Genomic DNA, 144,179 nt, shown 5'->3' on the forward strand with positions numbered 1-144,179 from the left:
TAACTAAGCAATTATGTCTTCTCAAAATAACATGGCTAAAGGAAGTTATCCCTACAAAATCATATAGTATGGCTATGCTCTATCTTCACCACACAAAGTATTTAAATCATGCACAACCCCGATGACAAGCCAAGCAATTGTTTCATAATTTTTACATTCTCAAACTTTTTCAATCTTCACGCAATACATGAGCGTGAGCCATGGATATAGCACTATAGGTGGAATAGAATGGTGGTTGTGGAGAAGACAAAAAGGAGAAGATAGTCTCACATCAACTAGGCGTATCAACGGGCTATGGAGATGCCCATCAATAGATATCAATGTGAGTGAGTAGGGATTGCCATGCAACGGATGCACTAGAGCTATAAGTATATGAAAGCTCAACAAAAGAAACTAAGTGGGTGTGCATCCAACTCGCTTGCTCATGAAGACCTAGGGCATTTTGAGGAAGTCCATCATTGGAATATACAAGCCAAGTTCTATAATAAAAATTTCCCACTAGTATATGAAAGTGATATCATAGGAGACTCTCTATCATGAAGATCATGGTGCTACTTTGAAGCACAAGTGTGGTAGAGGGATAGAAGCATTGCCCCTTCTCTCTTTTTCTCTCATTTTTTTTCTTTGGCCTTTTCTCTTTTTATGGCCTCTTTTCTTTCCCCTTTTTTTAATTTTTCGTCCGGAGTCTCATCCCGACTTGTGGGGGAATCATAGTCTCCATCATCCTTTCCTCACTGGGACAATGCTCTAATAATGATGATCATCACACTTTTATTTTCTTACAACTCAAGAATTACAACTCGATACTTAGAACAAAATATGACTCTATGTGAATGCCTCCGACGGTGTACTGGGATATGCAATGAATCAAGAGTGACATGTATGAAAGAATTATGAATGGTGGCTTTGCCACAAATACGATGTCAACTACATGATCATGCTAAGCAATATGACAATGATGGAGTGTGTCATAATAAACAGAACGGTGGAAAGTTGCATGGCAATATATCTCGGAATGGCTATGGAAATGACATAATAGGTAGGTATGGTGGCTGTTTTGAGGAAGGTATATGGTGGGTGTATGATACCGGCGAAAGGTGCGCGGTATTAGAGAGGCTAGCAATGGTGGAAGGAAGAAAAGTGCGTATAATCCATGGACTCAACATTAGTCATAAAGAACTCATATACTTATTCCAAAAATCTACAAGTTATCAAAGCAAAGTATTACGCGCATGCTCCTAGGGGGATAGATTGGTAGGAAAAGACCATCGCTCATCCCCGACTGCCACTCATAAGGAAGACAATCAAAAAATAAACCATGCTCTGACTTCATCACATAATGGTTCACCATACGTGCATGCTACGGGAATCTCAAACTTTAACACAAGTATTTCTCAAATTCACAACTACTCAACTAGCACAACTTTAATATCACCATCTTCATATCTCAAAACAATTATCAAGCATCAAACTTCTCATAGCATTCAACACACTCATATGAAAGTTTTTACCATTCTTGAATACCAAGCATATTAGGATTATTTAAGAAAATTACCATGCTATTTAAGACTCTCAAAATAATCTAAGTGAAGCATGAGAGATCAACAGTTTCTATAAAACAAATCCACCACCATGTTCTAAAAGATATAAGTGAAGTACTAGAGCAAAACTATATAACTCAAAAGATATAAAGTGAAGCACATAGAGTATTCTAACAAATTCCAAATCATGTATGGCTCTCTCAAAAGGTGTGTGCAGCAAGGATGATTTTGGTAAACTAACAAATAAAGACTCAAATCATACAAGACGCTCCAAGCAAAACACATATCATGTGGTGAATAAAAATATAGCTCCAAGTAAAGTTACCGATAGAAGTAGACGAAAGAGGGGATGCCTTCCGGGGCATCCCCAAGCTTTGGCTTTTAGGTGTCCTTAGATTATCTTGGGGGTGCCATGGGCATCCCCAAGCTTAGGCTCTTGCCACTCCTTTTTCCATAATCCATCAAATCTTTACCCAAAACTTGAAAACTTCACAACACAAAACTTAAAGTAGAAAATCTCGTGAGCTCCGTTAGCGAAAGAAAACAAAAGACCACTTCAAGGTACTGTAATGAACTCATTATTTATTTATATTGGTGTCAAACCTACTGTATTCCAACTTCTCTATGGTTTATAAACTATTTTACTAGCCATAGATTCATCAAAATAAGCAAACAACACACCAAAAACAGAATCTGTCAAAAACAGAATAGTATGTAGTAATCTGTAGCTAGCGCAAGATCTGGAACCCCAACAATTCTAAAATAAATTTCTGGACGTGAGGAATTTATCTATTAATAATCTTCAAAAAGAATTAACTAAATAGCACTTTCCAAATAAAAATGGCAGCTGTTCTCGTGAGCGCTAAAGTTTCAGTTTTTTACAGCAAGATAACAAGACTTTCCCCAAGTCTTCCCAACGGTTCTACTTGGCACAAACACTAATTAAACACAAAAAACACAACCAAAACAGAGGCTAGGTAAATTATTTATTACTAAACAGGACAAAAAAGCAAGGAATAAAAATAAAATTGGGTTTCCTCCCAACAAGCGCTATCGTTTAACGCCCCTAGCTAGGCATAAAAAGCAAGGATAGATCTAGGTATTGCCATCTTTGGTAGGTAATCCGTAAGTGGCTCTCATAATAGATTCATAAGGTAATTTAATTTTCTGTCTAGGAAAGTGTTCCATGCCTTTCCTTAACAGAAATTGGAATCTAATATTTCCTTCCTTCATATCAATAATTGCACCAATCGTTCTAAGGAAAGGTCTACCAAGAATAATAGGACAGGAAGGATTGCAATCTATATCAAGAATGATAAAATCTACGGGCACATAATTACTATTTGCAACAATAAGAACATCATTAATTCTTCTTATAGTTTTCTTAATATTGGAATCCGCAAGGTGCAAGTTTAAAGAGCAATCATCAAAATCACGGAAACCTAACAAATCACACAAAGTCTTTGGAATCATGGAAACACTGGCACCCAAATCACACAAAGCATAGCATTCATGATCTTAAATTTTAATTTTAATAGTAGGTTCCCACTCATCATAATGTTTTCTAGGGATAGAAACTTCCAACTCAAGTTTTTCTTCATAAGATTGCATCAAGGCATCAACGATATGTTTAGTAAACACTTTATTTTGACTATAAGCATGAGGAGAATTTAGCACGGATTGCAACAAGGAAATACAATCAATCAAAGAGAAATTTTCATAATTAAATTCCTTTAAATCCAAAATAGTGGGTTTAGCAACATCTAGGGTGTTAATTTCTTCAATCCCACTTTCATCAAATTTAGCATCAAGATCTAAAAACTCCGAATTTTTGGAACGCCTTCTAGGTAAAGGTGGATCATATTCAGTCCCATCATTATCAAGATTCATATTGCAAAACAAAGATTTAATATGGGACACATCAATAACTTTTAGATCTTCATCTTTATTTTCATAGGAACTAGAAGAACACGCTCTTATAAAGGCATCTTTCTTAGCACGCATCCTAGTGGTTCTTTCTTTGCACTCATCAAAGGAAATTCTCATGGATTTGAGAGACTCATTGATATCATGCTTAGGAGGAATAGATCTAATCTTTAAAGAATCAACATCAAGAGAAATTTTATCAATGTTCCTAGCTAAATCATCAATCTTAAGCAATATTTCTTCAATCAAAGCATTGAAATTCTTTTGCGAAGTAATAAATTCTTTAATATTAGATTCAAAATCAAAGGGCGTCTTATTATAATTTCCATAAGAATTGTTGTAGGAATTACCATAATTATTAGAGGGATTACTAGGATAAGGCCTAGGATTAAAGTTTCCTCTATATGCGTTGTTACCAAAATTATTCCTACCAACAAAATTCACATCCATAGATTCATTATTATTATCAATCAAAGTAGACAAGGGCATATCATTAGGATAAGAAGAAACACTCTTACTAGCAAATAATTTTGTAAGTTCATCCATCTTTCCACTCAAAACATTAATTTCTTCTATTGCATGCACCTTTTTATTAGTAGATCTTTCAGTATGCCATTGAGAATAATTAACCATAATATTATCTAGGAGTTGAGTAGCTTCTCCTAAAGTGATTTCCATAAAAGTGCCTCCCGCGGCCGAATCTAAAAGATTTCTAGAAGAAAAATTCAATCCGGCATAAAAATTTTGTATAACCATCCACAAATTCAAACCATGAGTAGGGCAATTACGTATCATTAATTTCATCCTCTCCCAAGCTTGTGCAACATGTTCATGATCAATTTGCTTAAAATTCATAATATCGTTTCTAAGGGAGATGATCTTAGCGGGAGGAAAATACTTAGAGATAAAAGCATCTTTGCACTTGTTCCAAGAATCAATACTATTATCAGGCAAAGACGAAAACCAAGCTTTAGCACGATCTCTAAGCGAAAAAGGAAATAGCTTCAATTTAACAATATAGTTGTCCACATATTTCTTCTTTTGCATCTCACACAAATCAACGAAGCTATTTAGATGGGTAGCGGCATCTTCACGAGGAAGGCCGGAAAACGGATATTTCATGACAAGATTCAGCAAAGCGGCATTAATTTCACAAGATTCAGCATCTGTAAGAGGAGCAATCGGAGTGCTAATAAAATCTTTGATGTTGGTATTGGTAAAGTCACACATTTAGTGTTATCTTGAGCCATCATGATAAGCAAGCACTCCAACACACAAGCAAACAAAAAGCAGGTAAAAAGAGGCAAATAGAGAAAGAGAGGGAGGATAGAGAGAAAGGGAGAATAAAACGGCAAGGGTGATGTGGGGGAGAGGAAAACGAGAGGCTAATGGAAAATAATGTAATGTGGAAGATAAGGGTTGTGATGGGTACTTGGTATGTTGAATTTTACGTAGACTCCCCGACAACGGTGCCAGAAATGGCTCGTTGTCGGGAGTCAAATCTTGACTTGCGCGAACCTACCCGGCAACAGCGCCAGAAATGGCTCGTTGTCAGGAGTCAAATCTTGACTTGCGCGAACCTCCCCGACAACGGCGCCATAAATTCTTCTTGCTACCTCTTGAGCACTTCGTTGGATTTCCTTGAAGAGGAAAGGATGATGCAGCAAAGTAGCGTAAGTATTTCCCTCAGTTTTTGAGAACCAAGGTATCAATCCAGTAGGAGGCTGCGCGTGCGTCCCTAGTACCTGCACAAAACAAATAACTCCTCGCAACCAACGTGATAAGGGGTAGTCAATCCCTTCATGGTCACTTACGAGAGTGAGATCTGATAGATATCATAGAATAATATTTTTGGTATTTTTATGATAAAGATGCAAAGTAAAATAAAAGCAAAATAAAAGCAAAGGAAATAACTAAGTATTGGAAGATTAATATGATAAAGATAGACCCGGGGGCCATAGTTTCACTAGTGGCTTCTCTCAAGAGCATAAGTATTTTACGGTGGGTGAACGAATTACTGTTGAGCAATTAACAGAATTGAGCATAGTTATGAGAATATCTAGGTATGATCATGTATATAGGCATCACGTCCGAGACAAGTAGACCGACTCCTGCCTGCATCTACTTCTATTACTCCACTCGTCGACCGCTATCCAGCATGCATTTAGAGTATTAAGTTCATGAAAACAGAGTAACGCCTTAAGCAAGATGACATGATGTAGAGGGATAAAATCATGCAATGTGATAAAAAACCCATCTTGTTATCCTCGATGGCAACAATACAATATGTGCCTTGCTGCCCCTACTGTCACTTGGAAAGGACACCGCAAGATTGAACCCAAAGCTAAGCACTTCTCCCATTGCAAGAAAGATCAATCTAGTAGGCCAAACCAAACTGATAATTCGAAGAGACTTGCAAAGATAACCAATCATACACAAAAGAATTCAGAGAAGATTCAAATATTATTCATAGATAAACTTGATCATAAACCCACAATTCATCGGTCTCAACAAATACACCGCAAAAAGAAGATTACATCGAATAGATCTCCACAAGAGAGGGGGGGCATTGTATTGAGATCCAAAAAGAGAGAAGAAGCCATCTAGCTAATAACTATGGACCCGAAGGTCTAAGGTAAACTACTCACACTTCATCGGAGAGGCTATGGTGTTGATGTAGAAGCCCTTCGTGATGGATGCCCCCTCCGGCGGAGCTCCGGAATAGGCCCTAAGATGGGATCTCGTGGATACAGAAGGTTGTGGCGGTGGAATTAGGTTTTTGGCTCCGTATCTGATCGTTTGGGGGTACGTAGGTATATATAGGAGGAAGGAGTACGTCGGTGGAGCAACAGGGGTCCGCGAGGGTGGAGGGCGCGCCTGGGGGGGGGGGTAGGCGCGCCCCCCTCCATCGTGGCTTCCTCCTTTGTTTCTTTACGTAGGGTCCAAGTCTCTTGGATCATGTTTGATGAGAAAATCACGTTCCCAAAGGTTTCATTCTGTTTGGACTCCGTTTGATATTCCTTTTCTTTGAAACCCTAAAATAGGCAAAAAGAACAATTATGGGCTGGGCCTCCGGTTAATAGGTTAGTCCCAAAAATAATATAAAAGTGGATAATAAAGCCCAATAATGTCCAAAACAGTAGATAATATAGCATGGAGCAATCAAAAATTATAGATACGTTGGAGATGTATCATGATGCAGCAAAGTAGCATAAGTATTTCCCTCAGCTTTTGAGAACCAAGGTATCAATCTAGTAGGAGGCTACGCGCGAGTCCCTCGCACCTGCACCAAACAAATAAATCCTCGCAACCAACGCGATAAGGGGTTGTCAATCCCTACACGGTCACTTACGAGAGTGAGATCTGATAGATATGATAAGATAATATTTTTGGTATTTTTATGATAAAGAAGCAAAGTAAAATAAAAGGCAATGAAAATAACTAAGTATTGGAAGATTTAATATGATGAAGATAGACCCGGGGGCCATAGGTTTCACTAGGGGCTTCTCTTAAGAGCATAAGTATTTTACGGTGGGTGAACGAATTACTGTCGAGAAATTGATAGAAAAGCGAATAATTATGAGAATATCTAGGCATGATCATGTATATAGGCATCACGTCCGCGACAAGTAGACCGACTCCTGCCTGCATCTACTACTATTACTCCACACATCGACCGCTATCCAGCATGCATCTAGAGTATTAAGTTCATAAGAACAGAGTAACGCCTTAAGCAATATGGCATGATGTAGAGGCATAAATTCATGCAATATGATAAAAAAAACCATCTTGTTATCCTTGATGGCAACAATACAATACGTGCCTTGCTGCCCCTACTGTCACTGGGAAAGGACAGCGCAAGATTGACAAGGGTATGCAGATGCACTCCTATTCCCCTCGTTGCTAGAATACTCCATAGATTGATCTTGGTGATGCGTAGAAATTTTTTAATTTCTGCTACGATCCCCAACAGTGGCATCATGAGCTAGGTCTATGCTTAGTTACTATGCACGAGTAGAACACAAAGTAGTTGTGGGCGTCGATATTGTCAATTTTCTTGCCGTTACTAGTCTTATCTTGATTCGGCGGCATCGTGGGATGAAGTGGCCCGGACCAACCTTACACGTATGCTTACATGAGACCGGTTCCACCGATTGACATGCACTAGTTGCATAAGGTGGCTGGCGGGTGTCTGTCTCTCCCACTTTAGTCAGATCGGATTCGATGAACAGGGCCCTTATGAAGGGTAAATAGAAATTGGCAATTCACGTTGTGGTTTTGGCGTAGGTAAGAAACGCTCTTGCTAGAAACCTATAGCAGCCACGTAAAAACTTGCAATAACAATTAGAGGACGTCTAACTTGTTTTTGCAGCAAGTGTTTTGTGATGTGATATGGCCAAAGGTTGTGATGAATGATGAATGATATATGTGATGTATGAGATTGATCATGTTCATGTAATAGGAATCACGACTTGCATGTCGATGAGTATGACAACCGGCAGGAGCCATAGGAGTTGTCTTTATTTATTTATGACCTGCGTGTCAACATAAACGTCATGTAATTACTTTACTTTATTGCTAAAGCATTAGCCATAGTAGTAGAAGTAATAGATGACGAGACAACTTCAAGAAGACACGATGATGGAGATCATGATGATGGAGATCATGGTGTCATGCCGGTGACAAGATGATCATGGAGCCCCAAGATGGAGATCAAAGGAGCTATATGATATTGGCCATATCATGTCACTATTATTTGATTGCATGTGATGTTTATCATGTTTTTGCATCTTGTTTACTTAGAACGATGGTAGTAAATAAGATGATCCCTCATAATAATTTCAAGAAAGTGTTCCCCCTAACTGTGCACCGTTGCGATAGTTCGTTGTTTCGAAGCACCACGTGATGATCGGGTGTGATAGATTCCAACGTTCACATCCAATGGGTGTAAGACAGATTTACACACGCAATACACTTAGGTTGACTTGACGAGCCTAGCATGTACAGACATGGCCTCGGAACACAAAAGACCGAAAGGTCGAGCATGAGTCGTATAGAAGATACGATCAACATGAAGATGTTCACCGATGTTGACTAGTCTGTCTCACATGATGATCGGACACGGCCTAGTCAACTTGGATCATGTTATACTTAGATGACTGGAGGGATGTCTATCTAAGTGGGATTTCATTGAATAATTTGATTAGATGAACTTAATTATCATGAACTTAGTCTAAAATCTTTACAATATGTCTTGTAGATCAAATGGCCAACGTTGTCCTCAACTTCAACGCGTTCCTAGAGAAAACCAAGCTGAAAGACGATGGCAGCAACTATATGGACTGGGTCCGGAACCTGAGGATCATCCTCATAGCTGCCAAGAAAGATTAAGTCCTAGAAGCACCGCTAGGTGACGCACCTGTCCCATAGAAGCAAGACGTTATGAACGCTTGGCAGACACGTGCTGATGATTACTCCCTCGTTCAGTGCGGCATGCTTTACAGCTTAGAACCGGGGCTCCAAAAGCGTTTTGAGCGACACGGAGCATATGAGATGTTCGAAGAGCTCAAAATGGTTTTCCAAGATCATGCCCCGGTCGAGAGATATGAAGTCTCCGACAAGTTCTTCAGCTGTAAGATGGAGGAAAATAGTTCTGTCAGTGAGCACATACTCAAAATGTCTGGGTTGCACAACTGCTTGACTCAGCTGGGAGTTAATCTCCCGGATGATGCGGTCATTGACAGAATCCTTCAGTCGCTTCCACCAATATACTACCTGAAGTATTTGCAATGCTGAAATCAGCAGAGGTAGAAGTCAAAAAGGAACATCAAGTGTTGATGGTGAATAAAACCACTAAGTTCAAGAAAGGCAAGGGTAAGAAGAACTTCAAGAAGGACGGCAAGGGAGTTGTCGCGCCCGGTAAGCAAGCTGCCGGGAAGAAGCCAAAGAATGGACCCAAGCCCGAGACTGAGTGCTTTTATTGCAAGGGAAGTGGTCACTGGAAGCGGAACTGCCCCAAATACTTAGCGGACAAGAAGGCCGGCATCACAAAAGGTATCTATGATATACATGTAATTGATGTGTACCTTACCAGTACTCGTAGTAGCTACTGGGTTTTGATACCGTGCGGTTGCTCACATTTGTAACTCAAAGCAGGAGCTGCGGAATAAGCGGAGACTGGCAAAGGACGAGGTGACGATGCGCGTCGGGAATAGTTCCAAGGTCGATGTGATCGCTGTCGGCACGCTACCTCTACATTTACCTACGGGATTAGTTTTAAACCTCAATAATTGTTATTTAGTGCCAGCTTTGAGCATGCACATCGTATCAGAATCTCGTTTAATACGAGATGGCTACTCATTTAAATCCGAGAATAATGGTTGTTCTATTTATATGAGAGATATGTTTTATGGTCATGCTCCGATGGTGAATGGTTTATTCTTAATGAATCTCGAGCGTAATGCTACACATATTCATAGTGTGAATACCAAAAGATGTAAGGTTGATAATGATAGTCCCACATACTTGTGGCACTGCCGCCTTGGTCACATGGGTGTCAAACACATGAAGAAGCTCCATGCAGATGGACTTTTAGAGTCTCTTGATTACGAATCATTTGACACGTGCGAACCATGCCTCATGGGTAAAATGACCAAGACTCCGTTCTCAGGAACAATGGAGCGAGCAACCAACTTATTGGAAATCATACATACTGATGTGTGCGGTCCAATGAGTGTTGAGGCTCGCGGTGGCTATCGTTATGTTCTCACCCTCACTGATGATTTGAATAGATATGGGTATGTCTACTTAATGAAACACAAGTCTGAGACCTTTGAAAAGTTCAAGGAATTTCAGAGTGAGGTTGAGAATCAACATGACAGGAAAATCAAGTTCTTGCGATCAGATCGTGGGGGAGAATACTTGAGTCACCAATTTGGCACACACTTAAGAAAATGTGGAATAGTTTCACAACTCATGCCGCCTGGAACACCTCAGTGTAATGGTGTGTCCGAACATCGTAATCGCACTCTATTAGATATGGTGTGATCTATGATGTCTCTTACCGATTTACCGCTATCATTTTGGGGCTATGCTTTAGAGACTGCTGCATTCACTTTAAATAGGGCTCCGTCGAAATCCGTTGAGACGACACCGTACGAATTATGGTTTGGGAAGAAACCTAAGCTGTCGTTTCTAAAAGTTTGGGGATGCGATGCTTATGTCAAGAAACTTCAACCTGAAAAGCTCAAACTCAAGTTGGAAAAATGCGTCTTCATAGGATACCCTAAAGAAACTGTTGGGTATACCTTCTACCTCAGATCCGAAGGCAAGATATTTGTTGCTAAGAATGGGTCCTTTCTAGAGAAGGAGTTTCTCTCGAAAGAAATAAGTGGGGGGAAGGTAGAACTTGATGAAGTATTACCTCTTGAACCGGTAAGTGGCGCAGCTCAAGAAAATGTTCCTGAGGTGCCTGCACCGACTAGAGAGGAAGTTGATGATGATGATCATGAAACTTCATATCAAGTTGCTACTAAACTTCGTAGGTCCACACGGACACGTTCCTGTGATGCCCGGGTAATTAAGCTACAGTAATCCCCGCTAATGATGCCACGTCACCTCGGTTACTGTGGATAAACTCGCGTTAGTTCGGAACCTAGTTCGAATTTCAAATTCAAAATCGAGCAAACAATAAAAGTTTTCAAATATTACAATTGAAATGTTCGGAGTGAACCAAATAATACATAGGTAATTATGGTGATGAAACCACATTTTTATAAAAAGTTTAAATGCTCAAAGGAAAATAAAACAGCAGCAAAAGAAAGTAATTAAATGCCTTTTGTATTTTGTAAAATATTGAACTATTTTATTTAGCTGTCCAAATTAATGTGGCAGTGGTATCTTTAACATACCATATTTAGGTGTTGTTCTCACATTCTTCAAAATTGAAATAAATTAATAATTTAATAAAACCGAAAGGAATAAATAAAAGAAAAGGAAAAGAAAACAAAAAGAAGAAGAATAAAAGAGAGAAAGAACCCCCCCCCACTGGGCCACAGCCCAGCTGGCCTCTGGGCCAACCAGGCCGGCCCAGCCGGCGCCTATAGCCCCCCCCTGGGGCGACGGAAACCCTAACCCGTAACCCCCCCATTCCCCCACTCCCCCCACGCGCTTTCTCCCTCCCCCCCGATCCAATCGGGATCGGGCCGACGCCCGGCGCCCCGTCCCCATCGCCAATCCCGCCGCCCGCCGGCGACGACCCCCCCTCCCTCGCGCCCGTGCCACGGCCTCCCCCTCACCAGACCCCGCACGCCTCTCTCCCCTTCCCCGTCCGGATCGGGGCAGAGGGCCCCGACCCCCCCCCTCCAACGACGCCGCCCCGCCGCAGGCCCCGCCGGCCGGGTGCGCCCCGCCGCATCGTGCCCCGACCACCACTGGCGCCGCACGAGGGCCGCGCCGCCGGAGTCCCCTCACCGTCTTCGCCAGGATCGGCCACCGCCCTGGTTCGCCGTCGCTTGGAGCCACATCGCCGAGCCCCCTTTTGCCGGAGCTCCACCGTCGTCGCGGGATCTCGCGTCCCCGTCCTCCTCCTCGCCGGTCCTCCCCGACCGCCGTCACGCCCGCTGCCCGTGCCCTACACCCCCCTCAGTGAGCTCCGCCTCGCCCCTCCCCTCCTCTCGGTCCTGCTCCGGCCGCGCCCATGGCCGCACCCCCGCGCTCCCTCTCTACTCCCCCCCCCGTGGTCACCGCACTCACGCGCGTGCCCAGGCGCGCTCACCGCACCACGGCCAGCGCGCCGCCCCGTTCCCCACGTCGCCCCGCTCGCCGTCTCTACTGGAGACCGCCCGTGGCGACCCCGCCGGCCACCGCGACCATCTGCGCCGGCCTCCCGCTCCAATCCCACCCCTCGCCTCCGCCCGCCGTGGCCCCGGTTGGCCGCGCCGGCGTGCCGCGCCGTTGGCGCCTCGGCAGCCTCGTCCCGCCCTGCGGGCGAGTGCTCGTTCGGGTGGCGCCCGTAACCGCACGCCCGCATAGGCTCCCCTGGCCCCATGACAATTGGGGCCCGCCCCCATAACGTTTTATTAAAAAAAGGGAATTAAAAAAAGAAGATAATAAATAAAAAAGATTTAATAAAATTAATTAATAATTAATTAATTATCTAATGAATTAATTAAGTTAATTAATCCGGTTTAATTAATTTAATTAACTAGTTAGGTTAATTAAATAGTAATTAAATTATCTAATCTGTAATCAACCTAAACAGAGAATGACAGGTGGGTCCCACTGGACCCACATGTCAGGTTGACCAAGTCAACTCTGTTGACTGCTGACGTCAGCATGACATCATGCTGACGTCATAAATCCATTTTTCGAATTAATTAATTAATGAATTAAATTCCAGGAATTAATAAAATCTTTAGAAAATCATATCTTTTAATCCGTAACTCGGATTAAAATATCTTCAACATGAAAGTTGCTCAGAACGACGAGACGAATCCGGATACGCAGTCCGTTCGTCCGCCACGCACCCCTAACATATCAAACTCGCAACTTTCCCCCTCCGGCTCCTCTGCCCGAAAACACGAAACACCGGGGATATTTTCCCGGATGTTTCCCCCTTCACCGGTATCGCCTATCCCTACGTTAGGTCACCCCTAGCACAACGTATTGCCGCGTCTTGCTTTGTGTTACATTTGATTGCTCTGTTATTTATTGTGTTCCCCCTCCGTTACTCCTTTCCGGTAGACTCCGAGACCGATGCTGATGCCCCTGTGGTCGACTACGTCACCGACGACCCCTCCTTGTCTGAGCAACCAGGCAAGCCCCCCCCCTTGATCACCAGATATCGCCTATTCTACTCTATACTGCTTGCATTAGAGTAGTGTAGCATGTTACTGCTTTCTGTTATACCTATCCTGATGCATAGCCTGTCCTTGATACTACTGTTGTTACCTTTACCTGCAATCCTATATGCTTAGTATAGGATGCTAGTATATTCATCTGTGGCCCTACATTCTTGTCCGTCAGCCGTGCTATACTATCGGGCCGTGATCACTCGGGAGGTGATCACGGGTATATACTATATACTTTATACATGATACATGTGGAGACTAAAGTCGGGTCGGCTGGTGGAGCACCCGCGAGTGGATCTTTGTGGCGGAGCGACAGGGCAGGTTGAGACCGCCTAGGAGAGAGGTGGGCCTGGCCCTGTTCGGCGTTCGCGGATACTTAACACGCTTAACGAGATCTTGGTATTTGATCTGAGTTGGCTACGAGCCTATACGCACTAACCATCTACGCGGGAGTAGTTATGGGTATCCCGACGTCGTGGTATCAGCCGAAGCACTTCGTGACGCCAGCGACTGAGTGGCGCGCGCCGGATTGGAACGTAAGCCTGCTCTTGTATTAAGGGGGCTAGTTCTGCTTTCGGCCGCGTACGCAACGTGCAGGTGTGCTATGGGCGATGGGCCCAGACCCCTGTGCGCTTAGGTTTAGACCGGCGTGCTGGCCTCTCTGTTGAGCCTAGGTGGGGCTGCGACGTGTTGATCTTTCGCGGCCGGGCATGACCCAGGAAAGTGTGTCCGGCCAAATGGGATCAAGCGTGTTGGGTAAGTTGGTGCACCCCTGCAGGGAAGTTAATCTATTCGAATAGCCGTGATCTTCGGTAACAGGACGACTTGGAGTTGTACCTTGACCTTATGACAACTAGAATCGGATACTTAATAAAACACACCCTTCCAAGTTCCACAGACAACCCGGTGATCGCTCTTCCACAGGGCGACGAGGGGAGGATCGCCGGGTATGATTATGCTATGCGATGCGACTGGAGATGCTACTGGAGATGCTACTTGGAGATGCTACTTGGAGGACTTCAATCTACTCTCTTCTACATGCTGCAAGACGGAGGCTGCCAGAAGCGTAGTCTTCGACAGGATTAGCTATCCCCCTTTTATTCTGGCATTCTGCAGTTCAGTCCACCGATATGGCCCTTTACACATATACCCATGCATATGTAGTGTAGCTCCTTGCTTGCGAGTACTTTGGATGAGTACTCACGGTTGCTTTTCTCCCTCTTTTCCCCTTTCCCTTCTACCTGGTTGTCGCAACCAGATGCTGGAGCCCTGGAGCCAGACGCCACTGTCGACGATGATTCCTACTACACTGGAGGTGCCTACTACTACGTGCAGGCTGCTGACGACGACCATGAGTAGTTTAGGAGGATCCCAGGCAGGAGGCCTGCGCCTCTTTCGATCTGTATCCCAGTTTGTGCTAGCCTTCTTAAGGCAAACTTGTTTAACTTATGTCTGTACTCAGATATTGTTGCTTCCGCTGACTCGTCTATGATCGAGCACTTGTATTCGAGCCCTCGAGGCCCCTGGCTTGTATTATGATGCTTGTATGACTTATTTTATTTGTAGAGTTGTGTTGTGATATCTTCCCGTGAGTCCCTGATCTTGATCGTACACGTTTGCGTGTATGATTAGTGTACGATTGAATCGGGGGCGTCACAAGTTGGTATCAGAGCCGACTGCCTGTAGGAATCCCCCTTCCACACTCCTTGGCCGAAGTCGAGTCTAGACATTGCAAAAACTTTTACTAACATGGCTGTGTGCCTTATGGGCCCACGTCGCCATTGGGTGGTATTAGGATCTTTTACTCCTCGACCTTTACTCTGGGATTCTGAACTCTCTTCTATTCGGGTTAAACGATTTTTACTAAATTCTAACTTTTAGGTTCTTGAAAATACTTTCTACCGGAGGGGCCCTTCAGTCCGGATGATCACCGACTGCACCAGAAGATTTCGGAGATACTCTTTGATATTCTCTCGAGACTTTGTGCCCATCGCTTTTGCTATTCCCGACCACCGATAAATCCGTATGGAAAACTACTTACACTTGCCATTCATACGATCATCCCCCATTGATCTTGTTATTACAAGATACCCCGAAGTTTTCTCTATTGTTCCGAGAATACTTTGTGCCTACTGCCTAGCAGTTCTTTGCCACATGAATACCCCTTCAAATAATTTCTCGCACTTATCGAGTATCCACTCATCCCCAGTTGATTCATGTATTTCACAAAAGTCTTCAAAATACCATTCGATCTTCCGAAAATCCTCAGCAACCTATTGCTCTGGAATTTCTTGTTTGCTTTCATTATGATTAATCCCATAAGTATAGAAACCTTATTAACATTCCTTGTCATTATCATTTTGAGTCTGTTGACTCAATATGTTGCGAATACACGCAATCATCATTGATCCTTATAAATTACCTTTCCGGCTGAGCTTCCATTCTTTTAACTGGAATTGGTTCTCGACCAATCCAATTGTCGTTGATTGTACCCTAGGGCTATTCAACTTATCCATCCCTAATCAGAGCATTGCTTCTGATCCCTTGATTTGGAGATCATAATTCCTTTGCATTTGACAATTGAGTTAGTCAGTTGTTTCTATAAACTGATCTCCTTGCATTCTTTCCTCCTCTGGTTGAGTACCGATGCTCACATCAGGTACCTTGTGGACCACCAGATCCTTTGTTGGATTTTATCTGACAACGCCCTTCATATTCAATAACCTTGTGAGCCTTTTCTCTGATACATAATGCCTTTGGTAAATTGTATCGTCTGCTTCCTCAACCATGCTCTGCCTTCGAGCTTGAGTTAATTACTTCTAAAGGTTCTGGTATATGATTCTAAGATGCCCCGATGGGTTGAACCTATGCCTTCCTTAATATGTGTGAACTCGAAAGTTTTCACGAGTCGTACTCTTCTTGTATTTTGCCAGATAAAATTTCAACGCTATAACTTCATCAAAAGCGAGAAGTGAATGAAAGGGTATGCATTGGAGAAGTGGGAGTCGACCTTGAACTCTGAGTTCATGCCCATGGACCTGATGTGGAACTTATCATGGTAGCTTCTTGCCAAATATTTACTCATTCGAGTAATTCTTTCAGTGTTATTAAATTGGACCCCTTGTAGTTATGGTTTCGACCATATTGTTCTTCTTTGTTCCCATTTCTCGGGCAAGTTTAAACATTTGTCTTCTGCGGATTAATACCCCAGTCCAACCTTTACTTTGATCTTGTGTCGAGTATTACCCCCCTGGTATCTCGAGATTATCATGGAACTGCATAACTTCTTATGAGTTCTTCATCAAGTGCTACCTTCCCACTGATTCCAATTTTTCACGGGCTCTGAGTTATTGAACACTCAAAGACACCGATAACTGAACCGAGTCCGCACTGCGGTTCAACAACTCTTCGGTAAGCTTCTATAAGTACGAGTTTGTACCCGATCACATCATTCCTAGCCTGTTTGGCTATATCATTGTCGTGATGATTTTAACTGTGCTACCCGGTCCTTCTTCACGGAGCACAATTTTCGACGATGAACTAACCTTACGTCGATCCTCATCGTCATATCATTTCGCCTTGAACAACAAGCTTGGTTTCGAGTTTGTGTCGTACCCTTGGTTCCGATAACCTTTCACTTCATCATTACTTTGACTTGTTGACGTCGCCGATCGATTACATCTTCATGAACTCTCGCGACAAAGGTGTCGTGATCATCAACATTCTGAGCTCATCCAGGATATCAATTGAATTCATGATGAGAAATACCATCCTTGCCCTCGATGAATTGTATTATCATCGACCACTTTATTGCCTTCCCACCAACACAAGCTTGTTCATGCTTGGTGTTATACCTTGAGTTCCTTGCTATCCAGCAATTGTTCTTCTTTACCTTGGAGTATTACCATCCTTTATGTCAAGAATGTTCTGAGATTTGTTCCACCTCTTGAGAATTCTTGACGTAGAAATACTTCTCACCATCACCATTCTTTCTTGGTCCCCGTGTTAATTCCAACAAGTGAACGGTGTTGTTTGGATTCTTTCCTTCTAGCAACCCTATTTTTTTTAGTTAATGGTCGAAAGTTCATTCTTAGGCTATTGATTATTGAATCACCATTCTGACATTGGTCGTGCAACCCAACCCATATTTCGGGCGCACCTTTCAACCAATGTTTAATTGTGTATGTTTTCCTCGAGCATACTTCCTTATATCATTTGATCTGACAAATGTTATCTCCTTGTTCACTTAATTGTGGAAATCCATCTTTTGGGAATCTCGGTGAATTGCCGTTGAGTTCACCAGACACCTCCTTGTCCTCTCCTTGGTTTAATGATGAACTATTGCTTCAGAAACCCGCTCCCATAGTTCATTTCTCGAGGATCTTGCAATGTCATTTCGACGATTTGTGTTGCACCTTTTTCCTCTCGGACCCCCTGAGTCTGAGGTTTCATGACACCAATTGGATATGAATCTCGGTCAGATATGATGGTTGGGGACAACTTTCCAAGAGTTATGATGTTGATCCTTTGATGACCCGGTAACATGATGTCATGCCTAGCACCCCCCCCCCGGCTGGAGGACCTATCATTATAGATTCCTTTCAGCAAGGTTATCCATTCATCCATGAGGAAATTGTAAGACTTATTCTACAAGTTATTCCTGATGGATCCTTCGTGTTTTCCAAAGTCTGATCTTCACCTGATGACCATGTCAATGCTATCTCGAAGCATGTCTATGGTACTCCGAATTTCAACAAGACCCTTTGAAGCCCAATGCTAAATGTTTCTTGCTCAATTACCCAAACACCGTTGTATGGGCAATGTCATGAAAATTCTCTCCCCTACCTAAAGAGTTTTCTACATTATATCCTGACATGGATATCATGCTCTGATTGTCCTTGGGAAGGATATACCCTTGAAATATGTGTTTAAAACATAATTTCCTTTCCATTGTTCTGTTTAATCTGATGATCATATTTTCCTTCCATTGTTGGTTTAACCTTTCTTGTGATCTATATGATCTGAGCAGTAATATTCTCCTGCTTATGTAAACACCTCGTTGTACAATTCTGTCAGTAAGACCCTGTTACTTTTGTTGATGACATTCCGGTAACCACCGATGGACGAGAACTTTGCCTACTGGTCCGCCTCGTTCAACGAGCGGGAAAATGGTTCTCTTCGTCCCTCGCCCTTGGTATCGATGTTGTTGCCGACATATCTGACAGGCTACCCTTTGACACGCCTTACTATCATGACCGTGCAAAATGTCGCCCCCCTTCCTGCTTTCAACCACATGGTGGGCCCATAACCCACAGTTCCACAGGATCGAAACCTGACTCTCCTGCACCCCCTCTTCCCAAGGTTGTTCCTCGCGTGTGGCCTCGTATGTAATTCACGGGCCACCGTCCCAAGTGATCTATTTTGGTAACAGACGCAATACTCAATCTCATTGCTCTGGACCCCTTTCGCATGTTGTTTCAGACATCGAACAATGGCCTAACCGTTTGAAACTTCTCATGGTACCTTCTTACTTTACTCTCGATATTTTCTTAAGTTCAATTCGAGGGTTACTTCCTACCCCATTCCCTGAGTTATGTACCAGATAGTCAACCTGGTAAGGCCCGCCCTTCCCGAGTCTTCCCCCATATCCTTTTCGTAAGTACGATGAAGATCCCGAAGAAAGGATGACGACTTCATCATTTTGACCTGAAGCAGAAGTATGAAGGCATCAATATATTGGATTGACCTCTTCGAGGAGAGCAAGCCAGGATGAGAAGACCCGCTATATTCGTTACCAAACCTTCCCCCCTTACTCCCCTCTTAAATCTCGGGACGAGATTTCTTGTAGTGGAGGAGAATTGTGACGCCCGGGTAATTAAGCTACAGTAATCCCCGCTAATGATGCCACGTCACCTCGGTTACTGTGGATAAACTCGCGTTAGTTCGGAACCTAGTTCGAATTTCAAATTCAAAATCGAGCAAACAATAAAAGTTTTCAAATATTAAAATTTAAATGTTCGGAGTGAACCAAATAATACATAGGTAATTATGGTGATGAAACCACATTTTTATAAAAAGTTTAAATGCTCAAAGGAAAATAAAACAGCAGCAAAAGAAAGTAATTAAATGCCTTTTGTATTTTGTAAAATATTGAACTATTTTATTTAGCTGTCCAAATTAATGTGGCAGTGGTATCTTTAACATACCATATTTAGGTGTTGTTCTCACATTCTTCAAAATTGAAATAAATTAATAATTTAATAAAACCGAAAGGAATAAATAAAAGAAAAGGAAAAAGAAAACAAAAAGAAGAAGAATAAAAGAGAGAAAGAACCCCCCCCCACTGGGCCACAGCCCAGCTGGCCTCTGGGCCAACCAGGCCGGCCCAGCCGGCGCCTATAGCCCCCCCCTGGGGCGACGGAAACCCTAACCCGTAACCCCCCCATTCCCCCACTCCCCCCACGCGCTTTCTCCCTCCCCCCCGATCCAATCGGGATCGGGCCGACGCCCGGCGCCCCGTCCCCATCGCCAATCCCGCCGCCCGCCGGCGACGACCCCCCTCCCTCGCGCCCGTGCCACGGCCTCCCCCTCACCAGACCCCGCACGCCTCTCTCCCCTTCCCCGTCCGGATCGGGGCAGAGGGCCCCGACCCCCCCTCCAACGACGCCGCCCCGCCGCAGGCCCCGCCGGCCGGGTGCGCCCCGCCGCATCGTGCCCCGACCACCACTGGCGCCGCACGAGGGCCGCGCCGCCGGAGTCCCCTCACCGTCTTCGCCAGGATCGGCCACCGCCCTGGTTCGCCGTCGCTTGGAGCCACATCGCCGAGCCCCCTTTTGCCGGAGCTCCACCGTCGTCGCGGGATCTCGCGTCCCCGTCCTCCTCCTCGCCGGTCCTCCCCGACCGCCGTCACGCCCGCTGCCCGTGCCCTACACCCCCCTCAGTGAGCTCCGCCTCGCCCCTCCCCTCCTCTCGGTCCTGCTCCGGCCGCGCCCATGGCCGCACCCCCGCGCTCCCTCTCTACTCCCCCCCCCCGTGGTCACCGCACTCACGCGCGTGCCCAGGCGCGCTCACCGCACCACGGCCAGCGCGCCGCCCCGTTCCCCACGTCGCCCCGCTCGCCGTCTCTACTGGAGACCGCCCGTGGCGACCCCGCCGGCCACCGCGACCATCTGCGCCGGCCTCCCGCTCCAATCCCACCCCTCGCCTCCGCCCGCCGTGGCCCCGGTTGGCCGCGCCGGCGTGCCGCGCCGTTGGCGCCTCGGCAGCCTCGTCCCGCCCTGCGGGCGAGTGCTCGTTCGGGTGGCGCCCGTAACCGCACGCCCGCATAGGCTCCCCTGGCCCCATGACAATTGGGGCCCGCCCCCATAACGTTTTATTAAAAAAAGGGAATTAAAAAAAAGAAGATAATAAATAAAAAAGATTTAATAAAATTAATTAATAATTAATTAATTATCTAATGAATTAATTAAGTTAATTAATCCGGTTTAATTAATTTAATTAACTAGTTAGGTTAATTAAATAGTAATTAAATTATCTAATCTGTAATCAACCTAAACAGAGAATGACAGGTGGGTCCCACTGGACCCACATGTCAGGTTGACCAAGTCAACTCTGTTGACTGCTGACGTCAGCATGACATCATGCTGACGTCATAAATCCATTTTTCGAATTAATTAATTAATGAATTAAATTCCAGGAATTAATAAAATCTTTAGAAAATCATATCTTTTAATCCGTAACTCGGATTAAAATATCTTCAACATGAAAGTTGCTCAGAACGGCGAGACGAATCCGGATACGCAGTCCGTTCGTCCGCCACGCACCCCTAACATATCAAACTCGCAACTTTCCCCCTCCGGCTCCTCTGCCCGAAAACACGAAACACCGGGGATATTTTCCCGGATGTTTCCCCCTTCACCGGTATCGCCTATCCCTACGTTAGGTCACCCCTAGCACAACGTATTGCCGCGTCTTGCTTTGTGTTACATTTGATTGCTCTGTTATTTATTGTGTTCCCCCTCCGTTACTCCTTTCCGGTAGACTCCGAGACCGATGCTGATGCCCCTGTGGTCGACTACGTCACCGACGACCCCTCCTTGTCTGAGCAACCAGGCAAGCCCCCCCCCCTTGATCACCAGATATCGCCTATTCTACTCTATACTGCTTGCATTAGAGTAGTGTAGCATGTTACTGCTTTCTGTTATACCTATCCGGATGCATAGCCTGTCCTTGATACTACTGTTGTTACCTTTACCTGCAATCCTATATGCTTAGTATAGGATGCTAGTATATTCATCTGTGGCCCTACATTCTTGTCCGTCAGCCGTGCTATACTATCGGGCCGTGATCACTCGGGAGGTGATCACGGGTATATACTATATACTTTATACATGATACATGTGGAGACTAAAGTCGGGTCGGCTGGTGGAGCACCCGCGAGTGGATCTTTGTGGCGGAGCGACAGGGCAGGTTGAGACCGCCTAGGAGAGAGGTGGGCCTGGCCCTGTTCGGCGTTCGCGGATACTTAACACGCTTAACGAGATCTTGGTATTTGATCTGAGTTGGCTACGAGCCTATACGCACTAACCATCTACGCGGGAGTAGTTATGGGTATCCCGACGTCGTGGTATCAGCCGAAGCACTTCGTGACGCCAGCGACTGAGTGGCGCGCGCCGGATTGGAACGTAAGCCTGCTCTTGTATTAAGGGGGCTAGTTCTGCTTTCGGCCGCGTACGCAACGTGCAGGTGTGCTATGGGCGATGGGCCCAGACCCCTGTGCGCTTAGGTTTAGACCGGCGTGCTGGCCTCTCTGTTGAGCCTAGGTGGGGCTGCGACGTGTTGATCTTTCGCGGCCGGGCATGACCCGGGAAAGTGTGTCCGGCCAAATGGGATCAAGCGTGTTGGGTAAGTTGGTGCACCCCTGCAGGGAAGTTAATCTATTCGAATAGCCGTGATCTTCGGTAACAGGACGACTTGGAGTTGTACCTTGACCTTATGACAACTAGAATCGGATACTTAATAAAACACACCCTTCCAAGTTCCACAGACAACCCGGTGATCGCTCTTCCACAGGGCGACGAGGGGAGGATCGCCGGGTATGATTATGCTATGCGATGCGACTGGAGATGCTACTGGAGATGCTACTTGGAGATGCTACTTGGAGGACTTCAATCTACTCTCTTCTACATGCTGCAAGACGGAGGCTGCCAGAAGCGTAGTCTTCGACAGGATTAGCTATCCCCCTTTTATTCTGGCATTCTGCAGTTCAGTCCACCGATATGGCCCTTTACACATATACCCATGCATATGTAGTGTAGCTCCTTGCTTGCGAGTACTTTGGATGAGTACTCACGGTTGCTTTTCTCCCTCTTTTCCCCTTTCCCTTCTACCTGGTTGTCGCAACCAGATGCTGGAGCCCTGGAGCCAGACGCCACTATCGACGATGATTCCTACTACACTGGAGGTGCCTACTACTACGTGCAGGCTGCTGACGACGACCATGAGTAGTTTAGGAGGATCCCAGGCAGGAGGCCTGCGCCTCTTTCGATCTGTATCCCAGTTTGTGCTAGCCTTCTTAAGGCAGACTTGTTTAACTTATGTCTGTACTTAGCTATTGTTGCTTCCGCTGACTCGTCTATGATCGAGCACTTGTATTCGAGCCCTCGAGGCCCCTGGCTTGTATTATGATGCTTGTATGACTTATTTTATTTGTAGAGTTGTGTTGTGATATCTTCCCGTGAGTCCCTGATCTTGATCGTACACGTTTGCGTGTATGATTAGTGTACGATTGAATCGGGGGCATCACAGTTTCGCACCAGAGTGGTACGGCAACCCTGTCTTGGAAATCATGTTGTTAGACAACGGTGAACCTTCGAACTATGAAGAAGCGATGGCGGGCCCGGATTCTGACAAATGGCTGGAAGCCATGAAATCCGAGATAGGATCCATGTATGAAAACGAAGTATGGACTTTGACTGACTTGCCCGTTGATCGGGAAGCCATAGAAAATAAATGGATCTTTAAGAAGAAGACAGACGCGGATGGTAATGTGACCATCTATAAAGCTCGGCTTGTTGCTAAGGGTTATCGACAAGTTCAAGGGGTTGACTACGATGAGACTTTCTCACCCGTAGCGAAGCTGAAGTCCGTCCGAATCATGTTAGCAATTACCGCATTCTATGATTATGAGATATGGCAAATGGACGTCAAAACGGCATTCCTTAATGGTTTCCTTAAGGAGGAATTGTATATGATGCAGCCGGAAGGTTTTGTCGATCCTAAGAATGCTGACAAGGTGTGCAAGCTCCAACGCTCGATTTATGGGCTGGTGCAAGCATCTCGGAGTTGGAACATTCGCTTTGATGAGATGATCAAAGCGTTTGGGTTTATGCAGACTTATGGAGAAGCCTGCATTTACAAGAAAGTGAGTGGGAGCTCTGTAGCATTTCTCATATTGTATGTGGATGACATACTGTTGATGGGAAATGATATAGAATTCTTGGAAAGCATAAAGGCCTATTTGAAAAGTGTTTTTCAATGAAGGACCTTGGAGAAGATGCTTATATATTAGGCATCAAGATCTATAGAGATAGATCGAGACGCCTCATTGGTCTTTCATAGAGTATGTACCTTGAAAAGATTTTGAAGAAGTTCAAAATGGATCAGTCAAAGAAAGTGTTCTTGCCTGTATTGCAAGGTACGAGATTGAGCTTGGCTCAATGCCCGACCACGGCAGAAGATAGAGAAAAGATGAGTGTCATCCCCTATGCCTCGGCCATAGGGTCTATCATGTATGCTATGATGTGTACCAAACCTGATGTAAACCTTGCCGTGAGTTTGGTAGGAAGGTACCAAAGTAATCCCGGCATGGAACACTGGACAGCGGTCAAAAATATCCTGAAGTACCTAAAAAGGACTAAGGAAATGTTTCTTGTTTATGGAGGTGACGAAGAGCTTGTCGTAAAGGGTTACGTCGATGCTAGCTTCGACACAGATCTGGATGACTCTAAGTCACAAACCGGATACGTGTATATTTTGAATGGTGGGGCAGTAAGCTGGTGCAGTTGCAAGCAAAGCGTTGTGGTGGGATCTACATGTGAAGCGGAGTACATGGCAGCCTCGGAGGCAGCACACGAAGCAGTCTGGGTGAAGGAGTTCATTACCGACCTAGGAGTCATACCAATGCGTCGGGCCTGATGACTCTCTTCTGTGACAACACTGGAGCTATTGCCCTTGCCAAGGAGCCCAGATTTCACAGGAAGACCAGGCATATCAAGCGTCGCTTCAACTCCATTCGTGAAAGTGTTCAAAATGGAGACATAGAGATTTGTAAAGTACATACAGACCTGAATGTAGCAGATCCGTTGACTAAACCTCTCCCTAGAGCAAAACATGATCAACACCAGAATTCCATGGGTGTTTGATTCATCACAATGTAACTAGATGATTGACTCTAGTGCAAGTGGGAGACTGTTGGAAATATGCCCTAGAGGCAATGATAAAATGATTATTATATTTCCTTGTTCATGATAATTGTCTATTATTCATGCTATAATTGTATTATCCGGAAATCGTAATACATGTGTTAATACATAGACCACAATGTGTCCCTAGTGAGCCTCTAGTTGACTAGCTCGTTGATCAACAGATAGTCATGGTTTCCTGGCTATGGACATGGCGATGTCATTGATAACGGGATCACATCATTAGGAGAATGATGTGATGGACAAGACCCAAACCTAAGCATAGCACAAAGATCATGTAGTTCGTTTGCTGTAGCTTTTCTGGATGTCAAGTATCATTTCCTTAGACTATGAGATTGTGCAACTCCCGGATACCGTAGGAGTACCTTGGGTGTGCCAAACGTCACAACGTAACTGGGTGACTATAAAGGTACATTACAGGTATCTCCGAAAGTGTCTGTTGGGTTGGCACGAATCGAGACTGGGATTTGTCACTCCATATGACGGAGAGGTATCTCTGGGCCCACTCGGTAATGCATCATCATAATGAGCTCAATGTGATCAAGTGGTTGATCACAGGATCATGCATTACGGTACGAGTAAAGTGACTTGCCGGTAACGAGACTGAACAAGGTATTGGGATACCGACGATCGGGTCTCGGGCAAGTAACGTACCGATTGACAAAGGGAATTGAGTACGGGATTAATTAGGTCCTCAACATCGTGGTTCATCCGATGAGATCATCGAGGAGCATGTGGGAGCCAACATGGGTATCCAGATCCCGCTGTTGGTTATTGACCAGAGAGTCGTCTCGGTCATGTCTGCTTGTCTCCCGAACCCGTAGGGTCTACACACTTAAGGTTCGGTGACGCTAGGGTTGTATAGATATGAGTATGCAGTAATCTGAAAGTTGTTCGGAGTCCCGGATGAGATCCTGGACGTCACGAGGAGTTCCGGAATTATCCGAAGGTGAAGAATTATATATAGGAAGTATAGTTTCGGCCATCGAGAAAGTTTCGGGGTCACCGGTATTGTACCGGGACCACCGGATGGGTCCTGGGGGTCCACCGGGTGGGGCCACCCATCCCGGAGGGCCCCATGGGCTAAAGTGGGGAGGGGAACCAGCCCATAGTGGGCTGGTGCGCCCCCCCTTGGGCCCCCCATGCGCCTAGGGTTGGGAACCCTAGGGGAGGGGGCGCCTCCACTTGCCTTGGGGGGTACTCCACCCCTTGGCCGCCGCCCCCCTAGGAGATCCCATCTCCTAGGGCCGGCGCACCCCCCTAGGGGGCCTATATAAAGGGGGGAGGGAGGGCAGCTGTACCTCAAGCCTTGGCGCCTCCCTCTCCCCTGCTACACCTCTCCCTCTCGCAGAAGCTCGGCGAAGCCCTGCTGCGATCACTGTTGCATCCACCACCACGTCGTCGTGCTGCTGGATCTTCATCAACCTATCCTTCCCCCTTGCTGGATCAAGAAGGAGGAGACGTGATCTGCTCCGTACGTGTGTTGAACGCGGAGGTGTCGTCCGTTCAGCACTTGGTCATCGGTGATTTGGATCACGGCGAGTACGACTCCATCATCCCTGTTCTCTTGAACGCTTCCGCTCGCGATCTACAATAGTATGTAGATGCACTCCTATTCCCCTCGTTGCAAGAATACTCCATAGATTGATCTTGGTGATGCGTAGAATTTTTTTAATTTCTGCTACGATCCCCAACATTGATATCGTTGTAATTCTCTTTGAACTATCGGTTTGGTTTGGCCAACTAGATTGGTTTTTCTTGCAATGGAGAAGTGCTTACTTTGGCTTCAATCTTGCGGTGTCGTTTCCCAGTGACAGTAGGGGCAGCAAGGCACGTATTGTATCGTTGCCATTGAGGATAAAAAGATGGGGGTTTCATCATATTGCTTGAGTTAATTCCTCTACATCATGTCATCTTGCTTAATATGTTACTCCGTTCTTTACGAACTTAATACTCTAGATGAATGCTGGACAACGGTCGATGTTTGGAGTAATAGTAGTAGATGCAGAATCATTTCAGTCTACTTGACACGGACGTGACGCCTATATTCATGATCATTGCCTTAGATATCGTCATAACTTTGCGCTTTTCTATCAGTTGCTCGGCAGTAATTTGTTCACCCACCGTATTATTTGCTATCTTGAGAGAAGCATCTAGTGAAACCTATGGCCCATGGGTCTATTTTCCATTATATAAGTTTCCGATCTACTATTTTGCAACCTTTTACTTTCGATCTATAAAACAAAAATATCCAAAATATTTACTTTACCTTTTATCTATCTCTATCAGATCTCACTTTTGCAAGTAACCGTGAAGGGATTGACAACCCCTTTATCGCGTAGGGTGCAAGTTGTTTGTTTGTTTGTTTGTGTAGGTATTCGATGACTTGTGCATTGTCTCCTACTGGGTTGATACCTTGGTTCTCAAACTGAGGGAAATACTTATCTCTACTTTGCTGCATCACCCTTTCCTCTTCAAGGGAAAAACCAACGCAAGCTCAAGAAGTAGCAGGTAGAATTTCTGGCACTGTTGCTGGGGAGATCTATGCCAAGTCAATACATACCAAGTACCCATAATAAACTCTCATCTCTTGCATTACATTATTCACCATTCACCTCTCGTTTTCCTCTCCCCCGCTTCTAAAATGATTTTTGAAAGGATTTTCCCTTTTCTTCGCCCTTCTTTCGTTTGATCTTATGTTTGCTTGTGTTTCCATGCACCTTCTATTTTTCGTGCATCTTTGCTTGCTAAAAATCTATTGATATGGATCCAGTAAAAGTTTTCTACCTGGATCATCTTCGATCCAGATGTGCTTGTTCTGAAACCCCAAGTAGTTTAGTTGAGAGAAAATCTTTAGATGAGCATGCTCATATTGTGCATCATCATTTGTCTGAAAAAGGGAAGCTCCTATGGAATCAAATAAATTGTTTTCTATGCCATGCTTGGAATATTTGTGAAATTTTTGATTTTACTTGTTGCTCCAAGAACCCTAAAAACACCTTCCCTACCTATGTGAGTTTAATGATAACGAAATTTTATCTTCTTATGAAAAGGGTGTTTATAGTTACTATGATATCGAATAAATTGAAGAATTTGTTGCTTTTAAGGGTGCTTATGAAGTTGCTTCTTTGATTGAAAAGTATGATATTACTTTCTACAAATCTGAAAATTTTGACATACTTAAATATTTCTATGAAAACTATGCTCATAATGTCTATGTCAAATAATTTATTGAGAGAATGACCATTGCTTTGGAAGAAAATAATGATATGCATGAATCTATAGATAATTATGATTCCGATGATTTGATTGAAATATCCCTTGATGAACATGATGCTTGCTATTCTTATGGCCACGATGTCAATATTTATGGAGATGAATTTGCTATAGTTCCTTATATTAAACATGAGATTATTGCTATTGCGCCCATACTTGATAGTAACTTGAATCAAAAGCATGATTGCAATGATGTTATTGTAAATTCTATTTATGTCAATTTTGTTAATGATATGCAAAACCCTAAGCTTGGGATGCTAGTTTTGCTATGTCCACTACTTGTTACAATCATTATGATTGGGGTGATTCTTCTTACAATCTTGAAAAATTATTTAAGCCCCATGATGAATATGAGATTGATAATAATGTTTGAAATAATACTGAAAGTGGGTTTGTAAGAGTGTCAACTTTAGATCCCACATATTTGGATATTGTTCGATCCTATGAAGTTTTTGATAAAAGTGGGTTCAGAGAGGTCATGACTTTATTTGATGATAATCCCACTATTTTGGAAGAGTGTAAACTTTGCATGCATGTAGATCATGTAGAGAATATTTTATGTGATAGCTATATTGTTGAATTTGATTATGATCCAACATGTAATTATTATGAGAGAGGAAAATATGGTTGTGGAAATCTTCATGTTACTAAATTACCACTCGTTATGTTGAGATTGCTATTGTTTCTTTCTTCTTGCTTGCTTCCTATAATAATTCGTTTTCTTATAAAATGCATATGCATAGGAAGTATGTTAGACTTAGATCTGTTTGTAACGTGTTTTATGATGCTCTCTTCGTGCTTCATTTCTTGTCTTTCATGTGAGCATCATTAAAATTTCAATGCCTAGCTTAATGGCTTTAAAGAAACGCGCTTGTTGGGAGACAACCCAATATTTTTATTTTCTTTCTTTGAATAAATAATTTATCTAGCCTCTGGTTAGATGTGGTTTTGTGTTTTAATTAGTGTTTGTTCCAAGTAAGACCTTTGGGATGGCTTACGGTGATAGTTGATTTGATCTTGCTAAAAAATAGAAACTTTTATGCCCAGGAAATTAATTTTCATTTTTTAGCAGAAGAGCGATAAAATACTAACTCTTTTTGCAGAAGATTAATAAACAAATTTCTCAGGTTTTCCTAATTGTTCCTAATTTTTGGAGTTACACAAGTATTCGAGAGTTACAGATTGCTACAGACTGTTCTGTTTTTGACAGATTCTGTTTTCTATGTGTTGTTTGCTTATTTTGTTGATTCTATGGCTAGTATCGGGGGGGTATGAACCATGGAAAAGTTGGAATACAATAGATATTACACCAATATAAATAAATAATGAGTTCACAATAGTACCAACAGTGATGATTTATTTTCTTATACTAACGGAGCTTATGAGATTTTCTATTGAGTTTTGTGTTGTGAAGTTTTCAAGTTTTGGGTAAGGATTTGATGGACTATGGAATAAGGAGTGGCAAGAGCCTAAGCTTGAGGATGCCCAAGGCACCCCAAGTTAATATTCAAGGACAACCAAGAGCCTAAGCTTGGGGATGCCCCGGAAGGCATCCCCTCTTTCGACTTCGTCTATCGGTAACTTCACTTGAGGCTATATTTTTATTCACCACATGATATGTGTTTTTCTTGGAGCGTCTTGTATGATTTGAGTCTTTGTTTTTTTGTTTTCCACAATCATCCTGACTGTACACACGTTTTGGGAGGCACACGCATGAATCGTGATTTATTAGAATACTCTATGTGCTTCACTTATATCTTTTGAGCTAGGCAATTTTGCTCTAGTGCTTCACTTATATCTTTTTAGAGCACGACGGTGGATTTATTTTATAGAAATTGATGAACTCCCATGCTTCACTTATATTATTTTGAGAGTATTTAAACAACATGGTAATTTGCTTTGGTTATAAATTTAGTCCTAATATGTAGGCATCCAACAGAGATATGATAAAACTTTAATATAAAGTGCATTGAATACTATGAGAAGTTTGATTCCTTATGATTGTTTTGAGATATGAAGATGGTGATATTAGAGTCATGCTAATAAGTAATTCTGAATTTGAGAAATACTTGTGTTAAAGTTTGTGATTCCCGTAGCATGCATGTATGGTGAACCGATATGTGATGAAGTCAGAGCATGATTTATTTATTGACTGTCTTCCTTATGAGTGGCGGTCGGGACAAGGGATGGTCTTTCCTACCAATCTATCCCCCTAGGAGCATGCGCGTAGTACTTCATTTCGATAACAAATAGATTTTTGCAATAAGTATGTGAGTTCTTTATGACTAATGTTGAGTCCATGCATTATATGCACTCTCACCCTTCCACCATTGCTAGACTCTCTAGTACCACACAACTTTCGCCGGTACCATCAACCCACCATATACCTTCCTCAAAACAGCTACCAAACCTACCTATTATGGCATTTCCATAGCCATTCCGAGATATATTGCCATACAACTTTCCACCTGTAACATCCCAAATTTTCAATTTGGAATGTTATGCAATAGATCATCATTGTATATCATATCTTTATTGCATTTCGTTTCGCAATCCTCGAAATTCTAAGCAACTCAAGGACCCTCAGAGAGAGTTGGGGATTTCACCATTTTCATATTTGAATTTTATCAAATATCGAAACGAGGATCATTTGTTTTATTATTTTTCTCTACAAAAATATTTCATATTAAATATATGAGCGGAGATAATATGACTTCTCCAAAATAAATAAAAAATTGGAGGAAAAATATTAAAATCAAATATTTGATTTTATTCGGATTTTATTGCTATTTTATTAGAATTAGGAAAAATACGCGTTCTTCAAAATTGCATTATAGGCCCAAATAAATGTTCACCTCGTCCGACATATTTTTAGAGGACGGGGAAAATTTATTTTAGGATTTTTGGAGTCTATTTAGTATTCTTTTTCTTCGTTTTTCTGCACATCGGAAATTTCTTTTAAAAAAAAGGGAACCGACCTACGGGCCGTATCCGGCGGGGACTCCTCCCCAGGCCCCTCCTTATAAGCCGGCCCCCTGCCCCGCAGCCCACTGCCACCGCCCTCGCGCACCGCGCCGGAGCCGCCGCCGCCTCCCGTCGTTGCCAGAGCCGCCGCCGCCCGCCGGATCTCGCCGCCGTTGACCGGTCGGTTTTCTTCGGTTAAAACACCAATTTTTTTATTTTCCGGTTTAATTCGTTAGATCGGTCTTTCCATCGGTTTATTTATTATGCGGACGTTCATCCGTTCGTTCGTTTAAATGAACGCTGTTCACCCGTTAGTCACAGACAGCGAACGTTCGTTCGTTAGCCTGTTCGTCAGTTTTTCTTTTTCTCGGGTTTTTCGCGATTATTCTCGATCGCGATTTCTGATCCGATTTTCGTTTTAGTTTATCTTTTCGCTCGTTTATCAGAATCAGGCGATTCAAATGCCTAGATCTTTGTATCAAAACCCTCTTTCTGTTTAATCAACTTGAACAAGATTTTGAAACTGTAAAATTTGACTTTAGTCCAGATTAGTAATCGGATCTTGTTTCTTTCGCTGTTTGAGTTTCGTTGATCCGTTTGATTTGATTCTTTTTGCAAACCGGAGTTCTTAAGTTGAACTTTCTTGTTAGATCTTCTTAGTTGAGTGTTACCTGTGCATCTTTGCTTGATTGCTTATGTATGCTATTGTTTGTTTGCGATAGAACACCCGGAGTGCGAAGCGTGCTACTACGAGTCTCTAGGTTTTGCGGATCATTAGCAAGGCAAGTAACACTTTGATCATATTATTTATCACCCAGTTTTTATGCATTAGTTTCAACCCCTCACACATTGCATGAGTAGGATCTCTTAACTTCTGGGTTTTGGGAAGTAGATGATGAGGTAGAACCTACTACCTATTTTATTATCAAACCCTGGGAGTTACTTCTACGTTATGCCTATATTGCTATGCTATGCTCGTAGACGTGGATTGGGTTTGAGTGTATCCATGACAGATGTGAGATTGTTAATTAATGGTTCAACTTAAGGTGGCAACTTTAATACACATCGGGTGGATTGCTTGTTTGGGCACCTGAGGATATACCAGTGTTGTCCTAGGAGATCCCGGTGATATACTGTGTGATCCTCCTATGGTCTGCCACCCAGGCTCAAAGGGATCATAAGATTATTCATGATAGAAACTTCCGTGTGCATCCACAAGCCATTATGGGCTCTGGCATAGTTGAGTATGTTGTGTGACCTCTTTCAGTGGTGGGCTAGCAGATGTAGAGGGAAAGTAGGTGTAACTGTCCACCCGGAGTAAAGAGTTAATGCTTCGGAAAGACTATGTCTCAGTCATTCATTTCTCAAACACCATGTAGTGCGAAAAATCCAGCGGAGGAGATCGAGTCTTGTGGGGGAAAAGTGTGCAAACCTCTGCAGAGTGTATAAATTAATCATGGTTAGCCATGTCCCTGGCTATGGACATCTTGAGTATCTAGTACTTGGATTATCCTATTGTATCTCATCACTCTAATTTAATTTGTTGGGTTGTTAATTACTTCAATTGGGATTGAGTTGGAGGAACCTTCTCAATGATGTTTCAACTACCATGATAGTTAAAATAAAAAGTTATTCCTTTGTTGTAGGGAAAAATTGGCTTTTCGCAAAATATATAACATAGAGCCTCCACCAGCCATATATGCATGTAGTGATAGCATTATTTTGTTCATTGCTCTACTATGTTATATTGCCAGCATATTCCATGTGCTGACCCATTTTCGAGCTGCAACGTATTATGTTGCAGACTTTTCAAACAACGAGTAAAGGTGTGATAGGTCGTTGTCATGCACTCAGCTATGCCGTTGGAGTTGATGGACTCACTTTATCTTCCAAGTCTTCCGCTGTTATCGTATTAGATGGCCTTAAGCCATATTTATTGTAATAAGTTCTCTTTTGAGACATTCGATGTAATAAGTGCGTGATTGCTACTCTGTTATAAATCCTTTGAGTACTGTGTGTGTCAGCATTACCGATCTAGGGATGACACTGAAACACAGAGGCTTGACCGTTTGAGGTCAGGTCGCTACAAGATGGTACCAGAGCCCACGCTTAATATAGGACACAACCACTAAGAAAACCATAGGTCACTCTTCTCTACTCATTTCTGACTCCTCTCCAATTTCCTCTCTTTAGCATGGCAGACACGAGGAACAAGTTTGCACAACCGGATGAAGACACCCCCTTTGGACGACACTTGAAGGAAGTCACTAGATACCTGAACATCGGAATACCAAGCTTCATCGGGACCTACAATGCCACTTTACCAGAAGAGGAGCGCTGGATGATTCAAGTTCAAGTTCCAAGAAGGACATTCACGCCGGTCACTAAGCCAATAGAGTTTTCCTTTGATGTACCCACCTGGAGTCTAGGTAAGAGCATGGAAGCCCACATTGCAATGGGGCGTATTGGAGAAGTCTACAAACAAGAGTTGAAGGACACTATATACTAGATATGTGGGCGCCGAGACGAGCAATGGGAGATGATCAACACCACGAGGGATAGATCCATTGCAGCATTCATCCAGGAGTTAAACGAACACATTCGTCACCAGGAGAACCATATGTGCGCAAGCATGATAGATTTGAATAAGGCAATGACAAGGATCACCGAGCTAGAAGAGGAACTCAAGGCTACACGCGAAGATTATGAGGAGGAAATCATCATACTGGTGGAGAAGAATGACGACCTGACAAAGAAGCTAGGAGTATTCATGGTAGATCCTGCGCCAGGAGGGGAAGACGACGATTCTACTTGCCCGGAGAACTACATCATCATCGACGACACCGACTCGGACCCCGACGATAGCGATGATAACTATGTTGATGAAGCTGGAGCGGATATTATGGAGTCTTCCACCGATCAATATTTCTAGTAGACCACCATATAGTCCGAGCACTATAACGATAGGTCTAGACCGTTTGTATTCCCTTGCTTGATAGATTGAGTGATATGATTGTGTTTGTCTCATGTGCATATGGGTAGTGTTTTCTCAGTAGACCTAATTTCTATTCTACTCTCTTCCCTCTAAACCCTCAGATGCCTCCAAGACGTGACCCTGGATTTACCTTTCCACCGGAGCTCATTCAGTTGATCCAGCAACAGAATGCCTTGATGCAGATGTTAGTTCAGAACCAAGGCAACAACAACAACAACCCTCCTCCAGTTGATAACTTAGCTCATTTTCTGAGGTTACAGCTGTCGGTGTTTTCCAGTAGCACCGAGCCAATAGTTGCAGATGATTGGCTCCAAAGGATTGGAAGGGAGTTGACCACTGTGGGATGCACAAATGCTAAGAAGGTGTAATTTGCCGCACACCAATTGGATGGACCAGCAACCTCATGGTGGGAGAATTACACAACCACTTTTCCTATAGCCAATGTTACATGGGACCAGTTTCGGCAGGCCTTTCGCACTGGCAATGTATCAGCAGGAGTTATGGCCATGAAGAAGCGTGATTTTCGCAACTTATGCCAAGGAGGACGCACCGTTGGCTAGTATGTGGATGACTTTAGTAAGCTAGCACGTTATGCCCTAGATGACGTTGCTACGGATGCAGCTAAGAAGGAGAAGTTTCTGGAAGGACAGAATGATGAGCTGAGCATGTAGTTGATGGTGGCAACTTTCACTAACTACCAGGAGTTGGTAGATAGAGCTCTCATGATTGAAGGGAAGAAGCAGCAGATTGAGAATCGCAAGAGGAAGTATGGATAGGGGAAGTACAATTCTGGAGCTCAGTAGAAGCCCCGTCTCAACCCAAACTCGGGAGGACTTGTCCATAAGCATGGAGGCCACACTCACCATGGAGGAAGTTCGCATAATCATAATGGCCCAAGGAATGGGAATGGGAACGGAGCAAGTAGCAATCAGAACCGCTCTAACCCAACCACACCCGCCAAGAAGGATCAAAGTCACGTTACTTGTTTCAAGTGCGGGAAGACTGGGCACTACACTAACGATTGTCGGGAATTGAAGAACGACAATGGTAATGGAAGGGCTGGGAAGAAGCCCAACCCTTTCAATAGGGGACAAGTGAACCACGTGAACATGGAGGAAGTTGAGGAGCAGCCTGATGAAGTTATTGGTAAGTTTTTGGTTAAGTCTTTTACTGCAATCGTTCTTTTTGATACTGGTGCATCGCATTCATACATATCAAGGGGATTAGTGGATAAGTATAAGTTGCCCACTAAGGTACTTAGGACACCCATGTTAGTAAGTTCACCAGGACCTGAGTATATGGCAAGTCAAGGATGTTCTCAGATGCCATTGACCATTGGGAGACATGTTTTCCCCTCAGACCTGATAATTTTGGAGTCACAAGGATTGGATGTTATACTAGGAATGGATTGGCTATCAAAGTATGGGGGAAACATCAATTGCGCAAGTAAGTCAATTTTACTCACCACCCCTGAGGGAAAAAGGATCAAGTATGTATCTAGGCATGTGCCTAGGAGGAGCCAGGTAAATTCTCTCACGGGAGTTGTTCAGGAGGAAGTGCCGGTAGTGCAGGATTACCCGGATGTATTTCCAGAGGAGCTACCAGGCATGCCGCCAGATTGAGACATCAAATTTTTGATAGAGCTGTTGCCAGGCACCGGGGGAATATCAAAGAGGCCATATTGGATGCCCGCAAATGATCTAGAAGAGATCAAGAAGCAGATTAAGGAGTTATTGGAGAAAGATTACATCCGACGGAGCTCATCCCCATGGGGAGCCCCAGTGTTGTTGGTGGAGAAGAAGGATAAGTCCCTAAGAATGGTGGTTGATTATAGGGCATTGAATGAAGTGACAATCAAGAACAAGTACCCACTGCCGATGATCAATGATTTATTTGACCAATTGACAGGAGCTAAAGTGTTTTCAAAGATCGATCTGCGATCGGGATATCACCAATTGAAGATCCGGGAGAAGGATATACCTAAAAAAGCTTTCACCACAAGGTACGGGCTGTATGAGTATACGGTTATGTCATTTGGATTGACGAACGCCCCTGCCTATTTCATGAGTATGATGAACAAGGTGTTCATGGAGTTCTTGGATAAGTTTGTTGTGGTTTTCATTGATGATATTTTCGTATACTCGAAGAATGAAGAGGAACACAAGGAGCATTTGCGTTTAGTTCTCGAGAAGCTCAGGGAACATTCGTTGTATGCCAAGTTCAGCAAATGGGAGTTTTGGTTGAAGGAAGTTGATCCTATCAGGAGAAGGTATAGCAGTGGATCCCAGCAAGGTTCAGTCAGTCACGGAGTGGTTGGCACCCACCTCAGTCGGAGAGATCTGTTGTTTTCTTGGACTCGCAGGATACTATCGGAGATTTATTGAGAATTTCTCTAAGATCACAAAACCTATGACGACATTGTTGAAGAAGGACACTAAGTTCCATTGGACTAATGAATGTGAAGCAAGTTTCCAGGAGTTGAAGAAACGTTTGACTACAGCCCCAGTGCTGATTCTGCCGGATATACGCAAGGATTTCCAAGTGTATTGCGATGCCTCTCACTTAGGACTTGGAGGAGTACTGATGCAAGACAGGAAAGTTATTTCGTATGCCTCATGACAACTTAAACCGCACGAATTGAATTATGCCACGCATGATTTGGAGTTAGCAACTGTGGTGCACACGCTCAAGACTTGGAGACACTTTCTCATTGGAAATTGTTGTGATGTATACACTGATCACAAGAGTTTGAAGTACATCTTCACTCAGAAGGAGCTTAACCTCTGGTAGAGGAGCTGGTTGGAGCTTATAAAGGATTATGACATGAAGCTGCATTATCACCCAGGAAAAGCCAATGTCGTAGCAGACGCTTTGAGCCGTAAGAGTTAGGTTAACACCCTCGTAAGCGGAGGGATGCCAAAAGAGTTAGCCGGGGATCTCAGGGAGCTACGTTTGGAGATTGTTCCTAGAGGTTTTGTTGCAGCAATGGATGTTCAGTCTACATTGTTGGGAAAGATTCGAGAAGCTTAGAAGGATGACAAGGAGATTGCCGAGATAAAGGAGAAGATGAGTGAAGGGAAAGCCAAAGCTTTTCGTGAGGATGAGCACGACACCTTGTGGTTTGAAGACCGTATATATGTGCCCAATAATGCAGAGATCAGGAAGTTGATACTATAGGAAGCTCATGAATCGCCATACTCGATACACCCCGGTAACACCGAGATGTATTTGGATGTGAAGGAGCGTTTCTGGTGGACTGGTATGAAGAAGGATATTGCCGAGTATGTAGTCGTATGTGATGTATGTCAGAGAGTAAAAGCAGAAAATCAGAAACCAGCAGGATTACTGCAGCCTATGCCAATACCCGAATGGAAGTGGGATAAGCTTGGCATGGATTTTATCACCGGTTTGCCTAGGACCCGATCAGGATATGATTCTATCTGGGTAGTAGTGTATCGCTTGACCAAAGTAGCCCACTTTATCCCAGTGAAAACCACCTATACAAGTGCGAAGTTGGCCAAGATATATATGAACAGGATCGTATGTCTACATGGAGTTCCGAGGACCATCGTATCGGATAGAGGAACACAGTTTACTTCAAAATTCTGGCACCAGCTGCACCAGACCTTGGGTACCAGGCTGGAGTTCAGTACAGCTTTTCACTCGCAGACAGATGGATAGATAAAGCGAGTCGATCAGATTCTGGAGGACATGTTGAGAGCTTGTGCGCAAGATTATGGATCTAGTTGGGATGACAACCGGCCCTATGTAGAGTTTTCATACAACAACAGCTACCAGGCCAGTTTGAAGATGGCACCTTCCGAAGCCCTGTATGGAAGAAGATGCCGAACACCGTTGCTGTGGGATGAAGTTGGAGATCGTCAGTTGTTTGGACCAGATTTGATTAAGGAGTCCGAAGAGAGGGTTAAGATGATTCGAGCTAGACTGAAGGTAGCTCAGTCCCGACAGAAGAGTTATGCAGATTCAGAACGTAAGGAGGTGGTCTGTGAAATCAGAGACAGAGCGTATCTGCGAGTATCACCACTTCGAGGAGTTAAGCGTTTCGGAGTTAAAGGAAAGTTAGCCCCGAGATTTGTGGGACCATACCCTGTTTTGGAAGACATGGGAGGGGTTGCCTAAAAGTTGGAGTTACCCGAAGAACTGTCAAGAGTACATGATGTGTTTCACGTTTCCTAGTTGAAGAAGTGCCATGCAGAGATGGCCGATATCCCTCTAAGGGATACAGTACCCCTGGAAGTGATTCATTTGGATAGTGATTTGACATATGTGGAGAAACCTGTCAAGATTCTAGAGTTTGCCAGCCGAGTCACACGCAGTAAGGTTATCAATTTCTGCAAAGTTCAGTGGAGCCACCATACCAAGGATGAAGCCACTTGGGAACGAGAGGATGATCTGTGCAAAGACCACCTGCACCTATTTTCTAGCCAACTCGAATCTCGAGGGCGAGATTCATCTTAAGGGGGGTAGGTTTGTAACATTCCAAATTGAAAATTTGGAATGTTATGCAATAGATCATCATTGCATATCACATTTTTATTGCATTTCTTTTCGCGATCCTCGAAATTCTAAGCAACTCAAGGACCCTCGGAGAGAGTTGGGGATTTCACCGTTTTCATATTTGAATTACATCAAATAATGAAACGAGGATCATTTGTTTTATCATTTTCTCTCCGAAAATATTTCATATTAAAATATATGAGCGGAGATAATATGAATTCTCCAAAATAAATGAAATATTGGAGGAAAAATATTAAAATCAAATATTTGATTTTATTCGGATTTTATTGCTATTTTATTTGAATTAGGAAACATGTGCATTTTTCAAAATTGCATTATAGGCCCAAATAAATGTTCACCTTGTCCGGCATATTTTTAGAGGATGGGGAAAATTTATTTCCGGATTTTTGGAGTCCGTTTAGTATTCTTTTTCTTTGTTTTTCTGTGCGTCGGAATTATTTATTATTTAAAAAAAAAGGGGAACCGACCTACGGGCCGTATCCGGCCCGGACTCCTCCCCAGGACCCTCCTTATAAGCTGGGCCCCCCTTCCCCGCAGCCCACCGACGTCGCGGCCACCGCCCTCGTGCACCGCGCCAGAGGCGCGGCCACTGCCCGCGCCGCCGCCCGATGGATCTCGTCGCCGTCGACTGCCGTTGACCTGTCATTTTCTTCGGTTAAAACCCCATTTTTTTTATTTTCTAGTTTAATTCATTAGATCGGTCTTTCTGTCGGTTTATTTATTTTGCGGACGTTCGTCCATTCGTTTGTCTAAACGAATGCCATTCACCTGTTAGTCACATACAGCGAATGTTCATTCGTTAGCCTGTTAGTCAGTTTTTCCTTTTCTCGGGTTTTTCACGATTATTCTCGATCGCGATTTCTGATTCGATTTTTGTTTTAGTTTATCTTTTCGCTCGTTTATCGAAATCAGGCGATTCAAACGCCTAGATCTTCGTCTCGAAACCTATAACATCTCAAATTTTCAATTTGGAATGTTATACATTAGATCATCATGCATATCATATTTTATTTGGCATTTTGGTTGATCCTAGAAATTCTACGCAACTCAATGACCCACGGAGAGAGTTGGGGATTTCGTTATTTTCATTTTTTGAGTTCTCTCAAATTTTGAGAATAGAATCATTTGATTTTACTTATTTTATCATCAATTATTTCTATTACAAAAATATGAGAGAGGGAATAAAATGACTTTCCCAGAATAAAGAAATATTGAGGATTTAATAAAAAAATCAAATAAGTTTTTATTTCGGAGTTTTTCGGTGTTCTATTTGAATTTAGGAAAAAGTGCGTTTTTCAAAATTGCATTTAGGGCCCAAGTAAATGTTCGCCTTGTGCGGTTTGATTTAAGAAGCCCGTGAAAATTTATTTTGGAATTTTTGGAGTCCGTTTAGTATTTATTTTTATTTTTTTCTTCCGAGTGGAATAATTAAAAAAACGAACCGACTTCGGGCCATACCCGAGCGGGACACCGCCCGGGGGCAGCCTTTAAATAGCGCCGCCCTGAGCCGCCCCAGCCCATCAGCCCCACTTCGATCCGTGCGCGCCACCGGAGCCACCGCCGCCGCCGCCGCCGCCGATGATCCCGCCGCCCGAGGTTCGTCGCGCCTCGTTTTCTGTGTCGAAAAAAAGAGAGAGAAAAATCGGCGTTCGTCGTTTTTCTTTTTCTCAGATTAAATCCATGATTTTTCTGATCGCGATTCCTGATCCGATTTTTGTTTTAGTTTAACTTTTCGCTCGTTTATCGGAATCAGGCGATTCAAGCACATAGAGTTTCGTCTCGAAACCCTCTATCCGTTTAACCAACTTAAACAAGTTTTTGTTACTGTAAAATTTGCCCTAGATCCAGATTAGTAGAACGAAGTTGTTTTCTTTCGCCGTTTGACTTTCGTTGCTTCGTTCGATTTGAATCTTTTTGCCAACCGGAGTTCTTAAGTTGAACCTTCTGGTTAGATCTCTTATTTGAGTTTTACCTATGCATTAGATGAGTACTTACTGTATGCTTGTTTGTTTGTCTGCGATAGAATACCCGGAGTGCACCGCCTGTTACTTCGAATCGTTAGGTTTCGTGGATCATCAGCAAGGCAAGTAACACTTTGATCATACCTTTCCTACTACCCAGTTTTATTGCCTTAGATCAATCCTCACACATTGCATGATTAGGATCTAATTAAATTGTGGGATGGGAAGTAGATGAGGTAGTACCTATTACCTGTTTATTTTCAAACCTTTGGGAGTTACTTCTACGTTTGCTTATTATGCCATGCTATGCTAGTAGACGTGGATTGGGTGAGTGAAATCCATGACAGATGTGAGATTGTTAATTAATGGTTTATCTAAGGTGGCAACTTAAACACACATCTGGGTGGATTGAGGCACCTGGGTATTCCAGGACTTGCCTGTTTTCTTTTGGACCGCCACCCAGGCTCAAAGGGATCATGAGACTATTCATACTAGAAACTTCCGTGTGCAGCCACAAGCTATTATGGGCTCTAGCATAGTTGACTAAGTCGTGCGAACTCTTACAGTGGTAGACTAGCAGATGTAGGGGATGTAGGTGGTACGGTCTACCCGATCGTAAGGTGCTAGCGCTTCTGAAAGACTATGTCTCGGTCATCCGTCTTCTCAAACACCATGTAGTGCGAGAAACCAAACGGAGGCGATCGAGTCTTGTGGGGAAAAGTGCGCAAACCTCTGCAGAGTGTAATAAACTAATCATGGTTAGCCGTGTCCCCGGTTATGGACATCTTGAGTATCTAGTACTTGGATTTTCATGTGAATCTCAACATGTTACTCTAAATTAATTTTGTTGGGTTATGTTTAATGATGATGCTTAATTGGGATTGAGAATGCTGTCAACCATTCTCAATGTTTAACAACCACCATGATAGTAATTAAATTTTATTCCTTTGAAGTAGGGAAAAATTGGCTTTACGCAAAACTGTAACCATAGAGCTTTCCACCAGCCAAATATGCATATAGTATAGCTGTTTCATTCCATTACTCTCTATGTGTTACCTTGCCAGCATATTCCATGTGCTGACCCGTTTTCGGGCTGCAACGTTAATGTTGCAGACTTTTCAGACGACGATTAAGGAGTTTTTAGGTCGTGGTTCTATACTCAGTGATGCCGTTGGAGTTGATGGACTCACTTATCTTCCAAGCCTTCCGCTGTTATCGTTATTAGATGGCCTTAAGCCATATTTATTGTAATAAGTTCTCTTTTGAGACACTCGATGTAATAAGTGTGTGATTGCTACTCTGCTATAAATCCTCCGAGTACTGTGTGGTGTCAGCATTACTGATCCAGGGATGACACCGGAGCACAGAGATCAGACTGTTTGAGGTCTGGTCGCTACAGAGATGGTATCAGAGCACACGCTGACTGTAGGACACGACCACTAAGCTAAAGACCTAGATCACTATTCACTCTCTTCTCTTCTGACCTCTCATCTTTTCTACTCTTTAGGATGGCGGATGCAAGGAACAAGTTCACACAACCGGATGAAGATACACCCTTTGGACGCCACTTGAAGGAAGTCACTAGATACCTGAATATAGGAGTACCAAGCTTCACGGGAACCTACAACGCCACTTTACCTGAAGAAGAGCGCTGGATGATTCAAGTTCAAGTTCCAGGAAGGACGTTCATGCCAGTCACTGAGCCCATAGAATTTTCTTTTGATGCACCAACTTGGAGTCTAGGAAAGAGCATGGCAGCTCACATCGCCATGGGACGCATTGGAGAAGTCTACCGCAAGGATCTCAAGGATACTATCTACCAGATTTGTGGGCGCCGAGATGAACACTGGGAGATGATCAGCACCAGGAAGGATAGATCAATCGCAGCTTTTATCCAGGAGCTAAACCAGCACATTCGACGACAGGAGAACCAGATGTGCGCCGACATGATAGATCTGAAGAAGGCAAAGACTAGAATCAAGGAACTGGAGGAAGAACTCAAGGCTACACGTGAAGATTATGAAGAGGAAATTGAAGTATTGGTGGAGAAGAATGACGACCTGATCAAGAAGATTGGAATATTTATGGGAGACCCTACGCCAGTAGATGAAGACGAAGAACCCAAGGAGATTAGCCCGGAAGACTACATCATCATCGACGGCACCGACTCGGAAGCAGATAGTAGCGATGATGACTATGTTGATGAAGCTGGAGCAGATATCATGGAGTCTGCAACCGAAGAATATTTCTAGTAGACCACCTCATCAGTAGTAGTAGTCCACCATGTAAATATAGTAGTCCGAGCACTTTTGCGATAGATAGATCGATTGTATGCCCTTGTTTGATTGATTGAAGTGAATTGTTTGTTTTGCCTCATGTGCATATGGGTAGTGTTTTCTCTTTAGACCCCCTCTATTCTTATATCTCATCTTTTCTAAACCCTCAGATGCCTCCGAGACGTGACCCCGGATTTGCCTTTCCACCGGAGCTCACCCAGTTGATCCAGCAGCAGAACACATTGATGCAGTTGCTAGTCCAGAATCAGAATCAGGGGAACAACAACAACAACCCACCACCACCACCACCACCTGTTGACCACTTAGCCCGTTTTCTTAGGCTGAATCCGCCGGTGTTTTCCAGTAGCACCGAGCCGATAGTAGCAGATGATTGGCTCCGCAAGACAGCTAGGGAGTTGACCACAGCAGGATGCACAGATGCGGAGAAGGTGAAGTTTGCCGCACATCAGTTAGAAGGACCCGCAGCATCATGGTGGGAGAATTTCACAGCCACTTTCCCAGTCGACACTGTCACATGGGACCAGTTTCAGCAGGCTTTTCGTACTGCACACGTTTCAGCAGGAGCTATGGCCATGAAGAAGCGTGAGTTTCGCAACTTGCGCCAAGGAGGAAGGACAGTTGGCCAGTATGTGGAGGAATTTAGTAAGCTAGCACGTTATGCCCCAGATGACGTCGCTACGGATGCAGCTAAGCAGGAGAAGTTTCTGGAAGGACTGAATGATGAGTTGAGCATGCAGTTGATGGTAGCAACCTTCAACAACTACCAGGAGTTGGTAGATCGTGCTCTTATGATTGAAGGGAAGCAGCAGCAAATTGAGAACCGCAAGAGGAAGTATGGACAAGGAAAGTACAATTCAGGAGCTCAGCAGAAGCCACGTTTTACCCCTAGACCGGGAGGACATTTTCAGCATACCCATGGAGGAGGTAGCTCGCACAATCACAATGGCACCAAGAATGGTAATGGCAATGGAGGAAGCAACGGCCAGAACCGCACCAACCCCTCAACCCCAGCCAAGAAGGACCTAAGCCAAGTCACTTGCTTTAAGTGTTCGAAGACAGGACATTATGCCAATGAATGTCCTGAATTACAAAATGGAAATAGCAATGGAAGTTCTGGGAAGAAGCCGAACCCTTTCAACAGGGGACAGGTGAACCACGTTAGCGTGGAGGAGGTTGAAGCTCAGCCCGATGCAGTAATAGGTAAGTTTTTGGTTAAGTCATTTACTGCACTCGTTCTTTTTGATACTGGTGCATCGCATTCATACATCTCAAGGGGATTTGTGGATAAGTATAACCTACCAACCCAAGCCCTTAGGTCACCCATGTTAGTAACCTCGCCCGGAGCAGAGTATGTGGCTAGTCTATGGTGTGATCGGTTACCATTAAGGATTGGTAACTATGTTTTTCCCTCAGACCTAATAGTATTGGAATCTCAAGGATTGGATGTGATATTAGGCATGGATTGGTTATCAAAGTATGAAGGGAATATTGAGTGTGCTAGTAAGTCAATTTTGCTTACCACCCCAGAAGGGAGAAGGATCAAGTATGTATCCCGGCATGTGCCAAAGAGGACTCAAGTAAATTGCCTAACAGGAGTTGTGCAGGAGGAAGTACCAGTGGTAAGGGATTTCCCTGATGTATTTCCAGAGGAGTTGCCAGGCATGCCACCGGATAGAGATATTGAGTTTTTGATTGAGCTATTGCCAGGCACAGGGCCAATATCAAAGAGACCATATAGGATGCCAGCAAAGGATTTGGTGGAAATTAAGAAGCAGATTAAGGAGTTACTGGATAAGGGATATATTCGCCCAAGTTCTTCGCCTTGGGGATCGCCAGTACTTCTAGTGGAGAAGAAGGATGGATCGTTAAGGATGGTTGTTGATTATCGAGGATTGAATGAAGTAACGATCAAGAACAAGTACCCACTACCAATGATCAACGATCTGTTTGATCGATTGCAAGGAGCTAAGGTATTTTCCAAGATCGATCTGCGATCAGGATACCACCAGTTGAAGATTCGAGAACAGGATATTCCGAAGACAGCTTTTACCACCAGGTATGGGCTGTATGAGTATACCGTTATGTCATTTGGTCTGACTAACGCACCTGCCTATTTTATGAACATGATGAACAAAGTGTTTATGGAGTTTTTGGATAAGTTCGTCGTAGTGTTCATTGATGATATCCTGGTTTATTCGAAGAATGAAGAGGAACATAAGGAGCATTTGCGTTTGGTACTTGGAAAGCTCAGAGAACATCAATTATATGCCAAGTTCAGCAAATGTGAGTTTTGGTTGAAGGAAGTAGGATTCCTCGGACATGTTATATCTGGAGAAGGTATAGCAGTAGATCCCGCTAAAGTTGAAACCGTGACCAAGTGGGAAGCCCCAACAACAGTTGGAGAGATCCGGAGTTTTCTTGGACTCGCAGGATACTACCGGAGATTTATTGAGAATTTCTCAAAGATTGCGAAGCCTATGACTGAGTTGTTGAAGAAAGATACCAAGTTCATATGGACAGAGGAATGTGAGGCTAGTTTCCAGGAGTTGAAGAAACGTTTGGTTACCTCACCAGTGTTGATTTTGCCAGACCAGACCAAAGGATTATGAGGTGTATTGCGACGCTTCACGTCGAGGACTTGGAGCAGTGCTTATGCAGGAAGGGAGAGTTGTTTCATATGCCTCAAGACAACTGAAGCCTCATGAGTTGAATTATGCCACGCATGATTTGGAGTTAGCAGCCGTAGTGCATGCTTTGAAACATGGAGACATTTTCTCATTGGAAATCATTGTGAGGTGTACACGGATCATAAGAGTTTGAAGTACATTTTCACACAGAAGGAGTTAAATCTCAGACAAAGGAGATGGTTGGAGCTTATCAAGGATTATGATATGAAATTGCATTATCACCCCGGAAAGGCTAATGTAGTAGCTGACGCATTAAGCCGTAAGAGCCATGTCAATACGTTAATGACGGGAGAAATACCAAGGGAGTTAGCCGAAAATCTTCGTGAACTATGTTTGGAAATAGTTCCGAGAGGCTATGTAGCAGCATTGGAGATTCAGTCAACCTTGATGGATAAAATCAGGGAAGCTCAGAAAGCTGACAAAGAGATTGCCGCTATAAAGGAGAAACTGAGCAAAGGAAAAGCTAAAGGATTTCGTGAGGATGAGCACGACACCCTATGGTTTGAAGACCGCGTTTATGTGCCCAATGACCCGGAGATCAGGAAGTTGATTTTGCAAGAGGCACACGACTCACCGTATTCAATTCACCCAGGAAATACCAAGATGTATCTGGATTTGAAGGATATTTTCTGGTGGACCGGAATGAAGAAGGATATTGCGGAGTATGTAGCAGTTTGTGATGTATGTCAGAGAGTAAAGGCAGAGCATCAGAAGCCAGCAGGATTGTTACAACCATTGCCGATACCCGAATGGAAGTGGGATAAGCTAGGCATGGATTTTATCACGGGATTGCCCAGGACTCGTTCAGGCTATGACTCGATTTGGGTTGTAGTTGATCGATTGACGAAAGTAGCTCATTTCATCCCAGTAAAGACCACTTACACCAGTGCTAAGTTGGCAAAGATATACATGACCAGGATCGTATGTCTGCATGGAGTTCCAAGGAGTATCGTATCAGATAGAGGAACCCAGTTTACCTCAAAGTTCTGGAAGCAGTTGCACGAAACTTTGGGAACCAGGCTAGAATTCAGTACAGCTTTTCATCCACAGACAGATGGACAGACCGAGAGAGTCAATCAGATTTTGGAGGATATGCTGAGAGCTTGTGCGCTAGATTATGGATCTAGTTGGGACGATAATTTGCCATATGCAGAGTTCTCTTACAACAACAGTTACCAAACCAGTTTAAAGATGGCCCCTTTCGAAGCCTTGTACGGAAGGAGGTGCAGGACACCGTTGTCATGGGACGAAGTTGGAGATCGCCAGTTGTTTGGACCTGACTTGATTAAAGAGTCTGAACAGAAGGTGAAGTTGATTCGCGATAGGCTCAAGGTAGCCCAGTCCAGACAGAAGAGTTATGCGGATTCTAAACGCAAGGAGACAGTTTACGAAGTCGGAGACAGAGCTTATCTTCGAGTATCTCCACTTCGGGGAACAAAGCGTTTTGGAGTTAAAGGGAAGTTAGCACCACGATTTGTAGGACCATATCGAGTTTTGGAGTGTATGGGAGAAGTGGCCTACAAGTTGGAATTGCCCGAAGGATTGTCAGGAGTACATGATGTGTTCCACGTTTCTCAGTTAAAGAAATGTCACGCGGAGATGGCTGACATACCGTTGAGAGACACAGTGCCTTTGGAAACTATTCAGTTGGATAACGATTTGACCTACGAGGAGAAACCAGTTAAGATTCTCGAGTTTGCCAGCCGAGTTACTCGCAGCAAGGTTATCAAGTTTTGCAAAGTTCAGTGGAGCCACCACACGGAGGATGAAGCCACCTGGGAGCGAGAGGAAGATTTGCTCAAAGACCACCCTCACCTATTTTCTAGCCAACCCGAATCTCGAGGGCGAGATTCATCTTAAGGGGGGTAGGTTTGTAACATCCCAAATTTTCAATTTGGAATGTTATACATTAGATCATCATGCATATCATATTTTATTTTGCATTTTGGTTGATCCTAGAAATTCTACGCAACTCAATGACCCACGGAGAGAGTTGGGGATTTCGTTATTTTCATATTTGAGTTCTCTCAAATTTTGAGAATAGGATCATTTGATTTTATTTATTTTATCATCAATTATTTCTATTACAAAAATATGAGAGAGGGAATAAAATGACTTTCCCAAAATAAAGAAATATTGAGGATTTAATAATAAAATCAAATAAGATTTTATTTCGGAGTTTTTCGGTGTTTTATTTGAATTTAGGAAAAATGTGCGTTTTTCAAAATTGCATTTAGGGCCCAAATAAATGTTCACCTTGTGCGGCTTGATTTTAGAAGCCCGTGAAAATTTATTTCGGAATTTTTGGAGTCCGTTTAGTATTTATTTTTATTTTTCTTCCGAGCGGAATAATTAAAAAAACGAACTGACTTCGGGCCGTACCCAAGTGGGACACCGCCCGGGGGCAGCCTTTAAATAGCGCCGCCCCGAGCCGCCCCAGCCCATCAGCCCCGCCTCGATCCGCGCGCGCGCCGGAGCCGCCGCCGCCGACGATCCCGCCGCCCGAGGTTCGTCGCGCCTCGTTTTCCGTGCCGAAAAAAAGAGAAAAAAATTCGGCGTTCGTCGTTTTTCTTTTTCTCGGATTAAATCCGCGATTTTTCTGATCGCGATTCCTGATCCGATTTTCGTTTTAGTTTAACTTTTCGCTCGTTTATCGGAATCAGGCGATTCAAGCGCCTAGAGTTTCGTCTCGAAACCCTCTATCCGTTTAACCAACTTAAACAAGTTTTTGCTACTGTAAAATTTGCCCTAGATCCAGATTACTAGAACGAAGTTGTTTTCTTTCGCCGTTTGTCTTTCGTTGCTTCGTTCGATTTGATTCTTTTTGCCAACCGGAGTTCTTAAGTTGAACCTTCTGGTTAGATCTCTTATTTGAGTTTTACCTGTGCATTAGATGAGTACTTATTGTATGCTTGTTTGTTTGTCTGCGATAGAATACCCGGAGTGCGCCGCCTGTTACTTCGAATCGTTAGGTTTCGCGGATCATCAGCAAGGCAAGTAACACTTTGATCATACCTTTTCTACTACCCAGTTTTATTGCATTAGATCAATCCTCACACATTGCATGATTAGGATCTAATTAAATTGTGGGATGGGAAGTAGATGAGGTAGTACCTATTACCTGTTTATTATCAAACCTTTGGGAGTTACTTCTACGTTTGCTTATTATGCCATGCTATGCTAGTAGACGTGGATTGGGTGAGTGAAATCCATGACAGATGTGAGATTGTTAATTAATGGTTTATCTAAGGTGGCAACTTAAACACACATCTGGGTGGATTGAGGCACCTGGGTATTCCAGGACTTGCCTGTTTTCTTTTGGACCGCCACCCAGGCTCAAAGGGATCATGAGACTATTCATACTAGAAACTTCCGTGTGCAGCCACAAGCTATTATGGGCTCTAGCATAGTTGACTAAGTCGTGCGAACTCTTACAGTGGTAGACTAGCAGATGTAGGGGATGTAGGTGGTACGGTCTACCCGATCGTAAGGTGCTAGCGCTTCTGAAAGACTATGTCTCGGTCATCCGTCTTCTCAAACACCATGTAGTGCGAGAAACCAAACGGAGGCGATCGAGTCTTGTGGGGAAAAGTGCGCAAACCTCTGCAGAGTGTAATAAACTAATCATGGTTAGCCGTGTCCCCGGTTATGGACATCTTGAGTATCTAGTACTTGGATTTTCATGTGAATCTCAACATGTTACTCTAAATTAATTTTGTTGGGTTATGTTTAATGATGATGCTTAATTGGGATTGAGAATGCTGTCAACCATTCTCAATGTTTAACAACCACCATGATAGTAATTAAATTTTATTCCTTTGAAGTAGGGAAAAATTGGCTTTACGCAAAACTGTAACCATAGAGCTTTCCACCAGCCAAATATGCATATAGTATAGCTGTTTCATTCCATTACTCTCTATGTGTTACCTTGCCAGCATATTCCATGTGCTGACCCGTTTTCGGGCTGCAACGTTAATGTTGCAGACTTTTCAGACGACGATTAAGGAGTTTTTAGGTCGTGGTTCTATACTCAGTGATGCCGTTGGAGTTGATGGACTCACTTATCTTCCAAGCCTTCCGCTGTTATCATTATTAGATGGCCTTAAGCCATATTTATTGTAATAAGTTCTCTTTTGAGACACTCGATGTAATAAGTGTGTGATTGCTACTCTGCTATAAATCCTCCGAGTACTGTGTGGTGTCAGCATTACTGATCCAGGGATGACACCGGAGCACAGAGATCAGACTGTTTGAGGTCTGGTCGCTACAGAGATGGTATCAGAGCACACGCTGATTGTAGGACACGACCACTAAGCTAAAGACCTAGATCACTATTCACTCTCTTCTCTTCTGACCTCTCATCTTTTCTACTCTTTAGGATGGCAGATGCAAGGAACAAGTTCATGCAACCGGATGAAGATACACCCTTTGGACGCCACTTGAAAGAAGTCACTAGATACCTGAATATAGGAGTACCAAGCTTCACGGGAACCTACAACGCCACTTTACCTGAAGAAGAGCGCTGGATGATTCAAGTTCAAGTTCTAGGAAGGACGTTCATGCGAGTCACTGAGCCCATAGAATTTTCCTTTGATGCACCAACTTGGAGTCTAGGAAAGAGCATGGCAGCTCACATCGCCATGGGACGCATTGGAGAAGTCTACCACAAGGATCTCAAGGATACTATCTACTAGATTTGTGGGTGCCGAGATGAACACTGGGAGATGATCAGCACCAGGAAGGATAGATCAATCGCAGCTTTTATCCAGGAGCTAAACCAGCCATTCAATGACAGGAGAACCAGATGTGCACCGACATGATAGACCTGAAGAAGGCAAAGACTAGAATCAAGGAACTGGAGGAAGAACTCAAGGCTACACGTGAAGATTATGAAGAGGAAATTGAAGTATTGGTGGAGAAGAATGATGACCTGATCAAGAAGACTGGAATATTTATGGGAGACCCTACGCCAGTAGATGAAGATGAAGAACCCAAGGAGATTAGCCTGGAAGACTACATCATCATCGACGGCACCGCGGAAGCAGATAGTAGTGATGATGACTATGTTGATGAAGCTGGGGCAGATATCAGGGAGTCTGCAACCGAAGAATATTTCTAGTAGACCACCTCATCAGTAGTAGTAGTCCACCATGTAAATATAGTAGTCCGATCACTTTTGCGATAGATAGATCGATTGTATGCCCTTGTTTGATTGATTGAAGTGAATTGTTTGTTTTGCCTCATGTGCATATGGGTAGTGTTTTCTCTTTAGACCCCCTCTATTCTTATATATCATCTTTTCTAAACCCTTAGATGCCTCCGAGACGTGACCCCGGATTTGCCTTTCCACCGAAGCTCACCCAGTTGATCCAGCAGTAGAACACATTGATGCAGTTGCTAGTCCAGAATCAGAATCAGGGGAACAACAACAACAACCCACCACCACCACCACCACCTGTTGACCACTTAGCCCATTTTCTTAGGCTGAATCCGTCGGTGTTTTCCAATAGCACCGAGCCGATAGTAGCAGATGATTGGCTTCGCAAGACAGCTAGGGAGTTGACCACAGCAGGATGCACAGATGCGGAGAAGGTGAAGTTTGCTGCACATCAGTTAGAAGGACCCGCAGCATCATGGTGGGAGAATTTCACAGCCACTTTCCCAGTAGACACTGTCACATGGGACCAGTTTCAGCAGGCTTTTCGTACTGCACACATTTCAGCAGGAGCTATGGCCATGAAGAAGCGTGAGTTTCGCAACTTGCGCCAAGGAGGAAGGACAGTTGGCCAGTATGTGGAGGAATTTAGTAAGCTAGCACGTTATGCCCTAGATGACGTCGCTACGGATGCAGCTAAGCAGGAGAAGTTTCTGGAAGGACTGAATGATGACTTGAGCATGCAGTTGATGGTAGCAACCTTCAACAACTACCAGGAGATGGTAGATCGTGCTCTTATTATTGAAGGGAAGCAGCAGCAAATCGAGAATTGCAAGAGGAAGTATGGACAAGGAAAGTACAATTCAAGAGCTCAGTAGAAGCCACGTTTTACCCCTAGACCGGGAGGACATTTTCAGCATACCCATGGAGGAGGTAGCTCGCACAATCACAATGGCACCAAGAATGGTAATGGCAATGGAGGAAGCAACGGCCAGAACCGCACCAACCCATCAACCCCAGCCAAGAAGGACCTAAGCCAAGTCACTTGCTTTAAGTGTTCTAAGACAAGACATTATGCCAATGAATGTCCTGAATTAAAAAATGGAAATAGCAATGGAAGTTCTGGGAAGAAGCCGAACCCTTTCAACAGGGGACAGGTGAACCACGTTAGCGTGGAGGAGGTTGAAGCTCAGCCCGATGTAGTAATAGGTAAGTTTTTGGTTAAGTCAGTAACTGCACTCGTTCTTTTTGATACTGGTGCATCGCATTCATACATCTCAAGGGGATTTGTGGGTAAGTATAACCTACCAACCCAAGCCCTTAGGTCACCCATGTTAGTAACCTCCCCCGGAGCAGAATATGTGGCTAGTCTATGGTGTGATCGGTTACCATTAAGGATTGGTAACTATGTTTTTCCCTCAGACCTAATAGTATTGGAATCGCAAGGATTGGATGTGATATTAGGCATGGATTGGTTATCAAAGTATGAAGGGAATATTGAGTGTGCTAGTAAGTCAATTTTGCTTACCACCCTAGAAGGGAGAAGGATCAAGTATGTATCTCGGCATGTGCCAAAGAGGACTCAAGTAAATTACCTAACAGGAGTTGTGCAGGAGGAAGTACCAGTGGTAAGGGATTTCCCTGATGTATTTCCAGAGGAGTTGCCAGGCATGCCACCGGATAGAGATATTGAGTTTTTGATTGAGCTATTGCCAGGCACAGGTCCAATATCAAAGAGACCATATAGGATGCCAGCAAAGGATTTGGTGGAAATTAAGAAGCAGATTAAGGAGTTACTGGATAAGGGATATATTCGCCCCAGTTCTTCGCCTTGGGGATCGCCAGTACTTCTAGTGGAGAAGAAAGATGGATCGTTAAGGATGGTTGTTGATTATCGAGGATTGAATGAAGTAACGATCAAGAACAAGTACCCACTACCGATGATCAATGATCAGTTTGATCGATTGCAAGGAGCTAAGGTATTTTCCAAGATCGATCTGTGATCGGGATACCACCTGTTGAAGATTCGAGAACAGGATATTCTGAAGACAGCTTTTACCACCAGGTATGGGCTGTATGAGTATACTGTTATGTCATTTGGTCTGACTAGCGCACCTGCCTATTTTATGAACATGATGAACAAAGTGTTTATGGAGTTTTTGGATAAGTTCGTCGTAGTGTTCATTGATGATATCCTGGTTTATTCAAAGAATGAAGAGGAACATAAGGAGCATTTGCGTTTGGTACTTGGAAAGCTCAGAGAACATCAAATATATGCCAAGTTCAGCAAATGTGAGTTTTGGTTGAAGGAAGTAGGATTCCTCGGACATGTTATATCTTGAGAAGGTACAGCAGTAGATCCCGCTAAAGTTGAAACCGTCACCAAGTGGGAAGCCCCAACAACAGTTGGAGAGATCCGTAGTTTTCTTGGACTCGTAGGATACTACCGGAGATTTATTGAGAATTTCTCAAAGATTGCGAAGCCTATGACTGAGTTGTTGAAGAAAGATACCAAGTTCATATGGATAGAGGAGTGTGAGGCTAGTTTCCAGGAGTTGAAGAAACGTTTGGTTACCTCACAAGTGTTGATTTTGCCAGACCAGACCAAGGATTATGAGGTGTATTGTGACGCTTCACGTCGAGGACTTGGAGCAGTGCTTATGCAGGAAGGGAGAGTTGTTTCATATGCCTCAAGACAACTGAAGCCTCATGAGTTGAATTATGCTACGCATGATTTGGAGTTAGCAACCGTAGTGCATGCTTTGAAAACATGGAGACATTTTCTCATTGGAAACCATTGTGAGGTGTACACGGATCATAAGAGTTTGAAGTACATTTTCACCCAGAAGGAGTTGAATCTCAGACAAAGGAGATGGTTGGAGCTCATCAAGGATTATGATATGAGATTGCATTACCACCCCAGAAAGGCTAATGTAGTAGCTGACGCATTAAGCCGTAAGAGCCATGTCAATGCGTTAATGACGGGAGGAATACCCAAGGAGTTAGCAAAAAATCTTCGTGAACTATGTTTGGAAATAGTTCCGAGAGGCTACGTAGCAGCATTGGATATTCAGTCAACTTTGATGGATAGAATCAAGGAAGCTCAGAAAGATGACAAAGAGATTGCCGGTATAAAGGAGAAACTGAGCAAAGGAAAAGCTAAAGGATTTCGTGAGGATGAGCACGGCACCCTATGGTTTGAAGACCGCATTTACGTGCCCAATGACCCGGAGATCAGGAAGTTGATTTTGCAAGAGGCACACGACTCACTATATTCAATTCACCCAGGAAATACCAAGATGTATCTGGATTTGAGGGATATTTTCTGGTGGACCGGAATGAAGAAGGATATTGCGGAGTATGTAGCAGTTTGTGATGTATGTCAGGGAGTAAAGGCAGAGCATCAGAAGCCAGTAGGATTGTTACAACCATTGCCGATACCCGAATGGAAGTGGGATAAGCTAGGCATGGATTTTATCACGGGATTGCTCAGGACTCGTTCAGGCTATGACTCGATTTGGGTTGTAGTTGATGGATTGACGAAAGTAGCTCATTTCATCCCAGTAAAGACCACTTACACCAGTGCTAAGTTGGCAAAGATATACATGACCAGGATCGTATGTTTGCATGGAGTTCCAAGGAGTATTGTATCAGATAGAGGAACCCAGTTTACCTCAAAGTTCTGGAAGCAGTTGCACGAAACTTTGGGAACTAGGCTATAATTCAGTACAGCTTTTCATCCACAGACAGATGGACAGACCGAGAGAGTCAATCAGATTTTGGAGGATATGCTGAGAGCTTGTGCGCTAGATTACGGATCTAGTTGGGACGATAATTTGCCATATGCAGAGTTCTCTTACAACAACAGTTATCAAACCAGTTTAAAGATGGCCCCTTTCGAAGCCTTGTACGGAAGGAGGTGCAGGACACCGTTGTCATGGGACGAAGTTGGAGACCGCCAGTTGTTTGGACCTGACTTGATTAAAGAGTCTGAATAGAAGGTGAAGTTGATTCACGATAGGATCAAGGTAGCCCAGTCCAGACAGAAGAGTTATGCCGATTCTAAACACAAGGAGACAGTTTACAAAGTCGGAGACATAGCTTATCTTTGAGTATCTCCACTTCGAGGAACAAAGAGTTTTGGAGTTAAAGGGAAGTTAGCACCATCTCCGTCGTATCTACTTTTCCAAACACTTTTGCCCTTGTTTTGGACTCTAACTTGCATGATTTGAATGGAACTAACCCGGACTGATGCTGTTTTCAGCAGAATTACCATGGTATTATTTATGTGCAGAAACAAACGTTCTCGGAATGACCTGAAACTTCACGGAGCAACTTTTCAGAAAATATGAAAAATACCTGCAAAAGATGAAGGCCAGGGGGCCACCACCTCTCCACGAGGGTGGGGGGCGCGCCTGCCCCTCTTGGGCGCGCGCCCTACCTCATGGGCCCCCTGTTGCCTCTCCGACTCCAACTCCAACTCTATATATTGTGTTTCAGGGAGAAAACAAAGAGAAGAATTCATCATGTTTTATGATACGGAGCCGCCGCCAAGCCCTAAAACCTCTCGTAAGGGCTGATCTAGAGTCCGTTTGGGGCTCCCGAGAGGGGAATCCGTGGCCATCGTCATCATTAACCATCCCCCATCACCAATTTCATGATGCTCACCGCCGTGCGTGAGTAATTCCATCGTAGGCTTGCTAGACGGTGATGGGTTGGATGGGATCTATCATGTAATCGAGTTAGTTTTGTTAGGGTTTGATCCCTAGTATCCACTATATTCAGAGATTGATGTTGCTATGACTTTGCTATGCTTAATGCTTGTCACTAGGGCCCGAGTGCCATGATTTGAGATCTGAACCTATTATGTTTTCATCAATATATGAGTGTTCTTGATCCTATCTTGCAACTCTATAGTCATCTATTATTTGTTATGATCCGTTATCCCCGAAGTGACAATAATCGGGATACTTACCGGTGATGACCGTAGTTTGAGGAGTTCATGTATTCACTATGTGTTAATACTTTGTTCTGGTTCTCTATTAAAAGGAGGCCTTAATATCCCTTAGTTTCCGTAAGGACCCCGCTACCACGGGAGGGTAGTACAAAAGATGTCATGCAAGTTCTTTTCCATAAGCACGTATGACTATGTTCGGAATACATGCCTACATTACATCAATGAACTGGAGCTAGTTCTGTGTCACCCTAGGTTATGACTGTTACATGATGAACCACATCCGACATAATTCTCCATCACTGATCCATTGCCTACGAGCTTTCCATATATTGTTCTTTGCTTATTTACTTTTCCGTTTCTATTGCTATCATCACTACTATTACCTTTTGCTACCGTTATCACTACTATCATATTACTTTGCTACTAAACACTTTGCTGCAGATATTAAGTTTCCAGGTGTGGTTGAATTGACAACTCAGCTGCTAATACTTGAGAGTATTCTTTGGCTCCCCGTGTGTCGAATCAATAAATTTGGGTTGAATACTTTACCATCAAAAACTATTGCGATCCCCTATACTTGTGGGTTATCAAGACTATTTTCTGGTGCCGTTACCAGGGGCATAGCTCTATTCTTTAAGTCTCTTGGGATATATATCTGCTTATCATTATGAAGAACTTGAGAGATCCAAAAACCAAGATCTATCCCTCAACTACAAGGGGAGGTAAGGAACTGCCATCTAGCTCTGCACTTGATTCACCTTCTGTTTTGAGTAAGCTTGCGACACCTACACTTGCTTCTGCTATTCGTTCTGATATGTTGCATGTTATTGATGATGCCACTTCTTCTATGCATGATACTTATGATGAAACTACCTCTATGCATGATACTACTGTGCCACTTAGTGATTTTCTTGATGAACAACTTGCTAGGGCTAGAGAAATTGAAAATATTGAATCTGATGATACTGATGCAAGTGATGATGAAGAATCACTTGTTATTCCTAAGGGTTATGTTTTTGATCAAGAAGCTTCTTTAGCTATTTTAGCTTGCAAAAATAGAAATGAACTCAAAAGGTTATTAGCTAAGTGGAGTAAGCAATCTCTAAATGCTAGAATGAAACCTGACCCTGCTTTTGCTACTTCACCTATCCTTGTTACCGATAAGGATTATGAATGCTCTGTTGATCCGGATATAATTACTTTGGTTGAATATGATCCTTTTCATGGTTATGAATCTGAAACTGTTGTGGCACATCTTACTAAATTGAATGATATAGCCACCATGTTCACTAAACATGAGAGAACTCATTACTTTTACATCCTCAAAATATTTCTGTTCTCATTAAAGGGTGATGCTAAGATATGGTTTAATTCTCTTGATCCTGGTTGTGTGCGTAGTCCCCATGATATGATTTATTACTTCTCTGCTAAATATTTCCCTGCTCATAAGAAACAAGCTGCTTTAAGGGATATATAATTTTGAGCAAATTGAAGAAGAGAGTCTCCCACAAGCTTGGGGGAGGCTTCTCCAATTACTTAATGCTTTGCCTGATCACCCTCTTAAGAAAAATGAAATACTTGATATCTTCTATAATGGACTAACCGATGCCTCGAGAGATTACCTGGATAGTTGTGCTAGTTCTGTTTTCAGGGAAAGAACACCGGAAGAAGCTGAAAGTCTATTGAATAATATGTTGACAAATGAAAATAATTGGACACCTCCGGAGCCAATCCCTATACCAACTCCTAAGAAGAGGGGTATTCTATTTCTCAGTCCTAAAGATATGCAAGAGGCAAAGAAATCTATGAAAGAAAAGGGTATTAAAGATGAAGATGTTAAGAATTTACCTCCTATTGAAGAAATACATGGTCTTAATTTACTTCCTGTTGAAGAAACATATAATCCAAATCCTTCTCCTATTGAAGAAACTCATGGTCTTTATAACCCGACACAGGTAGTAAAGGTAAATTCTTTCTATACATATGATGAAGCTGAAATCCCATTTACTAAGTTTGCTAGCCCATGCTTAGATGAGTTTGATAAATTTATGGCTAAGCAAGAAGATTTTAATACTTATTTTTTTGGACAATTGAAATACAATTCAAATATGCTTGAACACTTGGGTGATTATATGGCTAATGTCAAAGGTGAACTTAAACTTATTAGTAAACATGTTTCGATGGTTACCACTCAAGTAAAACAAGTACTTAAAGCTCAAAATGATTTGCTCAATGAATTGAATAGTAAAGATATTGATAATGTTGTTAGAGTGGCTACTAGAACTGGTAGAATGACTCAGGAACCTTTGTATCCTCAAGGCCACCCTAAGAGAATTGAGCAAGATTCTCAGAGAAATAATATAGATGCACGTAGTCCTTCTAAAAAGAAGAAAAAGAAAAATGATAGGACTATGCATGCTTCTAGTGATCCTATTGTTGAAACACCTGAGAATCCAAATGATATTTCTATTTCTGATGCTGAAACACAATCTGGTAATGAACCTGAAACTAGTGGTAATGTTAATAATAATGTTCATGATAATGCTCAACCTAGTAATGATAATGATATAGAAATTGAACCTGCTGTTGATCTTGATAACCCACAATCAAAAAATCAACATTGTGATAAAAAGGACTTTGTTGCTAGGAAACTTGGTAAAGAAAGAGAGCCTTGGGTTAAGAAACCCATGCCTTTTCCTCCCAAGCCATCCAATAAAAAGGATGATGAGGATTTTGAGCGCTTTGCTGAAATGATTAGACCTATCTTTTTGCGTATGCGATTAACTGATATGCTCGAAACCAATCCTTATGCTATGTACATGAAAGATATTATTACTAATAAGAGAAAGATACCAGAAGCTGAAATTTCCACCATGCTTGCTAATTATACTTTTAAGGGTGGAATAGCAAAGAAACTTGGAGATCCCGGTGTACCAACTATACCATGCTCTATTAAAAGAAACTATGTTAAAACTGCTTTATGTGATCTTGGAGCCGGTGTTAGTGTTATGCCTCTCTCTCTTTATATCGTAGACTTGATTTGAATAAGTTGACACCTACTGAAATATCTTTGCAAATGGCCGATAAATCAACTGCTATACCTGTCGGTATTTGTGAGGATGTGCCTGTTGTAGTTGCAAATGTTACTATTTTAACAGACTTTGTTATTCTTGATATTCCCGAGGACGATAGTATGTCTATTATTCTTGGAAGACCCTTTTTGAATACTGCAGGGGCTGTTATTGATTGCACTAAAGGCAATTTCACTTTTCATGTTAATGGTAATGAGCATATGGTACACTTTCCGAGGAAACAACCTCAAGTTCATAGTATCAACTCTATTGGAAAAATTCCATCGATTATATTTGGAGGTTTTGAATTTCCTCTTCCTACTGTCAAGAAGAAATATGATACTCTTATTATTGGGGATGTGCATATCCCCGTTGAGGTAACATAGTGTTATTCGAAATTTCTCCGGTTCCATGTTATTCGGAATGAGTTCGTTAACAAGACTTGATCAACCTTGTTAGATGATTCCTTTTGATGAGCATGAGATGGATGAAACTAGAAGGCACAACCCTCTGTACCCCACTTGTACTTTCTGTTATTTATATTAAATAAAATAAAAATAAATATTTTTCTGTCTATTATCTGATTATCCGTGCAATATAAAAATACCTCGAAAATAAAAGTTCTCCAAATGCCCTAAAATTTAAATATGATTTTTTCTAGAATATTTGAGAATATTTGGCACTGAGAACACAACAAGGGGGTCAACCACCTGCCCACGAGGGTGGAGGGCGCGGCCTACCCCCTGGGGCACACCCCCCTGCTTCGTGGGCCCACGGTGGCCCTCCTCCACTTATTCTTTCACCCATACACTTCTTCTTCCTCCCACAAACACGAATAACCAGCTCAAACCCGAGTCCAAACTCGTTTTGCTGCCATTTTCGATCTCCTTGCTCAAAGCACCTGTCACAAAACTGCTTGGGGAGATTGTTCCTTGGTATGTGACTCCTCCATTGGTCCAATTAGTTTTTGTTCTAGAGCTTTATTCATTGCAAATTTTTGCTGCTTAGGTGACCCTATTCTTGAGCTTGCATGTCAAATTTATATGGTCAAAAGTAGTTTTGATGCATGATATAGGCCCTAGGCACTTGTAGGAGTAGTTGCTATCAATATTATTGAGTTTGGTTTACTTTTACTTTGAAGTTACTAAAAATTTCATAATTTTTCAGAAAATGATGAGGAGACTTTTGAGGGGCTCGTCGAGCCAAAGCTCGAAGGAAAAGGCACCAAAGCCTAAGTATAATCCGCCTCGCACCGCGGTGGTTCGGGCGTGTGAATGGCCTTCCGATGATTTCTTGAGAGCAGCCGGTATTTATGAAGATTTTCATGAATTGGCTAAGAATGCAGGCTTCACTGCTTTCCTCCACGACCAATGCGATCAGTATCTCTTACTCACAAATACCTTTGTGCAAAACTTTCATTTTCATTCTAGGAACTCGCCACCTACGGTGGAGTTTCATTTATATGATGAGCATAAGGAGATGTCACTTTATAATTTTTGTCGGATTTGTTTAGTACCTTTTGAGGGCAAGACAGAAGAACCACATCGTGATGATGTGGAGGGGTTTATTGATACTATCACTGTAGGGGAAACAAGGAAGGTTTTCGATGCACAAATCACTAGCATATATTTTCCTGTTTTACATTACTTTGCATTATTTGCTAATCGTTGTTTAATTGGTCACGGAAACTGTGGAAACCTTAGTATGCCTGATATTATTATTTTGCTCCACGGTTTATACGCTGATAACTCTGTTAGTATGGGCGGTATTATTGCCAAACGGTTAAGTCTGAACCGTAACAAGGGCCCCATCTTTGGAGGCATCTATGCTTCACGCCTAGCTGCACATTTTAACATACCTATTAGGCATTTTGAGAAGGAAGAAAAGGTGATGCCTCGTGTTTATCTAGATTATAAAAGTATGGTGGCACATGATTTTATTGTTAAGAATAGGGAAGGAGAGCTTAAATATCAATTGTTCTTTAATAAACATCATCCTGAGACTATTACCCTGCCTGCTCCTTCTTTGTTTGATTTATCTTCAGGCACGTACCTTGTTCCGTTGAAGGCTACTCACGCCTACCGGAATCCTGCACCAGCCGTGGAGCCAGAGCCGAAACCATAAGTTAATCCTTCACGACAGTCTAATTACCAGTGGGATCCGGAGATGATTGTCAGCCAGTGGTAATCAGAGTCTTCCTCTTCTTCTTCTCAGTACGACCCCAACTACTATTATGGATATCCGCCAGGCCAGCCATGGCCATAGACCAACTTAGGCCAAAAGCCTAAGCTTGGGGGAGTACGTATTTCCCACCGGCATTACATTTATGTTCACACACTCATTGCTAGATGTCGGTGCTCATACTTTTTCATTGTATCATCCATGCTAGTTTATTTCCTTTTTATGCTTTCTTCTTGTGTGTTTAATAAACCTTAAGAAAAACCAAAAAAATTAGTTGTAGCTTTTAATCAGTTTAATTTCCATGCTTGTAGTAGTAATTAAAAAGAAAACTCAAAAAGATTTCATGTTCTTCTTTTGCTTGTTGGGAGCTTTCCCGTGTAAATAGTTTTATTTCTTTTCTTTTCTTTGGGGGTCGATAGGAGAAGACCATAATTAAATTGTTGAAATGGCTCTTATATGCATTATTGTTTATCTGACAAAAGAGCCCATATTACCTTGTCTTCTCCTATTTATTGAATGCCCGCAGATTCCAGCTTAGTCCAATGCACGTGCACTATTATTATTATTCACATCATTCGATCGTGCACGTGAAAGGCAATTATGATGATATATGATGGACTGGCTGAGATGAGAAAAGCTGGTATGAACTCAACCTCTTTTGTTTTTGTAAATATGATTAGTTCATCGTTCCTGATTCAGCCTATTATGAATAAACATGTTTGCAATGACAATTAGAGATCATAGTTTCTTGTGCCATGATTGATTAGCTATGAGTTATAATGGTTTACCTTGCGTGCCGCCATTCTATTGAGATAGTTGTGATGTGGTATGATAGGGTGGTAGCCTCCTCTGAATGATTTAAGTGACTTGACTTGGCACATGTTCACACATGTAGTTGAAACAAAATCAACATATCCTTCACGATATTTATGTTCATGGTGGATTATATCCTACTCATTCTTGCATTCGGTGTTGACTAATTTTAATGCATGTTCATGACTATTGTCGCTCTCTAGCTGGTCGCTTCCCAGTCTTTTGCTAGCCTTCACCTGTACTAAGCGGGAATACTGCTTGTGCATCCAAACTCCATAAACCCCAAAGTTATTCCACATGAGTCCACTATACCTACCTATATACGGTATCTACTTGTCGTTCCAAGTAAATTTGTATGTGAAAAACTCTAAACCTTCAAATAAATATCATGTTTTGTATGCTCGAATAGCTCATGTATCAACTAGGGCTGTCTGTATCTTCCATGTTAGGCGGGTTATTCTCAAGAGGAGTGGACTCTGCTCCTTACTCACGAGATAAATGGCTGGTCACCGGGATGCCCAGTCCCATGCTTTATGCAAACTAAGTCAAAATAATTGCAAACAAAACTCCCCCTGGGACTCTTGTTAGTTGGAGGCACTCGTTGTTTCGAGCAAGCCATGGATTGATGCTTGTTGGCGGAAGGGGGAGTATAAACTTTACCATTCTGTTTGGGAACCGCCTATAATGTGTGTAGCATGGAAGATATCGCCATCTCTTGGTTGTTATGTTGACAATGAAAGTATACCGCTCAAAATATTATTCATCTCTATTTCAAAACCGAGCTCTGGCACCTCTACAAATCCCTGCTTCCCTCTACGAAGGGCCTATCTATTTACTTTTATGATGAGTCATCATCCTCTTATTAAAAAGCACCAGTTGGAGAGCACCACTATCATTTGCATTCATTAATGTTAGTTTACATTGAATATGACTTGACTGGATCTCTTTTACCATGAATTACAATATCTAGCCAGTCCTTGGTCTTTAAAGGTGCTTTGCATTTATGTTTTGCGGTCTTAGAAAGGGATAGCGAGATACCACCTTGTTATATCATATTATGATTGTTTTGAGAAAGTGTTGTCATCCGAGATTTATTATTATTGCTCGCTAGTTGATTATGCTATTGATATGAGTGAACTTGAGACCTGAGCGTTATTGTGAATGTGGTTAGTTATAATCTTTGCTGGAAACTTGAATGCTGGCTTTACATATTTACAACAACAAGAGCAAACAGAGTTTGTAAAAGTTTTTCTTTATCACTTTCAGTTTGCCAACTGAATTGCTTGAGGACAAGCAAAGGTTTAAGCTTGGGGGAGTTGATACGTCTCCGTCGTATCTACTTTTCCAAACACTTTTGCCCTTGTTTTGGACTCTAACTTGCATGATTTGAATGGAACTAACCCGGACTGACGTTGTTTTCAGCAGAATTACCATGGTGTTATTTATGTGCAGAAACAAATGTTCTCGAAATGACCTGAAACTTCACGGAGCAACTTTTTAGAAAATATGAAAAATACCTGGAAAAGATGAAGGCCAGGGGGCCCACCACCTCTCCACGAGGGTGGGGGGCGCGCCTGCCCCCCTTGGGCGTGCCCCCTACCTCGTGGGCCCCTTGTTACCTCTCTGACTCCAACTCCAACTCTATATATTGTGTTCCGGGGAGAAAAAAATCAAAGAGAAGAATTCATCACGTTTTACGATACGGAGCCACCGCCAAGCCCTAAAACCTCTCGGGAGGGCTGATCTGGAGTCCGTTCGGGGCTCCAGAGAGGGGAATCCGTCGCCATCGTCATCATCAACCATCCTCCACCAATTTCATGATGCTCATCGCCGTGCATGAGTAATTCCATCGTAGGCTTGCTGGATGGTGATGGGTTGGATGGGATCTATCATGTAATCGAGTTAGTTTTGTTAGGGTTTGATCCCTAGTATCCACTATGTTCTGAGATTGATGTTGCTATGACTTTGCTATGCTTAATGCTTGTCACTAGGGCCCGAGTGCCATGATTTCAGATCTTCACCTATTATGTTTTCATCAATATATGAGTGTTCTTGATCCTATCTTGCAAGTCTATAGTCACCTATTATGTGTTATGATCCGTTAACCCCGAAGTGAAAATAATCGGGATACTTACCGGTGATGACCGTAGTTTGAGGAGTTCATGTATACACTATGTGTTAATACTTTGTTCTGGTTCTCTATTAAAAGGAGGCCTTAATATCCCTTAGTTTCCGTAAGGACCCCGCTGCCATGGGAGGGTAGGACAAAAGATGTCATGCAAGTTCTTTTCCATAAGCACATATGACTATGTTCGGAATACATGCCTACATTACATCAATGAACTGGAGCTAGTTCTGTGTCACCCTAGTTTATGACTGTTACATGATGAACCACATCCGGCATAATTCTCCATCACTTATCCATTGCCTACGAGCTTTCCATATATTGTTCTCTGCTTATTTACTTTTCCGTTGCTATTGCTATCATCACTACAAAATACCAAAAATGTTACTTTTACTACTGTTACCTTTTGCTACCATTATCACTACTATCATATTACTTTGCTACTAAACACTTTGCTGCAGATATTAAGTTTCCAGGTGTGGTTGAATTGACAACTCAATTGACAACTCAGCTGCTAATACGTGAGAGTATTCTTTGGCTCCCCTTGTGTTGAATCAATAAATTTGGGTTGAATACTTTACCCTCGAAAACTGTTGCGATCCCCTATACTTGTGGGTTATCAGTTCTCCTCGATGTTCTTGGAGATCTATTTGATGTAGTAGTCTTTTGCGGTGTGCTTGTCGAGGTCCGATGAATTTTGGATTTATGATCAGCTTCTCTATGCATATTATTTGAATCTCCTCTGATTTCTTTTATGCATGATTTGATATCTTTGTAATTCTCTTCGAACTATTGGTTTGGTTTGGACAACTAGATTGGTTTTTCTTGCAATGGGAGAAGTGCATAGCTTTGGGTTCAATCTTGCAGTGTCCTTTCCCAGTGAAAGTAGGGGCAGCAAAGCACATATTGTATTGTTGCCATCAAGGATAAAAAGATGGGGTTTTCATCATATTGCTTGAGTTAATTCCTCTACATCATGTTATCTTACTTAATGCATTACTCCGTTCTTTATGAACTTAATACTCTGGATGCATGCTGGATAGCGGTTGATGTGTGGAGTAATAGTAGTAGATGCAGAATCGTTTCGGTCTACTTGACACGGATGTGATGCCTATATTCATGATCATTTCCTTAGATATCATCATAACTTTGCGCTTTTCTATCAATTGCTTAGCAGTAATTTGTTCACCCACCGTATTATTTTCTATCTTGGGAGAAGCCTCTAGTGAAACCTATGGCCCCCGGGTCTATTTTCCATCATATTAGTTTCCAATTTACTATCTTGCAATATTTTACTTTCTGATCTCTAAACCAAAAATACCAAAATATTTACTTTACTGTTTATCTATCTCTATCAGATCTCACTTTTGCAAGTAACCGTGAAGGGATTGATAACCCCTTTATCACGTTGGGTGAAAGTTGTTTGATTGTTTGTGTGGGTATTCGGTGACTTGTGCATTGTTTCCTATTGGATTGATATCTTGGTTCTCAAACCGAGGGAAATACTTATCTCTACTTTGCTGCATCACCCTTTCCTCTTCAAGGGAAAAACCAATGCAAGCTCAATAAGTAGGAGGAAGAATTTCTAGCGCCGTTGCCGGGGAGATCTACGCCAAATAAAGCCATACCAAGTACCCATCATAAACTCTCATCTCTTGCATTATATTATTCACCATTCGCCTGTCGTTTTCCTCGCCCCCACTTCCGAAACGATCTTCGAAAAGATTTGCCTTTTCTTTGCCCCTCTTTCGTTCGTCTTCTTCGCTTGATTTTTGTGTGCTCGTGTATTGGATTTCTTGCTTTGTCATGATGACTCAACCAAAGAATGTTGATCCTCACTTTAGGAGGTTGAAAGAAATTAAAAATATTGTTAGGAGCTTCATGTCTTTACAATTTGAGCATAATAGTTTCTTTAGAAACGAACTTAAGGAGCAGAAAAGTTTTATGGAGTACAGGAATAAAGAGCTCGATGATATGTCTAAAGAATATTATGGTTTGAAATCTCAGTTTGCTCATCTTGAAAATTTAGTAGGCCGAATTTCTGATAAACAAAGCTACCTTAGTGAATAAGATGGCCGCTAAACTGGAGGCTTTAAATAATGATGAAGATCTTGAAGTGATTAATGTGACTCGTATTGAATCTTTGTTTTCCAAAATAATTCTTGATAAAGATGGGACTGGATATGAGTTAACTTTAGTTAAAAGGCATCCCAATGATTCGGAGTTTTTAGATCTTGATGCAAAAATCGATAAAAGTGGGATTGGAGAGGTCAAAACTTTAGGTAGCAATGAACCCACTCTTTTGGATTTCAAGGAATTAATTATGATAATTGTTCTTTAATAGATTGTATTTCCTTGTTGCAATCCATGTTGAATTCTCCTCATGCTTATAATCAAAACAAAGCTTTTACCAAACATATCATTGATGCTATAATGCAATCTTTTGAAGAAAAGCTTGAATTGGAAGTTTCTATACCTAGAAAACTTTATGATGAGTGGGAACCTACTATTAAGATTAAGATTAAAGATTATGAGTGCCATGCTTTGTGTGATTTGGATGCTAGCGTTTCCACAATTCCAAAAACTTTATGTGATGTGTTAGGTTTCCGTGAATTTGTTGATTGTTCTTTAAATTTGCATCTTATGGATTCCACTATTAAGAAACCTATGGGAAGGATTAATGATGTTTTTATTGTTGCAATAGGAATTATGTGCCCGTAGATTTCATTGTTCTTGATATAGATTGCAATCCTACATGTCCTATTATTCTTGGTAGACCTTTCCTTAGAAACGATTGGTGCAATTATTGATATCAAAGAAGGAAACATTAGATTTGAATTTCTATTAAGGAAGGGCATGTAGCACTTTACAAGAAAGGAAATTAAATTGCCTTATGAATTTATTATAAGAGCTACTTATGGATTGCATACCAAAGATGCCAATACCTAGATCTATTTGTGTTTCATGCCTAGCTAAGGGAGATAAACAATAGCGCTTGTTGGGAGGCAACCGGATTTTATTTTTGTTCTTACTTTTTAGGTCCTATTTTGCATTAAATAATTTTCTAGCCTCTGGTTATATGTGGTTTTGTGTTTTAGTTAGTGTTCGTGCCAAGTAAGACCTTTGGGATAGCTTACGGTGATAGTTGATTTGATCTTGCTGAAAAACAGAAACTTTTGCGCCCAAGAAATTAATTTTTGTTTTCAGCAGAACCGCGATAAAATATTGATTCTTGTTGCAGAATATTAATAAACAAACTTCTTAGGTTTTCCTAATTTTTCAAAATTGTTGGAGTTACATAAGTATTCGAGAGTTACAGATTGCTACAAACTGTTCTGTTTTTGACAGATTCTGTTTTTTATGTGTTGTTTGCTTATTTTGATGAATCTATGGGTAGTATCGTTGGGTATGAACCATGGAAAAGTAGGAATATAGTATATCTTACACCAATACAAATAAATAATGATTTCACAACAATACCAAAAGTGGTGATTTATTTTCTTATACTAACGGAACTTATGCGATTTTCTGTTGAGTTTTGTGTTGTGATGTTTTCAAGTTTTGGGTAAGCATTTGATGGACTATGGAATAAGGAGTGGCAAGAGCCTAAGATTGGGGATCCCCAAGGCACCCCAAGGTAATATTTAAGGACAACCAAGAGCCTAAGCTCGGGGATGCCCCGGAAGGCATCCCCTCTTTCGTCTTCATCTATCGGTAACTTTACTTGAGGCTGTATTTTTATTCACCACATGATATGTGTTTTGCTTGGAGTGTCGTGTATGATTTTATTATTTTCTTTTTAGTTTGCCACAATCATCCTTGTTGTACACACCTTTTGAGAGAGACACGCATGAATCGTGATTTATTAGAATACTCTATGTGCTTCACTTATATCTTTTGAGCTAGGCAATTTTGCTCTAATGCTTCACTTATATCTTTTTAGAGCATGGTGGTGGTTTTATTTTATAGAAATTGATGAACTCTCATGCTTCACTTATATTATTTTGAGAGTCTTTAAACAGCATGGTAATTTGCTTTGGTTATAAATTTAGTCCTAATATGTTAGGCATCCAAGAGGGATATAATAAAAACTTTGATGTAAAGTGCATTGAATACTATGAGAAGTTTGATTCCTTATGATTGTTTTGAGATATAATTATGGTGATATTAGAGTCATGCTAGTGAGTAGTTGTGAATTTGAGAAATACTTGTATTAAGGTTTGTGAGTCCCGTAGCGTGCACGTATGGTGAACCGTTATGTAACGAACTTGGAGCATGAGATATTTTTTTGATTGTCTTCCTTATGAGTGGCAGTCGGGGACGAGCGATGGTCTTTTCCTACCAATCTATCACCCTAGGAGCATGCGTGCAGTACTTTGTTTAGATGACAAATATTTTTTTGCAATAAGTATGTGAGTTCTTTATGACTAATGTTGAGTCCATGGATTACACGCACTCTCACCCTTCCACCTTTGCTAGCCTCTCTAGTGCTGCGCAACTTTCGCCGGTACCATAAACCCACCATACCTTCCTCAAAACAGCCACCATACCTACATATTATGGCATTTTCATAGCCATTCCGAGATATATTGCCATGCAACTTTGCACCGTCCCGTTTAGTATGACACACATCATCATTGTCATATTGCTTTGAATGATCATGTAGTTGACATCGTATTTGTGGCAAAGCCACGTTTCATCATTTTTATACATGTCGCTCTTGAATCATTGCACATCCCGGTACACTGCCAGAGGCATTCATATAGAGTCATATTTTTGTTCTATTATCAAGTTGTAATTCTTGTGTTGTAAGTAAATAAAAGTGTGATGATCTTCATTATTAGAGCATTGTCCCATGTGAGGAAAAAAGAGAGAGAAAGGCCAAATAAAAAAGAGAATGACCAACAAAAAGAATGAGAGAAAAAGAGAGAAGGGGCAATGTTGCTATCCTTTTTCCACACTTGTGCTTCAAAGTAGCACCATGATCTTCATGATAGGGAGTGTCCTATGATATCACTTTCATATACTAGTGGGAATTTTTCATTATAGAACTTGGCTTGTGTATTCCAATGATGGGCTTCCTCAAATTTCCCTAGGTCTTCATGAGCAAGCAAGTTGGATGCACACCCATGCATGTCCCCAACAATAAGAATATCATATTTCTTTTTGACAGTAGGAAGAGGGAATTCAAAACCTCCAATAGTAATAGTTGAAATTTTTCCAATTGAATTGATACTATGAACTTGAGGTTGTTTATTCGGAAAGTATACCGTATACTCATTACCATTAACATGAAAAGTGACATTTCCTTTGTTGCAATCAATAACAGCCCCTGCAGTATTCAAAAAGGGTCTACCAAGGATGATCCACATATTGTCGTCCTCGGGAATATCAAGAATAACAAAGTCCGTTAAGATAGTAACGTTCGCAACCACAACAGGCACATCCTCACAGATACCGATGGGTATAGCAGTTGATTTATCAGTCATTTGCAAAGAAATTTAGTAGGTGTCAACTTATTCAAATCAAGTCTACGATACAAAGAGAAAAGCATAACACTAACACCGGCTCCAAGATCACATAAAGCAGTTTTAACATAGTTTCTTTTAATGGAACATGGTATAGTTGGTACCCCCGGACCCCCAAGTTTCTTTGGTATTCCACCCTTAAAAGTATAATTAGCAAGCATGGTGGAAATTTCAGCTTCTGCTATCTTTATTTTATTAGTAACAATATCTTTCATATACTCAGCATAAGGAGGCATTTTAAAAATATCAGTCAAACGCATACGCAAAAAGATAGGTCTAATCATTTCAGCAAAGCGCTCAAAATCCTCATCATCCTTTTTCTTGGATGGCTTAGGAGGAAAGGGCATGGGTTTCTGAACCCATGGTTTATTTCTTTACCATGTTTCCTAGCAACAAAGTCTCTCTTATCATAACGTTGATTCTTTGATTATGGGTTATCAAGATCAACAGCAGGTTCAATCTCTACATCATTTTCGTTACTAGGTTGAGCATCAACATGAACATCATCATTAACATTAGCACTAGGTTCATGTTCATTACCAGATTGTGTCTCAGCATCAGAAATAGAAATATCATTGGGATTCTCAGGTGTGTCTATAGCAGGTTCACTAGCATGCAAAGTCCTATCAGAATTATTTTTCTTTTTATTACAAGGACTAGGTATATCAGTATTAATTCTCTGAGAATCCTGCTCAACTCTCTTAGGATGGCCCTCAGGATACAAAGGTTCCTGGGTCATTTTACCACCTCTAGTCATAACCCTAACAACATTATCATTGTTTTCTTACTATTCAACTCATTAAGTAAATCATCTTGAGCCTTAAGTACTTGTTCTACTTGAGTTGTAACCTTGGAAGCATGTTTACTAATAAGCTTAAGATCATTAACGATACTATTCATATAATTACTCAGGTGATCAAGCATGTAAGCATTACGTTTCAATTGTCTACTAACATAAGCTTTGAAGTTTTCTTGTTTAACAATAAAATTGTCAAACTCATCCAAGCATTGTCTAGCAGACTTATTATGAGGAATATCACCTTCATCAAATCTACGGAGAGAGTTTCCCTCTACACCTGTGTTGGGTTATCAAGACCATGTATTTCTTCAATAGGTGGTAGATTTTTAACATCTTCAGCTTCAATACCTTTTCTTTCATAGATTTCTTTACCTCTAGCATATCTTCAGGGCTCAAAGATAAAATACCCCTTTTCTTCAGAGTTGGCTTCGGAGTTGGTTCAGGAAGTGTACAATCATTTTCATTACTCAATTTATTATTCAATAGCAATTCAGCTTGCTCAACATTTCTTTCCCTGAAAACACAACTAGCACAACTATCCAGGTGGTCTCTGGAAGCATCGGTTAGTCCATTATAAAAGATATCAAGTATTTCATTTTTCTTGAGACGATGATTAGACAAGGCATTAAGTAATTGGAGAAGCCTCCCCAAGCTTGTGGGAGACTCTCTTCTTCAATTTGCACAAAGTTAAATATTTCCTTTAAAGCATCTTGTTTCTTATGAGCCGGGAAATATTTTGCAGAGAAGTAATAAACCATATCCTGGGGACTATGCATCTTGTTTCTTTCATACATGTCACTCTTGATTCATTGCATATCCCGGTACACCACCGGAGGCATTCATATAGACTCAGATTTTGTTCTAAGTATCGAGTTGTAATTCTGGAGTTGTAAAGTAAATAAAAGTGTGATGATCATCATGAGCATTGTCCCAACTAAGGAAAGGATGATGGAGACTACGATTCCCCCACAAGTCGGGATGAGACTCCAGATGAAAAATAAATAAATAAGTAAATAATAGGCCAAAAAAGAGAAGGCAAAAAAATGAGTGTAACATCCCAAATTTTCAATTTGGAATGTTATACATAGATCATTCATGCATATCATATTTTACTGCACTTCGTTTCGCAATCCTCGAAATCCTAAGCAACTCAAGGACCCTCGGAGAGAGTTGGGGATTTCTCAGTTTTCATACTTGAGTTTTATCAAATATTGAAACGAGGATTTTTGGTTTTAATTATTTTTCTCTCTGAAAATATTTCATATTGAAATATATGAGAGGAGATAAAATGACTTCTCCAAAGCAAATGAAATACTGGAGGAAAAATATTAAAATCAAATGTTTGATTTTATTCAGAGTTTATTGCTATTTTATTTGAATTAGAAAAATTGCACGTTTTTCAAAGTTGCATTTTAGGGCCAACAAAATGTTCATCTTGTTCTTAATATTTTATTTAGACGGCGAACATTTGTTTTGAAATTTTTAGATTTTTATTTTATTTTCTATGATTTATTTAAGTTCCGGCGATTTTTTTTAAAAAAAAGTCTCAGCGCCCGACTGGGCCGAAGCCCAGCCGAGCCGACCGCTAGCCCCACGCCGCCGTCTCCTTCCAGGAGACCGGGAGGCCGACGCCGCCCACGGCGCCGAGTTCGGCCAGGACTCTGCCGCGCCCCCTTGCCCCCTCCCCAAGCAACCATCCCCCTCCTTTTATACCCCACCGCCGGAGCCCCCACCACCACTGTTGGTGTACTAGAGTAGGGGTACCCTAGTATCCCGAACTTGTGCACGGGCAGTCGCAGCATCCCGCGGCAAGGCTTGCCGGGTGACCGCCAAGGTCCTCCGTGGTTCCTTTGGAGCCATTCAAGGACAAAGTATCCAAGCCAAGGAGACAAGACCCCGGCAAGAGGAGCTTGCTGGGAAGGCCAACCAAGGCATCTCAAGGAACTTTCCGCGACGCGCCACATGTCCCGGCAAGGCCCGGTAAGCGACAAGCTCCCGGACGTGACAAGACAACGACCGCGGCAAGGCGCTAGCCGCGGCAAACCACCACTCTGTGACCGCGCTCCAGCACACCCACCAACGTGTCGCTCTGGGACCCTTCCAGGCGTACGTGGCGGGGGGCTGTGCAGCCAGCGGTGCGTGGTGGCAAGCGGCGCTGACAAGATTGCCATCGTGGCGAGCGGTGGCGTCCCTGGCGGTGTCTTTTGCACTATTTAGGCGACACAGACGGGCATTTAATGCCCTTGATCCCTGCCGTCAGGGTTAGGTATGATACACTGTAGCAGGTAGCTGTACCAACCGCAGCACCTTTCCATTTTTACCCTTGTCTACGTTGCCACCTGTCGGTGACCCCTTGAGCATATAAAAGGAGGCCCATGCGCAACGTGGAGGGAGGAGGAGGAGAACTCTCACGCTCGGTCTCGTTAGCTGCTAGGGTGTATTGTAGCACTCCACGCTCCCGAGCAAGAACTCAATACAAACCACAAAGCAGGAGTAGGGTTTTACGCATCCATGCGACCCAAACCTGGGTAAACTGCTCGTGTGCTTCGCCTCGATCCGCTCTTCGTGCGGCCCTCGCCCCTGCCGAACCGAAAGGGACTCGGTCCGCCGGTCCCATAGGTGTTCGTGGATTAGTCCCCCGACATCTTTGGTGCGCCAGGTAGGGGCGTCGAGGTTGTGTGAACCAGATCCGGCGTTCACACGAGCTAGATCTTCATCATCTTCATCGACATGCCGCCGAAGAAGAAGGCTTCGGAGGCAGCTGCTCCGTCCACGCCGAACCTACCACTGCCGGAGCAAGCGGCTCATGGGGCAGACGCCGGCGGAAGAACGGGCGTCGACGAGGGAGCTCACGGTGCTGCCAGGTCCAAGGACAAAGTTGCGCTTCCCATCGGCGGCGTAGCCGGCTCCCACAACGACCGGGCGCACTCCAAGACCTCGGCGTTCATACATGCACCGCGCCCATCTCAGCAGGCGTGGGACCGGCAGCGTCATGGTACTCACTGTACCATGCGTTTGCTGGATCAAGATCGAGCTGGTGGATCTCGGAGTGCTCAAGACCAGCATGCATGCCAACATGCTGGCACGAGCGAGGCACGGTCGCCTGGACGGGATACTGCTCCTTCTAACATAGTTAGAAGTCTGAGCATATCCCGCTCCTCGCACCATTCGCCACCGCCACCCGCCACTCCAGCAGAAGCTTTGGCGCGAGCTCAACTGCTCCTGGACTACCCTCCAACGGCAGACAAGATCGACGACTGGAGGGCCACCATTCAGAGTCTCATCGGCTTCGCCAACGGCGACACTCAACGACAGCCAAGCACGTCGCAGCCGCGGCAAGCCAGCCAGGCACGAGCCGGTGGTGACAAGACCAGTGGGGGTGCAACCACTGTGCACTCTCCGCCCCGAAGGCCAAGATCGCTGACTCACCGGATCCACCTCGACAGCGACTCCACCGCGTCATCAGATCCACAAGCTCATCGCGATCAGCGCCAAGTTCTTCACGAACGACAGCAAGAAGACACTCGTACTCGCATCGAGCGCCAAAGAGAAGCGCGACGTCAATCGGACCAGCGCGCTGGGCCCTCTGTCGACATGCACGCGCCAGGGGAACCAGGCGACTTGCCGTACGCGGTAGGTTGCCCTGCGTTTACTCGTGAGATGCGGCAAGTCCAGTGGCCCAGCACGAAGAATTTCAAGCCAGACGTACCAGAGAAGTATGACGGCAAGTCGCATCCGTCGGAGTTCCTCAACATTTACACCATCGCGGTGCAGGCTGCCGGGGGGCGGGACGACAAGATCCTTGCCAACTACTTCCCACTGGTGCTCAAGCCCAACGTCAGGTCCTGGCTCATGCACTTGCCGGACGACTCCATATCCTCCTGGGCAGACTTATGCCATTAGTTTGTCGGCGCCTTTACAGGCGGCCACAAACCCCATGGCCAAGAGAGTGACCTTCATCTGCTCGCCCAGAAGGAAGGAGAGCCCCTGCGCAAGTACATTCAGAGATTCAGCCGTGTACAGCACAACATCCCAGATGTCCACCCTGCCGCGGTCATCAGCGCGTTCCATCAGAACGTGCGTAACCGCAGGATGCGGGAGGAGATGGTGATGTGCAATATTTGAGACATCAGTGAGCTGTATGCCCTGGCCGACAAGTGTGCACGTGCTGAGGAAGGGAGGAAACTCCCTAGAGAGAAGACAGGAGCAGGAGGATCTGACAGCGAGGATGCTGCCCCGACAAGGAAAAACCGGCGGCGGAACAACAAGAAGAACAAAGGCAAAGATGTGCTAGTCGTTGAGCAGTCCGGCAACGAAGGCGGCGCCAAGAAAGCCAAAACTGGTAGCTCCGGCAAGGAGATTGCTGCAAGCACCAACTGCCAGACTGTGGCGGCCGCCGACAAGCAGGACGGCACCGACAAGCAGTACTGCAAGATCCACCGCACCAAGGGCCATGACCTCCAGAGCTGCAAGAAGGTCGAGCAGCTTGTCCAGCAGCAAAAGGCTGAATACGAGCGACGCGACAAGGAGAGGGCCCAAGGAAGCGCTGGAGAATCCGGCAAGAAGCGCGCCGGCCGGGGAGGACGCCGCGGCAAGGCCAAACAGCGGCAAGGAGACAGACCTCCCCGCGGCCGCGACAAGGACGAAGACGACGACGACGACGAAGACATGGATGATGTCGAGACCAGTGAGCAGGAGTTCCAGAAAGCCACAGAGGTCTTGTGCGTTGACGGCGGTGCTTCTCTGCATACTTCGCACCGCCAACTCAAGCAGTGGGTGCGAGAAGTCAATGCGGCGGAACCACCTGTCGAGTCACGCAAGCTTCTGAAATGGCCCAGCACGCCTATCATCTTTGATATTGAGGACCACCCTGATTGCACAACTGCGGTCGGGTGCTTGCCGATGTTGGTTTCACCAACTATCCGCAACCTCATGGTCACTAAGATGCTAGTTGACGGCGGGGCCGGCTTGAACCTGATCTCCTCCGCTGTACTCTAGAAACTCCAGATCTCTGACAGCGAGCTTGAAGAGACCGGCACATTCCAAGGAATCAACCCGGGAAGGAGCAAGCCGAAGGGGAAGGTCACGTTGCCAGTAACATTTGGCAGCGAGGTGAACTTCAGGACTGAGAGGGTCACTTTTGACGTTGCCGATTTTCCATTGCCTTACAACGGGATACTCGGCCGTCCAGCACTCGCCAAGTTCATGGCAGCCTCTCACTACGCATACAACATGCTGAAGATGCCAGGCCCGATGAGCGTCATTTCTGTGCCTGGCGACAAGAAGGATGCTCTTATCTGCGCCGACAAGATCTACCGGGAAGCAGCAGCCGCAACAGACCGCAAATCACCTGCCGTTGAAGCTCCCGTGGGGAAGAAGAAGACCAAGTCCGGCAAGAGTTCTATTGCCCACTTCGGCAAGTGCACCTCTTCGGAGTGCTGCGCTGCCATCGAGGACGCACCATCGAGCTCCACCGGCAAGTGTAAGAAGACAATGGCAGCTCCGCCAGGGACCAAGAAGGTGTCCACCAAGGAGGACGGCACTGGTGGTACCTTCACCATCAGTGCCACTCTCGACCCTAAATAGGAAAGCGCGCTCATTGCTTTCCTGCGGGCGAATGTCGACGTGTTTGCGTGGCAACCGTCTGACATCCCCGGTGTTCCCAGAAAGTAATTGAGCACCATCTTGCCGTTTGTCCTCATGCGCGGCCCGTCAAGCAGAAGGTCAGGAAGCAAGCAGTGGAGCGCCAAGAATTCATCGCAGAAGAGATCAAGAAGTTGGAAGCAGCAGGCCTTGTTAGAGGAGTGCTCCATCCTATGTGGTTGGCCAATCATGTAGTCGTGCGCAAGGCGAACGGGAAATGGAGACTTTGTATTGACTTTACCGATGTTAACAAAGCTTGTCCCAAAGACCCATTTCCTTTGTCGCGCATTGACCAGATTGTTGACTCCACGGCTGGATGTGACTTGCTTTCATTTCTTGACGCATACTCAGGATACCATCAGATCTTCATGGCAGAAGAGGATGAGGAGAAGACCGCATTCATCACTCCATGTGGCACGTACTGTTTTATACGAATGCCTTTCGGTTTAAAAAATGCTGGTTCAACATTTGCAAGGGTAGTCCATGTCGCTCTTGAGCCACAAATACATAGAAATGTGGAAGCCTACATGGATGACATAGTGGTCAAGAGCAAGGACAAGGCAACTCTAATTCAAGATTTAGACGAGACCTTTGCAAATCTGCGCAATATCAGCCTCAAGCTCAACCTCGAGAAGTGTGTGTTTGGAGTCCCCTCCGGCAAGCTTCTCGGGTTCTTCGTGTCTCAGCGGGGAATCGAAGCCAATCCCAACAAGATCAAGGCCATTGAGCAGATTGAAGCACCAAAGCGTGTCAAGGATGTACAAAGACTTGCCGGTTGTGTAGCTGCTCTCAGCGGGTTTATCTCTAGGTCTGCTGAGCGCGCCCTGCCGTTTTTCAAAATATTGAAAAAGGCAGGTCTAATGAAATGGACTCCGGAAGCGGAGGCTGCGCTGCAAGACTTGAGGAGATACCTGTCCTCCGCTCCAACACTTGTCGCACCTAAGCCACAAGAGAAGTTGCTGCTGTATATAGCGGCAACCAATCAAGTGGTTAGTGCTGCGTTAGTAGCAGAGAGGGAGGCAGATGACGAGCCAGCAACCACGGCAAGCACATCTAGCGACAAGCAGGGGGCTTCCCCGACAAGCTCTGGTCCCGACAAGGATGGATCTGCGCAGGCGTGCGAGGAGATACAGACGAGAATGGTACAACGCCCAGTGTACTTTGTCAGTTCCCTTCTGCTGGGGGCTAGGTCAAGGTACTCTGGCATGCAGAAATTGCTTTTCGGCCTTCTCATGGCCTCGAGAAAGCTACGCCATTACTTCCAAGCACATGAGATCACAGTTGTCACTCGTTTTCCGCTGAAGAGGATATTACAGAATCCAGAAGCGACAGGCAGGATTGTTGACTGGGCACTGGAACTGTCAAGCTTTGGCCTCAAGTTTGAGAGTACTTCAACTATCCAAAGCAGAGCATTGGCAGAATTCATAGCAGAATGGACGCCAACACCAGATGAAGAAATTCCAGAAACGAGCATCCCCGTTGAGGAAGCAAGAAAAGAGTGGCTGATGTACTTTGATAGTGCCTTTTTGCTGCAAGGCGCCGGCGCTGGAGTGCTGCTTGTCGCACCCACCGGAGAGCACCTCAAGTACGTAGTCCAGATGCACTTTCCCAAGGAGCAAGCAACAAACAATACTGCAGAATATGAAGGCTTGCTTGCCGGTCTGAGGATCGCGGCAGACCTTGGGATCAAGAAGCTCATTGTCAGGGGAGACTCGCAGCTTGTCGTCCGCCAAGTGAACAAGAGCTATCAGAGTACGTTGATGGAAGCCTACGTCGATGAAGTGAGAAAGCTAGAAGAGCACTTTGACGGCCTACAGATGGAGCATGTTCCAAGAGCTCAGAACGCCATTGCAGATGGCCTGTCAAAGTGCGCCGCACTTAAGTTACCTATGGAACCAGGGATCTTTGTGCTTAAGCTGACTCAACCGTCTGTAATGCCATCAACTGGACAGAGCAAGAAGAGGAAGTTGATTTCTAGTGACTATTTTCCGGCAGAGCTTCCCGAAGCCGCCGCCAACAAGGTCCCCAAGATCGACGCCAAGAGCGCTGAGGAGCAGTCTGCTCCGGCAAGCCCTAGGGTTTGTTCCGTTGAAGCAGAAGCTCCCGGCAAGTTTTGCTCCGGTAAGCTTGCCGGGGAACGTCAAGCTCCGGTAGAGCCGCATGTTCTCGCCGTAGAAGCGAATGTTCTCGCAGCAGCAGATTTGCCCTTGGCCAAGAAGGTCCCCAAGATCAACGCCAAGAGCACTGAGGGGCAGTCTGCTCCAGCAAGCCCTAGGGTTTGTTCCGTAGAAGCAGAAGCTCCCGGCAAGTTTTGCTCCGGCAAGCTTGCCGGGGAACGTCAGGCTCCGGCAGAGCCGCAGGTTCTCGCCGTAGAAGCGGATGTTCCCGCAGCAGTAGATTTGCCTTTAGTCCTTGTTGTCGAGCCACAGGCTCCAGCATGGGCACAACAGATTGTCCGTTTCCTTCAGACAGGAGAACTTCCCAAAGAGCAAGAAGAAGCAGAAAGAGTAGCCCGGCAGTCAAGTATGTACCAGTTTGTCGACAACACACTGTACAAAAGAAGAGTCAACGGTGTGAAATTGAAGTGTATTCACCGGGAAGACGGACAAGAGCTGTTGGCAGAGATACATGGAGGCATATGTGGTCACCACATTGGCGCAAGAGCACTTGCCGGCAAAGCATTCCGGCAAGGTTTCTTTTGGCCGACAGCCCTCCAGGATGCAACTGCACAAGTAACCAAGTGTGAAGCGTGCCAGTTCCATTCCAAGCAGATACACCAACCAGCTCAAGCTCTCCAGATGATCCCTTTATCCTGGCCATTTTCGGTCTGGGGGCTCGACATCCTCGGCCCCTTTCCCCGAGCAGTCGGGGGCTTTGAGTACTTGTACATTGCAATCGACAAGTCCACAAAGTGGCCGGAAGTGGAACCAGTGAGGAAGGTGACAGCACAGTCAGCAGTCAAGTTCTTCAGGTTGATTGTTTGCCGCTTCGGGATCCCTAACAGGATAATCACCGACAACGGTACGCAATTCACGAGCCGCACCTTCATGCAGTACGTCCAAGATCTTGGCGCCAAGGTCTGCTTCGCTTCTGTTGCTCACCCGAGAAGCAACGGTCAAGCGGAAAGGGCAAATGCTGAAGTGCTGCGTGGGCTCAAGACCAGGACTTTCGACAGGCTGCACAAGTGCGGAAGAAACTGGATCGAGGAGCTACCGGTGGTTCTTTGGTCGATCAGAACGACGCCAAATCGAGCCACTGGCCAGACACCTTTCGCTCTAGTCTGTGGAGCAGAGGCAGTTCTCCCCACGGAACTCGTATACGGGTCACCTCAAGTGCTCGCTTATGATGATCTTGAGCAAGAGAAGCTGCGACAAGATGACGCGCTACTCCTTGAGGAAGACCGTCTTCAGGCTGCTGTACGAGCTGCTCGCTACCAGCAAGCTTTGCGCCGCTACCATAGCCGCAAAGTTAACGCCAGAAGTCTCGAGGAAGGCGACCTTGTTCTTCGGCGCGTTCAGTCCGCCAAGAATTCCAACAAGTTGACGCCGAAGTGGGAAGGCCCTTACCGGATGAAACGAGTCACTAGGCCTGGCGCTGTCCGCCTTGAGACCGAAGATAGCATTCCGGTGAGTAATTCCTGGAACATTGAGCATCTTCGTAAGTTTTACCCGTAAGGCGCGGTTGCCGGAACCTGTTCCGGCAACCACTTTTTGTACAAGTCTTGCCGCTGTTGCATGTAATCCTTTGTACAAAGCCGGGCGCAGACCCCGTGCATAAATAAAGCTCATGTGCTCCGCACATCTTGTCAATTTCATGCTTTCAATTTTTTGCATATGTGATCTGACACTTTGTGCAGCACCTACTCCCAGGTAAGCAATAACGAGCCGTAAGGCTCCATATCTTTATTTTCTCTTCTTTCTTTTTTCTCAAGGAAAGGAAGGTTCCCTCGCCCACAAGTTTGCCGGGGGGAAAGGAGAAGATAATGGTATGGACCAGGCGTCGTTCAAGAAAGTTTCGCCTTACCAGGAAGCAAACAACAGAAAAGCTAAGTTGCCAAAGTTTGAGCAATCAGATTTTTTAAATTTTTAAGTTATGTCCCTTGAACGACCGCACTTTGTATGGAAAACCTGTGCGCGGAGGAACCAACTCGTAGCTAGTTGCGCCCTTACTTTGTTTCGAGTCCGCTCAACAATTTAAGCAAGCTGCGACTAGTTGCGACAAGGTTTCTTGTCGGTAGCAGCACCGCCAGGAGGCTGCTGACGTCCCGCACTCAGCGCTCGCGGCTAATGTGCCTGCACTGGCAAGTTCCCTAAAAGCGTAGGGCAAAAACATATAAAGAGAGGAATCAAGCAAAGGGAATAACATTGCAACCATTACCCGGAATAGAGTTATATTACAAGGTAGCTTGTCGCGGCTCTAACAGATTGTTCTCATAACATGACCAGCAGCGACAAGAAAAGAAGAAAACAGGCGGCCTAATCTACGTGATCGCCCTCAATCCTCTTGATCCCGCTCACCTTGTCCACAATGGGTGCGACAAGGGTCTTGAGCGCCTCCAGATCAGCATCCGGCGGCAGGGTCTTGAGGACGTTTGTGAGGTTGAGGCCCGGGTTGCGGAAGGCCACCTTCACCAACACCTTTTGAAGAGCTCCCGCACAGATCTTGCACGACTCGTCGGCTAGCTGCTTTGGAATCTTCTCCCAGAGCCGCTGGAGGGCCGTCGCCACGCCTTTGAAGAACAAGATGAGCTTGGTGCTGGGTTGGAGGTTCTCGTCGGAGCGATACCCGAGACCCTCCATCCCCAGATGCGCCAGCTCCCTGTCAATGTCTGCGGCAACATTCACGAGACCCTCCGTCCAGTGCTCCACATTCTCCCTAAAAGCATTCTGGGCGGCGGCAGCACTCGCCAGCAGCGCCTTGTCGGCCTTGATCTCCTCCTTCAAGGCCACCTCCCATTCCCTGGCGCCGTCCAGCGCCTCGGTCGACTTCACAACCTTCCCCTTGTCGGCTTTCGGAGCCATGGAGGAAGTGGTGGAGGAGGTCGACGGCGTTGGTGGTGCTGGTGGCGATTGGGGGCGGGGCGCTGCTCTCTTTCAGCTTTGGGAAGACGAGGGAGCGACGGAGATTTCTGAGATTGGAGTAGCAACCGCGAATGGGCGAACTACCCCTGTTTCCCCTGCTTATAAAGGGAGAGGGGGCGGACGTTCCGCATTTCCGAATAAAGAAACCACCCACGATCTCTCCCACGACGCCGCATTCAACGCGTGCTGTTCGGGGAAGGCGCGGTGGATACGGGGAGAGATACGGCGTAACCCAGGCCGCGCGTGCCTGTGCCCTGTTTTGGGCCTAGCCCAACAGCGCTCGGCACCGTGTATGGCCCAGGCCCCGGGGCTCCTATCGGTGTACTAGAGTAGGGGTACCCTAGTATCCCGAACTTGTGCATGGGCAGTCGCAGCATCCCGCGGCAAGGCTTGCCGGGTGACCGCCAAGGTCCTCCGTGGTTCCTTTGGAGCCATTCAAGGACAAAGTATCCAAGCCAAGGAGACAAGACCCCGGCAAGAGGAGCTTGCCGGGAAGGCCAACCAAGGCATCTCAAGGAACTTGCCGCGACGCGCCACACGTCCCGGCAAGGCCCGGTAAGCGACAAGCTCCCGGACGCGACAAGACAATGACCGTGGCAAGGCGCTTGCCGCGGCAAACCACCACTCTGTGACCGCGCTCCAGCACACCCACCAATGTGTCGCTCTGGGACCCTTCCAGGCGTACGTGGCGGGGGCTGTGCAGCCAGCGGTGCGTGGTGTCAAGCGGCGCTGACAAGATTGCCATCGTGGCGAGCGGTGGCGTCCCTGGCGGTCTCTTTTGCACTATTTAGGCGACGCAGACGGGCATTTAATGCCCTTGTCCCCTGTCGTCAGGGTTAGGTATGATACACTATAGCAGGTAGCTGTACCAACCGCAGCACCTTTCCATCTTTACCCTTGTCTACGTTGCCACCTGTCGGTGACCCCTTGAGCATATAAAAGGAGGCCCATGCGCAACGTGGAGGGAGGAGGAGGAGAACTCTCACGCTCGGTCTCGTTAGCTGCTAGGGTGTACTGTAGCACTCCATGCTCCCGAGCAAGAACTCAATACAAACCACAAAGCAGGAGTAGGGTTTTACGCATCCGTGCGACCCGAACCTGGGTAAACTGCTCGTGTGCTTCGCCTCGATCCGCTCTTCGTGCGACCCTCGCCCCTGCCGAACCGAAAGGGACTCGGTCCGCCGGTCCCATAGGTGTTCGTGGATTAGTCCCCCGACAACCACCAACCCCGCCGCCTACCTCGCCCCACCCTGCAGCACCGCACGCTGCCGCCGAGCCGCGCCGCGCCGCCGCCCTTTGCCGCGCGCCGCCGCTCGTCGTTGCCGCCTGTTGCCGCCCCGCTCCGCCCACCTTCCCGGCTCCACCTCGCCGGAGCTGCAGCCCCACCTTGTCGGACTTCTCCGGAGGTAAAGTCGTCGTTGACGCCGCCGTTTTTTTTAGAAAAGACCGATCTGGTTTTTAGAAAAAAAACCCTAGGTTCATTTTTTAGAACAGATCGGTTTATTTTTTCGGTTTAGTTTAATTAGCGGACGTTCGTCCGTATGTTTGTTTTAACGAACGGTGTTCACCCGTTAGCCGCAGACAGCAAAGGTTCGTCCGTTAGCCTGTTCGTCAGTTTTCTTTTTCTCGGATTATCCGCGATTATTTTCGATCGCGATTTCTGATCTGATTGTTGTTTTAGTTTATCTTGTCACTCGTTTATCGGAATCAGGCGATTCAAGCGCCTAGATCTTCGTCTCGAAACCCTCTTCCTTTTCAATTCACTTGAACAAGATTTTTGTACTGTAAATTTCACTTAGGTCCAGATTAGTAATCGAATCTTGTTTATTTCGTAGTTTGAATTTCGTTACTACGTTTGATTTGATTCTTTTTGCAAACCAGAGTTCTTAAGGTGAACTTTATGGTTAGATCTTCTTATTTGAGTTTTACCCGTGCTTCTTTGCTTGATTGCTTATGTATGCTATTGTTTGTTTGTGATAGAACACCCGGAGTGTGAAGCGTGCTACTACGAGTCTCTAGCTTTTGCGGATCATCAGCAAGGCAAGTAACACTTTGATCATACCCTTTTGATACCCAGTTTTTATGCATTAGCTCCAATCCTCAAACAATGCATGATTAGGATGTGATTAACATGTGGGTTGGGAAGTAGTTGATGAGGTAGAACCTATTGCCCTGTTATTATCAAACCCTTGGGAGTTACTTCTACGTATTGCTTATATTGCTATGCTATGCTCGTAGACATGGTTTGGGTGAGTGAATCCATGACAGATGTGAGATTATTAATTAATGGTTCAACTTAAGGTGGCAACTTAAATACACATCTGGGTGGATTGTTTGTTGGGCACCTAGGGAATCCAGTGTTGTCCGAGGATATCCCAGAGTACCCGTGTGATAATCCTATGGTCTGCCACCCAGGCTCAAAGGGAACTGAGATATTTCATGCTAGAAACTTCCGTGTGTAGCCACAAGCTATTATGGGCTCTAGCATAGTTGAGTAAGTTACGTGAAGCTCCTGAAGAGGTGGATCAGCAGGTAGAGGGATGTAGGTTGGTATGGTCTGCCCGGAGTAAGGAGTTAATGTTTCTAAAAGACTGTGTGTCGGTCATTCATTTCTCAAACACCCTATAGTGCGAGAAATCCAATGGAGGAGATCGGGTCTTGTGGGGAAAAGTGCGCAAACCTCTGCGGTGTGTATAAACTAATCATGGTTAGCCGTGTCCCCGGTTATGGACAAATCTTGAGTATCTAGTACTTGGATTATCATATGTATCTCATCACTCTAAAATTAATATTGTTGGGTTGATAATTACTTTTAATTCGGATTGAGTTGGAGGAACCTTCTCAATGATGTTTCAACTACCATGATAGCCTTTGTTGTAGGGAAAAATGGCTTTTTGCAAAACTATAACCGTAGAGCTTTCCACCAGCCAAATATGCATGTAGCGATAGCATTTTTTTCTGTTCTTGCTCTACTGTGTTACTTTGCCAGCGTATTCCATGTGCTGACCCGTGTTCGGGCTGCAACATATTATGTTGCAGACTTTCCAAACGAGGAGTAAGGTTCATTAGGTCATTGCCGTGCAGCTCAGCTATGCCGTTGGAGTTGATGGACTCACTTTATCTTCCAAGCCTTCCGTTGTTATCATATTAGATGGCCTGAAGCCATATTTATTGTAATAAGTTCTGTTTTGAGACATTCGATGTAATAAGCGTGTGATTGCTACTCTGTTATAAATCCTCGAGTACTGTGTGTGTCAACATTACCGATCCAGGGATGACACTGAAGCACAGAGACTTGACCGTTTGAGGTCAGGTCGCTACAAGATGGTATCAGAGCACACGCTGAGTGTAGGACACGACCACTAAGCAAAAGCCCTAGATCACTATTCTCTTCTCATTTCTAACTCCTCTCCATTTTCTACTCTTTAGGATGGCGGACGCAAGGAACAAGTTTGCACAACCAGATGAAGAAGCACCTTTTGGACGACACTTGAAGGAAGTCACTAGGTACCTGAACATCGGAATACCGAGCTTCATCGGGACTTACAACACCACTTTACCAAAAGAGGAACGATGGATGATTCAAGTTCAAGTTCTAGGAAGGACATTCACACGAGTCACTAAGCCCATAGAGTTTTCCTTTGATGCACCAACCTGTAGTCTAGGAAAGAGTATGGCAGCTCATATCACCATGGGACGCATTAGAGAAGTTTACCATAAGGAGCTTAAAGATACTATCTACCAGATTTGGGGGAGCCGAGACGAGCAATGGGAGATGATCAGCACCAGGAAGGATAGATCAATTGCAGCTTTCATCCAGGAGTTAAACGAACACATTCAAGCCAGGAGGACCAGATGTGCGCATGCATGACAGATCTGAAGAAGGCGATGACTAGGATCACGAAATTGGAGGAAGAACTCAAGGATACACACGAAGATTATGAGGAGGAAATCATCGTACTAGTGGAGAAGAATGACGATTTGGAAAGGAAGTTAGGAGTATTCATGGGAGGCTCCGCACCAGGAGGAGAAGACGAAGAACCCAAGGAGATTCGCCCGAAGGGCTACATCATCATCGTCGACACCGACTCGCACCCCGACGATAGCGATGATGACTATGAAGATGAAGCTAGAGCAGACATCATGGAGTCTTCGACCGATCAATATTTCTAGTAGACCACCACATCAGTAGTAGTATTCCACCATGTATATAGTATAGTCCGAGCACTTTCGTAATGATAGTTAGCTCGATTGTATGCCCTTGCTTGATTGATTGAGTGAAATGATTGTGTTTGTCTCATGTTCATATGGGTAGTGTTTTTCTCATTAGACCTCCTTCTATTCTATTATCTTCCCTCTAAACCCTCAAATGCCTCCGAGACGTGACCCCGGATTTACTTTCCCACCGGAGCTCACTTAGTTGATCCAGCAGCAGAATACCCTGATGCAGTTGTTAGTTCAGAATCAAGGAAACAACAACAACAATCCACCACCACCACCACCAGTTGACAATTTAGCCCGTTTCCTGAGGTTGCAGCCGCCGGTGTTTTCTAGTAGCACCGAGCCGATAGTGGCAGATGATTGGCTCCGCATGATTGGAAGGGAGTTAACCACTGCAGGATGTACAAATGCTGAGAAGGTGCGTTTTGCCGCACATCAGTTGGATGGACCAGCAACCTCATGGTGGGAGAATTACATAGTCACCTATCCTATAGCCACTGTTACATGGGACCAGTTTCAACAAGCTTTCCATACAGCCCATGTCTCAACTAGAGCTATGAGTATGAAGAAGCATGAGTTTCACAACTTACTCCAGGGGAACCGTACCGTGGCTTAGTATGCGGATGAGTTTAGCAAGTTATCTCGCTATGCCCCTGACGATGTGACCACAGATGCCGCAAAGCAGGAGAAGTTTATGGAAGGTGTCGTGGGTTAGTCACGGCAGATGTCCTCATGAAAGGACTTAGTCGTGGAGCCATCGCAATGGGTTAGATAAAAGGGGTTAAACCGGACAAGGGGACACGGGGAGTTTATACTAGTTCGGCCCCTTCGATGAAGGTAAAAGCCTACGTCTAGTTGTGATTGGTATTGCTAGGGTTTCGAAAACCAGGGAGCAAATCCGCTTTGTCTGGCCCTCGAATTATTGTCTGTCCTCCCTAAACCGCTGCCAGGTCGTCCCTTTATATACATAGGTTAACGCCCGCTGGTTTACAGAGTCCCGAAGCCAGATCATAGATGTGTCCGGTTCGGTCTCTACACTTCCTATCTTACAATGCAAGTTACATAATTAGGTCGGTTTACATCTACAGGCCTTAACTCGCCTCTGGGCCTTGGGCCTTCATAAAGCGCCATCATTCTTACATCTTCATGGGCTTCTAATCTTCATAAAGCTAATCCGGCTACTCCTGGCCGGTTTATGTCCAGTAGTAATATCCCCAATATTAGGCCCCAGATTGGTTTGAACTTATTCATGTCAATCTTCAATACTTAGCAAAAAAAAAACCCCTTTGCATCTTCACCTTGATTTTGTAAACCGCCGTGACGTCATACTCCCGGATCATGATAAACCGTCCTGACGTCATCTATCCGTTGAAGCTGAGGATTACCTTCATTAATGCATATCCAGTTATCGAGGCGGCACCATTATTAACTATCCATTTTTGAGCTCCTCGATTCCCACACTTGTCACTTTATCGCTTCGCCTTATAAATAGGGCCACGGGTCCTTATCATTTTCCCCCTTCGTCTCCCTCGCTTCTTCTTCCTCCTCGCGACACCTCTGCCCCTGAGTGTCGCCGCCGTCACTGAGTTTCTCCTCTGCTTCGACAAAGGCTGCTGCATCAACCGGACTGTTACCAGAGAGCTGCGCGTTCCTCCGTTGCTTCAACAGTCATTGTAAGTCCTTTTCTTTCCCCCCTTGTAGATCTGTCTAGGGTTTTCTTGTTCTTCGCAGTTCATTGAAGTTCATCGGAGTTCCGGTGCTGCTCTTTCCTGTTCCTCCTTAGTCTATGGATAGAAAATCTCAATGTTGATATATTCCGCATAATGGTTTATTTTCCGCTACCACCACAAACTTTTTGCACGCGAAAAACTGATCTGAACTTTTACAACCTGCTTTGGGTCCTACCCTTTTTAGGTCAAAATATTTTTGCCTTTCTGTCTTCGGTAGATCCAAAATTCCCATGTGATCCTGTGAAACCTGTTTTTCCTTACTTAGCCCTTTTCGCCTTAGATATGTATCCTCTCTACCATGTAGGCGGTTTACCTTTGTAAAAACAATCTATCTCATACCATTAGTCCCCTAATAAACCGGCAAACCTTCTTTACGTTGATTATAATAGTCCGGTTTAACAACACATGTATGCTCTTGATATGACCTTGTCATTCACTATTGTATTAGTCTCCGGTTTACGCAATTTCACATACCTGTATATCTTTATTCCACTGCATCTCGCATACCACCGTGAATGATTTGTAAACCGGCATTTCTTTTCAAGCTTTTTGTTTCACAATGGCCAAACAGTTTGCCGCTTGCAATTGGGCTCGTTCTCGGGTCACTGAGGAACAGTTGAACGGAATGGTCAGCATCGGCAGCTTCCCTAAGAAAACTGAAATTCGATGGCGAGTTCCAGGAACAGAAAATCCTCCAACCTCGAGGCAGGGTGAGGTTGTGGTTTTTGTCGACCACATAGGCCATGGTTTCAAACCACCAGGGTCAAAGTTTTACCGAGATGTGCTTGCCAGTTTCCAACTCCATCCTCAAGATATCGGACCCAACTCTGTATCCAATCTATGCAACTTCCAGGTCTTCTGTGAAGTGTACTTACAAGAAGAACCGACTGCTGAGCTGTTCCGGGACTTATTTCATCTGAACCAGCGTACAGAATTTGTAAATGGTCCCAACACTGAACTTGGTGGTGTTTCTATTCAAAAGTAGAAGGAAGTTGAATTCCCTCATGCCAAACTGCATAGTCACCCTAAGGAATGGAAGCAGACTTGCTTCTACTTCATAGATACCTCCCCTGAAGATGAAAACCCTCTTCCAGGTTATCGTGATCACCGGCTTTCCAACACTCATCCTCTCCCACAATGTTTAAGCTCTGGGAACGGGCCAAATATGCCCCTCAACTCGCCAAGCTCCGGGCCTTTATGGCCAACGGTTTAACAGCCGTTGATTTTGTGCGTTGCTAGATATCGTGGAGTGTCTTTTTCACTAAGCCGCTGCCCCGGTTTAATGTGTGAGTATACCGGTGAGGTTGTAGACCCCCAACGCCACATCAACATTCAGGTAACCGATGAAGAGGTCACTGAAAGTGTTAAGAAAATTTTGAATGAACCGGAATCAGTCTGTCGCCAAACCGGCTTGAGCCCCTTCTACACTCAGAATAAACCTCCTGCTGTAAGCACAATGCTTCCTTTTTATCTTTGATATCTTTTGATTTGTTCAACTTGTGAACCTTCCTCTGTTTGTGTATGAACAGGGTGATGATCCCTTCTGGAAACGAAAATCTGCAGATAAAGCGGCAAAGCCATCCCGTCCCAAAACCGAAGTTGTCAAGCGTACCTCAAAGCGGAAAACAACTGACCGGATCAGCATCAAGCTTGATGAAGATGCAGATGATCCGGAAGTTGAGGTAGAACTTGACTCACTTGGCACCCTTTTCATGCACCTCATTAACAATGATCTTTATAAGGAGGACATAGAAGGCAGCCAGGCTAATGATGTAGAGGTAATTATCCTTTCCTCTGGTTCAGACTCTATGCCAACACAAAAAACCCGTCAAGCAGTCCGGAAAGTAAGCTTTTCTCATCCTCTTGCTTACTTGGACCCAACATTTATTTTGAAGACACAACAGCATGAAGCTCGCCGGACAACCCGACACAGTGGCCAACAGGTCACTTCAGCCGGTTTACCTGACACCCCGGTTCGGAAGCGCCGGTCTGAGGTCTCTCCCACTTCTGACAATTCTTATCCCTAGGCAGGTTATTTCAGACAACCTCTTAATCCGTCCGATTCAAATTATCAGGTGACACCTCCCTCATCCTCTGGCGAGTCGACAGCAACCCAACTCCCTCCTCTAAAAACTGTGGCTGGGTAAGCTTTCAAATCCTTTCTTCCAATGCATTGCAAATCTTGAATAAGATGCTAAACCTCTTTGAATTTTGTTTGCAGAGCCAAAGCCAGACCCATCAAGAAAGCTCGGGTCAACAATCCGTCAGAAGACCGGGCAGTTTTTGAAGAAGAGCAAATAGGTGAACCGGACCAAAGTCGTGAACCGGATGGTCCTCATCCTGAGGCCACCTCTGATGAACCGCCCCTTCAAGACCGGAACACTGATGAACCACCAGAAGTTGATCCTACCGTGCCTGATACTGAACCGGCAGCTCCAAACCGGTCTAGTCCGGTGAGAGGTACTGAGACTCCGTCATCACCCGCAAAAACCACTGAAGGCCAAGGAAATGATGTTATCATTACTGGCATGGGCCACAGCTCTCCTGGCCATCCCGTAATCTTGGCCCAACATAGTGCCAAAGAAGAGCGTGCTGCTAGGGAAAAGGGCAAATGGAATACTGACTTATCAAGTTATGCCCATCTCAATGCTGAAGAACTTCACTCTGGTTTCTTAAACCGTCCGCACTCAAACCGTGACTATGAAGCCGGTTTGGTAAACTTGATGAAGGAACGCTATGAGGTATTTTCATCTCCCTTTACTTCTTGATTCCAAAGTTGAAGTGCTAGCCCAAGTAGCCCCCAAGGGCTGTTTTATGATGTTAATCGTAAAACGGGTCTTTGTAACACTTTAAGTCTCTCCTACTGGCCCTCAAAATATCAGGTCCTTAGTGAAAACCAAGACCGATACTTTACCAATGTAATTATATAGCTTTCCTCAGCGTAGCCCCCAAAGGCCGGTTTAGCTTTGCAAGGTAATCCGGGTTTTAATCCATATGTCCATTTTGAACAGATGTACATTAGCCCCCAAGTGTCAAGGATAATGCTTGCATTATTCTGGAGACTTATAAAAGATGTAGTGAATCAGAACAAATAGGCATTAGCCCCCAAGTATGAAGTGCATAACTTGTTATACGCTTTGTACTTAGAAAATATATATCATGTTGTTGACATATCTTCACTGTTGTAGGCCGAACTAAGCAATAGAGATGCCCGAGCCGCTGATTTGCAAGAGAACGTGAAATCCCAACAAGTAGAGTCTGCGAAAGCCAAGGAGGAACTGACCAAAGCCCTGACAGCAATGGAAAAGCTAAAAGAGTCTTTTAACAAATATCGTGCTGACTGGGAAACTGAGAAGGCCGGTTTAACCAAAAGAGATGAGGATGCCGAAGCAGCCCTGAAACCAGTTGTAGATGAACTAGCTGGTTTGAAACGACAAATCAACGCCATGACTTCCGCTGTCTTTGGTAAGTATCTCCTTATGCAGTTTGTCCAATTCATGAAACCTTATCATTTACCAGAGTGCTGATTTTAAACCGTGATAGGCACTCGTATTGCTCATTTGGGCACAGATATGCGGATGAAGCTTAAAGCGGCTTATACCTTGATTGAACAGCTGTACTCTGGGTCCCAACGGGCTATTTGCGCTGCAGCTCACAATAAACCGGTGCCATCACTGATAAAGGAAACTCTTGAGAAGCTGGCCATGTTACCAGCCCGGATTACCAAACTGAAGAAGGCAGATGCAAGAGTAGGAGCATTAACCGCACTAATCCGAGCCAAGGCATGGATTCAAGATCTTGAAGCAGAGGACATCATTAAAGGATATCCAGGTGTGAAGGAGGACGGTTCAAACTTCGACAATGATGACCTCCGAAGGCTGACCAAAGAAATGCGGCCAATAGCCAGCAAACTGGCAGAGGACACAGACTTGTCTCATTTCCAACCAGCTTATGACGCTGAAGGGAAGAGACAGCCTGCTGAAATCCATGAAGTCAAAGAACTTGTGCCTCCAATCCGTAAGCATACTTACGCTCCTGACATTAACCCCTCTAGCCTTATCCATGAAGAATCTGTGTTTCAAGCTTTAACTGGAATCGATTGGTCGACGGTTGATTTCCAGCATCTGGGGAGGGATGAAGAAGAAGTGATCGCACCAACTGACACTCAACCGTCAAACCGTCCAGACGAAGCGTCTTAAACCGGCAGACAGTTTACTAGCTATTGTGTGCCAATGCTTAAAAACAACTATTCAATTGGAGCCATTTGGAAGCTTCATGTAATAGGATAGCAAAAACTCCTTTATCTGTCATGCCATCAAGCATGTTTTGTGATGCTTTGATAATGTGAAAACTTGCTCCACCTTTTGGGATCTATTTATGCATAACCCATGACGAGTTGTGTTCCTGGATACAAGAACTTGAAAAGTGTCCTAGTGGTTTACCGCTGGACGGGTCATGATGCCCAAGAATAGACAATATTTGGATGGATAACCAAAGTTTGTATATAAAATATAACAGGTGCAACATACCTCATTGGCTGACCAACTGCTTGTATGGTAAAGGTGTAAACACCAATCCAGAGCAGTGATAACTCTGTCCTTAATTTGCCGGATTATGATAATAAACCGTACCGGGATATAATAAACACCGGGTTTTCCTTATAACACTGGCGACTTGTTAGTCAAAACCAGACCGGGGTAATGAACGCCGGTTTATAACTGATCATGTACTGAGAACTTGTAGTTGAAATCCAAGCCGGGTCAAGGACACCGGTTTATCAAAAGACATTAGGAACCTCAATAAAGGCGAAAAACTTAGCAAATAGGACTCAAAAAAGAAATATGCGAGGCTTTTTACGAGCTGCCAGGCTCCAAATCGAGGCTTTTCATGGGCTGCCAGGCCTCTGAGTTAAACCATTTAACAAAGCCTTTTAAGATGGGCCTCCAATTAACCAATCATCATTTTAACTTTGACAAGTTCAGGGTCTGCATAAGATTGACTTGTCAAACGTTCGGCGGGTCATACCAGGATTACCTGGACAGGAGTGGCTTACTTGATGAAGGCAGGTTAACCCGGGGTTTTAGGTGAATACACCAGGCTTCCAAGTCGTGGCTTGATAGCCAATTACAAGGGTCCTTTCAAACTCTTTGTTGCTTTGCACAAAGAGCCCCCAAGTAACTTTGTGAGCTGTGCTCAGTGGGTGCATATGTTTGAGTTTGTGCTTTGTGCAACACTCTCTTTGGCCCCACATAATTTCCTTTGTGGCTTCACGCCCATCAAGAGGTGTAGCTATGGTGTGGTAACAACCAAGCCCCCTAGTGAAATCCCTTTGTGGTGTTTAAACCGATCAAGAGGTGTAGCTATGGTGTGACAACAACCAAGCCCCCTAGTGATATCTCTTTGTATCCGTGCGGCTGCAGAGACCGGTTTAACAAAACTTTGCTTTGTTAGTAGAAACTCTTGTAGGCACACACATGATGTAAAAAGAACAGAGACCCCGCTTTATTCGAGGCTCCGGTTTATTATATAATATATACATTGTCATAAATTTGTACATATGAAGAAGCATGTGGCTTAAGTATAGTAAGGCCGAAGAAGAGCTATATTCCATGGCCGCTTGGTCTCCTCCTTCGATTTACGTGAGTCTTTGTGCTCTCAAACATCAATGAGGTAGTATGACCCGTTGTGCAGATTCTTGCTAACCACAAAAGGTCCTTCCCAAGGTGGGGATAACTTGTGCATATCAGTCTGATCCTGGATGAGCCGGAGCACCAGATCGCCTTCTTGAAAAGTTCTGGTCTTAACCCGGCGGCTGTGATAATGTCAGAGATCTTGTTGGTAAATCGCCGAATGTTCTGCTGCAAGATCACGCTCATCTAACAGGTCCAGAGAATCCTGACGTGCCTTCTCATTATTAGCTTCAACATAAGCCATCACACGGGGCGAGTCGTGACGGATGTCACTAGGAAGAACCGCCTCCGGTCGATAAACCATGAAGAAAGGTGTGTAACCCGTAGATCTGTTAGGTGTGGTGTTGATGCTCCATAACACAGAAGGTAATTCCTCCACCCAACAACCCGGTGTCCGCTTAAAGGAACCATAAGCCGGGGTTTAATACCTCCCAAAATTTCTTGATTTGCCCTCTCCGCTTGTCCATTGGATTGGGGGTGAGCCACCGATGCTATATCAAGCCGGATGTTCTCACATTGGCAAAATTCCTCCATCTCTCCCTTTGACAGATTAGTACCATTATCCGTTATAATACTGTGTGGAAAGCCAAACCGGAATATCACCTTTTTGATGAACTGAACCACCATGGCCGCATCACACTTACTGACTGGCTCTGCTTCCACCCATTTGGTGAACTTGTCCACTGCCACTAATAAGTGGGTCTTTTTGTCCTTGGAGTGCTTAAAGGGTCCGACCATATCATGCCCCCAAGTCACAAACGGCCATGTTATTGGAATCATCGTCAACTCCTGAGTCGGAATATGAGCACGGCGTGCAAATTATTGACAACTGTCACATCGTTTGACTAAATCCTCAGCATCAGCATGAGCTGTTAACCAATAGAAACCGTGGAGAAAAGCTTTAGCCACCAAGGACTTTGAACCGGCGTGGTGACCACAATCCCCTTTATGGATTTCTCGCAAAATCTCACAACCCTCTTGAGGAGAAACACAACGCTGAATTGCCCCTGAGACGCTGTAACGATATAATTCTCCGTTGAGTATAGTCATCGATTTGGAACGCCAGATTATCTGCCGGGCCGAGGTTTCATCCTCTGGTAACTCGCCCCGGTTCATGTAAGCCAGGTATGGGATTGTCCAATCCGGTATGACATGCAAAGCTGCCACCAATTGAGCCTCCGTGTCAGGAATAGCCAACTCCTCCTCTGTTGGTACCTTGACCGACGGATTATGCAACACGTCAAGAAAGACATTTGGTGGGACCGGTTTATGCTGAGAACCAAGGCGGCTTAAAGCGTCCGCCGCTTCATTCTTTCGTCGGTCTATATGGTACACCTGATAACCCTTGAAGTGACCAGCCACTGTGTCCACCTCTCGTCGATATGCAGCCATGAGTGGGTCTTTAGAATCCCAAGTGCGAGACACCTGTTGAGCCACCAGATCTGAATCCCCAAAGCACTTAACCCGGCTTAAGTTCATCTCCTTAGCCATCCGAAGACCATGGAGTAAGGCCTTGTACTCAGCTGCGTTGTTAGTACAGGGGAACATTAAATGGAGGACATAACAAAACTTGTCACCTCGTGGGGAAGTTAGTATGACTCCAGCCCGCGAGCCCTCCAACTGTCTGGATCCATCAAAATGAATAGTCCAATACGTGTTATCTAGCTTTTCCTCTGGTGCCTGCAACTCTGTCCAATCATTGATGAAGTCCACAAGTGCTTGGGATTTAATGGTTGTGCGAGGTGTGTATTTGAGCCCGTGAGGTCCAAGCTCAATAGCCCACTTAGCAATCCGGCCAGTTGCTTCTCTGTTTTGAATAATATCTCCGAGAGGAGCTGAACTGACCATTGTGATAGGATGACCCTGAAAATAATGTTTGAGCTTTCAGCTTGCCATAAACACTCCATACAGCAGCTTCTGCCAATGTGGATACCCCTACTTTGATTCAATGAGTACCTCACTGATATATAAACCGGTCGTTGAACCGGATACTCCTTTTCAGCTTCCTTATGCTCCACCACAATAGCCACGCTAACAACTCGGGCATTAGCAGCCACATACAGCAGTAATGGCTCTTTATCGATCGGGGCTGCAAGCATAGGTGGTTCAACTAACTGCCTTTTCAGATCCTCAAACGCTTTATCAGCTGCCTCGCTCCAGACAAAATCATTTGTTTTCTTTAGCATCTGATATAAAGGAATAGCCTTCTCTCCAAGGCGACTGATAAACCGGCTCAAAGCCGCAATCTAGTCGGCCAAACGTTGAACGTCATTGATACACGCTGGTTTAGCCAAAGATGTAATTGCTGAGATTTTTTTCGGATTAGCCTCAATGCCTGTATTTGACACCAGAAAACCCAAGAGTTTGCCTGCCGGTACACCAAAGAAACACTTTTCCGGATTGAGCATCATCTTGTAAACCTAGAGGTTGTCAAAGGTTTCTCTCAAATCATCTATTAATGTTTCCTCCTTCCTGGACTTTATCACAATATCATCCACATATGCATGAACATTGCGCCCAATTTGCTTATGAAGACAATTCTGAACATATCATTGATAAGTCGCCTGGGCACTCTTGAGCCCAAAGGGCATGGAGACATAGCATAAGGCTCCAAAGGGAGTGATGAAAGATGTCTTCTCCTGGTCCTTAACTGCCATTTTGATCTGATGATAACCAGAATAAGCGTCCAGAAGACACAAACGGTCACAACCCGCCGTAGCATCAATGATCTGATCAATACGAGGGAGGGAAAAGGGGTCTGCAGGGCAAGCCTTGTTCAAGTCTGTGTAATCCACACACATACGCCAAGTGCTGTTTTTCTTAAGGACCAGCACCGGATTAGCCAACCACTCCGGGTGAAAGACCTCCACGATAAACCTTGCGGCCAACAACCGAGCTACCTCTTCACCAATAGCCTTGAGCCTTTCTTCATTAAAGCGGTGGAGAAACTGTCGGACCGGTTTAAACTTAGGATCAATGTTAAGTGTGTGCTCAGCGAGTTCCCTCGGTACACCTGGCATGTCAGAAGGTTTCCATGCAAAGATGTCCCGGTTCTCACGGATGAACTCGATGAGCGCGCTTTCCTATTTGGGATCTAGGTTAGCGCTGATGCTGAACTGCCTGGATGGATCGCCAGGAACAAAATCAACCATCTTAGTATATGTGGCCGATTTGAACTTCAACGCCGGATCATGTTCCGTAGTTGGCTTTTTCAAAGAAGTCATATCTGCCGGATCAACTTGGTCCTTATAGAACTTCAGCTCCTCCGTGGCACAAACCAACTCAGCACAAGCCGCATCACCTTCCTCACATTCTAGAGCAATCTTCCTGCTCCCGTGTACTGTGATGGTCCCCTTATGACCTGGCATCTTAAGCTACAGATACACATAACACGGCCTTGCCATGAACTTAGCGTAAGCCGGCCGCCCAAACAAAGCGTGATATGGACTTTTGATTTTCACCACCTCAAAAGTCAATGTTTCTGATCTTGAATCATGATCATCTCCAAAAGCCACCTCTAAGGCTATCTTGCCCACTGGATATGTAGACTTACCAGGCACCACACCATGAAAAACGGTGTTCGACGGTTTAAGATTCTTATCTGTCAACCCCATACGATGGAAGTATCATAATATAGAATGTTGATACTACTTCCCCCATCCTGAGTACTTTAGTGAACTTATATCCCCCAACTTGAGGGGCCATCACTAAGGCCAGATGGCCCGGATTGTCAACCCGGGGGGGTGATCCTCTCTACTCCATAAAATGGGTTGCTCAAACCAGTGCAAATACTGAGGCAACGGCGGTTCAACAGATTACTGCCCTCCTGTGAAGCTTCTGATCACGCTTACACAAGCTAGTGGTGAAGACATGATATTGCCCACTATTTAACTGCTTAGGATTGCTCTGATAGCCCGACTGTTGCTGATGCTGCTGGTTCCCCTGATGGTTGTACCCTCCCTGGTTGCCTTGGTGCCCTTGATTGATGTGTCCGGCTTGATTGGCCTGAAATCCTGAACCGGAACTGCCGCCTCCGTAACCCGGCCCATGGAAACCACCTCCTGAACCGCCAGGCAGGCCATTATCATGTTGAAACATATTGGAATTCTTGAAATCCCGCATGATGTAACAATCCTTCCAAAGATGTGATGCTGGCTTCTCCTTTGATCCATGCTTCATACAGGGTTGATTTAACAGGTGCTCCAAATTGGGGCCTGAACCTCCGCCCCTCTAGGGCGGCTTACCCTTACGACGTTGACCATTCTCCTGAGCATTGGTGTTAGCCACAAAGTCCAGACTGTTGTCGGCCTTGCGTGTACCATTGTTCCCATGGCCTGCCGGATTATGTTGCTGACCCTTGGTGTTGCCGTTCTTTTTCCCTTTCCCGATTTGTCCTCCTCTGAGTCAGGGTCTTTGGTATTATCTAAATCGGGGTACTTAACCAAAGCGGCCATAAGCGTTGACATATCATTGCAGTGACGTTTGATCCTTCCTAACTTCTGTTTGAGCAGCAGAAAACGACAATTGCCCTCCAACGTTAGCACTGCGGTATCTGCATTGATATGATCCGATGAATGCAGAATAGCTGAGACCCGCTTTACCCAATGGGTCGTGGACTCTCCATCCTCTTGGACACAAGCGACCAGATCCATAATCGACATGGATTGCTTACAAGTATCTTTGAAGTTCTGGATAAACCGGTGCTTCAATTTGGCCCATGACCCGACAGGGTTAGTTGGTAAGCTCTTCAACCAAGTACGAGTTGTTCCTTCCAACATCATGGTGAAGTATTTAGCACATACCGCTTCATCCACATCTAACATCTCCATTGCCATCTCGTAGCTTTCAACCCATGCTTCTAGCTGCGTATCGGCGGTATAATTGGGTACCATACGAGGTCCTTTGAAATCCTTGGGCAGTCTCACATTACGCAAAGCGGGGGTAAGACACGGCACCCCTGAGGAACTGAATACCACACCTGGCTCCACTGAAGCGGTAGGGTGAACCGGAGTAGGTTGACGGGCTCCGTACAGAGCTGCTAACTCGGCCTCTCGACGCGTGCGACCAGTCTACCACATCCTGTGCATTAGCACCTCCCCCTGTCGGGTTGTGCCCTCGCGGCGGATTACGGTGATGTGCGCTGCTTGATACAGCTGGTTCATCCTCAACGTGCCTGCTGTAGCTTCGGCTTGGACGGGGGGTGGAATGAATCCTCTCGCAGCTGTGTGAATATGCCTGCTACTGGTTTAGAGTTGTTTGAAGGAGATCTCTGGCCCGTCGTGCCTCAATTGCAACTGGTGATTTGCCGTCGGTCGGGAGGGCTGCCAATCGTGAAGCGGCGGCCACAATGTTGTCCAACGGGTTGGAGTAATGCCCGGGAGGTGTTGGGACATAATGTGGCACAATGTTGTTCTGACGAGGCGGGTCCATCATGCGCGGCTGAACCGGCGCTCCTGCTCCTGGCGCCTCCGTCCGGTTTAATATTGGCTGGTTACTAGTTCCTACTCTTGGCGTATTGAAGAGATTTCGTGGCTCATAACCCAACGGGAGATGCGATCGGTGTCTTCTTCTCATGACTTCTTCGGAAGCGTTCTGATCTAGCCTAATCCGGTAGGACTGAGCTTCCAACTCGGCCCGTTCTGTAGCCATCCTAGCGTTCTCTGCCGCTAGGTCCACTTTAGCCTGAGCTATCTGATCTTTCACCTTTGCAATCTCCATGTTGTGCTGATCCCAGGCTGCTGCATCCACCTCTGCGGCCATCAATGTTGCCAAAGTGTCGAACAAGTCAGACAGGACTTGAGCCGGAGGCGGCACAGAGCTTCCTACCCCCACTGGCGTGGCCATTGTTGAACCGGAGAGTATTGCTACGGCGGCTGATGAATGAGGCGCTGACTGTGTACCGGCCATGAAGATAGCGGCCCGGTTTGGCAGAGAGGAGAATCTAGAATACTGTTTCCCTCGGAACCTCCACCGATCCGGCCATCCTGCAACTGATAGAGCAATTCGGTCTCTCCAGAAGACTCATCGTCGGAGCAGACAACGCTTTCTCCATCAGATGTCGGTCTGTCCTCATATTCTGCTACATGGATGACACCTACGAAAACATGCTTCGCCACGGGCTGAACCGGGGAAGGGCTTGCACGCTGAGCCGTCTCAATGATGTGGGTGCAGGTGTCCGACTCAGGGCCCGGTTCGTCAATCTTGTCGATGAAGACGTGAATCCCACCAAAGGGACCCGGTACCCGTATTCGATTGAATCGGCCTCGGGGCCCCATCCTGTGTTGTCGATGTAGAGCTTGCCGCAACGACTCTTTGTCATCCGGCGCACAGCGTATCCCTTGAGTCCATCAAAGCTGCCCTTTAAGAACTCGAAACCATCGTGCGATAGCCCCACGGTGGGCGCCAACTGTCGTGGGTTTGTCACGGTAGATGTCCTCATGAAAGGACTTAGTCGTGGAGCCATCACAACGGTTTAGCTTAAAGGGTTAAACCGGACAAGGGGACACGGGGAGTTTATACTAGTTCGACCCTTCGATGAAGGTAAAAGCCTACGCCTAGTTATGATTGGTATTGCTAGGGTTTCGAAGACCAGGGAGCGAATCCGCTTTGTCTGGCCCTTGAATTATTGTCTGTCCTCCCTAAACCGCTGCCAGGTCATCCCTTTATATACATAGGTTAACGCTCACCAGTTTACAGAGTCCCGAAGACAGATCATAGATGTATCTGGTTCGGTCTCTACACTTCCTATCTTACAATGCAAGTTACATAATTAGGTCGGTTTATATCTACATGCCTTAACTCTCCTCTAGGCCTTGGACCTTCATAAAGCGCCATCATTCCTACATCTTCATGGGCTTCTAGTCTTCATAAAGCTAATCTGGCTACTCCTGGCCGGTTTACGTCTAGTAGTAATATCCCCAATAGAAGGGCTGAATGATGAGATGAGCATGCAGTTGATGGTGGCAACATTCAACAACTACCAGGAGTTGGTAGATAAGGCTCTTATGATTGAAGGGAAGTAGCAGCAGATTGAGAGCCATAAGAGGAAGTATGGACAAGGAAGGTATAATTCAGGAGCTTAGCAGAAGCCTCGCCTAACCCCGAACTCGGGAGGACTTGTTCATAACCATGGAGGCCACACCCACAATGGAGGAAGTAGCCATAATCATACTGGCCCAAGGAATGGGAATGGGAATGGAGAAAGCAACAATCAGATCCGTTCCAATCCAGCCACACCCGCCAAGAGAGACCTAAGCCACATTACTTGTTTCAAGTGCGGGAAGATTGGACACTATGCCACGGAGTGCCCTGAAGCGAAGAATGGAAACGGTAATGGGAGCGCTGGAAAGAAGCCCAATCCATTCAACAAAGGACAAGTGAACCACGTTAATGTGGAGGAGGTTGAAGAGCAGCCAGACGCGGTTATTGGTAAGTTTTTGGTTAAGTCTTTTATCGCCCTTGTTCTTTTTGATACTGGTGCATCGCATTCATACATATCAAGGGGATTCATGGATAAGTTTAAACTGCCAGCCCAAACCCTTAGGACCCCTCTGTTAGTAAGTTCACCTGGAGCAGAGTATATGGCTAGTCGGTGGTGCGACCAGATACCCTTAGCTATTGGTAGCCATGTTTCCTGTCCGACCTAATAATCTTGGAGTCACAAGGATTGGATCTGATATTAGGCATGGACTGGATGTCAAAGTATGGAGGAAGCATTGACTGTGTTAGTAAGTCAATTTGTCTCACCACCCCTGAGGGAAAAAGGATTAAGTATGTATCTAGGCATGCGCCTAGGAGTAGCCAAGTAAATACCCTCACGGGAATTGTTCAGGAGGAAGTGCCTGTAGTGAAGGATTACCCGGATGTTTTTTCCAGAGGAGTTACCAGGCATACCACCAGATCAAGACATCGAGTTTTTCATAGAACTGTTGCCAGGCACCAGGCCTATATCAAAGAGACCCTACCGGATGCCCGTGAATGATCTGGAGGAGATTAAGAAGCAGAGCAAAGAGTTATTTGAGAAAGGTTACATTCGACGGAGTTCATCACCATGGGGAGCCCCAGTGCTTTTGGTTGAGAAGAAGGATGAGTCTCTAAGAATGGTTGTTGATTATCGCACGTTAAATGAGGTGACGATCAAGAACAAATACCCACTGCCGATGATCAATGATTTGTTTGACCAGCTGCAAGGAGTTAAGGTGTTTTCAAAGATCGATCTGTGATCTGGATATCACCAGCTGAAGATTCGAGAGAAGGATACACCAAAGACAACATTTACCACAAGGTACGAGTTGTATGAGTATATGGTCATGTCATTTGGACTGACTAACGCCCCTGCCTATTTCATGAGCATGATGAACAAGGTGTTCATGGAACATTTGGATAAGTTTGTTGTGGTGTTCATTGATGATATAATGGTATACTCGAAGAATGAGGAGGAGCACGAAGAGCATTTGCGTTTAGTTCTCAAGAAACTCAAGGAACACCAATTGTATACCAAGTTTAGAAAATGTGAGTTTTGGTTGAAGGAAGTCGGATTCCTTGGACATGTTATATCAGGAGAAGGTGTAGCCGTAGATCCCACCAAGGTTCAGTCAGTCATTGAATGGTTGGCACCCACTTCAGTTAGCGAGATCCGCAGTTTTCTTGGACTCGCAGGATACTATCGGAGATTCATTGAATTTTTTTCCAAGATTGCAAAACCAATGACGGGGTTTTTGAAGAAGTATACCAAATTTAAATGGACAGAAGAATGTGAGGCGAGTTTTCAGGAGTTAAAGAAACGTTTGACTACAGCCCCAGTGTTGATTCTGCCGGATATACGTAAGGAGTTTCAAGTGTATTGCGATGCCTCTCGCCTAGGACTTGGAAGTGTGCTTATGCAGGACGGAAGAGTTGTTTTGTATGCCTCACGACAACTAGAACCGCACGAATTGAATTATGCCACACATGATTTGGAGTTAGCAACATTAGTGCATGCGTTGAAGACTTGGAGACATTACCTTATTGGAAACCGTTGTGATGTGTACACGGATCATAGGAGTTTGAAATACATTTTCACACGGAAGGAGTTGAACCTTAGGCAGAGGGGATGGTTGGAGCTTATAAAGGATTATGACATGAAGCTTCACTATCATACAGACAAGGCCAATGTCGTAGCAGACGCCTTGAGCCGGAAGAGTTATGCTAATACCCTAGTGAGCACGGGATTGCCAAAGGAGTTAGCAGATGATCTTAGGGAACTTCGATCGGAGATTCTTCCTAGAGGTTTTGTTGAAACAATGGAAGTTCAGTCAACATTGTTAGGAAAGATTCAAGAAGCTCAGAAGGATGACAAAGAGATTGCTGAGGTAAAGGAGAGAATGGGCACAGGAAAGGCCAAAGGTTTTCGTGAGGATGAGCACGACACCTTATGGTTTGAGGACCGTATTTATGTTCCCAATAACACAGAGATCAAGAAGTTAATACTTTAGGAGGCTCATGACTCACCATACTCGATACACCCTGGAAACACCAAGATGTATTTGGATTTGAAGGAACATTTCTGGTGGACTGGTATGAAGAAGGATATTGCCGAGTATGTAGCCGTATGTGATGTATGTCAGAGAGTGAAGGCTGAGCATCAAAAGCCAGTAGGATTGTTACAGCTTATGCCGATACCTGAATGGAAGTGGGATAAACTTGGCATGGATTTTATCACTGGATTACCCAGGACCAAATCAGGATATGATTCTATATGGGTAGTAGTTGATCGCTTGACCAAAGTGGCTCACTTTATCCCAGTGAAAACCACCTATACAAGTGCGAAGTTGGCCAAGATATATATGACCAGGATCGTATGTCTGCATGGAGTTCCGAGGACAATTGTATCAGATAGAGGAACACAATTTACCTCAAAGTTTTGGCATCAGCTGCACCAGACTTTGGGAACGATATTGGAGTTCAGTACATCATTCCACCCGCAGATGGATGGACAGACCGAGAGAGTCAACCAGATTATGGAGGATATGTTGAGAGCTTGTGCACTAGATTATGGATCTAGTTGGGATGACAATTTGCCCTACGTGGATGACAATCAGCTATTAAGCCAGTTTGAAGATGGCGCCGTTCGAAGCCCTGTATGGACGGAGGTGCAGAACACCGTTGATGTGGGATGAAGTTGGAGACCGACAGTTGTTTGGACCTGACTTGATCAAGGAGTCTGAAGAAATGGTTAAGTTGATCCAAGATAGATTAAAGGTAGCTCAGTCCAGGCAGAAGAATTATGCAGATTCGAAACACAAGGAAATAACCTATGAAATTGGAGACAGAGCATATTTGCGAGTATCAACCCTGCGAGGAGTGAAACATTTTGGAGTTAAGGGAAAGTTAGCCCCAAGATTTGTAGGACCGTATTGAATTTTGGAGCGTATGGGAGAAGTTGCCTACAAGTTGGAGTTACCTGAAGGACTGTCAGAAGTTCACGATGTGTTTCATGTTTCACAGCTGAAGAAGTGTCATGCTGAGATGGCCGATATACCGCTAAGAGAGACGGTGCCCTTGGAGGCGATTCAGTTGGACAGTGATCTGACCTATGAGGAGAAGCTAGTCAGGATTCTTGAATTTGCCAGTCGAGTCACCCGTAGCAAGGTTATCAAGTTCTGCAAAGTTTAGTGGAGCCACCATACCGAGCATGAAGCCACCTGGGAACGAGAGGATGATCTTCGCAAAGACCACCCACACCTATTTTCTAGCCAACCCGAATCTCGAGGGCGAGATTCATCTTAAGGTGGGTAGGTTTGTAACATCCCAAATTTTCAATTTGGAATGTTATACATAGATCATTCATGCATATCATATTTTACTGCATTTCGTTTCGCAATCCTCGAAATCCTAAGCAACTCAAGGACCCTCGGAAAGAGTTGGGGATTTCTTAGTTTTCATATTTGAGTTTTATCAAATATTGAAATGAGGATTTTTGGTTTTAATTATTTTTCTCTCTGAAAATATTTCATATTAAAATATATGAGAGGAGATAATATGAATTCTCCAAAGTAAATGAAATATTGGAGGAAAAATATTAAAATCAAATATTTGATTTTATTCGGAGTTTATTGCTATTTTATTTGAATTAGAAAAATTGCACGTTTTTCAAAGTTGCATTTTAGGGCGAAGAAAATGTTCATCTTGTTCTAAATATTTTATTTAGACGGTAAAAATTTGTTTTGGCATTTTTAGATTTTTATTTATTTTCTAGGATTTATTTAAGTTCCGGCGAATTTTTTTCAAAAAATAAACAAAAAAGTCTCAGAGCCTGACTGGGACGAAGCCCAGCTGAGCCGGCCCGCTAGCCCCGCGCCGCCGACTCCTTCTAGGAGACCGGGAGGCCGCCGCCCGCGACGCCGAGTCCGGCCAGGACACTGCCGCGCCCCCCTTGCCCCCTCCCCAAGCAAGCACCCCCCTCCTTTTATACCCCGCCCCCGGAGCCCCCCCACCACCAACCCCGCCGCCTGCCTCGCCCCGCCCCGCAGCACCGCACGCCGCCGCCGAGCCACGCCGCGCCGCCGCCCTTTGCCGCGCGCCGCCGCTCGCCGTTGCCGCTTGTCGCTGCCCCGCGCCGCCCACCGCCGCAGCCCCACCTCGCCGAAGCCACAGCCCCGCCTCGCCGGACCTCGCTGGAGGTAAAGCTGCCGCTGCCGCCGGTTTTTTTAGAAAAGACCGATCCGGTTTTTTTAGAAAAAACCCTAGGTTCATTTTTTAGAATAGATCGGTTTATTTTTTTCGGTTTAGTTTAATTAGCGGACGTTTGTCCGTATGTTTGTTTTAATGAACGGTGTTCACCCGTTAGCCGCAGACAGCGAACATTCGTTCGTTAGCCTGATCGTTAGTTTTCTTTTTCTCGGATTATCCGCGATTATTTTGGATCGCGATTTTTGATCCGATTTTTGTTTTAGTTTATACTTTCGCTCGTTTATCGGAATCAGGCGATTCAAGCGCCTAGATCTTCGTCTCGAAACCCTCTTCATGTTTAATCCACTTGAACAAGATTTTTGTACTGTAAAATTTGACTTAGGTCCAGATTAGTAATCGGATCTTGTTTCTTTCGCAGTTTGAGTTTCGTTGCTCTGTTTGATTTGATTCTTTTTGCAAACCGGAGTTCTTAAGTTGAACTTTCTGGTTAGATCTTCCTATTTGTGTTTTACCCATGATTATTTGCTTGATTGCTTATGTATGCTATTGGTTGTTTGCGATAGAACACCCGGAGTGTGAAGCGTGCTACTACGAGTCTCTAGGTTTTGCGGATCATCAGCAAGGCAAGTAACACTTTGATCATAGCCTTTTCATACCCTGTTTTTATGCATTAGCTCCAATTCTCAAACATTGCATGATTAGGATGTGATTAACATGTGGGTTGGGAAGTAGTTGATGAGGTAGAACCTATTGCCCTGTTATTATCAAACCCTTGGGAGTTACTTCTACGTATTGCTTATATTGCTATGCTATGCTTGTAGACGTGCTTTGGGTGAGTGAACACATGACAGATGTGAGATTATTAATTAATGGTTCAACTTAAGGTGGCAACTTAAATACACATCTGGGTGGATTGTTTGTTGGGCACCTGGGGAATCTAGTGTTGTCCTAGGATATCCTAGAGTACCTTTGTGATAATCCTATGGTCCGCCACCCAGGCTCAAAGGGAACAGAGATATTTCATGCTAGAAACTTCCGTGTGCAGCCATAAGCTATTATGGGATCTAGCATAGTTGAGTAAGTTGCGTGAAGCTCCTGAAGAGGTGGATCAATAGGTAGAGGGATGTAGGTCGGTATGGTCTGCCCAGAGTAAGGAGTTAATGTTTCTGAAAGACTGCGTCTCGGTCATTCGTTTCTCAAACACCCGGCAGTGCGAGAAATCCAACGGAGGAGATCGGGTCTTGTGGGTAAAAGTGCGCAAACCTCTACAGAGTGTATAAACTAATCATGGTTAGCCATGTCCCCGGTTATGGACAAATCTTCAGTATCTAGTACTTGGATTATCATATGTATCTCATCACTCTAAAATTAATATTTGTTGGGTTGATAATTACTTTTAATTGGGATTGATTTGGAGGAACCTTCTCAATGATGTTTCAACTACCATGATAGTTAAATAAAATCTATTCCTTTGTTGTAGGAAAAAATTGGCTTTTTGCAAAACTATAACCGTAGAGCTTTCCACCAGCCAAATATGCATGTAGTGATAGCATTTTTTTTTCTGTTCTTGCTCTACTATGTTACGTTGCCAGCATATTCCATGTGCTGACCCGTTTTCGGGCTGCAACGTATTATGTTGCAGACTTTTCAGACGAGGAGTAAGGTTTGTTAGGTCGTTGCCGTGCAGCTCAGCTATGCTGTTGGAGTTGATGGACTCACTTTATCTTCCAAGCCTTCCGCTATTATTGTATTAGATGGCCTTAAGCCATATTTATTGTAATAAGTTCTCTTTTGAGACATTCGATGTAATAAGTGTGTGATTGGTACTCTGTTATAAATCCTCGAGTACTGTGTGTGTCAGCATTACTGATCCAGGGATGACACTGAAGCACAGAGACTTGACCATTTGAGGTCGGGTCACTACAGAGAGAAAAGGAGAGAAGGGGCAATGCTACTATCCTTTTACCACACTTGTGCTTCAAAGTAGCACCATGACCTTCATGATAGAGAGTCTCCTATGTTGTCACTTTCATATAGTAGTGGGAATTGTTCATTATAGAACTTGGCTTGTATATTCCAATGATGGGCTTCCTCCTATTGCCCTAGGTCTTCGTGAGCAAGCGAGTTGGATGCAGACCCACTTAGTTTCTTTTTGAGCTTTTATAAACTTATAGCTCTAGTGCATCAGTTGCATGGCAGTCCCTACTCACTCACATTCATATCTATTGATGGGCATCCCCATAGCCCGTTGATACGCCTAGTTGATGTGAGACTATCTCCTTCTTCTTGTCTTCTCCACAACCACCGTCTATTCCACCTATAGCGCTATGTCCATGGCTCACGCTCATGTATTGCGTGAAAGTTGAAAAAGTTTGAGAACATCAAAAGTATGAAACAATTGCTTGGCTTGTCATCGGGGTTGTGCATGATTTGAATATTTTGTGTGATGAAGATGGAGCATAGCCAGACTATATGATTTTGTAGGGATAAGCTTTCTTTGGCCATGTTATTTTGAGAAGACATAATTGCCTTGTTAGTATGCTTGAAATATTATTGTTTTTATGTCAATATTAAACTTTTGTTTTGAATCTTATGGATCTGAATATTCTTGCCACAATAAAGAAGATTACATGGATAAATATGTTAGGTAGTATTCCACATCAAAAATTCTGTTTTTATCATTTACCTACTCGAGGGCGAGCAGGAATTAAGCTTGGGGATGCCTGATACGTCTCGAACGTATCTAAATTTTTTTATTGTTCCATGCTATTATATTATCTATTTTAGATGTTTATATGCATTACTATCCTTTTTATATGATTTTTGGTACTAACCTATTAACCTAGAGCCCAGTGTCAGTTTTTTTCTTTGTTTTTTGAGTTTCCCAGGAAAGGAATATCAAACGGAGTCCAATTGATCTGAAACTTTACGACGATTGTGTTTGGACCAAAAGAAGCCCATGGAGTACCGGAGATGCACCAGAGGAGTCCCAGGGCCTCCACAAGGGTGGAGGGCGCCCCCACCCCCTAGGACGTGCCCTTTGACCATGTGGGACCCTCGTGGATTCCCGTGACTTGTTCTCGATGCCAACACCTCTTATATATCCCCAAACCTCTAGAATAGAACCTAGATCGGGTGTTCCACCGCCACAAGCCTCTGTAGCCACCAATAACCAATCGGGATCCTGTTCCGGCACCCTGACGGTGGGGGAAATCATCATCGGTGGCCATCTTCATCATCCCGGCTCTCTCCATGACGAGGAGGGAGTAGTTCACCCTCGGGGCTAAGGGTATGTACTAGTAGCTATGTGTTTCATCTCCCTCCCTCGTGTTCTTGATTTGGCACGATCTTGATGTACCGTGAGCTTTGCTATTATAGTTTGATCTTATGATGTTTTTCCTCCTCTACCTTCTTGTAATGGATTGATTTTTCTCTTTGAAGTTATCTTATCGGATTGAGTCCTTAAGTGATTTTGGAGTGACTCTTTATTGCACGTTGAGGGATTGTTATATGATCTAATTATTTTATCTTTGTTGAGAGAACTTGCATTAGTGGAAGTATGAACCTTAGGCCTTGTTTCCAAGCATTGCAATACCATTTTTGTTCACCTTTTCCACTATTTACCTTGCTGTTTTTATATTTTCAGATTACAAAAACATATATCTACTATCCATATTGCACTTGTATCACCATCTCTACACCGAACTAGTGCACCTATACAATTTACCATTGTATTGGGTGTGTTGGGGACAGAAGAGACTCTTTGTTAATTGGTTGCAGGGTTGTTTGAGAGACCATCTTCATCCTACGCCTCCCACGGATTGATAAGCCTTAGGTCATCCACTTGAGGGAAATTTGCTGTTGTCCTACAAAACTCTACACTTGGAGGCTCAACAACATCTACAAGAAGAAGGTTGCATAGTAGACATCACACAATGTCTAATAACACCATCTACTCCTTCTTTATATTGGTGTGGGTCATCCCAAAAGTAATGTCTTAAATCATAGAAAAACTTTTTCTTTTGCTGGTATATGAAACTAGGTGGTATAAATTTAGCAACGATGTAATTAGCATAATGAGCATACCATGGAGTATTACGAGAAGCATTTATGACAACTAATTGCTCATCAAGAAAACTATCATCAATGCGCAGTGGGTCATCAAGAACATTTTCTAACGTAGACAAGTTGTCTGCAACGGGGTTCTCATCTCCCTTTCTATCAATAATATGCAAATCAAATTCTTGCAGCGAGAACCCATCTAATAAGTGTAGGTTTAGCATCTTTCTTTTCCATAAGATATTTAATAGCACCATGATCAGTGTTAACAGTTACTTTGGAATCAACAATATAAGATCTGAACTTATCACAAGCAAAACCAAATGCTAAAAATTCTTTTTCAGTAGTAGCATAATTTCTCTGGGCACTGCCTAGAGTTTTACTAGCATAATGAATAACATTCAATTTCTTATCAACTCTTTGTCCTAGAGCAGCACCAACAACATAATCACCAGCATCGCACATAATTTCAAAGGGTAAATTCCAATTAGGTGGCTGAACAATAGGTGCAGAAATCAAGACTTTCTTAAGTATTTCAAATGCTTCTACACAATCATCATCAAAAACAAAAGGAACATCTTTTTGCAATAGATTAGTGAGAGGCCTAGAAATTTTAGAGAAGTCTTTAATAAACCTCCTATATAAACCAGCATAACCAAGGAAACTTATTATACCTTTGATATCTTTAGGACACGACATCTTTTCAATAGCATCTACTTTAGCTTTATCAACCTGAATACCTCTCTCAGAAATTTTATGCCCCAAGACAATACCTTCATTAACCATAAAGTGGCACTTCTCCCAATTCAAGACAAGATTAGTTTCTTCACATCTCTGCACAACTCGATCAAGGTTGCTTAAGCAATCATCAAAAGAAGTTCCATAAACGGAAAAATCATCCATGGAAACCTCAACAATCTTTTCACAAAAGTCAGATAATATAGCAGTCATACATCTTTAAAAGGTAGTAGGTGCATTGCATAAACAAAAAGGCATACATCTATAAGCAAAAGTACCAAAAGGGCAAGTAAGTGTGGTCTTTTCCTGATCATCTTTTGACACGGGTATTTGAGAAAAACCAGAATAACCATCTATAAAGAAAAAATGTGTATGTTTGGATAGTCTTTCTAGCATCTGATCAATAAAAGGTAGAGGGTAATGATCTTTTCTAGTAGCTTTGTTTAATTTGTGAGAATCAGTTACCATTCTATAGCATGTAACAATTCTTTGTGGAATCAATTCATTCTTATCATTAGGAACAACAGTAATACCTCCCTTCTTAGGGACACAATAAACAAGACTTACCCATCTACTATCAGCAATAGGATAAATTATACCTGCCTCCAGAATCTTTAATATTTCATTTCTTACCACTTCTTTCATCTTAGGATTTAACCGCAGTTGATGATCAAGAACTGGATTAGCACCAGGCTCCAAAATAATTTTGTGCCGACATAGAGTGGGACTAATGCCCTTAAGATCACCAAGAGTATATCCAATAGTGGCACGGTGCTTCTTCAGAGTTTTCAATAATTTCTTTTATTCATGCTGTGAAAGGTTAGCACTAGTAATAAGATATATCTTCTTTTCATCAAGATAAGCATATTTCAAAGTATCAGGTAATTTTTTAATCTCAAACACGAGATCACCCTTGGGTGTAGGAGGATCCCCAAGGATTTCAGTAGAAAAACATGCCCTTTATTAAAGAATATTTCATCTAATTCCTTCTTTCATTCATAAACATATCATTTTCATGGTCTACCAAATATTGTTCTAAAGGACCAGTAGGAGGCAGGGCAATAGAAGCAAGACCAACAATTTCATCTGTACTAGGCAATTATTTATCATGGGGTTGCCTACGAAATTTAGAGAAATTAAAATCATGAGACATATCCCCTAAACCAACAGTAACAATATCTTTCTCGAAGTCTATCTTAACACTGACAGTATTCAAGAAAGGTCTACCAAATATAATGGGACAAAAATCATCTTGTGTGGAATCAAGAACAAGATAGTCAATAGGGTATTTTAATTTCCCACACAAGACTTCAACATCTCTAACAATCCCAATTGGTGATATAGTATCTCTATTGGCAAGCTTAATAGTAACATCAATATCTTCTATCTCAGCGAGTGCAATATCATTCACAATTTATTTGTATAGAGTAAAAGGAATTGCACTCACACTAGCATGCACATCACATAAGCCATGATAACAATGATCTACAATTTTAATGGAAACAACATGCATGCCAACAACGGGTCTAAGTTTATCTTTAATATTAGGGTTAGCAATCCTAGCAGCATCATCACAAAAATAAATAACATGCCCATCAATATTATCGACCAAGAGATCTTTAACCATAGCAATACTAGGTTCAACTTTAATTTGTTCAGGGGGGTGTAGGTGCTCTAGTATAACTCTTACGAACCACAATTGAAGCTTTAACAGGTTCCTTAATTCTAACAGGGAAAGGTGGTTTCTCAATATAAGCAGTAGGAACAATAGGGTCAACATTATAAGTAATGGTTTCTTCTTCAACTTTAATAGGTTCTACTAGTTTAACTTCAATGGGAGGATGATATTTAAACCACTTCACCTTAGGGAGATCAACATGAGTAGCAAAAGGTTCACAAAAAGAAGCTATTATCTCAGAGTCAAGTCCATATTTAGTGTTAAATTCACGAAAAGCATCGGTATCCATAAAAGATTTAACACAATCAAACTTAAGATTTATACCTGACTCCTTACCTTCCTCGAGTTCCCAATCTTTAGAGTTGCATTTAATTCTTTCCAATAAATCCCATTTGAATTCAATATCCTTCTTCATAAAATAACTAGTACAAGAAGTATCTAGCATGGATTGATCATTACGAGAAAGCCAAGCATAAAATTTTGAAAAATAATTTCTCTTGAGAGCTCATGATTGGGGCATGAATATAACATTGACTTAGTCCTCCCCCAAGATTGAGTGATACTTTCTCCTTCACAAGGCCAAAAATTATATATATAATTCCGATCACGATGAACCATATGCATAGGATAAAACTTCTGATGAAATTACAATTTCAATCGGTTGGATTTCCAAGATCCAATATCATCAGATAGCCTATACCATGTCAATGCCTTTCCCTTCAAAGATAAAGGGAAGAGCTTCTTCTTGACAACATCCTCGGGCAAACATGCAAGCTTAAATAATCCACAAACTTCATCCACATAGATTAGGTGCATATCAGGATGTAATGTTCCATCTCCTGCATAAGGATTAGCTAGAAGTTTCGCTATCATACCTGAAGGGATTCCATAATAAATATTTTAAGTAGGTGGAGTAGGTTGAGGAGCAACTCTTTGCTCTTCCGGCTGGGGTGAACATACTCCGAACAAGGCCCTCAAAGGATTATTTTCCATAGTAACAAGTGACAGTAAATTTCAGCACACTATATAAATGTTTCCTTACCAAATTCCACTTACCAAAGGCGCTTCACTCCCCGGCAATGGCGCCAGAAAAGATTATTGATGACCCAAAACTATAGGGGATCTATCGTAGTCCTTTTGATAAGTAAGAGTGTCGAACCCAACGAGAAGCAGAAGGAAATGACAAGCGGTTTCCAGCAAGGTATTCTCTGCAAGTACTGAAATTATTGGTAATAGATAGTTGTGTGATAAGATAATTCATAACGGGTAACAAGTAAAAAAAGTAACTAAGGTGCAGCAAGGTGTCCCAATCCTCTTTGTAGCATAGGACAAGCCTGGATGAACTCTTATATAAAGCAAAGCGCTCCTGAGGACACATGGGAATTACTGTCAAGCTAGTTTTCATCATGCTCATATGATTCACGTTCATTACTTTGATAATTTGATATGTGGGTGGACCGATGCTTGGGTGCTGCCCTTCCTTGGACAAGCCTCCCACTTATGATTAACCCCTCTCGCAAGCATTCGCATTTTGGAAGAAGAATTAAGTTAATCTAACCATAGCATGAAACATATGGATCCAAATAATCCCCTTACAAAGCAACACATAAACTAGGGTTTAAGCCTATGTCAATCTAGCAAACAATCATCTACTTATTACTTCCCAATGCCTTCACCTATACCCAAATCATGGTTAAGTGTCATGTAGTCGACGTTCACATGACATCACTAGAGGAGAGAGACAGCATACATCTCATCAAAATATCGAACGGATACCAAATTCACACGATTACTTATAACAAGACTTCTCCCATGTCCTCAGGAACAAACGTATCTACTCACAAAAGCATATTCATGTTCATAATTAGAGGAGTATTAATTATCATTAAGGATCTAAACATATGATCTTCCACCAAATAAACCAACTAGCATCAACTACAAGGAGTAATCAACACTACTAGCAACCCATAGGTAACAATCTGAAGTTTTGAGACAAAGATCAGATACAAGAGATGAACTAGGATTTGAGAGGAGATGGTGCTAGTGAAGATGTTGATGGAGATTGACCCCTCTCGATGAGAGGATCGTCGGTGATGACGATGGCGATGATTTCCCCCTCCCAGAGGGATGTTTCCCCGACAGAACAGCTCCGTCGGAGCCCTAGATTGGTTCTGCCCAAGTTCCACCTCAAGACGGCGACACTTTATCCCGAGATCTTCTTCCTAATTTTTTCCAGGTCAAAACACACCTTATAGCAGAAGATGGGCATCAGGGGCCTTCCAGGTGGCCCACAAGGCAGGGGGCACGCCTAGGGGGTAGGGCGCGACCCCACCCTTGTGGATGGCAGTTGGCCCCCCTCTGGTGCTTTCTTCACCCAATAATTTTTATATATTCCAAAATAATTCTCCGTGAAGTTTCAAGACTGTTGGAGTTGTGCAGAATAGGTCTCTAATATTTGCTCCTTTTCCAGTCTAGAATTCTAGCTGTCGGCATTCTCCCTCTTCATGTAAACCTTATAAAATAAGAGAGAAAAGGCATAATTATTGTGATATAATGTGTAATAAAAACCCATAATGCAATAAATATCAATATAAAAGCATGATATAAAATGGACGTATCAAGCATCCCCAAACTTATGGCTTTGCATATAATTAGCATCATGGATATTCAAAGAATTCATAATAACAACATTGCAATCATGCTCATCATTTATGACAAACATTTTATTGAATTCTTCTTCTATCAATTGAGCACAATTTTTCGATCCATCATTTTCAAGAAAGACATTATAAAGATAATCAATATGAGACCACCTCAATTTCATTTTTTTCTAATTTTATTTTTATAAACCAAACTAGTGATAAGCAAGAAATTAAAATATTCGATTGCAACATCTAAAGATATACCTTCAAGCACTCACATCCCCGACAACGGTGCCAGAAAAGAGCTTGATGTCTACTACACAACTTGTTCTTGTAGACTTGTGTTGGGCCTCCAAGCGTAGAATTTTGTAGGACAGTAGCAATTTTCCCTCAAGTGGATGACCTAAGGTTTATCAATCTGTGGGAGGCGTAGGATGAAGATGGTCTCTCTCAAACAACCATGCAACCAAATAATAAAAAGTCTCTTGCGTCCCCAACTCTAATTGTTTGTTGGGTACGAAAGCACCTCAAAGCTATTCTTTCCGATCAATCTATCCGAGAGTTCGTACTAAAAGAACACCAAGCTATTGTTTCCGATCGATCTATCCAAGAGTTCGTACTAAAATAACACCATATGATACATATCAACCAACTCTAATGTCACCTAGATACTCCAATGTCACCGTGAGTATCCGTGAGTTGATTATATGATATGCATCAAACAATTTCAGATTCATAATACTCAATCCAACACAAAGAACCTCAAAGAGTGCCCCGAGATTTCTACCGGAGGAACAAAGACGAGAACGTGCACCAACCCCTATGCATAAATTACCCCAATGTCACCTCGGGAATCCGCGAGTTGAGTGCCAAAACATATATCAAGTGAATCAATATGATACCCCATTGTCACCATGGGAATTCATAGCAAGACATACATCAAGTGTTCTCAAATCCATAAATTATTCAATCTGATAAAACGAAATCTCAAAGGGAAAACTCAATTGACAACAAGATAGAGAGGGGAAAACACCATATGATCCAACTATATTAACAAAGCCCGCGATACATCAAGATCATGACATCTCAAGAACACGAGAGATAGAGATTAAACACATAGCTACTGGCACAAACCCTCAGCCCCGAGGGGGCCACTCCCTCCTCATCATGGTGGCCATGGGGATGATGAAGATGGCCGCCGGTGATGATTTCCCCCTCCGGCAGGGTGCCGGAACGGGGTCTAGATTGGTTTTTCATGGCCAAAGAGCCTTGTGGCAGCGGGACTTCTGATCTAGGGTTATTTCTGATGGTTTCTATATTTATAGGATTTTTCAGCGTTGGAATCACGCAAAGATGGACCTCGAGGTGAACACAACCCACCGCAGCGCGCCTAGGTCTCCTAGCACGCCCAAGTGTCTTGTGCTCACCTCCTTCACCTTCTAGTTCTCCCATGAAGCTTCTAGTGCCTCTTCTGTTCCAAAAAAATCGTCAAAAAGTTTCGTTGCATTTGGAGAACTTTTATTTCTGCACAAAAAACAACACCATGGTAGTTCTGCTGAAAACAGTGTTAGTCCGGGTTAGTTCCATGCAAATCATACCAAAACCATATGAAATTGCTGTAAACATGGCATGAATACTTCATAAATTTTAGATACGCTGGAGACGTATCACTTTACATATAAGAAGTATGTCACATAAAATTTGTCGAGAGTTGACAAACATATTTTTGGTCATTGTTGCAATTAATAGGAAGTAATAGAGACAGAGAGGTTTCACATATAAATATACTATCTTGGACATCTTTTGTGATTGTGAGCACTCATTAAAATACTACACGCTAAAAAGTTGATGTTGGACAAGGAAGACATAATGGGTTATGTTTTCTTATTTTCGAATAGAAGTTATATTGTCATGGATCCTCCAACATGTGGAGCTTGCTTCTCATCCCATGCTAGCCAAATCTTTTCCACCAAGTAGAGATACTACTTCTGCATCGAACATCCATTAACCCAGTTTTTCCATGAGAGTCCACTATATCTACCTATGGATTGACTAAGATCTTCAAGTAAGTTGTCATCGGTGCAAGCAATAAAAATTGCTCTCTACATATATATGATCTTTTAGTGTGAGGAAAATAAACTTTATATGAACTTGTGATATGGAAGAAATAAAAGCGACGGGCTACATAATAAACTTCTTTATCACAAGCGGCAATATAAAGTGACGTTCTTTTGCATTAAGATTTGGTGAATCCAACCATGAAGGCGCATGACAACCTCTGCTTCCCTCTGTGAAGGGTGTGTCTTTTATTTTTTTATCTCTTACCTTTATACAAGAGTCATGGTGATCTCCACCTTTCCTTTTTACACTTTTTCTTTTTGGCAAGTGATAACCCACAAGTATAGGGGATCGCAACAGTTTTTGAGGGTAGAGTATTCAACCCAAATTTATTGATTCGACACAAGGGGAGCCAAAGAATATTCTCAAGTATTAGCAGTTGAGTTGTCAATTCAACCACACCTGGATAACTTAGTATCTACAACAAAGTATTTAGTAGAAAAGTAGTATGGAAGTAACGGTAACGGTGAAAAAAGTAACGGTGATAGTATTGTAGTGATTGTAACAGTGGCAACGGTAAAGTAAATAAACGAAGAACAATATGTGAGAAGCTCATTGGCATTGGATTGGTGATGGAGAATTATGTCGGATGCCATTATTCATGCAACAGTTATAACATAGGGTGACACAGTACTAGCTCCAATTCATCAATGTAATGTAGGCATGTATTCCGAATATAGTGATACGTGCTTATGGAAAAGAACTTGCATGACATCTTTTGTCCTACCCTCCCGTGGCAGCGGAGTCCTATTGGAAACTAAGGGATATTAAGGCCTCATTTTAATAGAGTACCAGACCAAAGCATTAACACATAGTGAATACATGAACTCCTCAAACTATGGTCATCACCGGGAGTGGTCCCGATTATTGTCACTTCGAAGTTGCCGGATCATAACACATAGTAGGTGACTATAGACTTGCAAGATAGGATCAAGAACTCACATATATTCATGAAAACATAATAGGTTCAGATCTGAAATCATGGCACTCGGGCCCTAGTGATAAGCATTAAGCATAGCAAAGTCATAGCAACATCAATCTCAAAACATAGTGGATACTAGGGATCAAACCCTAAAAAAACTAACTCGATTACATGATAAATCTCATCCAACCCATCACCGTGCAGCAAGCCTACGATGGAATTACTCACGCACGGCGGTGAGCATCATGGAATTGGTGATGGAGGAAGGTTGATGATGATGATGGCGACGGATTCCCCTCTCTGGAGCCCCGAACGGACTCTAGATCAGCCCTCCCGAGAGAGATTAGGGCTTGGCGGCGGCTCCATATTGTAAAACACGATGAATCCTTCTCTCTAATTTTTTCTCTCCCCGAACACGAATATATGGAGTTGGAGTTGAGGTCGGTGGAGCGTCAGGGGGCCCACGAGGCAGGGGCGCGCGCCCAGGGGGTAGGCGCAAAAATAACACCATGGCAATTCTGCTGAAAACAGCGTCAGTCCGAGTTAGTTCCATTCAAATCATGCAATTTAGAGTCCAAAACAAGGGCAAAAGTGTTTGGAAAAGTAGATACGTTGGAGACGTATCAGCAAACACTATATGTTGCTGAAAGATCCAGACATACATATCCACTCGGATGTAGGTGATCATAAATTATTATTGTTGACATTACTCTTGAGGTAAAAGGTTGGGATGCGAAATTATAAGCCCCTATCTATCTCTGTTCTGATTGAGGTTTTGATCTCATAAATATCGCGTGAGTGTTAGCAATTATGAAAGAGTAAAAGATGTTTGAGTATGTGGACTTTCTACATAAAAGCTCTCGCATTGACTCTTTCTGATATTATGATAAATTGCAATTGCTTCAATGACTGAGATACTAGTGTGTTAGTTTTCAATGAAGTTTTTGGTTCATACTTTACCTTATTAATGAATTATCACTTTAGCATAAGAAGTTATATGATAATATGTTGCTATTCTAAAGATGATCATAATGCCCACATATCCATATTTTATTTTTTAACGACACATCTATCTCTAAACATGTGGACATGATTATCGATTTCGGCTTTCGCTTGAGGACAAGCGAGGTCTAAGCTTGGGGGAGTTGATACGTCCATTTTGCATCATGCTTTTATGTTGATATTTATTGCATTATGGGTTGTTATTTCACATTATGGTACAATACTTATGCCTTTTCTCTCTTATTTTACAAGATTTACATGAAGAGGGAGAGTGCCAGCAGCTGGAATTCTGGACCGGAAAGGAGCAAATCTGAGATGACTATCCCGCACAACTCCTAATGTCCTGAAAATTTATGGAGGATTATTTTGGAAGACATATAAAATATTGGGCGAAGAAGTTACAAAAGGGGACCCACCAGGTGGCCACAAGCCTGGGGGCGCGCCCCCCGGGGCTTGTGTCCCCCTGGCCATCGTCTGGTGCCCATGTTTTGCTATATGAAAGGTTTTGACCTAGAAGAATCAGAAGGAAGCTATCGGGAGGAAGTGTCGCCGTCTTGAGGTGGAACCTGGGCAGAAGAAATCTAGGGTTCCGGCACAGCTGTTCTGCCTGGGAAACTTCTCTTTGTGAGGGGGAAATCGAAGCCATCATCATCACCAACGACCCTCTCATCGAGGAAGGGTCAATATTCATCAACATCTTCACCAGCACCATCTCCTCTCAAACCCTAGTTCATCTCTTGTATTCAATCTTTGTCCCAAAACCTCAGATTGGTACCTGTGGGTTGCTAGTAGTGTTGATTACTCCTTGTAGTTGATGCTAGTTGGTTTATTTGGTGGAAGATCATATGTTCATATCCTTAATGATATTTAGTACCCCTCTGATCTTGAACATGAAAATGCTTTGTGAGTAGTTACATTTGTTCCTGAGGACATGGGAGAAGTCTTGTTATGAGTAATCATGTGAATTTGGTATTTGTTCGATATTTTGATGAGATGTGTGTTTGTCTTTCCTCTAGTGGTGTTATTTGAACGTCGACTACATGACACTTCACCATGATTTGGGCCTAGGGGAAGGCATTGGGAAGTAATAAGTAGATGATGGTTTGATGGAGTGATAGAAGCTTAAACCCTAGTTTATGCGTTGCTTCGTAAGGGGCTGATTTGGATCCACATGTCTCATGCTATGGTTAGATTTATCTTAATTCTCCTTTCGTAGTTGCGGATGCTTGCGAGAGGGGTTAATCATAAGTGGGGGCTTTTCCAAGTAAGGACAACACTCAAGCACCGGTCCACCCACTTATCAGATTATCAAAGTAACGAACGCGAATCATATGATCATGATGAAAACTAACTTGACAGTAATTCCCATGTGTCCTCGGGAGCACTTTGCTTTATATAAGAGTTCATCCAGGGTTATCCTTTGCTATAAAAAGGATTGGACCACCTTGCTGCACCTTTGTTACACTTGTTACTTGTTACCTGTTACAAATTATCTTATCACAAAACTATCTATTATCGATAATTTCAGTGCGTGCAGACCATACCTTGTTGAAAACTGCTTGTAATTTCCTTCTGCTCCTCGTTGGGTTCGACACTCTTACTTATTGAAAGGACTACGATTGATCCCCTATACTTGTGGGTCATCAGAGCATCATTTTCTTTTGTTAGGAATTGCTTGTTGTTATTAATAATAATGTTTTGCATCTTTTATTTCAATAAAAATGTCAAGTATAGCCTTTACCATGCTTATTTTGCAAGTCTATATGTGGTTGTTTGAAAACAGAAAGTTGCACGCTATTGCGTGAATTCTCGAGAAAATTCAGAATGTGATAACATGTTGAATTGTTTTGCAAAATAAGCTATGATAAATTTTCTACAGTATGGCAACTTTTCAGAATTTTTGGAGTTAGAGAAGTATGATTCTTCTTGCATTCTTTACATAATGTCCTGTTTAGACAAATTGTTGTTATGTTTGCATTGTTTGTATATGTTTGCTTGTTTGATGGTTCTACTTGAGGATAGGACTATTAAATATGCAAAGGCATTTAGTATGCAATGTTCAATAATATTTTTTGTGGTTTTCTACAGCAGAGAATGATAAGGTTTTGCATTGATTTATACTAACTTATCTCACAAGTTCTTGTTGAGTTTTGTGTGAATGAAGTTTTTAAGATTTAGGGAAACCGTGATATAGAAAGAGTAAAGGAGGCACAAAAACTCAAGCTTGGGGATTCCCAAGGCATCCCAAGATAATATTTCAAGAAGTCTCAAGCATCTAAGCTTGGGGATGCCCCGGTAGGCATCCCACCTTTCTTCACCAACAATTATCGGTTAGTATCGGTTGAGCATAACTTTTTGCTTATTCACATGATTTGTGCTATTCTTGGAATGTCATTTTATTTTGTATTGCTTGATGTTTTAATAAAATACTTAGATCTGAAAGTTTTTAAATAAGAGAGTCGTAAAATGGCTACCCATTTACTTAACTACTCACTTGATATTCACTTATATCTTTTCGGAGTAGTTTGTTATTTACTCTTGTGCTTCACTTATATTATTTTGAGAGTTGATACTAGTGATGACAATTTGCACAAGCTTTGAAATTGGTCCTAATATGATGAATATTCAAGAAGGATACAATAAAACTTTATGTAGAATATTGGATATGATAAGTTTGATTCCTTGCAATAGTTTTGCGATATAGAGATAATAATATGTGAGTCATGTTGGTGAGTAATTGTGCTTTAGTAGGAATATCGGTGTTAAGGTTTGTGATTCCCTATGCAAGAAAAAAAGTCAATAGTTATGCAATGAAGTTATATCCTACTTGTGGTGCATTATTCGGTGTTAGTTATGTTTAATGTTCGTTTATGATCATTTTCATTTCTTGGTTGGTTGCTTCTCAATCTATTTGCTAGCATTTCCTTGTACTAAGCGGGAATACTGCTTGTGCATCCAAAATCCCAAACCAAGTTGTGCCAAATGAGTCCACCATATCTACCTATATGGAGTATTTCCATGCCGTTCCAAGTAAATTTGTATGTGCGAACTCTAATTTTCAAAATGAATTTCCTTTTTGTGTGCCCGTACCGCTCATGAAGCGGTAGGGGGTGGCCAATATTTTCCATGCTAGGTATGTTATTCTCAAGATGAGTGTTTATTGACTTGTCATTACACGAGAGTGTGGCAGGTAATAGGGATGCCCAGTCCCGAAATGAAAAGGAATTTTATTTATGTTGTCAAATAATAAATTCTTGGAAAGTGTTGGTATGGAAGGCACCCGTGGATACGGCTAGCCATGGAATGTTAAAGAATGGTGGAAAAAGGAATAAACTTTATTTTATGTTCGGGAACTGCCTATGATGTATCTAGCATGGAAAGTATTGGGAATTCTCGGTTGTTTTCGTTGACAGGAAAAACATGCCTCTCTAAACAATTTTATCTCCCAATTTAAGCTTTGAGCTCTGGCACCTCTAAAAATCTCTGCTTCCCTCTGCGAAGGGCCTATCTATTTACTTTATGCATTTTTTTATTTTTATTGAGTCTCCATCTTCTCTTATAAAGCACCAACTAGGGAACACTATTGTCATACTTATGCATTGGGCATAGTTAATATTCAAGTGTGTTTCATGAATGAATCAATGATTGAGCATAATGGGCTAGGGATAGCTTTCTTTATTGTTTATATTTTGAAAGACATGGTTGCTTGTTGATATGCTTGAGTATTGATGTCCGCATGTCAAATTATAGACTATTGTTTGAATCATGCAAGTCCAAATGTCCATGCTATAAAAGAAAAGAGTATATGATGAATATGGTAGGTAGCATTCCACAAAAAAACTCCATTTTCAATTGCTACTTTATCATGATAAGTTTTATGAGAAAGTGTTGCTGTTATCATGCTAGGAAAAGTGATTGAAATTATCATTGATCAAACTTATGCACTATGCTAGCATTCACACTTCATAAATTATTTCTTTTATCATTTACCTACTCGAGGACGAGTAGGAATTAAGCTAGGGGATAAAGATACGTCTCCAACATATCTATAATTTTTGAAGTATTCATGCCATGTTTACAATAATTTTATATGGTTTTGGTATGATTTGGATGGAACTAACCCGGACTGACGTTGTTTTCAGCAGAACTGATGTGGTGTTGTTTTTTGTGCAGAAATCAAAGTTCTCCAAATGTAGCAAAATTGTTTTATGATTTTTTGGAAGAAAAGAGGCAGTAGATGCTTCGTGGGAGGGCCAGAAGAACCACGATGGTCCCACAAGACACCAGGGAGCGCCGGGGGGGGCTAGCTCGCCTTGGTGGGTTGTGTTCACCTCGAGGCCCATCTTAGCGTGAGACCAATGCCAAAAATCCTATAAATACAGAAACCCCTAGAAATAACCCTAGATCAGAAGTTCCGCCGCCGTAAGCCTCTGTAGCCATGAAAAACCAAACTGGAAGATTTTCTGGCACCCTGCCAGAGGGGTAAATCGTCACCGGTGGCCATCTTCATCATCCCGGCGGTCACCATGATGAGAAGGGAGTAGTCCACCCTTGGGGCTGAGGGTTTTTACCAGTACCTATGTGTTTAATATATCTCTCTCTCTCTCTCGTGTTCTTGATTTGGCATGATCTTGATGTATCGCGAGCTTTATTAATATAGTCAGATCATATGGTGTTCCCCCCTCTCTATCTTGTTGTGATGAGTTGAGTTTTCTCTTTGAGATTTTGTTGTTATCGGATTGAATACTTTTATGGATTTGAGAGCACTTGATGTATGTCTTGCTATGAATACGCGTGGTGACAATGGGGTGTCATATTGATTCACTTGATATATGTTTTGGCACTCAACTCACGGATTCCCAATGTGACATTGGGGTAATCTATGCATAGGGGTTGATGCATGTTCTCGTCCTTGTTTCTCCGCTAGAAATCTTGGGGCACCTTTTGAGGTTCTTTGTGTTGGATCGAGAATTATGAATCTGAAATTGTTTGATGCATATCGTATAATCAACTCACGGATACTCGCGGTGACATTAGAGTATCTAGGTGGCATTAGAGTTGTTTGATGTGTATCATATGGTGTTATTGTAGTACGAACTCTTGAGCTATTTGTGAAACTTATAGGAATAGTTCAATAGATCAATCGGAAAGGATAACTTTGAGGTGGTTTCGTACCCTACAAACAATTTCTTCTTATGTTCTCCGCTGGATAAGAACTTTGGAGTGTTTCTTCATCGCACGTTGAAGGATGGTTATATGAACCAATTGTATTAGCATTGTTGAGAGATTGCACTAGTGAAAGTATGGACCCTAGGCCTCTTTTTCAAGCATTGCAATACCATTTGTGCTCACTTTTGTTACTTGCCACCTTGATTTTTTTAATTATTACTATTACAAAAATCAATATCCGCTATCATTACTACACTTGTATCACCATCTCTTCGCTGAACTAGTGCACCTATCACTACAAAAAAAGACACACCCATGACCTTTTGGGCCGAACGAATTTTTTTCATGTCATGCTTATGGCACTTCTATGACGATAATTGTGACAAAACCTGGTATCATCCTAGATGTGGTGGGCCCCTACTTCTATGTCAAAAATCATGGCAGAAAATGGGCTTTTCATCCTGGGCGGGCAGGAGACGCAGCTGCATGACATTCTTTCGGCCATCCATGACGGAAAAAACCATGGTAGAAGCAAGTGCGAGGAAAATATCAGGGAGTTCCCGGTTACGGTGGGTGGTCAGGGCCGAGCGATGCACGGAGGGATTGCGCGCTTCTCTCGTACTCGTACGCGCGTGAGTGTGAGGTGTTGGGCTCTAACGGAACCCGAGCGAGGCATTTGCCTACTGAACCCGAGCCATTGTACTGTCTACATGTTACTGAACCTGAGTGATCGATCGATCCCTGGCTATTAACTAAACACGATCGAGCGATTCCTTGATAGACAACGAGCATTGTTGGGGGTTGGATGAACAGTTCCCGGTGGGGCTTGGATGAACAGGACCCCATGGTAGTAGAGGTCGTTGTCGCTGGATGAAGAGAACCCCGATCGAGCCGGTTGGGGGTGGATGAACAGGACCCCGTGGAGGGATGGTTGAATTGTAGCCGGTGGAGGTCTAGATGAACAGTAGCCCGTGGAGGGCTGGTTGAACAGTAGCTGGTGGAGGCTGGATGAACAGGAGCTCATGGATGAACAATAGTTGGTGGAGACAGGAGGGAGACGCCGTGGATGAACAGTCGCAGGTGGAGGCTAGAGGAGGTCGACGGTGGATGAATAGTATCTCATGGAGGATGGAGCAAGGCAGTAGATGGTGGATGGACAGTAGCCCGAGGAGTCCCATTTTACGGTATGCCACACCCCTCCCGATAAACAGGACCCCCGTCTCGACCGTAGGAGGTCGAAGAGAAGTCCGTTTCCTCTGTTTTGCGGTACGCCACACCCGTCCCAATCAATAGGACCCCATTTCGACCGTAGGAGGTCGAAGAGAAGTCTGTTTCCTCTGTTTTGCGGTACGCCATACCCCTCCTGGTGAAAAGAATCCCGTTTCGATCGTAGGCGGTCGAGCAGAAGGCCGTTTCCTCCGTTCTGCGGTATGCCAGGCCTCATTTCGGCTGTTCCGTCCAAGCTGGTTGGCTCTTGATGAACATGACGCATTCCGATGCCTCCCGATGAACACGATGCAGTTTCTCCATTCCGAACCAGTCGGTTGGCTACGGATGAACAGGACGCCGTCGCTGCTCTCTGTTGTCTCTCCATGTACATGATCCCTGGCCGTACGTATGCGCTAGTAGGCGTTCGACACCCCGCCCGTATGTACGTACGTGGGCGTATTTACTTTCTTGCACCCTGGCTGTACGTACGTGTACACGATATAGATGGGACTGTGTGACATGCTACATCCGCGCCTCTACTACGACACGTGCCTTTCCTTACTTGGCCAGGGTTCATCTCTATAGCCCGCAGGCAGACCGATCGACCAATATGTACGTACACATTAGCGACCAGTCAAACAACCCTACATACAGTTCGACCGGGTGGGTCCCGACTGTCAGGGAGGTAAGGAGGCACTTCCTTGTGTGCGAAGATATAGCTGGTGGTCCCAGCTGTCAGGGGGAGAATCATATTTTTTGCCTGTAATATGGACGCACTTCCTTGCGTGCGAAGATGTAGCTGGTGGGTCCCAGCTGTCAGGGTAGAATCCTATTTTTTGCCTGTAATATGGACGCACATCCTTGCGTGCGAAGATGTAGCTGGTGGGTCCCAGCTATCAGGGGGAGAATCATATTTTTTGCCTATAATATGGATGCACTTCCTTGCGTGCGAAGATGTAGTTGGAGGGTCGCAACTGTCAGGGCGGAACTTTTTTTCGCGAAATACGGTGGCCCATCCGGTGGGTCCCTACTGTCAGGTGGAGGAATCATTATTTTGCGCGTAATAAGGAGGCACTTCCTTGCTGCGGCCTTGGACCCAGCTGTCAGCCTCTCCACATACAGTACTCTTCCAATGGAAGTCATTCCTTGACCACATTGACCACGCCGCATCGAGAGCACTGACGGTGTCCTGGACTAGGGGGTACTCACCACGTCGTCTCCTAATCAGTTGGATTGGGCCAAGGACCCCCATGGCCATATGCTCATGGGCCACTTTGGACAGCCAATGTATACATGAGGAAGATTCCGCAAGACTTGGTGATCAAGACAAGGACTCCTCTCCACCGACGTATTCGACTAGGACTCTTGTTATCCTAGGCCTCGGGTATGTTATATAAGCCGAGGCCAGGCTAGTCAATAGATGATTATGACATTACTCATCATACGTGTAGGGTCTAGACCACAATATATAATCTCGAGGTAGATCAACTTTGTACTTGATACTCCATCAATATAAACAAGAGCGGGACATAGGGTTTTACCTCCATCAAGAGGGCCCGAACCTGGATATACATCGTGTCCCCTGTCTCCTGTTACCATCGATCCTTAGACGCACAGTTCGGGACCCCCTACCTGAGATATGTCAGTTTTGACACCGACAATGATGCTTTCATTGAGAGTTCTGCTATGTGATCGGCAAAGGATCAATGGCTCGCCCGCAGATCAACTGCGATGCCGGGATCTTCGTCGCCGGCTCGACTGGTCACCTTGGCTCGACCGAGGACCGCGCTCCATCTCCGATCGTCATGTTCGGACGGGGGCATTCATCAACATCAACTCTGATCTCTTTCAAGATCATGGAGGAATCATCCATGGAGCTCGGGGGCTCAATGTCAACATTACCCTCGGGCGACCGTGCTGTTTTTCCGAACAGCGAACTTGTATCCGCTGCCACCATCTCCTCAAGCCTCTCTTTGACTATTCCTTCGGTGGAATTGTGCGGAATTGAGTCTACAACTACCATGCAAAATTTCGTCGAGTTCCGACGGAGGAATCTCCGGCAAACTATAATATACCAGAACCCTGTCAAATATGGATGGGAATCTGGACGAGTTTAGGACGTGGTCTGCAGCACCTACCTCGGACATTCTTTGGAAGATCCAACCGTTGATCGGCTGCAGAATTCCTATATCTACCACCCCTCCAAATTTCAACTCGATCTGACCGTCCAAACTCCGTGAACCTTCCGATTAGTGCATCACTTTTCGGATCTATTTTCTGCACGGATACGGATCCGACCAGAATTCATGTTTTCATGAACGTGATATTGGACAACCTTTTTAAAGAAATTTTCTTGTATAGTATTGTGCATTTTTTTAACACATGCTCATAAAATTTTAACCCTTCTTTGAGGCACTCTTCACCATCGCGCTGGTGTCACACCAGCCCGGTAATATTGCTCCACGTCTACCGACCTACATTAGACAGATCGTCGCTTTATCGAGCTGAGCCTAACCTTATTGGATCATCAGCTCGGCAAGTCGAACAAGAGTTTGGCATCGCGAAGGATAAATCATCACCAACACCATCGCCCCATGGATTGCACGGGTCAGGCGCACCGACATCACCGCTCGATCACTTCATCAATCCAGCATTGACCGTGTCACAAGTTATGACCACCGTCGGCATGGCCGCACTGTTGCTTTTTCAAGCCAATGTCCATCATGCCGAACGGCTTCGACACCTCGGCTGACATGGCAGCTGCAATGTCTCCTTACTGGCCCGCTCCATCATCTCGTCTAGACCGGGGACTTTGCTATTTCTTCATCAACATACTCCGGTGACTTGGGCGTCACCAGCCGACCAGCTTTGTCACGTTAGCTGGACTGGGGGCTTTGCCTTGGCGAGCCCACCTTTTCCAGCATCGCCATGCTGTTGCTTTATTGCCCATCAGGCAATGGATGTGCGGATCGAGTCCAAATTTTGGGAGTAACCTTTCTTCAGATTACTACAACAGATAAACCAGGTGCTATTAATCCAAGTATTTTTTCTTGCTTGGGTTCATTTTTCCCAAGGAATTATTACTCTTGTTTGTTTCATCATCTGTACGTAGGTCTATCAAATGGTGGCCGCATTAACAACGGTCGCGTGGTTGTTCGGTCAGTTTCCGTATACAGTTCGGCGAATGCCGCATCCGAAAATCAGACCGGCCTGCGAATTCAAGCTTGGCCACGCCTTCAGCGCGTCACACCGACGCCCTGTATCGACATGACTTCGGCGCTAGGCCACATCTCTTTCAATAAATTATTTTTGCGAAAAGCAATTATCCTTTTTGGACCGCACTATTTTATGTGTGTAGGTGATCGACTTTGACTACGTCATGCGATCACTTTGGCAAGCCGATGTCGTTGTTCCAATTGGCTCGCGTGATCACTGTCGGTATCAAAACCGGCGAATCTCAGGTAGGGGGGTCCCGAACTGTGCGTCTAAGGCTGATGGTAATAGGAGGCGGGTGTCGATGTCAAAACCGGCGGATCTCTGGTAGGGGGTCCCGAACTGTGCGTCTAAGGCGGATGGTAACAGGAGGCAGGGGACACGATGTTTACCCAGGTTCAGGCCCTCTTGATGGAGGTAATACCCTACGTCCTGCTTGATTGTTCTTGATGATATGAGTATTACAAGAGTTGATCTACCACGAGATCAAAGAGGCTAAACCCTAGAAGCTAGCCTATGGTATAATTGTCTGTCTGTCTATGGACTAAAACCCTCCGATTTATATAGGCACCGTAGGGGGCTAGGGTTACATAAGGTCGGTTACAAAGGAGAAGATATACATATCTGTATTGCCTAGATTGCCTTCCACGCCAAGTAGAGTCCCATCTGCACACGGGACGAAGTCTTCAATCTCGTATCTTCATAGTCCAACAGTCTGGCCAAAGGATATAGTCCGACTGTCCAGAGACCCCCTAATCTAGGACTCCCTCAGTAGCCCCTGAACCAGGCTTCAATGATGACGAGTCTGGCATGCAACATTGTGTTCGACATTGCAAGGCGGGTTCCTCCTCCGAATACACCATGGAAGAGTTTGAAATACAACGATAGTGTCCGACCCTGCAAAATAAGTTCCACATACCACCGTAGAGAGAATAATATTTCCACAAATCTAATCTGCTGACACGTTTTGACAGCATGACATCACGCCATGGCCCGGCTATTATTCGAACCATTTTTCTTAACTAGCTCCGCACATAACGCGAGGCGGTTTCCTTGACACGTCTTGTCAAAGCAGAGATCGTGTCCCCCTTATCACGGGATTCTCATAAATACAAACGTGGGTAACCCAACCGTGCCTGTTGGTATGACTCCTAGATATTAGGTAAGTCCAAAACGGCCACGAGGAGGACGCCTGATATTCACCCTCTTTATAAAGGGGACAAGGATTTTTCTTTTTTCCCTCCCACGCTCAATCGAATCTTTCCCCCGCCTCGAGTTCTAACACCCAAAGCTCAAGTCAGGTGCTTCGGACCTTCAACTATGTCCGGATCCAACCTTCAAGGTCAGTTGATGCCTTCCTCCGTCACAGAGGAGGACATCAAGAAGTTGAGAGAGGCCAGATATCTGACCGCCAAAATTTCGCATAGGCTGCCCGCCCGAGGGCAGGTCGTCCCTATTTCCAAACCCAACGAGAGCATTGTGTTCATCTCCCACTTCCTCCGAGGACTAGGCCTCGCTCTGGATCCCTTTGTTAGGGGTCTTATGTTCTATTACGGACTGGATTTTCACGATCTGGCCCCGGATTCCCTTCTTCACCTCTCGTCATTTATTATCGTATGTGAGGCCTTCCTCCACATTACCCCTCACTTCGGCCTGTGGCTCAAGACCTTCGATATGGAGCCGAAGATGATCGAGGGGCAGCACGAAGCGTGCGGAGGTGCTTTAATAAGCAAAATCGCTGACGCTCCATGGCCAGAGGGTTCCTTCCCAGAGGTGTCCGGATTGTGGCAGCGGGAGTGGTTTTACATCACAGCTCCCCGAAGTGCCAAGTGGGTAGCTGCCCCCACCTTTCGCTCGCCCCCCCCCCCCCCCCCCCCCCCCGCCGCAACTAATGTCATGGATCAGCAGGGGCTGAGCTGGGGTCCAGCCAAGGACATGCCAATACTGCAAAGCCGTATCCGATATCTCTTCGAGAGAGATTTCAGTCTGGTTATGGTAATGCAAGTTATGCTAGTTCGTCGAGTCTATCCTTGCAAACGCCGGCCCCTCCGCATGTGGGAATTCAATCCAGAAGGACCGCGTGCTATTCAGCATTTCGTCGGCATGACGCACGAAGAGATGTACAAATCGTTCTTCGGACCCCAAATAGTGTCCGGACACCACCGAGGACGTGGGCCTGAGCTGCAACCGCCCCGCTGCCCAAGTAAGTAATCCCATGCCAAACCTGCTGTCCTTTTATTTATCATGGCATCATTCTAAAGAGCCGGCTTTTGACCAGGACTAGATAACAAAGGCGATGATGATCAAGTGTTCGCCCCCCCCCTTCCTGAGGGTTTGGACAATCCAGTACTGGACAAGATGCTCGAGCCGGTGCCTTATCCAGTGTCCTGAAAGGAAGATGATGGGGGAATAAAGAGGGCGAAAGCGGGCCTCACTCGCTACTTATTCCAGCCGGGGGAATGAGCACCTCCGCGAGGGAGGACAATCAAAGCAAAGAATCTGACATTCTCTCTCCCTGGGGAAGGAAGAGGACTACCTCTGAAGATCCGGAAACTAAGGTTTCCAAACGGGAGAAGAAATCTTCATCAGAGGGTCCTGCCTCGGAGGGTATTCTTGCTGCACAATGTCCGCGCGGGGATCAGCCCTCTACCGAGCTGTAAGTAATCGAAAAGTACTTAATAGCGAAAACATCCTACCTTACTTCCGAAGACAATAACCGATGCTTGTAATTTTAGTCCGGATTATAGCCCTTCTCGATAGAGTTCCTCTTCGGGGGATCTTCTTCCGGAGATGATGGAGAGCAAAACACCTCCCCAGGACACCCCGCCTTAAGAAGCGGGTGACCTTGAAGTGTCGTCGCGAAGGGTATCTCCGGATCCACTAGGGCTAGAGGATAACCCTTTGGCTACCCGGAATCCCCAGTATTCGGCTCCTAAGGAGAGTGACAGCAAGGGTCCGTACAGTGTGCGGTCGGACGCGCTGAAGGATGTTCTGGGGCAAGCGGCCGTCTTGGAAGCGCATCATAAGCTAATGGGTACGGTAATTGAAAGGATTTCATCCGCTGAAAGCGGTTTGCATGAAGCCTTTATGAGTCTGCTGAAAGGCTTCGAGCTACATGAAATAATGTATGTTTTTAACAGTACCGCATATGTTAGGTGTGCCCTATGCAGATAGTAGCCCCTGAGACTCTGGTTGTCGTCGAAAACAACGGCAAACAGAGGATCATAGTCCCAGGTAATAACCAGACCGCCTTTATGTGCAGGTGGCTGAAGCTCTGGTGGCTAGCTGGACTGATGGGTTTGCCGAGCTAAAGCGGTAACTTGATGCGGTAGATGCCGACATCGTGCTTGTCAACAAGCGGCTTGATGAGGTACAGGGTGAGTGATTTCTCTGGTGATCGTCACATAATAAGAGTAGCATGATGCCAGTGTCTTTAATATGTTGTGACTGCAGATGGAGCTGCCATCGTGGAGACCCTTCGGGCGGAGCTTGCCCGAGCCAAGGAGCAAGCAAGGAGTAGCAATGCGGCCGCTCTAAAGGCGGCCAAAGAGTTAAGGGCCGAAGAGGCCGTGCATTGCGAGAGCAAGGAAAAAAATAGCCAAGATGGTTGTAGAGTTAAAAGATGCCGCTGATCGTTACCAGCTTCTTGAAGAAGAAAACTGGGCGAAGGCGACAGACCTCGAGAAGGCCCTGGTGGCTGCCAAGGAAGCCCGCTCCAAAATTAGAGCGACGAAGGAGGAGCTGAATCAAGCTACAGATATCATGTCTGGGAAGCCCTTCTTGCTGCGGACTAAGTTCGGACATCCGAAGTATGCTCCTCTGGACCGGCTATGGAGTTCTGCGGACGCGTACATGGATTTGGCTACAAGTGCTGCTGATGCAGCCGAGTACTTCAAGGATCAGAAAGGTCCTGAAGTGTAAAAGCTGTTCTGGTCACAGTTTCACGCTCCAGTCCATCTGCTGCTGTTGAATGAGCGATTGGCCAAGTGGGCCGAGCTCCATAGGTTGTCCGGACATGCCATGAGGTCAGTTATGGATCACCTGTGGCCGGGAGGGCCAAGCCGAATAGCTACTTTAGCTTAGTGCAACAATTCCTTGGTGCTATGCCACGCATCGATGCTGTAAAGAGATCGGCGTGCATAGAGGGTGCGCGGATGGCCCTTGCCCGTGTCAAGACATACTGGGCGGAGATGGAGGCAACCACTGTTGCGACACAGGATTTGACCGTAGGCCGAGTGGCTGCCGAGCACTACTTTGAAGAAGTTCTTGAAGGCGCTCGTTCGATAGAGGCTCAGTGCTCGAAGAATATTATGTTCCAGTGACATGTATTCCCATTGTGCAAACAATGTTTTACTGAATTATCAAGGCTGTATTTATACTTTTGCCCGAAAGTACTATGATGCCTCCTGTGCGGCCGTTTATGTATATATGTATATAACCTGAAAGTTTGCAGTCGTCGGCTTCCGCCCCCATGCATATAATGTGGGGGTGTTCGCAAAAAATGCATATCCACACTTGATCCAACGTCTTGGTCCATTAAGGAGGTGATAGCGCAGCGAACGAGGCAATCAGACTATATTGCTTTAACACTTTCACTTAGCCATAGGAGTTTGACAGTGGGGCTACTATATAACCCCTAGTACTTCTGCGCTCGTCTGAATACGGGGCGCATACGTACATGACCGGGAAACGGCCCTTCATTAATGCGGAGGAATCCCGAAGATTCTGATGAGTCATCAAGTGGTGGAACGTCGGATTCATTTGACCGTGCCATTTTTCTAGTTGGTGAGGCCATCTAGTTTGCGGCTGCTAGAGCCGCCGCATCCTCTTCCGAACGCAGGAAATGTTCGGTATTTCCGCTGACTGAGATGCTGCCACGTGGACCAGTCATCTTAAGCTTGAGAAAAGCATAGTGCGTTATTGTGTTAAAACGAGTGAAAGCCGTTCTTCCGAGTAGTGCTTGATAGCCACTTCGGAATGGGGCAATGTGAAAAGTTAACCTTTCGCTTCGGAAGTTATCGGGGGAACCGAATACCACCTCTAGTTGTAGAGAGCCCGTACAATGGGCCTCTTGGCCTGGTATTACTCCCTTGAAGGTAGTATTACTGTGGCTTATTTATGTCGGGTCTATCCCCATTTTGGGGACTGTGTCCTGATATATCAGATTTAGATCACTACCGCCGTCCATGAGGACTCGTGTGAAATGGTACCCATTTATTATTGGGTCTAACACCAAGGCCGTCAGTCCTTCGTGCCGGATATTTATCTCGTGATCCCTATGATCAAAAGTGATCGGGCAGGCCAACCAGGGGTTGAACCTAGGGGTGACGGGCTCTATGGCGCGTGTGCCTCGAAGTGCATGCTTGCTTCTCCTCTTTGTCACATGGATCACGTTTACTGTTTTAACCTCTGGTGGGAACTTTTTTTGTCCTCCGGCGCTTTGCTGGCGAAGCTCATCCTCGTCTTCGCCTGGTGTCTCTTCCCCTTTGTGTTCGGCGTTTAGCTTACCGGCCTGCTTGAAGACCCAACATTCTCTGTGGGTATGATTTCCAGGTTTGTCTGGGGTGCCATGAATCTGACAGAGTTTGTCCAGAATTTTGTTTAGGCCAGATTGTCCTTCTCTACTGCCTTTGAAAGGTTTTTCCCGCTGACCTGGTCGGGAGCCCCTGAATCCGGCGTTTCACCGCCGTGTAATTTGGGCTACCTTCTTTAATTCAACGCTTGTTTTTGTTGCGTCATGGTTTACCATTGCCATCCCTGACTTCGGATGTGCTTGGGTCACTGGTGCTGCTACGGGCCAACCAGCTATCCTCGCCCGCACAAAAGTGGATCATGAGGCTTGTTAGGGCTGCCATTGTTCTTAGTTTTTCTTGACCGAGGTGTCTGGTGAGCCATTCATCTCGGACGCTGTGTTTAAAAGCTGCTAAGGCTTCGGCGTCCGGACAGTCGATGATTTGGTTCTTCTTGGTGAGGAACCTATTCCAAAGCTTTCGGGCGGACTCTCCGGACGGTTGGATTATATGACTTAAATCGTCTGCATCCGGAGGGTGGACATAAGTCCCCTGAAAATTGGCCCGAAAAGCGTCCTCGAGCTCCTCCCAACTTCCAATTGAGTTTTCAGGGAGGCTTTTCAGCCAGTGCCGAGCTCGCCCTTTAAGCTTGAGGGGCAAGTATTTAATGGCATGGAGATCGTCTCCACGAGCCATATGAATATGGAGGATGAAGTCCTCTATCCAGACTCCAGGTCTGTGGTTCCGTCGTACGCCTCTATGTTCACCGGTTTGAACCCCTCTGGGAATTTGTGATCCAGCACCTCATTAGTGAAACATAAGGGGTGTGTGGCACCCCTGTATTGGGATGCGCCATGGTGTTTGGACGGTTGTAGTGTTCGGTGTTGGTTTTGTACCGTAGCGCGCTTCCTAGATCCATAGATAGATCTGGTCGCGCTGGATTTTTGATGCAAGTTCTCACGTAGATCGTGTGTTGACTGATGCGCGACTTTGTTAGCCGCTCTATCGCGTTCACAAGGTGGTGGATCCGGCCGGTCGGCCATATCACTCTTCGGCTGTCTGGGCTCTAAAGCCTCATCGTCGAATTCCGGTAATAGCTTGCGCTTTGGATAGCTATTTTTACGGTAACTTCCACCATACTTTGTTACTTTGTTCGACTTGCTATTGAGCGTATCTTGTGCGACCTTGAGACTTTGCTTCTGTTTCTTCAGGCTCCTCACTATGTCGATAAGCCTTCTGCGGAGGTTTTCCTGCTCCGAGTGCGTTCCGGGATGATGTGAGCCTCTTCGTCCGGACTATTTTCTTCCCCAGACGGGGTTTGATGAGGCTTATCTTTGGCATCGTCGTGGTCGGACGTCGGATCCGTACTATGTTTGCGGTTTGCATCTTGATCGTGCTCTGCACCGGTGTGGTGCAGTCGTCGTTTCTTCTAGAGTCGACTGGACTGTTATTTCCTCTTGCGTTGTTATCGCTATTTTTGCTATGGCGGGAGTTAGAGCGGCGCCGCTGATGTCGGCGCCAGGGTTGCTTGGAGGGGGCATCCTCCGCTGTCTCTTTGCCATTGTCCTCTCTGGGTGTATCCACCATGTATACGTCATGTGATGAAGTGGCGGTCCGGTGCCCTATGGGAGGTGGTTCCTGTTCGTCTCCTGCATCGTCGTCCATACCGTCGATGTCTTTGGAGTCAAAGTCGAGCATGTCTGTTAAGTCGTTGACAGTGGCTACTAAGTGGGTGGTGGGTGGGCAGCGAATTTCTTCGTCCTCCGCATCCCATTCTAGCCGGACATAGTTCGTCCAAGGTTCTCCTGACAGGGAGAGAGACCTTAATGAACTCTCGGATGGCACAATTTGCTCCGGATTAACGGTCGGAGTAGCTGCAGATGCGATCTCCCGAACACTATCCGATGGCAGAGTTACGTCTTGCTCGCCGCGACTGTGCGGCGCTTCCGGCATGGGCTCGAATCCGTCGAAGATCAAGTCTCCACTGATGTCGGCCGTGTAGTTCAAGTTTCCAAATCTGACCTAATGGCCAGGGGCGTAGCTCTCGATCTGCTCCAGACGGCCAAGCGAATTGGCCTGCAGTGCGAAGCCGCCGAATACGAAGATCTGTCCGAGGAGGAAAGCCTCACCCTGGACCGCATCGCTAGCGATGATCGAAGGAGCCATCAAGCCTTATGGTGACGACACAGTGGAACTGAAGGAAATATGCCCTAGAGGCAATAATAAAGTTATTATTTATTTCCTTATATCATGATAAATGTTTATTATTCATGCTAGAATTGTATTAACCAGAAACATAATACATGTGTGAATACATCGACAAACAGAGTGTCACTAGTATGCCTCTACTTGACTAGCTCGTTGATCAAAGATGGTTATGTTTCCTAACCATAGACATGAGTTGTCATTTGATTAATGAGATCACATCATTAGGTGAATGATGTGATTGACTTGACCCATTCCGTTAGCCTAGCACTTGATCGTTTAGTTTGTTGCTATTGTTTTCTTCATGACTTATACATGTTCCTATGACTATGAGATTATGCAACTCCCGTTTACCGGAGGAACACTTTGTGTGCTACCAAACGTCACAACGTAACTGGGTGATTATAAAGGTGCTCTACAGGTGTCTCCGAAGGTACTTGTTGGGTTGGCATATTTCGAGATTAGGATTTGTCACTCCGATTGTCGGAGAGGTATCTCTGGGCCCTCTCGGTAATGCACATCACTTAAGCCTTGCAAGCATTGTAACTAATGAGTTAGTTGCGGGATGATGTATTACGGAACGAGTAAAGAGACTTGCCAGTAACGAGATTGAACTAGGTATTGAGATACCGACAATCGAATCTCGGGCAAGTAACATACCGATGACAAAGAGAACAACGTATGTTGTTATGCGGTCTGACCGATAAAGATCTTCGTAGAATATGTGGGAGCCAATATGAGCATCCAGGTTCCGCTATTGGTTATTGACCGGAGACGTGTCTCAGTCATGTCTACATAGTTCTCTAACCCGTAGGGTCCGCACGCTTAACGCTACGATGATAGTTATATTATGAGTTTTATGTTTTGATGTACCGAAGGTTGTTTGGAGTCCCGGATGTGATCACGGACATAACGAGGAGTCTCGAAATGACCGAGACATGAACATTGATATATTGGAAGCCTATGTTTGGATATCGGAAGTGTTCCGGGTGAAATCGGGATTTTACCAGAGTACCGGGAGGTTACCGGAACCCCCCGGGGGCTTAATGGGCCTACATGGGCCTTAGTGGAAAAGGAGGGAAGCTAAGGAAGTGTGGGGCGCCCCCCCCCCCAAGTCCCAAACCGAATTGGTTTAGGGCAAGGGGGCTGGCCCCACTCTTTCCTTCTCCCCCCTCCCAAGTCCTATTCCAACTAGGAAAGGGGGGAGTCCTACTCCCGGTGGGAGTAGGACTCCTCCTGGAGCGCATATGCCCTGGCCGGCTGCACCCCCCTTTGCTCCTTTATTTACAGGGGCAGGGGCACCCTAGAGACACAACATTAGATCATTGATCTCTTAGCCATGTGCGGTGCCCCCCTCCACCATAGTCCACCTCGATAATACTGTAGCGGTGCTTAGGCGAAGCCCTATGTCGGTAGAACATCAACATCGTCACCACGCCATCGTGCTGACGAAACTCTCCCTCAACACTCGGCTGGATCGGAGTTCGAGGGACGTCATCGGGCTGAACATGTGCTGAACTTGGAGGTGCCATACGTTCGGTACTTGATCGGTCAGATCATGAAGACGTACGACTACATCAACCGCGTTGTGCTAACGCTTTCGCTTTCGGTCTACGAGTGTACGTGGACAACACTATCCCCTCTCATTGATATGCATCACCATGATCTTGCGTGTGCATAGGAAATTTTTTGAAATTACTACATTCGCCAACAGGAACTCTCAATGAAAGCACCAATGTCGGTGTCAAAACCGGCGGATCTCGGGTAGGGGGTCCCGAACTATGCGTCTAAGGCTGATGGTAACAGGAGGTGGGTGTCGGTGTCAAAACCGGCGGATCTCGGGTAGGTCCCGAACTGTGCGTCTAAGGCGGATGGTAACAGGAGGCAGGGGACACGATGTTTACCCAGGTTCGGGCCCTCTTGATGGAGGTAATACCCTACGTCCTGCTTGATTGTTCTTGATTATATGAGTATTACAAGAGTTGATCTACCACGAGATCAAAGAGGCTAAACCCTAGAAGCTAGCCTATGGTATAATTGTCTGTCTGTCTATGGACTAAAACCCTCCGGTTTATATAGGCACCGGAGGGGGCTAGGGTTACATAAGGTCGGTTACAAAGGAGGAGATATACATATCCGTATTGCCTAGCTTGCCTTCCACGCCAAGTAGAGTCCCATCCGGACACGGGACAAAGTTTTCAATCTCGTATCTTCATAGTCCAACAATCCGGCCAAAGGATATAGTCCAGCTGTCCGGAGACCCCCTAATCCAGGACTCCCTCAATCACCTTGTTGGTCGAATCGCCATACCGACATGTTTGGTTGCCTCGGGGACTTCGGCATCGCTGAGAGAGCTCTACCTTATCGAGTGTTCGGCACACGGGCCATATTTATTTTATTACTCACTTTGCGTAAATTATTAATTATGCAACAATTTTTTTATTATTCCTATTATTTCTGACTTGCACTATTTTCTGTGCACAGGTAAAGGATCCGAGTCGGACAGCGCTGTCACCTCGGCGTACCGACGTACCACGTCACCTCGGCTGGACCGAGGGCTTCGTCATTACTTCATTAAGCCATGCAGGGGACTTTGGTGTCACACTGCTGGCCTGCATTGGCCGTGCTATGTCTCCACTTCAGAGTGCCGAGCTCTTCGCTCAGCCACCTTGGGACAGGCTTGGGGGCTGGGACCTTGTCCCGCCGTAAGCTCGGGTCGTGCATCGACACCGAGCACATTAACCAGCTAAGTCGCTTCCATGCTTAAAAACCTTTAGTTTTAAATTCCGTTCAGTTCGACCAAGCATTATGCTTTTTTGACAAAAAGTCATTTGCAAAAAACTTTCTTTGTCAAAACCTTGTTTGTTGCAAGCAAATTCAAATACCCTGTTTGCTTGGGGGCTTCCTTTATGAAGCCTTTCCTCTTGCATATGATTATACTTGTATGGCTTCGTTCCTTGTTCGTGTATTACGCCACAATATGCACCATGTTGACTTAAGTGTTTCGCAAGCTGGGTTGCCTGGCTCCTGTGCTTACCCCTACATTCCCGATTGTTCGTCTAGGCGGTAAAGGGAGCACCTCTACGATTGTTACTACCGGGTCATCCGAGTTAGTACCTCAGAATGGGTGAAGCCGAAAGCTAGCGCTCTTATTGTTTTCAATAATGGTCGGCACACAACGGAACTCATGAGTACAAAAACTCTATTGCACAAGTCTCATAGTAACAATGAGCAACCAAAGAAAGGTATCAGTGGAGGTACTATTTTCTTCGAAGATGCTTCTTACACTTCGTCAGTAATATAGCATAGGTTCCCTAAGCGTGCTTTGTCTGTTACAGCCTTATGGCCTGATTGCCTGGTTATCGGAAACACCGTCGATGCTTTCGACAGGTGGAGTACATGACACTTTTCGGTCCTTGACCTAAGAGGGAGAAGGCGACGGTCGATTAAGACGCGTTTAAAGTTCGGGTGAACATAGATATGATATAAGTACATCGGTACATACAATCATTATACTTAAAATTCTTTTACCCAAGTCACTTGGGGGCTCTTAAAATTTATATGAGTTGTTTTATAGTAAATGTGTTTTCTTGTTGGTCGTTGCAAAGTCTTTTTCTACTGCTCCTTTTTCGACTCGAGTGTATGGTCAATAGCCAGATAGCATGTCTTCTCTCTAAAAAGCCGCTCGAGTTTAGTTCACTAAGCTGGCCTTGAAGAAGTACTCCGCCTTTGGGATAAGGAGCTCGAAGCCGTAGGCTGGCCCGGTTGAAGTGTTGAGATAGGGTGTGTCATGTTAAAGCACGGCATCAGCATAATTTTTTATTTTTTCCAATTTTTGGATTGGCACCGAACACTTGATCTTGTTCGGACGTCATGTTTTTACTGACGTTTTTTTGGTTTTCCAAGCTTATGGCACTTTTAAACTATTTGTGTGTTTTCAGCACAAGCCTCGCAGTGCAACGCTGGACACCTTTAGAGATTCGGCAAAAACATTATCGGATATTGCTAAATATGCATCAGTTTCGAATTGTGTCTTCGGTCAATAGTTGGGTTGTCCGGCTGCTGCGCTTGCCTCCTACGTTCTGATTTGTTCGGCTAGGTGTGCAAAGGGAGAACCACTGCAATTGTGCCTCCAGCTCACATGGTCAAGCACCTCAGTGGAGAAAGCCGAAAACTGACTATCTCAATAAGCGTAAACTGGTTAGTGATGTCCACTACACAACCTTCTTCTTGTAGACGTTGTTGGGCCTCCAAGTGCAGAAGTTTGTAGGACAGTAGCAAATTTCCCTCAAGTGGATGACCTAAGGTTTATCAATCCATAGGGGTGTAGGATGAAGATGGTCTCTCTCGAGCAACCCTGCAACCAAATAACAAAGAGTCTCTTGTGTCCCCAACACACCCAATACAATGGTAAATTGTATAGGTGCACTAGTTCGGCGAAGAGATGGTGATACAAGTGCAATATGGATGGTAGATAAAGGTTTTTGTAATCTGAAATTATAAAAACAGCAAGGTAATTAATGGTAAAAGTGAGCGTAAACGGTATTGCAATGCTAGGAAACAAGGCCTAGGGTTCATACTTTCACTAGTGTAAGTTCCCTCAACAATAATAACATAATTGGATCATATAACTATCCCTCAACATGCAACAAAGAGTCACTCCAAAGTCACTAATAGCGGAGAACAAACGAAGAGATTATGGTAGGGTACGAAACCACCTCAAAGTTATTCTTTCCAATCAATCAGTTGGGCTATTCCTATAAGTGTCACAAACAGCCCTAGAGTTCGTACTAGAATAACACCTTAAGACACACATCAACCAAAACCCTAATGTCACTTAGATACTCCAATGTCACCTCAAGTATTCGTGGGTATAATTATACGATATGCATCACACAATCTCAGATTCATCTATTCAACCAACACATAGGACCTCAAAGAGTGCCCCAAAGTTCTACCGGAGAATCATGACGAAAACGTGTGCCAACCCCTATGCATAGGTTCATGGGTGGAACCCGCAAGTTGACCACCAAAACATACATCAAGTGAATCACGTGGCATCCCAATGTCACCACAGATACGCACGACAAGACATACATCAAGTGTTCTCAAATCTTTAAAGACTCAACCCGATAAGATTACTTCAAAGGGGAAACTCAATTCATTACAAGAGAGAAGAGGGGGAGGAGAAACGTAGGATCCAACTATAATAGCAAAGCTCGCGACACATCAAGATCGTGCCAAATCAAGAACACGAGAGAGAGAGATCAAACACATAGCTACTAGTACATACCCTCAGCCCTAAGGGTGAACTACTCCCTCCTCGTCATGGAGAGCGTCGGGATGATGATGATGGCCACCGGAGAGGGATTCCCCCTCCAGCAGGGTGCCGGAACGGGTCTAGATTGGTTTTCAGTGGCTACGGAGGCTTCTGGTGGCGGAACTCATGATCTATTCTCCTTTTTGGAAGTTTTAGGATACGTGGGTATATATGGGTGAAAGGAGTACATCGGTGGACCGAAGGGGGGGCCATGAGGCAGGGGGCGCACCCCCTACACTTGTGAGCTCCTCCTTCATCTTCTGACGTAGGGTCCAAGTCTATCTGGTAGGTTTCCTTCCAAAAATAACTTCTCCAGTTGATTTCATTCCGTTTCGACTCCGTTTGATATTCCTTTTCTTCGAAACACTGAAATAGGCATAAAACAGCAAATCTGGGCTGGGCCTCCGGTTAATAGGTTAGTCCCAAAAAATGATATAAAAGTGTATAATAAAGCCCATAAACATTCAAAGCAATAGATGATATAGCATGGAGCAATCAAAAATTATAGATACGTTGGAGACGTATCAGCATCCCCAAGCTTAATTCCTGCTCGTTCTCGAGTAGGTAAATGATAAAAAGATAAATTTTGATGTGGAATGCTAGTTGGTATAATTTCAATGTAATTCTTCTAAATTGTGGCATGAATATTCAGATCCGAAAGATTCAAGACAAAAGTTCATATTGACATAAAAATAATAATACTTCAAGCATACTAACAAAGCAATTATGTCTTCTCAAAATAAAATGGCCAAAGAAAGCTATCCCTACAAAATCATATAGTTTGGCTATCTCCATCTTCACCACACAAAGTATTTAAATCACGCACAACCCCAATGACAAGCCAAGAAATTGTTTCATACTTTTGTTGTTCTCAAACTTTTTCAATCTTCACACAATACATGAGCGTGAGCCATGGACATAACACTATAGGTGGAATAGAATGGTGGTTGTGGAGAAGACAAAAAGGAGAAGATAGTCTCACATCAACTAGGCGTATCAACGGGCTATGGAGATGTCTATCAATAGATATCAATGTGAGTGAGTAGGGATTGCCATGCAACGGATGCACTAGAGCTATAAATGTATGAAAGCTCAAAAAGAAACTAAGTGGGTGTGCATTCAACTTGCTTGCTCATGAAGACCTAGGGCATTTTGAGGAAGCCCATCATTGGAATATACAAGCCAAGTTCTATAATGAAAGATTCCCACTAGTATATGAAAGTGACAACATAGGAGACTCTCTATCATAAAGATCATTGTGCTACTTTGAAGCACAAGTGTGGTAAAAGGATAGTAGCATTGCCCCTTCTCTCTTTTTCTCTCATTTTTATTTTTTTATTTGGGCCTTTCTCTTTTTTTTATGGCCTCTTTTCTCTTTTTTTATTTGGGCTTCTTTGGCCTCTTTTATTTATTTATTTTCGTCCGGAGTCTCATCCCAACTTGTGGGGGAATCATAGTCTCCATCATCCTTTCCTCACCGGGACAATGCTCTAATAATGATGTTCATCACACTTTTATTTACTTACAACTCAAGAATTACAACTCGATACTTAGAACAAGATATGACCCTATATGAATGCCTCTGGCGGTGTACCGGGATGTGCAATGACTCATGAGTGACATGTATGAAAGAATTATCAATGGTGACTTTGCCACAAATACGATGTCAACTATATGATCATGCTAAGCAATATGACAATGATGAAGCGTGTCATAATAAATGGAACGGTGGAAAGTTGCATGGCAATATATCTCGGAATGGCTATGGAAATTCCATAATAGGTAGGTATGGTGGCTGTTTTGAGGAAGGTAAATGGTGGGTTTATGGTACCGGCAAAAGGTGCGCAGTACTAGAGAGGCTAGCAAGGGTGGAAGGGTGAGAGTGCATATAATCCATGGACTCAACATTAGTCATAAAGAACTCATATACTTATTGCAAAAATCTACAAGTTATCAAAGCAAAGTATTATGCGCATGCTCCTAGGGGGATAGTTTGGTAGGAAAAGACCATCGCTCGTCCCCGACCGCCACTCATAAGGAAAACAATCAATAAATAAATCATGCTCCGACTTCATCACATAACGGTTCACCATACGTGCATGCTACGGGAATCACAAACTTCAACACAAGTATTTCTCAAATTCACAACTACTCAACTAGCATGACTTTGATATTATTACCTCCATATCTCAAAACAATCATCAAGTATCAAACTTCTCTTAGTATTCAACACACTCATAAGAAAGTTTTTACTAATCTTGAATACCTAGCATATTAGGATTTTAAGCAAATTACCATGCTATTTAAGACTCTCAAAATAATCTAAGTGAAGCATGAGAGTTCATCTATTTCTTCAAAATAAAACTACCACCATGCTCTAAAAAGATATAAGTGAAGCACTAGACCAAACGACAAACTACTCCGAAAGATATAAGTGAAGATCAATGAGTAGTCGAATAATTATGCAGCTATGTGAAGACTCTAACATTTAAGAATTTCAGATATTGGTATTTTATTAAAAAAGCAAGCAAAGCAAAAGAAAATGACATTCTAAGAATAGAAAACATCATGTGAAGAAGCAAAAACTTAGGATCAACCGAAACTAGCCGATAGTTGATTAAGAAGAAAGGTGGGATGCCAACCGGGGCATCCCCAAGCTTAGATGCTTGAGACTTCTTGAAATATTATCTTGGGGTGCCTTGGGCATCCCCAAGCTTGAGCTTTTGTGTCTCCTTAATTCCTCTCATATCACGATCTCCCTAAATCTCAAAAGCATCATCCACACAAAACTCAACAAGGACTCGTGAGATAAGTTAGTATAAACCATTGCAAAAACCTTATCTCTACTGTAGCAAATCACTAAAATTATTATTCAACATTTCATACTAAATTCCTCTGCATATTTAATAGTCCTATCCTCAAATAGAATCATTAAAGAAGCAAACATATGCAAACAATGCAAACATAACAGCAATCTGCCTAAACAGGATAGTCTGTAAAGAATGCTGAAACATCCATACTTCCCTAAATACAAAAATTATGAAAGAAAATTCCCATTGTAGTAAATTTATCAGAGCTTAATATGAAAAAGGTTTCAACATTTTATCACATTATGACTTTTCTAGGAAATTATTGCAACAGCGGTAAACTTTCTGTTTTCAAACAGCAACATGTATACTTGTAACATAGGCATAGTAAAGGCTATCAATGCCACTTTTATTGAAATAAAAGATGAAAAATATTGTTCTAAATAACAGCAAGCAAATCCTAACAAAATAAATTGACGCTCCAAGCAAAACACATATCATGTGGTGAATAAAAATATAGCTCCAAGTAAAGTTACCGATGAACGAAGACGAAAGAGGGGATGCCTTCCGGGGCATCCCCAAGCTTAGGCTCTTGGCTATCCTTGAATATTACCTTGGGGTGCCTCAGGCATCCCCAAGCTTAGGCTCTTGCCACTCCTTATTCCATAGTCCATCGAATCCTTACCCAAAACTTGAAAACTTCACAACACAAAACTTAACAGAAAACTCGTAAGCTCTGTTAGCGAAAGAAAACAAAACACCACTTCAAGGTACTGTAATGAACTCATTCCTTATTTATATTGGTGTTAAACCTAATGTATTCTAACTTCTCTATGGTTTATAAACTATTTTACTAGCCATAGATTCATCAAAATAAGTAAACAACACATGAAAAAAACAGAATCTGTCAAAAACAGAACAGTCTGTAGTAATCTGTATCAAACGTATACTTTTGGAACTCATAAAATTCTCAAATAAATTGCTTGACCTGAGGAATTTGTCTATTAATCATCTTCAAAAATAATTAACTAAATATCACTCTCAAAATAAAAATGGCAGCAATTCTCGTGAGCGCTAAAGTTTCTGTTTTTGACAGCATGATCAACAAGACTTTCCCCAAGTCTTCCCAAAGGTTGTACTTGGCACAAACATTAATTAAAAGCATAAAACCACATATAAACAGAGTCTAGATGAATTATTTATTACTAAACAGGAACAAAAATCAAGGAACTAAAAATAAAATTGGGTTGCCTCCCAACAAGCGCTATCGTTTAATGCCCCTAGCTAGGCATGATGATTTCAATGATGCTCACATAAAGGATAAGAATTAGAACATAAAGAGAGCATAATGAAGAATATGACTAGCACATTTAATCCTAACCCACTTCCTATGAATAGGGATT

The sequence above is a fragment of the Triticum aestivum genome, chromosome 7A, assembly GCF_018294505.1.
Source record: "Triticum aestivum cultivar Chinese Spring chromosome 7A, IWGSC CS RefSeq v2.1, whole genome shotgun sequence".
Taxonomy (NCBI): Eukaryota; Viridiplantae; Streptophyta; class Magnoliopsida; order Poales; family Poaceae; genus Triticum; species Triticum aestivum.